Source organism: Thamnophis sirtalis, unplaced genomic scaffold (assembly GCF_051295495.1).
Source record: "Thamnophis sirtalis isolate CommonGarterSnake01/CBP01778 unplaced genomic scaffold, rThaSir2_p1.2 scaffold_11, whole genome shotgun sequence".
NCBI lineage: Eukaryota > Metazoa > Chordata > Lepidosauria > Squamata > Natricidae > Thamnophis > Thamnophis sirtalis.
Genome location: NW_028261391.1, coordinates 32,551,483 through 32,695,661, shown reverse-complemented (window position 1 = coordinate 32,695,661; position 144,179 = coordinate 32,551,483). Strand labels below are relative to the sequence as shown.

The 144,179-nt window shown below is 37.6% G+C and overlaps 3 protein-coding genes across 3 annotated transcripts; 1 reads left to right on the top strand and 2 right to left on the bottom strand.

The window, feature by feature from the left end:
• Nucleotides 1-5,319: 5,319 nt before the first annotated feature.
• On the bottom strand, nucleotides 5,320-7,882 carry LOC148043593 (uncharacterized). The gene has a single exon (XM_087725488.1). It carries the CDS (start codon nucleotides 7,024-7,026, stop codon nucleotides 6,070-6,072), a length of 957 nt encoding a protein of 318 aa, XP_087581614.1. The 5' UTR covers nucleotides 7,027-7,882; the 3' UTR covers nucleotides 5,320-6,069.
• Nucleotides 7,883-34,409: 26,527 nt separating this feature from the next.
• On the top strand, nucleotides 34,410-75,777 carry SGPP2 (sphingosine-1-phosphate phosphatase 2). The gene is made up of 5 exons (XM_014055107.2): nucleotides 34,410-34,965; nucleotides 53,690-53,848; nucleotides 67,236-67,415; nucleotides 68,059-68,148; nucleotides 74,918-75,777. The coding sequence occupies exons 1-5, from the start codon at nucleotides 34,750-34,752 to the stop codon at nucleotides 75,458-75,460; spliced, it is 1,188 nt and encodes a 395-aa protein (XP_013910582.2). The 5' UTR covers nucleotides 34,410-34,749; the 3' UTR covers nucleotides 75,461-75,777.
• A 610-nt stretch (nucleotides 75,778-76,387) lies between these two features.
• On the bottom strand, nucleotides 76,388-112,320 carry FARSB (phenylalanyl-tRNA synthetase subunit beta). Its single transcript, XM_014055106.2, has 17 exons — nucleotides 112,198-112,320; nucleotides 111,576-111,631; nucleotides 109,679-109,833; nucleotides 108,178-108,250; nucleotides 107,738-107,853; nucleotides 107,268-107,418; nucleotides 104,090-104,198; nucleotides 100,975-101,045; nucleotides 100,405-100,466; nucleotides 100,267-100,318; nucleotides 98,682-98,743; nucleotides 93,855-94,062; nucleotides 93,381-93,461; nucleotides 91,962-92,054; nucleotides 90,976-91,093; nucleotides 88,160-88,312; nucleotides 76,388-78,373 (listed from the first exon to the last, which is right to left on the bottom strand). The coding sequence occupies exons 1-17, from the start codon at nucleotides 112,253-112,255 to the stop codon at nucleotides 78,222-78,224; spliced, it is 1,770 nt and encodes a 589-aa protein (XP_013910581.2). The 5' UTR covers nucleotides 112,256-112,320; the 3' UTR covers nucleotides 76,388-78,221.
• Between the last annotated feature and the right edge of the window lie 31,859 nt (nucleotides 112,321-144,179).

Below are 144,179 nucleotides of genomic sequence, written 5' to 3'. Positions count from 1 at the left end.
CACTTCCCACGGGCCCCCTAATCAATCAGAATATACATGAATCTGATGAACAAGGAGTCATGCAACCACCTCTGAGGATGAAATCACTTCCTTGGAACCAATAAGATCTAACTATTTTCTTTGGGTCAATAATATTGGGAGAAGTTTCATTTGATTCCGTAATTAGTTCATAGAAATTTACAAGTAAAAATATGTCCTTCATTTTTAAGGAAATGTAAACTTAAGTTTTTTCAAGTTCATCTACAGAAATCATTGACCCTTGAATTGCATTTCTAAATTGCTTCTGCATTTTCTACTAAGTTCGTTTTACAAGTGATTCCGAGAGTGTGCCACAGATACAATGACATTGTGGTTTGTTGGACCTCCTGTTCCTATATTTCAGCTATCTTAGTGATAGGTAGCTCAGCAATGTTATTACTTCAAAGAAACACACACATAGGTAGGTACACTGTTCAAGAAATTTCAAATATCAGTATCTTCATACTATTTAGACCAAGTTTCCGTTTAAATATACTTAACATTAATTATTCTCAGATACTGAGAAAGCATCAATTGATCATAATGGGTCTATGTGATAAATATGATAAATAGATTAATTAACATAATATAAAGGAAATGGGTAATGAGTAATCATTTGGGAATACAGAGATATAATCACATACTCATAGTTAATTTATTGTTGCCATGAAGCACATGTTCATATTGAAAAACTCAGATGAATGATAAAAAACAAGCATCAAAAAAACCTTCACCATGTAACAGTATTAAACATCCAAAACTGTTTTAACAGTTTGCACAATCTGTAGCAGTTTAAATGCATAATTATTTATGAAAAATCTGAATACAAAATGCTTAAGTATAAATTTACAACATAGCACTTCAGCATGTTAAAAAGGAGAAACCATCTTAAGCACAATATAAATATACAAACAATGCTTTTGTATTTTACTTGTTATAGAGGTGAACGTTGAAGGCCCTGATCTGGCTCTACCAGCATATAAACAAGAAGGCAATGCACTTTTGAGTGTACAAGGATATTAAAGGCAATATATTGAGATAGAGGATATTTTTTCACATGTATCTGTTAAGAGGAAAGTTGGATTTAAGCTTGTGACTCTCAAGCAAGAGTCAAGTTTATACTTAAGTTTATACAGTGATACATAATTCCTTGGTGGATAACACATTTCATCAATAGCCAGCAGGTGAGCCTTTACCAGAACAGTATCCTTTAACTGATTAAATATTAATAAATATTCTGATGCAGAAAGCGTTTGTCATTATTAAATGATTGCACTGGAGAACAAATTTTGTTCAAAAGTTTTGCTTCTTGAAAAACTTTTAGTATTATGATAGACCCCTTCAAACTGAACATAAATATAACTTTGAATGACTTTATAATGAAGGCATCTTGAGAAATATAAAAGTAAATTTTAATGACTGTTAACACATTTAATCACATGCTTCTCACACACTGCATGAATTCAACAGGGCCAAAAGTGTTTTGTTGTTAATTTTAATTTGTACTCAATGCCCAATGCATCTTACTGCAATGCCCAACAATAGTCATCTATTCCAGTTGTCCCGATACTATTTTCCTTTGTGACAATGTCCTGGCGAAAACTTTCACCATGTTTGCCACTTGACTGCATCTAGATTTTTGAAAAAGAAGTCAAAGTATGAATGCAGAAAATGAATCTTCAGTGACATGTTGAGCTTCACAGTCTTATATGGTGTAAGACGTTAGTCAACCAGCTGAATGTATGTTTGGGGCTCTGTACTTGCCAAGAAAATTCTCAAGGACATCCTTGGCTGCTTTCCAGGTGATTTTCTCTGGCCCCATAACAGATCTTCAAACTGCTTATCATTGATAATGTGTCTGTTTTGTGGGCTAACAAAAATGGCATTTTTTTTCAATGATCTTGGCATCAGCTATTCTGGAATAACAAGTCTCAAATAACAAAAGCTTTCACTTTCCTAGTTCATCACTTTCACAAAAATTTTCATCACTGTGGCTGAGTTTTAAGTGAGGTTGAGGCAAAAATATATTTGTTGAATCAATCAGTGTTTCATGTGCCATGGTTTTCTGAGCTGGAATGAAATTATTTTAGATTTGGCCATTTATTTTTAATGTAATGTGACTATCTTGCATGGCTGTTCCATTTGCATATGTAATAATAGTACTCAATATATCCAAACTGCATTCCAAACAGCAGTCACTGTTAGCTCTCCACAGATATTACAATTGTATTAGGTGTACTGAATGTGCTTCAACAACAGTTCCATTTTTGGTATGTTTCTTTCATACGTGCAGCATAACCAACAAGCACTGAAGAGCTTACATTGCCATTATGGTATGTAAAAACAGAAGATTTCTACAATGTGGAACATTGCAGGTTAAATTACAGGTTATTTTCGTGATTAGCAGCCAGAAATCCATAAGATACACCCAAAAGTGTTCAGGAAGCAAAACCTTTGACATCCAGTGTTATGTAAACATCCATTCACTATTAAAGGATAAGGAAAGAAAATCATGCATTATTTTATTATTCTATTAAATACTGCTAAAGTTTGATTTCTTCAGGTAGTAGCAATAAAAGCAAGAGGTTCTATACATTCCAAAATACTGACGTTTGTGTCTGTGTGTGCACGCATGCATATATGTGTGTGTATCTTAAATCCTTGGACATTTACAATAATGTTTTTTTTAAAAATATAATTGTCTCCATTTTCTCCCCTAGTCAGTAGTAAATTTAAATAAACAAATAAAACAATCTTAGCCTGTATTAATATCACCATAGCTATTTTAAGCCTATTCTATGCAATGCCATCTGCCTGTCTGAGATCACTTGGTATGCAGTGCCATTTCTTCTAATTCTTAGTAAAGCATGTCAAGTAAAAAAAAAAAAACTAAATAACAGAACTTTCCTTGCTTTAGTTGAGCTCTTTCTCTCACTCCCAACTTCACATATATGGCATGTGTCTTTATAAGAAAGATTTATTTGCACAATAAGCCAGTTAAATGAATCATGGTTTAATAATAAACCCATTTTCCTGGGCTCACGCTATATCTTAAACCATAATTAATTATGTACATTGATTAGAACTGCACAAGTCTCTGAGCCAGCTACCTTGTAGGTTTTTATAAACCCAGTGTCCAAAATGGTTCATCCCAAAAAGAGTTTTATCAAATATATGCTGAAGCAATATGTAGAATGGCTCTAAATCACATGTATATACAAGGCCAATGTACATATAGACATAGCTATCATTCAGTTAGATTCAAGCAAGGCTTGAACGTGAATTAATTAATTTTCAAATATGTAAGCTGACACTATTTAAACTAAAAATATTTTTAAAAAAACTATGTTCATGGTCTGTTATAATTCTTTCATCTATGGAAGGTCCAAGGTGTTGCAGTCATTAGTATGGGCATAGATATGAGGCCTAGCGGCTTTTTATTGGCAAGGAATTAGCCCTTTCATAGTAGAATCAAGAATGATTTCCATATGTGATCTGAGTTTCACTACATATCAACAAAAACTATACTTTCTGATAAGGAATTGTGCATTCATCTGATATCAGTCAACATTAAAATAAATTATTAAAATAATCTGTACATGAATATCTGAAGCAAACAAAAAATGGTGCAAACTTACTATTTTTAAATTTTTCTCATACTAAAAGCATACAGGCATTTTATATTTCTATAATAATTTCTCAGGTATCTCTTTATATAAAAGGTTCCATTGATATCTTGATAAAATTATTAATAAACTTTCTCCGTAGGTTTAATAGAACTGGATAGCACCCAACACAATGTTTCAATTGTTATTCAGTTTGCTGAGTAAGACCCAATTTCGGGGTTCAGATATCATTCTAAATCATAAGATAGTTTGTTCATTTATTGTTTAGTATATTGTGTGAGTTGACCATTATGATTAAGCAAAATATAGCTTAACAGAGCATTTGAAACAAGTCAGAATTTAGACTAGCATTTGCGTTAGTCCCATGAGTTAAAGAAAGTTATATAAATCAATTTTTATCTCTAAAGATAGAACTTGATTCCAAATTTCCAATTAAATTTATTTTTTGTGATTCATGCATTGAGCTAATAAAATAATAATAAAGGATTTATTATTAGTAAAACAGAATTTAAAACTACTGAAGTCCTACAAAATGCTAAGACAAACCAGACATGCCACATTATAGCATTATAGAAATCAGCCTTAATAAGAATGTTAAAAACAAGTATTCTTTGAAGAAAAAAAATGGCAAACCTTTTGTTCAAACTCAAAATATATTCTGGAAGAATTTTAAACTCCAGCTACAGATTTTGAAACAATCAAAGAGTTTGGACAGTTTGTTTAAACTACCTAATTCAATTCCGTGTCCAGTGCAGAAATTAAAACATTGTTGATAGGAATCTATCCACCATAGAGACACACCCAGTAAAGGCTGTCTCCTCACATTGTTGAAACAAAGTGTGCCGGAAAACTGAATATGGATTTCTGTTTAAGAATTGCAAGGTCAATTCAGATTAGTCCTTTCATAATTCTAATGTCCACAGGCACCTGTTTCATAAGAGATTACCTACCCTCTGAACTTCTAATTGGAGTCTGAATCCAGCTAATGAACCAAGAGATTCTAATTAAAAATTATTACAAAAAATAGTCTGCTTGTTCCTGCTCAGAGTAAACAAATAAGAGAACATAATATCAGAAGAATGTATTGAAGAGCTGCCTTTTAAATGGACAGTCCACATTCTTGCTATATCTGTACAACAATAACAATTCATAAGATTGTTATGGCCACCTATATAGAGTTCTATGTAAGAAGCACCCAATCAGATCATTACATCTTTTGGTTGATTGGAGAAGTAGTGTACAATTTCTGAGTTACCAGGAATTTCTGCCTTCCTTAGAAATCATGTTTACTATTTTTAGATGTGTGAGATGATTATTCTTAAAAGCAGGGAGAAAAGGCACTCAGTATAAACTTAAGAGGCACACTCTGCTTAATACTGTATATTCCCAGGAAGAACTTTGGCACAAGTAGATGTCAGAACTAAATCCATATTCAGAACCAACTCAACAGCAGAGGTCAATTACCTAAAAGCTTTACAACCTGTTTATTCTTTCAACAAGAGCCAGGTTGCAAATTTCAGTTCCTCTGCAGCCATTCCGTAAGTTATAACAGCTGCATCACAAATGGAAATACTTCATTTCTATAGATTTTGGACCAGTATTGGCTGGTCACTGGTATAATTTCAAGAGCGTTTCATAGTATTTCACACTCCTAATGCCCCATTTTCTTTTTAAAAAAAGTTAACGATGCCAAAAAATTGAACCTTGTAGCCTGCACTGGATAGCAAGTGCTCTACAAAAGCTACAACTAATGGTCCACACTCTACCATACAAACTGTAAAGGCACAGGGAGAAATGCGGCAATCTTTCCAAGGGGAGACCTTCCCCCCTCAAGTATGGTATTAACTACTTTTCTTACCACACACTCATCTAGAGTTATCCCTTCATTAGATGGCCACTTCAGCAAGATGTTTGGAGAATCAAATTGTGAGTGTTCTGAATTCTTTAAACTACATGACTGTCCCCAAGTGGGCCACAGAACACTTTGGGGAGTTTAGAAAAGGGTTAATTATTGATCAGGTTGGCTTCTGAATCATGAATGGGGAAAAGATGCTATATTATGCAGCAAAATATTTTGAGCATGCCTGCACTGACCCCATGTCTCTCTAGGAGCAGAACACTCAACAATTGCCCAGAGTGTTTTGTTTTCCCTTGCCCAAATGCAGCAAGCAATCTGGCATTCAGGAAAAAAAGGACCAAATCTTTCTTTCTTTCTTTCTTTCTTTCTTTCTTTCTTTCTTTCTTTCTTTCTTTCTTTCTGTGTCTGTCTGTCTGTCTGTCTGTCTTTCTCTTTCCTTTCTTCTCCTCTTGGCATAAAACAATAGGTGTTGCAGCTGCTGTTTTGATTCATGCCAGGCAGTCCCTCAAGCCCTCCAGAAAAAGAAATGGGGAAAATTGGGAAGCGCCTTTCCTAGACAGCGCCGGCCTAGCAGCGACTTCTCCCGTCAACCGCAGAGCGGCTTCCGGGAGTGCTGCGGCAAGAGGGCCCTTCCCTTGGACCGCTTCCTCCTGCTCGAGTGAAAAAGATTGTTCTCGGCTCGCTGCGAATTCTGAAGTTGTACATAAAAGGCATGGTGGAGGCGAAGAGGAGGAGGAGAGCCACCCCGAGGAAAATGGAGCCGTTCAGCCATTCCATCCAAGCGAAGCCCAGCAAGGCCATGCCGAGCACGGCGAAGACGAAGCACAGGCAGCTCGCCTTCTTCCTGCAGTTCGCCGCGCAGTTGCTGGCGGCGCCTCCGCCACTGAGCCCTTCAATGTACGTCTCCATTTCGACGCTCCGTATGGAGACACTGCCCGAGGGCGTCTCCGCGCCGAGGCTCCGCTGGGACGAGAACTGCTGGCGGGACGGCCTGGCCACTGGCAAGAACAAATGTTGCGGGCGCAACTCGGGCAGCAGGGGCGCCCAGCCGCGCAGCTGAAGCAGGATCGCTTCGACCAGCCTGGTGTTGACCGGCAGGCTCTGCACTTGGCCTTCGGGCAGAGCGGTGCAGTGTCGGCACACGGGGCACGTGATGCAAGGGCCGGCGGAGCGACCGCCATCGGTTACTTCGGGAGCGCCATAGCCGCTAAGGTTGCTGCTTGCCTCGCTCCGGCAGTGGGGCGAGGGGTCTCCCCGCTGGTACAGCTCGCTGAGGCATTCCCGGCAGAAAGTGTGCAGGCACTCGAGCAGTTTGGGTGCGTGGCGCTCCAGGTCGAAGAGGTTGTAGCAGATCCGGCACTCGTACTCCTCGGGGGTGAGAGGAGCCTCCGGCTTGCTTGCGGGCGTCTTCCCTTTCGCAGGGTCTTCCCCGAGTCCTTCCTTCTCGCCATCCTGAACCCGCTGCGTCCCTCCCTGTAGGCTGTCAGTCTGGTCTCCGCTTTGCTGCTGCTCCTCCTTAGCCATAATACCATCGCTTTATTTCAAGGGATCTTTTTCTTCACACCTCTAAGCTTTTACTCTGCGGGATGGGCGGGCGTGGGGAGTGGGGAGCGGCGGGCATGGGAGCCGAGCCCTTTTGTTTGCTTGCTGTCTTTTCCTCAGTTCTTTTCTGGCTTAGCTCGGTGGCTTCTTGGCAGGAGCAGCCGGCCGCAGTAGTGCGTGCTTCGCTTCTCCCACTGCTGCTGGCGACGGCGCAACCCTTCTGGATGTCTTTGATTCGATGGTGACTCCCTTTCCCCTGCTACTGGCGCCACCTGAATGCTGTTTTCCAGCCAGGAGCTGCCCTATGACGCGCGGATTCCCAGTGGTTGAGCAGCCAGACAGCGACCAGGGCCCCTGCCAACACCACTCCCTTAAAATCAGAGAGCATCCTTATGATCTCATTTCCTCAGAGAGGAAAGCCGGAAGCTGTCTAAAAACAAGGAAGGCAACAATTGGGATAAACACACACATCAAAGTGCACTCTGGTGCCGCTTTTTTTGTTTGTTTGTTTTGTTTTAAGTAATGGCTGCAATTTATCCTGGAAATGACTCTGGGTGCTGCTAAAAAGCCAAAAATATAAAAGTGTGAAACAGACTTTCCAATACTGGGTGGAAAAGCTGATACCATTAGTACCAGTGCAACAAGTGCTCACTGGATTCTACTGGCCCATCTCTCCACTTATGCTGTATTTGGAGTGCTTGCAAAATGCTTCGGAGCTCAATAAAAGCATCTTAACTGTTGAAACCAATACTGAACTCCTAGGTCAGGCTTTGCTGCTGGGAATTCTGGAGTTTGACACTCAAATGCATTTGGATGGCAGAAGTTGGCTTTTGAGCTTTAAAAGGCCTAAATATATAAATAAATGGTATCCTTCTACATTGGCTCAGTGTATAAAGAGTAAACTGCATTGTTTTGTGCTGGTTCTCCTTTCTACAGAATCAGTACCAGCCAAAACATTTACATGAAGTCACTAGATGAGTTCATGCATTGCCATGGAGTGAGGTATCATCAGTGTAATCGATTATATATTTCTGTCCCTGGCAAATTAAGTGATGCCCTGGATTCTTGTCCCAATGCCTGGTGGCTGTGGGGTTCCACCACAAAACCGCGCGACAACAGCGCGCCAACAACAGCGCGCAGACAGAAGCGCGCTGTAACATAACCCTAAAAATAACCGTAAACCTAACCCTAAACCTAACCCTAAACCTACCCTAAACCTACCCTAAACCTAACCCTAAACCTAACCCTAAACCTTACCTTAAGTTAAATTGCGCTTCTGTCGGCGCGCTGTTGTCGGCGCGCTGTTGTCGGCGCGCTTTTGACATCGCGGTTTTAGCGCCGCGGTGTTGTCAGCGCGCTTTTGACGTTTGTGGTTATGTTGTGCCACGGGCTGTGGAGGTTGGATAGTAAATAACAGGCTTCAACTGACCTCTGGTAAGATTGACAGGCCTCTGCATTTTCAGGCCTGTTGATCTTGGGACTGTATCATCATTGGATGGGTTGCATTGACCCAAACAGACATGGTGCACAATTTGGGGATCCTTTTAGACTCATGATTCCTGTTCAAAGAGCAGGTTGCAGCCATGGCAAAGATGATGTCTGTGCAGCTTTGGGTTAAAAAATTACACACACACACACACACACACACACTGAGTGAGAGAGAGAGAGAGAGACATTGAATCTTGAAGTAAGTAGGGAAAAAAAGAAAAGGAATAAAAGAGGAAGCGAGAGTGGAGAAAGAAAGAAAATGAAAGAGATAGAAGAAAAGCCCAAAGGAAAGATATAATGAAGTGGTCTTTACAATAGTTTTTTTTCTAAAGCTCCATCATGACTCTCTTCTTTCAATAATCTATCCTGATCTAATTGTCAGACCATAGATCTTATGTTCATTTTTTTAAAAAATTCTTTGTGCAAAAAGTCCATAAGGAATCTCCAGACAGGAATAGACATCAGGAATAATCTTTTCTCTATAAATAGGTCAGTTTCCCCATGTCAGCAAATTCTATCATCTCACCAATCATTCCTCCACTGTAGATATTGTCAGATTTTCCCCCACAATTCTGCCTGCAATAATCATGCTGTGATTACCTTATATAAAAACAAAGTTCCATGATATTTTTACAACTGTTTATCCATTAGTTGCAAGAGGAACGGTTCTGGTTTCAGAATCTTCAAAATTATCTAAATCACTGTCTGCATTTGAACCCAAAGCCATCTAGCTGTTTTGCATGATAACATAACTTTTCTTCTTGTTCATATTTCCAACACAAATATGAAGTAATTTTATATATTCTTGACTATTTTTTCTGCTGTCATACACCAATGGTACATCATTTCATAAAGGTTCACTTTAAGATTATAACATGTAAATACATTATTTACAAGCATATATTTCTTATTGTTCCATCTGTATATTATAACAAAAAAAAATGTAGGCAACATTCTTTCACTTGTTTTTCTTCTGTTTCAAATTTCAATATTTTTATATATTTTAGCAATTACATGTTCAGTCAGTCTACAGAGAATATTGAGAATATTTGTCAGAGTATTCAATTCCATAAATTCTTGTTTCTGATAATTGAAAATAGAAAAAACATTGACAGTTATATCTCTTTCCATTAGTTGTTTTCCTGATTTTATTTTGTATTCCCCTTGACAGAATTCCAGTATTTTAGGTATGTTAATCATTTGTGTTTGTCTCTTATTTCTCATCTGTAAAATGTGTCTTGTGCTGAGAGCCACAAAGATTTTTTCAGGCGAGCCAAGATTCGTATTTATTCTATATTCTTAATATGGCACATCTAACATAATGAATTTTAAACTGTATTGACCTTTATTGTACTACAAGTATCCCAGCCACACAAATACATGTTCTTCTAATTCTAAACATTTTCTATTTCTCACCCACTCTTTCATTCAGACCAACAGCAAGCCACAAAATATAATTCTAAATCAGATAAACCCAACTTTTATCTTTCCTTTCTATCTTGTAACACCTTATATTGTTAACTTGTGGTTTTTTCTCCTTTGCGATACAAACTTAAATATATCCCTTTGCCACTGTTTAAATGCTGCATCTGTTTTCAAAACAAGTATTATTTGAAATAAAAGCATTATTCTAGGAAAAGCATTAATTTACATCACAGATGTTCTCCCAAAAGTAGTTTCTTTCATCTTAACTTCATTCCACACCATAATATAACTTTTTGAATATAATTTTTGAAACAACATATAATCCATACTTGTCACAGTGATACCCATATACTTTACTTTTTTCTCAATCTTAAAACCCAATTTGTTCATAATTTCTGTTCCTCTATTTTAATATTTTTGTCAAAATCTTTGTCTTCTGATTATTAATCCTGAAACCTGCTAATGCATCAAATTATTTTAATTTTCCCATTAATGTATTTATTCCCTTTAGAATATCCTCAAAAATTAACACCAAGTCATCAACAAATAATATAAACTTGGAAATTTCATTTTAAAACTTTATTTCCACAATTCTCTCATCTTGTCCTATATATATGTATTCACTATTTCAAGAATTAAAACAGAGGAGACAACAGGAATCTCTATCTTGTCCCTTTTTTGTATCTCACAGGCTTCTCTTAGAACACCATTGACAATCATTAGTGTTTGTAAAATATGTTGATTTTAACCTGTTTAATAAAATTCTGTCCAAAATTCATATCTTCCGAAAGTTTAAACAGAAAGGTCCCAGTTCATATTGTCAAAAGCTTTCTCTTTGTCTAAGAAAATCACTGTTGCTTGATTTTCATTATGTAGTTTCAGCTGTTCCAAAATGCCCAACACATTTCTAATGCCATCCTTTTAAATTGTCTTTTAAGTAAAAACCCATATTGATCCTCATGAATAAATGATCACAAAATTATTTTTAACTTCTCAGCCAATAATATTGACTATAATAACAACATAGTCATTATTCAATAAAGACATTGACTAATAGTTTTTTTGTTAAAGTCAATGCTTGATCTGCCCTTTTATGCTATGGCTATTTTCATTTGGATGAGGAAAAGAGATAATGTCTTTATTAATGTCTATCTTCCATCTGGACAAGCTACCAATGGCATTAGAGCTGCTGGGAACTAATCAGATTTATAAATAACTTGGATTATGACAAATTCTCCCCAGACCTTTCTCATTTTGTCGTGCCATTTTAATTCAAGGTGTGAACCCGATTTATCTTGTTTTTTAAAAAAGTTTTTTAAGGAGCCAAGAATAATGAATCCTAAAAAATTGTTGACAAATGAAAGGGAGGGTCTGGGTATGCAGGGTACGGAGATTCTCAGTCATCCAGATCATGGTTGTACCAAAGGTACTTTTTCAAAAGACAACTGGACTTCGTTTTTCCTTGAAGACATTTTGCTTCTCTTCCAAGAAGCTTCTGAACTGAAGAAACTTCTTGGAAGAGAAGCAAAATGTCTTCAAGGAAAAACGAAGTCCAGTTGAGGACCCGGATTGTTGTTGGGGGCAATATGCTGACTCTGTAAACCGCTTAGAGAGGGCTGAAAGCCCTATGAAGCGGTATATAAGTCTAACTGCTATTGCTATTGCTAAAAGTTGCCTTTTCAGCAAAGTACCTTTGGGGCAAAGGGAGGATTTCCATGTCACTAACTAACTTCATAACTGCCCACTCCTTCGTACTCCCCATACAAAACCCCACAGTCATGTTTAACCCCTTTTTTGCAAGGCCAGGAGAATAGGGGCCTCATTTCTGGGGGAAGAATATTATCTTTATCCTTTTTTCAACAACTGAATCTTCCATCTAAATATTGTGTATATATGTTGTTTGTCCTTAGCTGATTATATCAATACAATTAAAAGATACGTAGATACATAGGTTGCAAGTAACTGTTTGAGGCAGTTACATTACTTTCAATGGATTATTTCTAAGTTCGTAAAAGTACCAAAAGTAGAATTGGCATATAGTAAAAGTACTATTAATAAATACACGTGGATCCCCATTGAGGAAGCCATTCCACATGTAAAGTGATGCTGTTATTATGCATAAATGATTAAAAATAGAAGTCAGTCAGTACAGTCTATAAAAAGTCCCATTGTAAATTATTCAGAGTTCTGAGTAGCGGTCAGAAAATGGTCATAGCACAGCATCTTTAAAAAGGCCATTAAACTGAAACATAAAGAACCTCCCAGAAGTCTTGTTAGCTTATCCAATGTGTTAATATCTCTGTAGAACTAATATTCAATGCTGGTATGAAATGAAAATTATATGTATGTATTTTGCTTTTAATCTATTGAAACCTAAGATTGATCCAGGTTTTGCAGGCACCTAAAAATCTAAATAGCTAAAAATAATAATGTAGCAAGAATGAATGCCGTTGACATCAGTTTGACTGTGGAAAACTATTTTCCATTTGGAAGGAACACAAATTATTTATAATGCTGTTATATTCAAAGCACAATTAACTATATATTAATTCAATTAATCCATTATACTGAACTATAAGAGTAGCTTGATTGATTGGTTTGGTTTCCCAAGCTGTGGGAATCCAGATACGATTTATACATGATGTCTACTATGTTTGCAAATCAGCTCAATTGTGGTTTATGCAATAAAATATTGGTTCAACTCAGTTTTGAGCAATTGTGAGCTAGGCAGGATGTACTGCATTCTAAAAGATTAATGAGTTGGGCTGCCCTTTGTTAAAATCATATTTTTATCAACAAAATTTAAGTAATTTTAGATCAACAAAATAATATTATGATTTTAATAACAGAATTTGGAGGAGTCTTGGAGGTCTTCTAGTCCAACCCCCTGCTCTGGCAGGAAACCCTATATGATTTCAAACACATGGTTTTCCGATCTCTTCATAAAAACTTCCAGTTTTGTAGCATTCATAACTTCTAGAGGAAAGTTGTTCCACTGATTAATTGTTCTAACTGTCAGGAATCTTCTCCTTAGTTCTAGGTTGTTTCTCTCCTTGATTAGTTTTCATCTATTTCTTCTTGTCCTGCCTTCTGTTGCTTTGGAAAATAAGTTGATCCCCTCTTCTTTGTGGCAGCCCCTCAAATATTGAAACACTGTTATTGTGCCACCCCTAGTCCTTTTTATATTCTATATTTATATTTTATATTGGGATTTTTTCTTAAAATAATTTAGTTCAAGTAGGCAAAAAAAAAAAAAAACGGTAAAAGAGCCCCTGTGGATTTTACTCTATTGAACATTACTAAGGGGAGATGCTCTTATCTGTTAAAAAGTCATTGCACCAGCCCTGTGCAAACATATTTCTATAGTCATGTGGCTAGCATGACATCACGGAATGCTGTTACCTTTCCACTGAAGTGGTACCTATGTAATTTGCATGTTTTTTAAACTATTAAGTTAGCAATAGCTGGGGTGAGGACAGGAGGGTGGTGTTCAGGTCTTGAACTTGGGCTGCTGGCTTTCTAGCCAACAAGCTCAGCATTTTAACTACTGAGCCACTGCACTGCCCTAATCCAAGTAGAACTAATACAAATTGTTCCAAGGATCTAATCCAAGCATACACTTGTAACAGGCCACTCCCCCAGGTTTCTATTTTGTATTAGTATTTTGAAAAAGTCAGTAGGTTTTCCAAAACTGGATCTGTGGATTGGAATGTCAGAAAAGATATAATCTTGTGATTTAAGTGAATAATAAGAGAAATATGACTATGGGTATCAAGTTGCAGCATCCCTGTCAGTTCCATGCTGTCTTGTGCAAACATCTGGAGTGGCAGAAATGGTGACCCTTTCCTTTTATCTTTCGTAAAGATATCTAGTCTGAATTGTGTGACATAAAACCCAAAATATATGCTTGTTACACTATCTGTGGTGGTGGTGGCTCTGCAGAAATGTCCGATTAGATTTAAGGAGAGGACCTTCTACAAAACTAATGGCAGCCAGTAATTTTTTTTCAGCAATACTTCTGACAACTATGTTTCATCTTTTACAAGGATAATCAAAACCGGTTCATGTCATGGTTTGCCATGTATCCTCTAGGCCCCCATTCTGAAATATTCTCAATAGCATCTTGATTATGATGTAATTGATTATCCCACCTTGGGCATATTATCAACATTAGAGTTTAATTACAACTTTGAGAAAAGGTACTTAACAGAACCCCAATTTGGTCTTACCTAAAGCCCTGGAATACTAGCCAGTCTTATCTCTGCTTAGTGTCACTTATGGACATGATATTATGATAAAAGAAGTGATGAAGTTGGGAAGGCAAAAATTCATTTTCTATCCATCTGGTATACATTCTGTCTCTTTTCTTCCTCTTCATGCAATGTGCAAAAGGGCCTATGCACTATCATACCATTTAACTATTTTCTACCAAATAAGAGAGTAAAGAGTGCAACCGAGCCATTAGTAGCTTCTAATGCTATGATCAAAAACATTTTACATAAACTTTTTTTTCTCCTTAAATTTTCATGAGAAAAGAAACAAAAATATAAGTAATGAGAAAACCCAGATTATTACAAGTGGAAGACAAAACTCATGTCTCTTAAGTTCCTTGAACGAAGCAAACCAGTACAAATCTCACCTAGAAGCCTTTTGTCAAGACTGTCCTGCTCAAGGCTATAGACAACCTGGCCAGAAGCTATGAAGAATTGTTGCATGGTGGAATTCTGCTTGAGGGTCATATTAGAGAAAGCAATGAGAAGTTAATATAACAACTGCAGCCATAACCAGTAAACATGAAACAGTCCAAGTTCCAAACAAATTAAGAGTTATCACCAGTAACCAAGATTCCATGGGCCAATAGTATATTAAGGTCCAGACGAGGTTGTTGTTAAAACGTAATCAATCACCCCAGTAAGAAAATTACTAGTATTTACTACAAAATGGAAAATACAGAATTAGAAAAACACTTTTTCCATTATTGCCTTCACACTCAAAATTTAAGTTCTAATATTGGAGCACGAGAGGAAAATATACTGAAGATGAAACCTACAGACCCTGTATTGGTATTGTTATTTTGCATTGCTTTTTTAATAAAAGCAATATTTCAAGATTCCGAAACTTATATATCTTATGCAAGAAACAGTATTTGTGAGTGTGTGTATACATTTTCATTTATTCCAGGTTCACAAAAAGAGCATACCAAAAAAAAAATATTAATACATTTCTAGAGAATTATCTCATTCATAGGAAATAAGGTCTATTAGAAGCAGCAGAAAATCCTCTTCTGTTTGTTTCTGGATAGATATACCAAATCAGTGTTGGAAGAAATGTCCTTCTGGGTTCAGCTCCAAGTGGGGAAAAAGACACTGGAGACATGGAGGCTGCTTGGAAAGATGGTTTTAATGGTGGACAGGACCATATGGCTTGAGTCCTGAACAGAAAAGGTGATCACATGCTTCAATGTTGGTGGAGAAGAGAAGGGAAGGCAGGAAGAGAAGCTGAGTCCCTGGTTTTATGCCCTCTCTGGCCTTTGATCTTGAGTTTGTATTCTGATTGGTTGTCAGACTCCCACGGGCCCATGCAGGGGCAACTCTAGGCCGCGTTTTGAAACCAGGTTTGGTTGAGTTCTCAGATGCCATGTGGCATGTTGGGTAAAGGGCCAATATTATCATGGCTTAATCCCATCACTCTGGAGCTGAAGGGGAGAACTCTTTATTATGTAAAGTGGACTAGCTCAGGCTTTCGTGACTTATTGACAAAGGGGGATGGGCAGGAAGCTGCAGGCAGCTATTCTGTCTTTTAAAACATGTTTCTTCCTTTTCACATCCAGAGAAATATTCTGCCTTTTCAATATTTCCTAGGATATTTCATTTTTTCTGGGAGAGGGCTGGGTGATACACTAGGAACATTAAAATTGTCTCGGGGTTCTGTATTAAGTCCTGAATTCCTAGTTTTATAAAGGAGTGGAATGAGAAACACATTTACAATTTTGTTCCCAGTACAAATAAAAAAACAGTCCTGGAACATCTCAAACTTCCAGTGACTTTAGTTTTCTTGAAAATGACATGGAAGTGGTTTGCCATCATGTTTTTCCACAATTGATGGATAAAATCTTTTTATCCAAATTTTAAATTAGTTCCATTGTTACTTAGATTCCAAGTGCAGATGAAGTCCTGTCAGCAGTGGAGACACATCTTAATGAGGTAATTCTCTTCTGATTTATGTGGGATTCCATTTCTTTTGTTACTCAATGGAATTTAATTCTCAGAACATTCCCTATTGGTCATTTACAGATCATTATCAAATCACTTAGCTATTGTTGAGGTACTATAATGCCTATACTCATTATTGTATTGGTACAAGCATAGGGTGATGCTAGGGAGACGCCATAAGAGACTATGAGGAAATGTCCCATGTTACCTCCATGTAATGCTATAACAGTGCCATATTTGTCATGGAACAGGCAGTTGTGAAGCAGAAAAGACTTCCCTAACCTGCCATTGTCTACTTCTCAAATGGCCATGTCACATGTTTTTCCCTAAAACATTCAGGGAGCATCGAAGAAGACTGGCTAGGAACATCTAAAATGCAGTACATCTAAAGTGAAAGAAGGTCTGGTATCTCCATAATTAATGTCACTCTAGTCGGTAATGAGACAACAGGATAGTGAGCAAACACACACGGTAGAGGCGATGGAGACCATCACCAATGGAGGCCGAAAGCGAGCCATTCACAGGGAAAGGCTTTCTGCACAAGCTTTTCCCAGCGCTCGAGCTGGCCCAGCTTCTCGCAACGCAGCGCAAGCTCCGACTTTGTAACCCAGCCGCATCCTTTGCCCTTAAATGCGTCGTTCGCTCTCCCTGCTTGCTCCGACAGAGGTCGCTGTGCAGCCGTTTCGTGCGCCGGGGCCAATGCAGGGCGGCTACCGGTGGTTTTTGGGTGGCTACGGTTAATTGAATTGGGCCACGTTACAGGGCCCCGTGCTGCTAGCAAAATGGAAACAGAAGGGGCGACGCTGCCAGCGTCGAAAGCGCCCCGGGCCTCGTGCATCAGGATAAAATAACTGGGCAAAAAGCGGGAAAACGGCCGAGCTGCCTCGGAGAGCGCAATTCCGGGCTGCAACCGCAGCAGGTCTGATGCTCCTTTCTCTTCGGAGCAGCGGAGGGGCTTCCGGCCAAGTAGATGCAGATCCGGAGGCCGAGCTCGCCTTCGCGCTACTTCAGGTATGCATCTCCCTGCTTTGTTTTTCTGTTAGACCTGCTGCAGCCGTTGCTGTCGTCGCCGCGGCGCCTCTCCGCCCGCTCATCGTTTCGTGATCACGCTTCGCTTCGCAGCTGGTCTAGCCCGGGGAATAAGGTTGCTAAAAGCCGAGGATGGAGTGATCAGGGACTGCCTTCCTTTCACCACCTTGAACACGGATTTGGTGCTCCCGGATTTTAACCGGACGCCGATGGCTCTCCAGCGCGTTTTCAGGCCCGTCATCCTGCCGAGGGCTGGATGGATCTCCTCGCGCTAACCCCACGTGGCGCTGGGTCGCAGCCAGCAGCTGGGTGATTATTTCATGAGGCTCCTGCCAAATTGTTCCTACGTGCCAGTCCATCCTTCGTCCTCAGAAAGGGGGGGGGGGGGCTTAAGGACAAGGCATTGGTTTAAGCACCGGGGCAAGGTTTTGATTTTACAGTCGCCATGCCTCATTTCCTGCATGGAAGTAGGGCTTCCAGACATACTAATCTAATTTAAGTGTTTAAAATCGTATAGCAGTGTATGTTGGGGGGGGGGGGGGGGAGGACCATATCATAATGGTGAGAAAATTAAAAATGGGAAATGACATTATCTAGATCGCAGTTAAACTTTCTGAAAAAAATTCATAAAATCAAGGAAGTAGGAAGGTTCATTTTAGACAGTTAAATCTAGTCTCCAATGTAGTGCAGAAAGCCAAACCAGATATTCTAATAAATGTCTAGACATACAAGATTCCAGCATTTCTTTTCTGCCTATTCAGAAGTTGCATTCTAATATTCCAGTATCAGAGAACCAGAGAGGTTCATATGTTGGCTTAGGAACTTGGGGATCTGAGTTTTCCTGGGTGACATTGGGCAAATCGAAAATGCCTGGAAAACTCCATGGATTTATCCATGTGGTTGCCATTAGTCAAGACTGTCTTAAAGGAAGGAAAGGGAGGGGACCCTTTTAAGATTATTACATCAGATTCTGGATTATAATGGACAGGTTATGGTCTATGTGATATTACCTTCAGATGTTTGAAAAGTGTGATCATAGCTTCCTTTGGCCATTGTTCTCATACACCCATTTCTCTCAGTTTTACCTAATAAGGATTAATTCTGGGAAGATTTTTTTAAATTATTATTTTTAATAGTCAGTTGGACTTTTCCATGTTACATAATTCTCCAGAGTTATTTTTTCTGGAGGATAAACATGATGCAAATATTAATTTAGTTCACTGTAGTACCTAGAGTTGTTCTTCATCCTTTGGTTAAATGATGTTCATCTTCAGGTTATTGTAAAACAAAATGGATACCACCTCTGCCCTGATGCCAAATTTCCTCTTGTCTGCATTGCATCTATTCTGAGTTACTACCACGTGATGAGATTGAGGTGATTGGCTTTCTTCTCTGGCCTTGCTGCTGCCCCCCTTTCAACAGCCAATTGGGACATTGCAACAAGAATTGAGAGATTGATGTTCAATAGTAACTCAGATGTGGAAGCCCAGAAAGATTGAACCTGTCATTATTGTGCTATTTACTGACTCCTACAGAATAGGATAAATCACATCACAGTAATTAGCCGCTGATCAAACACTTCTCTTCAAGGGAAGAACTAAGAGAATGACTGAAACTGATAAGTATGAGTATATTGGCCAATAAGCAACAACACTACAGGTCAACATCTTTATTTCTTCACACTGCAGTGAGAAAACGCAGGTTGTTGTATGATAAAGGCACTGTATCCACTGTTGCCATTTCAGATGCAATTGAACTGATGTAGTGCAAACAAACAAAATAATGTTCAAATAAAATACTGGAGACTCGTATCTTTTCCCATACCATATTGGCAGCCTGGAGAGAAGGCTGTCTCTTGATGGGCTACAAGATTCTAGATTTCCACTTAGTTACTGAAAAGTGTTCATAGGACATTATGCATTACCTGGATTCAATCTTTTACCCAGTCTTATTAAACACCTTGTAGACAACCTATTACTGATCAGTTAATTGATTTATACCCTATATCCATTACTGGTAGTCCTTGCTTAACAACCAACCACTTAGCAATCATTCTAAGTAACAACAGATTTCCTACTTACAATCTGTTTCTGGAGTACTGATGGCTGCACATGAGGGCGCGCGCACACACTGCAGTCACATGATTGCCTTTCAGGTGCTTGGCAACCAGCTCATCTTTACACTAATTGCAAACTTCCATGGTCATGTGATCACAATTTACAACTTTTTTTTTTACTGCTTCCAGTTTTTCGGGCTGGTTTCTGCATAAAAATATCCATAAGAATACATTTATTCATTTAATAATGGTGGCATTTGCTTAATTGTCACTTGATGATAGTGGTATTTGGTTAATGATTACTGCAAAAAAGGTCACCAGTCCCATGAGTGTCTTGACTTAAAACTGCCATGACTTATAAGGGATATTCTGGGATCCATTCCTGTCATACTTGAGGAGTCTGTACTGTCTTTCCTTTACTTTTAGAAGGTGTAACCTTCATGAAAAGTGAAAACTCTGCAGTAATTTGTATTTAAATAGAAGGAGAATTATACTTTCACTTCTTGTCCCCAGCCTTTACTGAACTAGGAACAAGTAACAAAATACCTAAGTGGGTTTTGTTGCACACCTACCGGTAATTATTTCTACTATGCCCGGCTTCAGCTTTCAGATGAATTAGCCCGACTAGCCAGTTATTCTGAAAATTGTGATGTCTCAGATTTTTAAAGAGCCATAGGTTCAAGAAGGCTTATTCTACTTATGTTTTACTTTTTGGAGCCCTAAAATATATTCAATGTAATGATGTGGTGTTCTTTCCAATTCAAAAGATATTAAAATAAAATGGCCCTTGATGCCTATACAGTATAACAAGAATTGGAAGGGACCTTGGAGGTCTTCTAGCCCAACCCCTGCTCAAGGAGGAGACCCTGTACCATTCCAGGTTGTCTATTCTCTTCTTACACCCACAATTTCTGAACTTTTTATAATTTAGGAAAGTGAAGAGCATAACGCTGCTTATATTGAGAAATGTGGCTTGCATATCATTTTGTTTTCCATGTTAATTTTCATTTATAGTTGAATGAGTCATAATCTAAAAGTTTGTAGCTACACTCTAGAAATTAAAATCAAGGAGCTTGTTATTTGTTTCCTGATTCAAGATCTGGACACCAACTTCAAATAAATTAAAACAGGTGAGGAAAAGTGTAGGAAAGATAATAAGAGCATTGGAGGAATCTTATGAAATGATATTGAGAGTCCAATCTTAAGAAGAAGAAAAAGGAGGGAAATTTTAGCATAGTTCAGTTATGTAGAAGGTTATAAAAAATATGAGATGATCAATAGCAATAGCATTTAGACTTATATACCGCTTTATAGTGTTTTACAGCCCTCTCTAAGCGGTTTACGGAGTCAGCATATTTTCCCCAACAATCTGGCTTCCCATTTTCCCCTCCTCCGAAGGATGGGAGGCTGAATCATCCTTGAGCCTGGTGGGATTTGAACTGCCAAATTGCAGTCAGCCAATAGTCAGGAGAAGTGGCATGCAGTAAAGCACTCTAACCATTGTGCCACTGAGGCTCTACTCAAGATTTTCATTGGTTCCAAAATGCAGAACATGAATTAATGGATTCAAATTATGGGATGGCAGTTTTTGATTGACAGTTAGGAAAAAACTTCCTAACTAGGAAAAAAATATTACATTTCTTTAGTTTCCCAGGAGTGTTTCATAATCACATATATCATCAGGTGGTATCAAATTCCATTACATAAAGGAAGACATTGCATAGAATTTATCTGCACATTTATCTTTTAGGCCAGGCTTTCTCCTGCCAATTATCCTTTAGATAACCTGAGTTACATTTCCATCAACCCATGCCAGAAATGATGAGAACTAGAATCCAATACATCTGGACAGTACCACCAAGTTACATAATACTGATTTTATTTTTAACATGGGGAGAAAGTTTCTTATTGTTAAAAAATTAAAATACTTTGTAACTCGATCACATTTCAAAATAAATCATAACCTACTGTTCTTATAAAATGTTCTTATCCGTATAAGCAATTATTTATTGCTATTTGACTGGGCATATCATGCAGTCTTTACCAGGGAAGCATGCAAAGGAATCATTTATCATTTGGGCTGATAGCTCCCACAATTTATCTCTTTCAAATTGAAAAGGGTTGGTTCCATATGTTGTAGAACTATTTGAATAAACTGGTTTAGCAACTCAATGCAGCAAAGAAGATATCATTTGAAAGATGATATTTCGGGATGATGATCTCAGAATCATACTCTTTTTCATGGATTTAAATAAGAAATAATCCATGCATATATGTGGAACTCCCATTTTAATCCGTGTGAATGCACAAACTGCTAACAGAGCAGGAAAACAAGATAGTGAACATTCTGTTAAGATTACAATAGCAGGGTCTGGTGTTTCCAGTGCCAGGGTTAAGCAATTATAGATTACTGGCAGCAATTGATTACAGGTTTCAGGTCTGCTTCTTCTAACTCCCAATCTGGCCATTCTTAGTTATTCATCCCAAATGCATCATGATGGAGGAAGGGGACAAGCACTGCTAAACCAGTATATCCACGTAGTGTCTGATTGGTGATGCTATGCTATTTGAACTGCAGAAAGGACATAGCTGCTGGCAGAAGACAACAAAGGATTGGAAGAGAAAACTACCTGTCACAAAATCTACCTCTTCTCTATCCTTATCACTATGGAAAACCTCCAAGCCAACTAGCTTTCAGATGCTGGTAGTGCCATTTTGCTTTCTGTCTCAGCAACAAAATAGTCCTTTAGGCTGGGCAATTGCTTTGGGACAGCTTCTCTTAATTTGCTGAAGCAGTCATATGACGAGTTCCTTAGGACTGGGGAGATGAAGGGCATGTGCTACTATAATAGCTTCAGGGATTGCTGGGGCTTAGCAGTTTCAGGTTACAACCAGCCTCAAAATCAATCAAGGTGTTGTTTTATGCCCCTCAAGTGAGGAAGAGTTGGTATGAGTCAGTTTCAACCCTGAGCTACAAATACTCTCCTTTATTGGTACCTCATGTTAGTTAATCCATTAAGTATGTAGGAAGGATATCTGTTACTTGTAATGATCCTTTGAATTGGAAAGCAAGTTAAAGTGGTTTATGTAACGTATGGAGATATTTGTAAATGGCATATATTCACATAAATAACAATTTGGACAAATGATACTAATGTTGTAATTTGCATCATTTGTGTAATTGCTTCATTAAGCAAGTGACATCAGTTATCCTCCCAAGGATAGTCTGGATTTTCCATCTATTAGCCTGGGGGGTGAAAGCTTACACCCCTCAGAGAGGGCCTGCAACTTGGGTGTCCTCCTGGATCCACAGCTGACTTTAGAACATCATTTGTCGGCTGTGACCAGGGTTTTTTTTGCCCAGGTTCGCCTGTTGCACCAGTTGCGACCCTATCTAGACCGGGAGGCACTTCAAATGGTCACTCATGCCCTCGTCACCTCAAGGCTCGATTTCTGCAACGCACTCTACATGGGGCTGCCCTTGAAGAGTGTTCAGAGACTGCAGTTGGTCCAGAATGCAGCCGCGCGAGCAATATCGGGTGTACCTCGGTACACCCATGTTACACCTATCCTCCGCGAGCTGCACAGGCTCCCTATTAGTCTCCGGACGCGCTACAAAGTGCTGGTGATTACCTTTAAAGCCCTACATGGCATTGGACCTGGATATCTGAGAGACCGTCTCCTGCTACACACCTCCCAACGTCCGATAAGAACCCACAGGCTAGGCCTCCGTGTGCCATCGACCGGACAATGCCGACTGGCGACCACTCGGGGGAGAGCCTTTTCTGTAGCTGCTCCGGCTCTGTGGAATGAGCTACCAGCAGAGATCCGGACCCTTCCCACCCTCGTGGCCTTCCAAAAAGCCACCAAAACCTGCCTGTTGCGGCAGGCCTGGGGTTGCTGATTTTCAAACCAGGTTCAACCCCCAGTTAAATCGAATGTATGTTGTGTTTTTTTTAATTGTTTGTATTGTTTGTATTCTCCCCTTGTGTGTTATTTTATTTCATTTCATATTTGTAAGCCGCCCGCAGTCCCCCGGGATTGGGCGGCATATGAACTTATTAAATTGCGAATTATTAAATTACTGCCAAGATTTGGTGTATGCAAAATGTGTGGTATCAGGTCTGGTAAATCGAAGTTCTATTTTGAGCATATGAGGAATAGTGTGTTGATTTTGTACTGATTTGTATCCTCTTTTAGAATCCAACCCTTTTAGTTTATTTAATTTGCTTACGATGATGTAATGGAATGTGTGGATGAGCTTGGGGAACAAAGAGATGAGATGCTGATTAAGAAACAATCAGATGAGAGGCAGGAGCCCTAGTGACTTAACAGTCAGAGGAAGAAACTTAGGAAGGAGTGCCTAATTGCATGATAGCGAACCTATGGCATGTGTGCCACAAGTGGCATGCAGAGCCCTCTTTGTGAACACATGAACTGTTGTCTCACCTCAACTCCGCCATGCATGTGCGCATGCTTCCCATCGGCAAGCTGGTTTTTGGGTCTCTGCCGTGCATGTGTGGGGGCCTGGCACACGTGGGAGATGCATAGGCATGCATGGGGGGAGCGCAGGGGAGTCACATGAGCATGTAGAGGGGTGGGGCGCACACGGGGGGGTCACGGGTGTATTGCATTATGGACATGTACGTCAGGGATGGGCTCCTGCCAGTTCTAACCTCTTCTATAGAAGAGGTTCCACAAATCTACAGTGCCGTTTAGAACCGGTTCCAGCTCCCTCCCCCCGCCTGTCCACATATCAAGATGAAGAGCGAGAGGAGGAATTCTGGGAGTTGAAGTCCACAAGTCTTAAAGCTGTCAAGTTTGAACACCCATGGTTTTTTTTTTCTAAAGGTACAAGGGTCTTGTAACTTGACAACTTTAAGACTTGCGTGCTTCAAATGCCAGAGTTTCTGAGCCAACATTTTGGTTGCTAAGCAAGAGCATTGTTAAGTGAGTTTCACCACATTTTACAAGTTGGCCATGCCCACCCAGTCACATGGCTGGCAAGCCACTTCCACCCAGTCACATGGCCGGCAAGCCACTCCCACCCAGTCACATGGCCGGCAAGCCACTCCCACAAAGCAGGCCACACCTACAGAAGAGGTTCTAAAAAAAATTGAAACCCACCACTGACGCACGTGCATGCTTTAGGCACACAGTGACGAAACGATTAGTCTTCACTGGCCTAATTGATCAGGCAGTTTAAAGTAGCAGTAGGAAGTTGTACCATCAAACCTGCAACATTCTGTTAATATAGCCTTACAATAAAGTAGAATTAGTTTATCTTGGCATGTTTCTTGTGTGGTTTATCGGATAAGGTTGACATTAATATTGCAAGTCTGTACAAACTTCTCATCACCACTTTAACTGCCTGATCAATTAAGTTTATTCCTTTGATTGTTAATAAACAACTGGGGACTTCTGTCTTTCTTGTCTGATTGTTTCCTAGGTAGCATCCCTTCTCCAACCTCATTCATAAATTCCATTATACCTACACTATGGTTTTATTTCATTTATTTTTATGGAACCTATCAATATTTATAAAAAGGATAAACTGAGCATACTAAGGATCAAAAGTGAAAAATTCCAGTTAACTATTAGATAATATTTTGAATCTTGCTGTCAAAGCAAGTGGATCTCAATATACCGTGTTTCCCCGAAAAAAAGACAGGGTCTTCTTTTCTGTTGACCCCCGAAATAAGCACTTGGCCTTATTGTCGGGGAAGTCTTATATTTTTGAGGTGCAGGAGGCAGTGAGCATGGTCACCTCATGGCTGCTATTGGGTTGCAATATTTTCAGGAAGGGCTTAGTTTGGGGGGAGGACTTATTTTAGCACATGCACTCAAAAGCCCAATTGGACTTATTATCCAGGGAGTTCTTATTTTCGGGGAAACAGGGTATAATAACCAAAAGCCTACTTTTTCGAAGAACAGTATATGTTTACAAACATTTTGCCATATTTATTATTGACAGTAAATTAAGTCCACAAAGTTTTAATAACTCAACCTTGTGTCGCAGTTTGGTTAGACTTGTATGAATCAATCCTGTTTTAATTTGAACTGAAGGTTGAGTGGATGTAAGTTTTTGATTCCAGATTCAGTTGCATTCAAACCTAATTTGAATTGAGTCTAGAATTACTGAAAAGTAGCTTGTTGCTAGCACAAGAGAGAAACAGGTTAAAAGTTTACGACTGGCCACATTAAAGAAGCTAAAAATGGAGAAAGTCAATGGATCAGGCAGTGTTTGGTTGCCATCTCATGTGCATCCTTGTGTATCAACACACAGAGGCAATAGACCTTTGGTGCCTAAGCAATAAAACAACTCGTTAAAAAAATCAATGAATAATCAACCATTCCATCAATTGGAGCCAGCTTGTAGCTCTAGCCCCATGCTCATGCTCATTTGAGAAAAAGCTATATTGTTACAGTAGGCTTGTGTGACTATTCTTTCGGTTCTTGTGGATTTGAGTTTCAAATCTTCCCTAGATCGTTAATGTTGTAAATCCTGAGCTGGTGCCTTCAAGATTAATGATTTGCACACAGGTTTGTTTGGCCGGCTCAGGAAAATGAAATTTCCATGGTTTCCAAAATGAAGATTTTATAGATAATTGTGAAGTTTAGCTGTGATACTTTTGTGGTTGTACTAAGCATACCTTCTTAAAATTGTTAAGCACAATTCCTTAGGGAATGGCTAGGAAAATGTCGCAACTACAAATCTCTGTAGTGTAAAAATACCCCAATATTGTAGTTTGCTGGCAATATTCTGAATTAACAATTTGCTATATTGCATATAAGAATTGAATATAAGAATGCCTAAAGTAATAATAAGTAGAGCAGCTTTCAGATCTCTTAAATACTCCGGAGCCACCAGATTCAATTCATTGCTTTGAAGCAAGCCCCTACTTCAATTCACAAATCTGCTTTGAAAGGATGTTTCTAGCAAAGCTTCGTCAAATTGAATCACCCATTCATAACTTAATCTTGAATTCTTTTGAATCTCTCATCTGTTAGATATACCGCCAGCTAAAAATCACTATTCCACGAGAGACTGAGCAGCACTGAAAAACAGAATAAACACAACACTATGCAAGCCCCTTACCTCCAGCAGGACCTTTATATCATTTTGCTGAGACTGGTCTCATCCAGATACATAGGATATCAAGTCCCATAATTCCCAGCCAGCCTAAAATCAAACTGAATGGAAACCATGGAGTTGAAGACCAATTCATCTGATTAGTGGACCCTAGAAAGGCTGATTCACAAAAGATGTTTACACATTTTCCAGATTTCCATACATAGCTATTGAATTATTGGGGTAGAGGGTGCTCCTACACAATGATGAGTACTATTACCGGTAGCTGTTGGTGCTGAAAAACGACCTTGCCACATATCAGTAAGTAGCACTTTTCCCCATGTATAATAGTATTTTTTAATCTGTATACGTATGTGAGTCCTAGGTAATATCAAGTTTTATCGTAAACTACTGTGGTTATTTATTTTGATTATTCAAAAGAATTCCTTATCTTTCAATTACTAAATCACCTGACTTAAAAAAGAAATCTCAGTTATGGTACAAGAGAATGTGGTTTTGCTGGTTGCATGCAGGATTCAACAATAAATTGCTCCACATGCCGGTAACTAGGCACAAGGTAGCTCTCTTTAAAAAAAAAGCCTTTACCTTGTGCAGGAGAAAAAGGTGAAAGGGCAGCCTCGGTAATAAATGAATTTTTCCCTCAGTCATACAGCTCGGAATGGGTGGAGACTGCCTCACTGCTGGCTGGTGTGCTGGCAAAAATAAGAATCAGTCTAATGCACTAGATAAAATCATTCTTATTACCTAAACTTATGAAGAGTTTGTACTCCTTTGCCAAATAAAAGTGTTACTTTTTACATTTTTGCTAGGTGATTATTTCTCAACATACAGTTCAACTCAAACTGATGCTGATCTTATATTACAAACATGCATGAAAGGTTGATTAGCAAGTTGGGGATTAGAGTAACAAAAATTGAAATATAAATACAAAAATGCATCCAAACTATTGGGAAGAAGATTCTGTCAGATATACAGTATAAGCTGCAGATTGCTAACCATAATTGATGATTGTACAGTTGGTGGCATCAGCAATAGTTCTTAAGAGCCAAGCTTTCTACAGTGGAAAAAAAAACCCATTTGGCATCATCATCAGAATAGATTTTACAAGAGTAATTACTTCTGCCCTATTGGGAGCAATGAATGCATATACAGTAGGTGATTGGAGTAAAGATAATATGCAGGAAGTAAGAACCATGTTCACAACTGATTAAGCATAAATGTCAAAAGTTAATGAACAAGCTAGTTTGAAAAATATCTAAATAGAGAACATTTGGTTCAAAATGAAATGAAACGAACAGTTGAACAACTTTATTATTCAAGATTAAAAGAATATAAAAATGTTAAAACATTTTGATACAAGGTGCCTAAAATATGTGTATGTATAGATATGCACAAATGTACTCAAATTCAAGAAATAATGTTAACACAATTTAAATTAAAGGTTATTTTCAAAACTTTTACATTGGAAATAAATGTTCAAGTAGTGTCGATCAAAATTTGAACCTCAATGGTTAGCACAATAAGAGTATATAGTTAATAACCTCAAATGGGGTAATCTCTATATAAAAAGGTCTAAGTAGGACCGAGTATTATGAAATATACATTTGGAAGTTTATATTGTTTTGTATTAAGAATCCAATGAGATTTTCCTCCCACATTCCAGTTTATGATACATATGGTCTCCCCATTATTGTTTATACTTTGAATAAGAGCTATACCAGGCTTCTGTAGCTACCCAAACTTCCATTATATACATTGGAGACTATCTATTCTTCCCTCCCTTATCTAAATTCATATCTCAGCTATAAGACCGAAGAAGAAAAAGGTTACAAATATGAAGATCATGTGGAAGACACAGATCATATAATGTCACATATATACAAACTCTTTTTTGGGAGTTGCCTAAACCCTCTGGAAATAGTTTATAAAATATGTTCATGGATTTTGTAGCTAGAAAACTATTGTGTCATAAAGTGTCCGATAACAGTCTCCTGTAAAAATAATTAAGTATATTTCAGGTAATCATATTTGGGTTTGACACACATCATGTCTTTTATCACGGAACTCGAGGCAGCTTATAGTTTTCATTTTAACCCCATAACAATAAAACTTAGGAATTAAAGCGGCTGAAATAAAACAGCAGACACAAAGTCACATGGAATGTTTCCATAAATATGACTTATCTGGAATCTGGATTTCTCCAGTCCTGGTTCATTACTTTAGCTGCTATATCATACATAAAGCACACAAAAATCTGGCAGTTGGTCAACTTGATAAGATTGAGAATTCTGAATTCTGTTTGTCTTACTGATCCCAGATGATGGAGAGAACCTATTCCATATATACTCACAACTTTTTTGTAAATGACATTTAAATTAATTACAGTGCAACACTCACACTTTTGGATATAGAGTTACCCTGCAGATCATGGTGAGAAGGACCAATATTCACTGTCATCAAATGTAGTGACTGCCACCCATTTAGATTATTTTAAAAGAGAATCAATTCCTGGACAATGCAGCTTTCAAAGAATGCTAGTCTTGAGGGCTCTGATAGGTTGCATAGTTGAATTCCAGTTGCTAGGGAGTAACAATGGAACTTAACAATCCCTCTTTCTCTCCTTCTCTCGCCTACACACACACCTACACAGTCTTGTCCATGAAAGTGAGATCCTGAATGCATCTGGTTCTCCAAGAATGCTAAACTCTATGAGCCATTTGTCTGCTCCAGCAGAGCTGTTCTTATGCTACTTTATACTAGATTCCTAGTATTTCTGAGTAGTCAAGAGTAATAAAATTAAAGATGAATGATTGTTTTGTAGTAGTTATACCTTTCAACCTCAGAATTCATCTATATATGAATGTTAATTGATTGAGAATGTGCTAATGAGTTAGAGTTTGTCAGATATAGGTTAATACTTATACATGTAATTCAAAATACTTGGTTTAAAATTACGACCAGGGCATTCTTAAGATTCTGAGGAGGGAGAGAATATTTATTCATTTAAATTCTTCTTCCATCTTACAGCATCTTACTTCACTCTAATTTTCCCCATTATAATTGACAGAATATGGGATAAATTGAAATAGCATTGCCATTATATTTTAGCTAAATGATTGTATTGCCTTGAAAGAAAAAATATTGATCCATGTGATTATTTTGAGCACTAAATTATAATTTAAAAGGGTCACCTTTATTGTCCAAAGAAATTATCCACATCACAGATGGACTCAGACTTTTAAAATTAGGATTCAATTCACCTTCCATCTCAAATCAGGATTCTGCATATGGGCTAGTTTTGATTTAGCAAATAATTCAAAAACCACAATAAATCCCTGAAACTAAGGATCCCTGTTGCGCATCTTATGGAAGCTGGAATTTGGAACTCTTAATATAGCAATTGCATCGATTGTAGTAAGTGAAATTTGCTTGCATTGGTGGCTAATTTAAGATAAAACAAAAGTGAACATTATAGAACATAACAAACTGTTGACACTACTGTGTATCTTTTTCTCAAGTAGGAACATGACATGAAATTAGTGTGTGCATATTTCAACCCTACCATCTGGCAGCAGTGAGGAAACCACAATGTAATAATGCCAAATAATTTATTGTGTTTTACTATAGATAACAGAGTAGAGTCAACGAAATGTTCTTTACAATATTTAATTCCACTCTTGATTTATTTGGGTGTGTGTATATGTGTGTGCATTCTTTTGATTTTAATATATCTCTACCTACCTACATATCTATTTGATTTATATATTCTTTTGATTTATGAATGTAGATGTGGTGATTTTGTGATGAATGCCCCAAGCTAAAATGACTTGTTTCACCTATCTTAAAAGGTACAAATGATATGCTTTGTTTTAAAGATACTGTTTTAGTATTGATGCCAGTTAATTCTTGAGAAGAACTTTGCAATAGTTTACTCATGCTTGTGACTGAGTGCAAACAAGTTAAAAATGCAAAAAGGTATGTTTGAAATAATTTAAGGTATATTGCAAATGGCCTATTACGCTTATTATGCAACCATATATAATTACTAAATGCATTGTTTCATCAACATTTTACATAACAAAAGACTAGTGAGAAATCATGACCAAATCCAGCTAATACATGGACATTAGTTATTTGCTTATTACATTTATAACCCCTGCTTTTTCTTTGAAAGTTCAAGTTCAAACAAATGAGGATCTCTCTCACTGTATCTCCAAGGCATGATGGCCAAGAGATCATGACTAAGTCATCTACTACACAAAGCAAGTTGTTTTTACCATTGTTTGTAGGTCAGGTGGTTGGGTTTACCTAATGCCAAGCCAAAGCTAATGTTTTGACTTACTCTGCCAAGACTGGTCTTGAATACCCTAGGGAAGTAAAGGCATATCCAACCAATTTCTACCTACTGTACCTTCCCCCTCAGGTAGTACCTATGATTATAGTATTAGAAATAAACCAGACACTTTACTTCTTCAAAAAAAAAAAAAAAAACGGTATGAACTGAAGTCTCCATTCCAGTTAAAGCTGCTAAGTTTTGACAGTAGAATTAATTTCATAGCAATTTCTGTATTTATTATCCTCTCCCATTCTCAATTAATTGGAAATATCTTCTTGGTGTGGCGCTCACTTGAATGCTAATACGCTTTACATTTGCTCATATAGCTTAATCAACAGCAAATGACATGTAATTTAGATTGCTCCAGGATAGACATGTTGTGAGGCTGTAGTAGATGACCTTAAGCACCCTGCAGGCTGATGATCCTACATGCTATGAAGGACAGAATTCTGGATCACAATGAAGGGTACACTGTAAAGCAAATTGAAAGCCTTGCTTAAATTAGAGTAATAGGGCTGGGCTGATAACTCCATTTTGCACACCAGCGCCTCTGCATTGCAGTCTGATATGAAAGTAAAACATTACATATATTTCTAACAGAAATAGCATTTCCTGGATATCAGCAATAAAATGAAAGAACTGCTACTACTGCTTACTCAGCCATATATATTACTTAATTAGCCAATACAAATCAAAGGTAGTGCTATTCTTATTTTGAAAGGACCATAAAAATACAGAAATCATTTAATGACTGAGAGAAACAACACATTTAACATAACATCTGTATTAACTTCCCAGTTTGCCTTCAATTCTCTTGGAGATATTTTTTTTAAAAAAGAAATATATTTCTGAATGTACTTATACTAAACATAGAACTGCCCTTACAAATATTCAATAACTTTTAATTAACCATTTATTTTGCTTATATTTCTCTCTGACCTTTATGTGCTCAAAGAATCTGAGTGTTAATGCTACATACTGTATTTTTTCAGGGTATAAGATGCACCAAGATTTTGAAGAGGTAAATTTAAAAAAAAGTTTTTGCACTCTGCAGGCCTCCCAAACCCTCTGCACACTTCATTTTTTGTGAAAAACGGGGCATTCAAAGAATTTGAGAGACCTGCAAAGTGCTCTTAGGGCTGCCGGGGGGGGGGGGATGAGCAAAAAAGGCCTGTTTTCCACTTGTTTCTGCCATTTCCAGCCCCCAGGAGCACTTTGTAGGCCTACGAAACCCTCTGTGCATCAATTTTTGCAAAAGAAAAAATGGGATGTGCATGGGTGGTGCTTTGGGAGACCAAAAATGCTGTATTCAGTGTATAAGATGCACCCAGATTTTCACCCTCTTTTGAGGGGGGGGAAGGTGCCTCTTATACTTCGAAAAATACGGTATATCTTTTATCAGCTGCAGACTGCACAGAAACAAGATAGAGCATGGGTTCTACAGTTACAATGATAGAATGGGTCTCTTTGAAGCATGCTCCAGGTTATTCCAGAGGGAAGGGGGGAGTATAGATTAGTGAGATATAACTTTAGCTCATACTCTATTACTGCTGCTTCTCCTGAGTGTTGAACATTAAAAGTCCAAAACTATACCTTTTGCCCACAGAGAGCAAAGCATACCTAGTAGCCATGGAATAACACTTGGAGTTTAAATTGACAGCAAAGTCACTCCGCAGTCCCAAGATTGCCTTTTGATTAGTTCCCTTCCCAGTCTCCTTTCCTTATCTTACATTCTGGATTAACAGTTACCTTCACTACTTAAGTGGATATGATATTACTGAAGCAATAACATGTAAGATTTATTTCACTTTGCAACTATTTTGCAGGGGTAACTAGCTCAAGAGATTTCACTTGCCTCTGATGGTCATGCTATTGGAAAATGGATATCTTAATACAGAATTATGAATGCATGGAGAGAGAAACCCTGACTATAGAAGTATAAGATTTCTAAGAAAGTATTCTTAAACTACTGTTTATGTGAAATAAAATAATAATAAAATTTATTTGGAAAATAGCATGGTGGTTGGACAGTCTGAGTTACTAAGACTATAATAACCTCTTTCCACCATTATGGAGAGAGGGATTACATGAGGGATTCAAAAGAAGAACGGGAACTGAACTGAAAATGAAAGATAGAAGTTCTTTCTGCCACCAACAGGAAGCATTCACACTGGGACATGCAGAGTAAGTATTTTAGACACCACAACACAAAACTGAATTCCAACACAATCCCTATTTTTTTCTGCTCACAGAAAAGTGGCATCCACACCTACCATTTGTCTTCTGGTGTTTGTCCTTTCAGTAATAATGGATTCCCATCATCTCGCCCCTGCTTCTCCCCAGGCTCTAAAATTAACATTGGGCTAACTTTTAAATCCTTTAAAACTTTTTAAAAAAAAACCCTTTTCTTCCCCAACACCACACAAGCACAACACTTGTCTACCAGAAGACCCTCCCTCCCTTCCAGAAATATTTTCAAAGGCTGCAAATTTCCTTCTCAATTTCAATGGGTTTTTGTTCCTGCAAAACAAGATCATATTATCTTCCCATTTTATTGGATAAGAAATAATCTTTTGGTGTCAGAGAAAATACCACCCATCCTAGAAATAAAATAAAAAGAGGAGATCCAGAGGGTGAACAGTTGAATACTTGATCAAAGCTGAACAGGAACAGATCAGAAATGACATTTTTGTTGCAATATTCTGATTTGTGCAGCTTTTCTGCCAAGAGGCAATGTTTAAAAAAAAGTGGGGGGGGGGGAGATGCCAACACCAGGACGACAAGGGGATAATGGGTGCAGCACAATCTGGCATTGTTGCTACAGAGTAAAGATGCGGCTGGTGGTGTGGACAACCAGATTAATGATACCAATATTTTCCCTGAAATAAAGACGAATGAACAGAGGTTTAAAATCTTTGCAGAAAATGGCCCTTGTTACATTAAAGCGAGGGTACAATGGTATGTGTAGGGACGCGGTGGCTCTTGCAGAAAATTAAGGGACTCGGATTTCGGAATCAAAAGTAGTTTTTATTTGCGCAGCGGTTCAGAGGAAAATAGCGAAAGCAGACATCTAAACATCTCAACAAAAACTTATAGAAAAGACAGATCTTATATATCTTTCAAAAGCAGCAGAACATGGAAAGGTAACATATTAGCGTTGATTGGCTCATAGTTCCTGTTACTAAATATCTTGCCTAATTTTCCAGCCACCTTGATTCATATGTGTCAACTTTAACTGAACTTGGGGTTTAGGTTTGGCTTTTAACATTTCCTGTTCTTTTACACATCTTAAAAACAAGTCTTCATTCCTTTTTTCTCTCTTGTCTCACTTTTATATCCTGATTCATTTTATGTCCTGCCTCAGCTCAGTGCCTAAGACGCTAAGCTTGAAGGTCGGGCGTTCAAGTCCCTAGTTCCGTGTAACGTGAGCTCCCCTTACTTGTCCCACCTTCTGCCAACCTAGCAGCTTGAAAGCATGTAAAAAATGCAAGTAGAAAAATAGATTGGTGTAACGTTGGGCTAAACCAGGACATCCTTTGGTCTTGGGGCTGTTTAGTGGAGGTCACATACAGGGTTCAACTCGCCCCCCCCGCAACTCGGGAGGTCGGCTGAGAACTAATGGCTCGGCTAGGATTCCGCAATGAACTTCCGGGCTGTGGACCTGGGCTGGGCTGAATGCAGGTTCCGTAAACGCCAGAGATATCCAGACGAGTTGGAAGAACTAGGACGGGAAAAATAAAAATTGCCGAAATGGCCAGGCTAATTTAGATAAAGGGTCCCCCATCGCCCCAAGGGCGTGACGGTCCGATCCGACCCCAGGACGGGCTCCTTCCTTTCCTGGAGGCGAGAAGAGCCTGCTTAATTACAAAGCACTGAAGTCCAGAGGAGCAGCGCCAGCCCCGCAGTGAAGGCAGCCACCCGAGTCGAGGAGCGACTCAGGCGCAGCACCGGCTTCGGGGCGCGGCTGCACCTGTCCCAAGCCCGGCCCTTCTCTTCGGCTCCTCTGCAGAGCTTCCCTCTCCTCTGCAGAGCTGCACCTGGCTTTTGCTTACGATCCGGAGGGAGGATGGCCGGGCTGAAAGGCAGCCTCTTGGGCTCTCAACTCGTGGCTCGGTTCCAGCGCCACTGCGGGCTCTTCCTGCGAGGCGAGAAGGACCACCAAGCGGTGGGGAACGGCAGCCGGCCCCCAACTCTGCGGGATGTTCACAACGGGCAGCGCCCGGGCTTCAGTCTGCCGGCTGACTGCGCCACCTGCAACGGCAGCCCCAGGGACGGCTGGAAGGTACCACGTTCAAGGGGGGGGGGTGCGAGAGGAGTCGGAGCATAGCCTCCTTCTCCTGTCCTAGATGTATACTGTGTAACCTTCTCTTGGGACTTGCGGGAGGGGGGTGGGTGGGACACCAGGTCAGTGATCGGAAGGCGTGCAGGAAACATAAAAAGTCTTTTTCTGAGCCATGCTTCCCTCCTGACTTCCTGTTACTGAAAGGGCTTCTGAGAGATACCAACAAAATTGCAAACCTACTTTAGGGACACAAATCCGAAAAGCTATAAGTACTATACACTTCAAGGCTTTGCTACTTGGAGTACAAACTTGGTTCTCCCCCACCTCCCTCTTTGAATGGTTGACTTTTGGGGTTAAGACTTCTGGACTAAAAACCTTGCCTGCACTTACAAACATACACAAATACGCAAGCTATCACACCTTATCGAAGGAGGAAAGGCAGAGGAGAATCCAGTAGAAAGCTATCACACTTGGGGAAAGAACTTTGGGAGATCAGAGCAGGCAAGACACAAGGGAATCCTAGACGCTGGGGAAAGAACTTTGGGAGATCGGAGGAGGCAAGACAGGGGAATCCAGTAGAAAGCTATCACACCCTGGGGAAAGAACTTTGGGAGATCAGAGCAGGCAAGACAGAGGGAATCCTGGACCCTGGGGAAATAACTTTGGGAGATCAGAGGGGGCAAGACAGAAGGGAATCCAGGAGAAAGCTATCACACCCTGGGGAAAGAACTTTGGGAGATCAGAGCAGGCAAGACAGAAGGAATCCTGGACCCTGGGGAAATAACTTTGGGAGATCAGAGGGGGCAAGACAGAGGGGAATCCAGTAGAAAGCTATCACACTTGGGGAAAGAACTTTGGGAGATCTGAGGAGGGAAGACAGAGGGGAATCCAGTAGAAAGGTATCACACTTGGGGAAAGAACTTTGGGAGATCTGAGGAGGCAAGACAGAGGGGAATCCAGGAGAAAAGTCCTGAGCTGTCTGGTGGATTCACCACCTCCACTCTCAGGTATGGGACTTGACACTGAATTGGGGTAGGATAGAGCTAGCTTCCAGTTAAAGAAATGGACAGTTTGTTAATGTTGCCTAAAATTTAATAGCACTGACATTCTACCATTACTCTACTTAGTTATAACAGCCCATTGAATTTTGTGGCAATCTTGTGTTCCATCCTTAATGCCCACTTTTTATACATACTGTATATGCTGGTTTTCATCTTTCATTTCTCCTCCACTTTTTTCCAGAATATGACATTTTTCTCTTCTCAGTCAGTATGTTTGTTTAGACCAGTAAATGGCAAATCCAAACAGCAAACTTTTTGTAGACAGGCAGAGTACACTTAATTTATCCTTTGCAAAGTTCACTCATTGGGATTATTTTGAAAATGTTGTACAATGGATCAAATGGAGAGAATATACAATTCATAATCTTTTTACTATGTAACTTGTATGTCTCCAACATTCTTAGGCACATTCTTCCAACAAGCAAAGTCAGTGGGGAACCCAGATTCACTTAAGAACCTTGTTACTAAGATAACAGCTCCAGTGATTCACTTAACAAATGTGGCAAGAAAAGTTGCAGAATGGGACAAAATTCACTTAACGACTGTCCCAGCAATAGAAATTTTGGGTTCAATTGTGGTCATAAGTCGAGGACCATCTGTACATGAAAATGTATGTAATATGTTTGTAGTTTCCATTTTCCGCCAGACCTATTTGGATATATTTCTAAGGTTTGACCACTTTTGTCAGTCACATGCATTCCTGTCTCTTCCCTATCTCTAGAATCTGTTGTAATTGGCGGGCTAATAAATGTAAATAAACATAAATAAATAAATAGGTGAGTGCATTTAAACAGATAATGGTAATACTGTCATATAAAAGGAGTTCTGGTATTAAAACTGGAAATGAAGAAAATAAACCACCAGGACCGGACAGATTACACCGCAGGGTTGTGAAGGAACTGGCAGATGGGATCTCAGAACCACTGAACTATATCTTTCAGAGATCCTGGAGCACCGGGGAACTGCCAGAGGACTGGAAAAGAACAGATCTTCAAAAAAAAAAGGGAAAAAATAGATCCAGGAAACTATCAGCTTGACCTCAATACCAGGAAAGATTCTGGAAAAGATAATCAAGCAACGAATGAGCGAACACCTAGAAGTAAACAAAGTAATAGCCAAAAGCCAACATGGGTTTGCCAAAAAAAGATCATGCCAGACTAATCTTATTGCATTCTTTGATAAAGTGGCAAAATTAGTGGACCAGAGGAATGCAGTCAATATAGTTTACTTGGACTTGAGTTGGACTTCATTTGATAAGGTAGACCATAGTAGGTTATAACCTACTACTAGATAAAGTAGAAGAATGTGGGTTGGACAGAATCACCACCAGATGGATTCGTAACTGGCTGACCAACCGCACTCAATGTGTAGTCCTCAATGGAACTGCATTTACATGGAGGGAAGTATGCAGTGGAGTACCCCAAGACTCTGTTTTAGGCCCAGTACTCTTCAACAGCTTCATCAATGATTTGGATGAGGGAATAAATGGGAAATTCATCAAATTTGCAGATGACACCAAGATGGCAGGAATAGCCAACACTACAGAAGACAGGCTTAAGATACAGAAGGATCTTGACAAACTTGAACATTGGGCACTATCTAATAAAATGAAATTCAATGGTGAAAAGAGTAAGGTGCTACATTTAGGCAAAAAAAACAAAATGCACAGGTACAATATAAGTGGTACCTTGCTCAATAATAGTAACTGTGAGAGGGGTCTTGGAGTCCTAGTGGACAACCATTTAAATATGAGCCAGCAGTGTGCAGCAGCTGCCAAAAAAGCCAACACAGTTCTAGGCTACATAAACAGAGAGATAGAATCAAGATCACGTGGAGTGTTAATACCACTTTATAATGCCTTGGTAAGGCCACACTTGGAATACTACATTCAATTTTGGTTGCCATGATGTAGTAAAGATGTGGAGACTCTAGAAAGCGTGCAGAGAAGAGCAACAAAGATAATTAGGGGACTGGAGACTAAAACATATGAAGAACGGTTGCAGGAACCAGGTATGTCTAATTTAATGAAAAGAAGGACTGGGGGAGACATGATAGCAGTGTCCCAATATCTCAGGGGTTGCCACAAAGAAGAGGGAGTCAAACTATTCTCCAAGACACCTGATGGTAGAACAAGAAGCAAAGGGTGGAAACTAATCAAGGAGAGAAGCAACTTAGAATTGAGGAGAAATTTCCTGACAGAACAATTAATCAGTGGAACAGCTTGCCTCCAGAAGTTGTGAATTACCCAACACTGGAAGTCTTTAAGAAGATGTTGGATAGCCATTTGTCTGGAATGGTATAGGGTTTCCTGCCTAGGCAGGGGGTTGGACTAGAAGACCTCCAAGGTCCCTTCCAACTCTGCTATTGTATTGTATTGCATTGTAAATTTGAACATTGAAATATTGATAAAATCTGGCCCCGCACGTGACCCATTTGTTAAATCTATGGATGGACAGAGACATGAGTATAGATGCTCCTGCTGTAGTTAGTTATTCTAGAAAGCTACTATTCCATTTGAACTATGACAGATACTGGTTATTAAGCTCATCTAGATTTTTTAGCTCACCTGATTGTTGCTATATCCAATGTTTCACAACACTTACCTGTATATTTTCCTGAAAGGGTCCTAACAATGCCCTCGGCACTTTAAAGAAAAGAAGTGAAGCCTTTATTTTCAAAAATCGTAAATATTTTTTTTAATCCTCCTTTCACCCCTATGGGTGTGTCAGGCCTCCCAGGTAAACTAGACAAGAAATATAGTGTTTACATGAGTTAAATCTACTTTATTGTAAGGGTACTTTAGCAGAAGCTTGCAGATCAGAAGTTACAAACTTCCTGCTACCACTTTTAACTGTTTGATCTATGAGGGCAAATCCTTCCTTCCTAGGTTTCTTCGACTGACTGTTAAGTCCTTGTGGGCCCCTCTTGTCTGATCATTTCTTAGGCAGCATCTTTTTATCTCTTCTCCCAAGATTATCCATACATTCCTTTACATTTATCCATCATCTTACATCTCATATCATTTGCTGTGTTCTCTAACGGAGGAGATGGCAATGATGTTCCAGCTGCAGGTATTGGCTATGCTTCCAGTTGTTCATTCAGGTTTTCTTGAGTCTGGGGTATAATGTGAAGTTGACCTATTTCAAGTTATGAATACAGCTCCCTCTTCACTATGTTGAAGTGTTGTGTAAGTAGCTGTTTTTCTATTTTCTGTGCATTCTTGGTTTCTGGACACATTTCATATCTCATATCTCATTAGATCTGCTGTTGCAATAGCATTCTATCAATTTCAGGTTCCCTTATCTTGTCCGTACGTGGTTTGTTTCAATAGCCCACATATCACCAGATTGTCCTGGTTTTCTATTCTTTGGCCTGAACCTTTCTAATCCAGGTGATGTGATGACTGAGCTGAGTCTCTTAGTTCATGTCGTTCTCATATTGGAAGGAGGCAAGTGATAATTGGGGTGGGGGGTGGGGTTTGTCTTTTTCCAAGGACCCCTACTGATAAGGTAGGTACCAGCAGGGATTTGAACCCTGGTGTACCATATGAGAGGGCAGCACTCTAACCACTACACATCAAATTGCAATAAATGACTACACACAAACCTGAAAAATAAATAGAATCCCACTTTAATCATATAACATTCTGTTATTATTGCCTCCACCAGTTTATCTTGAGTATTTATTTGAAACACATTCCTTTATAGTTAATTTAAAAAGAAGGAGGGAGGAAAGAAGAGAAGGAGTGAGTGAGAGAGAAGGAAGGAAGGAAGGAAGGAAGGAAGGAAGGAAGGAAGGAAGGAAGGAAGGCATAACTGATTCATTTTCTCTGAACCAGGCCTTGTATTTCTGGATTTTCTCTAAGTAACATTCTTGTGCATGGGTGATCTTTCTTTGACCATATGAAGACAGATGTCTAAATAATTTAAGCATGGTATTAGGTAGAGCACTTTCCACATCCTTAAGTTTTTTTTCCTACTAGGAAAATAATCCGTTTCACTGACCCACATAAATACTATCACTGTGCTTTCTAGTACCATCATCTTAAAGAGTAGTGATTGGTTGATTACAGTAACAATGGAGAGCATGAATTCTAGTATTTGTATGGCTAGTTGCATTTGAAACTATCTGGGTATAAGCTAGTGGTGGGTTCCGGATCCCATTGCAACCGGTACGGTGCAACGGGACCGGGCATCTACCACATGCACGTGCGCAGCACGCGCATGCATACTTACCACCCGCGATGCTCCGCAATGTTCTAGCTGCTCGGCAGAGTGTTGCGCAGGTGCCATATGCTCTATGCGCGTGGGCGAAAGCCCCAATTGGCTCAAAGGACAGATGGGTTGGTGGTCCCTCCGGAGCACGGTACCGGAATGGTGTACCGGTCGTATCTCACCACTGGTATAAGCTTTGATACAATATCTCTCTTTCGATCAAGGTTGCACTGTGTGTTCTGAGTTTCGTTTGCTTGCAGATGTGTCATTACCCAAGTGGATAATGACTACAAACCAAACAAACTAAGCAAACAATCAAGTGCAAAGAGCACTACGTATATCTCTTTGCCCATCAGTAATTAAATTATAATTGCTTCCAGATCAATGTAACTTCTCAGAATAACAGACATATACTTGTGGGTGTGGTGTGGCTTTGTGGGTGTGGCAGAGGAAGAAAACTGCAAAATCCCCATTCCCTCCCCACTCCTGGGTGAAGTTTAATACAAAATCCCATTCCCTCCCCACCCTGCTAACCTGTTTTCCAGCTCGCTCTCCTGTTCAGAGCAATAAAAGATCATCTGGGAGGCTGGGAGGCAGCAGGGGCAGGGCCAGCCTATTTAGTGGTTCTCCAAACTCCTTAAAATTTCCGCTATCAGTTCTGCAGAACCTGTCAGAACTGGCTGAATACCACCTCTGCTTCAAAAATACATTAAAGTCCCTTTGCATTGCCTTCCAGCATATCCTCCTTCTCAGTCACTGTTCTAATAACAGATAGTTTCTTTACTTTCAGTTATGTTTCTGCCTTTCCTTTTCTCTGCCTTTTCTCTTCTCCCTGTTCTTCCCATCTGTTTTTTTCTGTAGTTGCTTGTGGCAGCCTAATGTTCTTCCAACTCTGCACTTGGTTTAGTTTTTTATTTATCATCTGTTGACCATGGTCTTCCATCAAGAAAAGTATGTGCATTTGGTATGGAATAGTGTAATGGGTATCTGAGATATTATCCTTGCAATTACAGATAGTCCTCAACTTAGAGGACTCAGTTAGTGACCATTTGATGTTACATCGTCACTGAAAAAAAGTAACATGGCCGTTTTTCACGCTTGTGTGTTGCAGCATCCCCAAGCTCACGGGATCAAAATTTGGATCTTTGTGTCTGGATAATTGTGATGGTTGCAGTGTCCTGGGATCATGTAGTTATCTTTTGTAACCTTCTGACAAACGAAGTCAATGGGGAAGCCAGATTCACTTAACAACTTTGTTACTTACTTAATTGCAGGGATTCACTTTATAACTGTGGCAAGAAAGGTCATAAAATGAGGCAAAATTCATTTAACAACTGTCTCACTTAGCAACTGGAATTTGGGGGTCAATTGTGGTCATAAATCAAGAACTATCTGTACTTAGTAGAGAAACAATTGGTATCAAGTCATCTCCTGAACTTTATAAATAGAGCTGACTTGAACCCCAGATGTTCCAGATCTATAGCCAATTTATAGCCACGGTGGTGCAGTGGTTAGAATGCAGTAGTACAGGCTATGCCTGCTGACTGTCAACTGACTGCAATTTGGCAGATCGAATCTTACCAGGCTCAAGGTTGACTCAGTCTTCCATCCTTCCAAGGTTCCCAGGTGGTTGGGGACAATATGCTGACTCTGTAAACCGCTTAGAGAAGACGGTATTTAAGTCTAAGTGCTATTGCTTATGTGCATTGGCCCCCAATTCCAGGAGTCTATCCCCTTTTACATTAGGCCTCTTCAGCTAGATCTATATGGTAAATTGCAGCAGGGCTTTTACTGCAGTGACTTGGTCTGAAAGATCCTAGAAGATGAAAGAAAATGGTGGAAGATGTCCATCTAGACTGTGCCCTTTCTGTAGTGTTTGCCATCATTTCCCCTGTGACATGCTATACATCCTTAATGTTGCCATTGTTAAAATGGTGATTTCATTACTACTTCATACCATCTAACCCTGGTGTTTCTGGCATCAAAACTTCCATAATTTGTTCTTTTTCTCCCTGAGGAAAGTCTAGAATTGATCATAGTTTATTAAATACCTTAGCTTTAATGTGACACAGCAGTTCTCCATAAGCATCTAGCAAGTTGATCCCATGTTGAGCAGCCAGAACAGATGGAATTTATCTTCTGCTTTTCAAAAAAACTTCAGTATAATATTATACTATGGTGTGTTGGTTGCTGAAGACCAGTCAGAGTCTTTATCTAGGATGGGTTCAACAACTCCATCATTTTCTGATTTGCTGACTATATCCAGCCTATTAGTGAACATTTTGTTTGGTTTGGCAAAGCAACAGTTGGTCTTTGTTTTCACTGGCTGAGAAGAGTGGTTGGAAGAAAAATAGAAGTTGGGAAAAGGAAGAAGTAATAGCAGCAGCAAGGAGGCCCTGCCTAAGGGCATCCAAATAACACACCCATAATAACTTTTTCCAACTGTACTCTTTATGTTGAACCATTAACATGTGCTGAAACTCAAACGTTTCTTCAGTAGATAATAATTAACCAATTTAACTAAGCTGTATTGATTTTAGTTGGAATTTAGTGGTTGTGATCACTGCCTTCTCTTTCTTTCACTTTTTCCAAAGTGGAATAAACTTTTTATACATTTAAAGATTTGTACTGGGTAGCTTAACAAAGTGTTTCTCATTATATTTCTCTGCATGCACAATTGAATTGCTTTTGCTTCAGATTGACACGGCGTTTGTTTTGCATTGTTGGCTCTCGCACGAGAACCAAAAATATCTTCTCTTCGTTTTTTTTCCTGTCATCAAATTGACTGATGGAATCCTAGATAGATAGTCTAGGAAATTGCCAAATAGGGCAATGTGGGGTATTATGAGATGCTTGACTGCAGCCTATTGGAGAACCTATGGGACAGGAAAAAAATCTGTATGATTTTCAGTTATTGGTAGTCCTCAACTTAGTCACAACTGACCCCAAAATTTATGTTACTAAGTGAGGCAGTTGTGACGTGAGTTCCGCCCCCTTTTACAACCTTTCTTGTCACAGTTGTTAAGTGAATCACTTCAGTTGCTAAGTTAGTAACATGATTGTTAAGTGAATCCAGATCCCCCCTTGACTTTGCTTGTCAGAAGGTCGTAAAAGGTGATCACGTGACCTTGGGACCCTGCAACCGTCATACATCATGAGTCAGTTGCCAAGCATCTGAATTTTGGTCACATGATCATGGGGATACTGCAATGATCACAAAAACAGTTGTAAGTCTCTCTTTTTTCAGTGCTGCTGTAATGTTGAACTGTCACTAATAAATGTCAAAGACTACCTGTATTAACTGTAGATAGTTATATAACTCCATCCTAATTCCTGAATTTTTTTTTCTTGATTCAGGGATGAAATGCTACCAGTTCAGGCTGGTAGTAAAAAATGCTAAAAAACTTTTTTAAAAAGTTCAGACCATCAGCTGTGCGACAATCAACTGTGCCACGTGATTTATATTCTGCTTTCTAGCAAATCTAAATCACGCAGCACAGCTGTCCCCTCCCCCCCACTGTTCTACTTACCTTTGCAGACTCAGAAAAGGCTTCTTAGTGTCTGCAGTGCGCCTTCAGAACCGGTAGCAGGCTTCAGAGCATTTCACCCCTGCCTTGGTTCCTTTTCTTGATCTTCCTTACCTTTTAAAAGAGTTCGAGCATTTGTAAACAACTTTCTTTCAGTTGGGTTTGTAATTGTAATTCTGGTCCATTTCAAAATAACTTTTAAATGTTTATTGCACTAATAACCTTCCTTGAAGGAACTTGGACAGGTCATGATAATAAACTGAACCCTTTCTGTTCTTGTGCTGACTGGTTTATAACCTTGTTACTAAACTCTACTAATTGTCTTTGATAAAAGTCTTAAGAGACATAGGACCCATGTTTCTGCCTTTGTGTTTCAGGCAATTTTTCCAGTCAGTGCCCAGTACCATATGCTATGTAGACAGGCAGGCACCAGGGGCTGTGGCCAGTTTTGAAGCCGCCTGCATTCAAAAACAGCAAAGCTGTTTGGGAGAGTGAATTGGAAGCCAACAGGCATAAAATCTGCTGGATCTTGCTTCTTGTGTTCACAAATATCAACCAGCTGTTTGACATGAGATGCTTCTAACAATTGACACAGTTTTTTTCTCCCCTAGTGTGTTCCCAAGAAGGATACTTCTGTGTTAAAAATTGGTAAGCGTTCATTTTCCCCCATATGGTCGAACCATAACACAATTCATGGCAATAACAAACCAACCTTTCATGAAATTTTGTGGATCAAATTTGGCTGTTTCATAAGACTTAATAAGGTATGATAAGGCACAGCTTGCTGTTACGCTACGTGATGCATGGCATCCATTTTCTCGCAGTGAGCTTACTCATATGGGCAGGGTTTCATTTTTCAATGCTTCAAATAAGGAGTAACTGTAAGGACTTTTTCTCTAAGCAGGGCTCTCAAATAATTCTATAACAGTCCTGAAGCATTGTTTCTTCTGAAACAATTGCTAATTTACTTCCTCAGAACAAAAATATCCTTCACAGATAGTCCTTAACTTATACAGTTCATTTAGTGACCGTTCAAAGTTACAACGGCAGTGACTTATGACCATTTTTGACACAACCGTTCCCACATTCCCATGAGCATGTGATCGAAATTCAGATGCCTGGCAACTGACTCATATTTATCACGGTTGAAGTTCCCTGGGGTTATGTGATCGTTTTTTGCCACCTTCTGACAAGCGAAGCCAGTGGAAAATCCAGACTCACATAACCACCGTAGTACTAATTTAACACTCCAGTGATTCACTTAATAACTGTGGCAAGAAAAGTCATAAAACGGGGCAAAACTCACTTAGCAAATGTCTCAGATAGCAGCAAAAAATGCGGGCTCAATTGTGGTCATTAGCCGTTTATTACCTGCCCTTATCTGTAAAAGAAGATGGCTCTCTACTTGTACCCAAGTGGTTGTGGATAATTTTAAGAAAGTGTTAAGAATTCAGATAATCATCTTGGGCTTGGTATTTAACGCACTCTGGCCTAGATTATTTTCAGTTAACATTACAAAAAAGTAAAGACTAATCAGATTTTATATGTCTAAAAGAGTTATAGTTAATTAAATTTCTAGATTCAACTACTATATAGCCAAAGACTTCAGTGTGACCTGGGAAAACACAAACATACACCATATTATATTCTTTCAGGATGAGCAATTTATTCAAAGATTAAGGAATCACAAGCCAAGGAAATAGAAAGCATGAGGAAAGAAAAAGGGAAATGTGGTGTGTGCTAGCATAACGCCTTTCTAAATAGTATTCTAACACAGGGGTAGTCAACCTTTTTATACCTACCGCCCCCTTTTGTATCTCTGTTAGTAGTAAAATTTTCTAACCGCCCACCGGTTCCACAGTAATGGTAATTTTATGAAAACCTAATGAAAATTTTTAAATAATGCTATGAATTTTTTCAAAAAAGTCAATTAAATTTTAAAAAAGGAAAGTGCTTCAGTATTGGACAAAACCCCTACCGCCCACCATGAAAGCTGGAACGCCCACTAGTGGGCGGTAGGGACCAGGTTGACTACTACTGTTCTAACCTAACCAAGCATCCATGCTTCCAGATACTTAGGATGTAAAATGCAATACGTTGAAAGAGGAAGAGGAACAACTGAACAGCAGAAACAACAACTATGAGTTCTGAAAAAATTCCTTTACAATAATCATTGTTGTAGAATTGGGATTAAATGTTGACAATCAATTCCTTTGTTTTAAAGGATAATTAGACAAATTTTTGAATGATAAATTTATTGACTGTCAAGCTCTAGCCCAAAGACAACACAGCAAAATCCAATTGAGCCTAGTTCTTTATTTACTTACACCTAATGGACAGACTAAAGCTATAACCTTCTAACCTACTAAATATATCCTGAGAGATTCTTGGGTGTGGTTACCCTGAACCTCCTCCTCTCTCCAGTTTATATCTGGGCTATTTCTTAATCTGGGCTTCTCTCTGTTGAGATTTACTTTCTGGGAAAACTCTGGGTTGCCCAAACTCCTCTGCACTGATTTTCCAGGTGCACATTACATCACATTGGTGAATTAGGTCTGTCAACAAAATGCATTCTGGGTAGGGATGCAGTAATTTTTGTCAAGGTGAAGAGGCAATGCAATTCTATTTGATGCATCTTGAAGCCTTGAAAGGCAGTTCCAACAACCAGAAAACCACACAGGCACACACATACACACGCACATACATATTTGTCTTGGCGATTCTAAAGGTTGACAGGGAGTGGCAGAAAAAACTTTGGAGCATGTACTGGCAATGTACAGAATTTTCTTGCTGATCACTGGAACTGTTGATAGAGGCAGGCAAGGTGAAGCAATATGTTTGATTTGATTTGCTTTTAGAAGCTATAAGTATTTTTTTATGAGGGCAATCTGGTCTACCCACATACGGGATGGAGCATACTACTTCCACTTTCACCTTTCACCCCCAATCCAGGAGCCTTCGCAGGCAGTCACTTTCACGACAAACTATTGTTGTGTTAATTTTTTAAAATATTTACCTCTATTTGTTTGTCGGTAAATATAAAAAAAATTAACACAAAAATTTTAGAAGCTATGTTACATAACAGCTTCAAGGAATTTTACATCAAAGTAAAACTTGCTAAATGGAGACAACAGAGAACATCATTGGAAAGAAGCCCTTCACCTATATCTTACTTAGAATTTCTATTAATTAACCACTGAAAGAACATAGATGATCGATTATTCATTTCTAGCAAGAATTTCCTTATGCTTTTATAGTACCAACAGTATGCAAGTTGGTTTACAGATTTCAAGGGAATCAAAGAAGACTATGATAGGAGTGGTGAGGTTTCCTTTAGCTATGGAAGCTCAACATGCAACTTTAGGAAAGTTTTTCTCTCTCTCTAACTATAAATTTATGGGTTTTTCTCATAGGAAAAAAGTTTAGTGACAGGCAGAATGTAAATTTAATAAATAAAGAATAGAATGCAATGCTTCATTTCATCATTTGGGAAGAGAAATCATACCAGAGCTGATCATTTTGTTGTCTAACCTGCTTTTGCCTGTGGCTATTGGATCAGTTCTGTTTCCTTTACCATTTTTCTGTCCCAATAGTGTGTGTGGTTTTTAATTGCTTATTCCACCTTGCTTGTGCAGAATAACTAGTCTTGAATTGAATGTGGTGAAATGTTGAAGAATTGAACATTGTAATGAATTGTTGACATGAACATTATGATGAAAGAATATAATTGCTAGGGAAGAACAATGTAATTATGAGTTCTCTGTTCACATATACTTGCATATATATATATATATATATATATATATATATATATATATATATATATATATATATATATATATATATATATATATATATATATATGTATATGAAAAGCCTCTAGAATGAGGAATACACATTCAGCAGAATAATGCACTTCAATTTAAGGAAGTAGAGAACAACATGGATTATTATGCCAAACTAACAAAGTTATATCCATACAAAAGCATAGACATAAATTCATAGCAATAAAGGCTCACTATGGTTGAGCAACTCTGTAACAATAAATACAACTACTACAACACCCTCAAATCCAGAGTGATTCAAAGAGAGTCATTCTATCTAGAAAGATGGAAAAAATAAATCATTATCTTTGATCAAATCATACAATAATTACGTTCTACAGATTTATACAGATTAACAGAGTTGGAAGGGACCACAGAAGTCACCTGATTTAATCTCATTCTGAATGAAAAATCCTCTGGCAGATTACCATTCAGTCTTTGTTTCAAGCCCTCTAATGAAGGCAGACTCATTATGCCCTGTGGCAGCCTGTTCCACTGGCTAACAGCTTGTACAGTCAAGAAGTTTCTCTTGATATCCAATCTTAAAACTAGTCCTTATAGTTTTTGACCACTGATTACAAATCTTCCTTCTGGGGCCACAGAGAAAAGTCAATTCCCTTTTTTCTCCAAGAATCCTTATTAAAAATCATCATCATGTTTCCCTTTAATTGATTTTTATGTAATCTAAATACTCCCATAGGCTATAAGCATTTCCTATAGGCTTTTAGTTTCCAGACCACTACCCTTGCAGTGAATTTGATCTAATTTGTCATGTCCATTTTGAACTATGATGCTCAAAACCTGGTATTGTATTCCATATAAGATCTCACCTGATCAGAGCAGAATGGAGAAATAATTTCCACAATTTGCAATTTATGTCCTGCATACTTTATTCTCCATTCATATATTTTCATTCATACATCTGTGAGGAGGGTTTCCTTGGAAAGTGTTTGCAGTTGTTATGTCCAGCATTTGATTACACAGCCCCTTGGAGCAAGTATCTTTCCTTTTCTCCTGAAATAAATCAGGGATGTCAAACTCGCATTGTCATGGTGGTGTCACGTGACGTATCAGGACTTTCCCTTCACCCTTCGCTAAACCAGTCATGGGCGTGGTCAGCACGTAACACATCCAGCCCTCAGGCTGGGAGTTTCACATCCCTGTTTTACATGATCTATTGCAAGAAATTAGTGACATCATGTGATGTAGTGGTTTGCAGCATGATGGCAATGTGAGCATGTAATTGGTCACAGTTATTTGCCACAGAATGTTTTAGGAATGTGATTTCTGTGGCTCTAAAGTGGACATTTTGCATCCTGCAAATTACAATTAGTGTCTTTTATTTACTTAAATTGCAATCGTGAGAAAAAATTAGATTATAAGTATAGCTGTTGAAGGGGAAAAAAAAATCCCTCTTCTTTTCAATTCCTGACAAAATTAAACTCCCTTTTGCATTCCAAGTGAAGCCTCTGTGAATCTGATGGAAATGTCTGCTGAAATGCAAACAGCAGCTCCAAGAAATGCCACTTTCGGCAAAGTCCTAGCAAGAAAATGGCAACCTTCTTTCTTGCCCCAAATTCTGAGGTCGTCCAGCTTTCCATGTGATTAATCTTAAGCAAAGCATTGTAGCAGCTTACCATGCACACTTACTGCCTTTATACAGTTACATTTGTCTCCAGTTTAGTCCTGAGAGCTTATTGATTTGCTCTACTTCTGAACTAGTTTCCTGTTGTCAGAAATTGCTTGCCAAATGCCTGGCAAATCTCAGATGCGCTGCAGGTGATCTACACAATCCCCTGTCAACTGCCCTAACAAAGTAATGCTGCCAGTTGGAGTTGCTATGCCTCTTAGCTCAATCATTGGAAAGGCAACCTATGAATTTGCTTTGTATCCATTTGGGCTTCCTTACAAAGCTTCATATGTGCCTTGTGCACTGTAAACAGCATTGCCAAAAACGTATTAAGAGTTGTTAACCTAATTTTGAGAAGCTTCTTCTCCGTTAACATTGGATTGCTAACTAGGGCATACAAAACCTTTGCCAGGCCAATTCTTGAATACAGCTCTGCCTGGAATCCACTCTGTATATCAGACATTAATATGATTGAGAGGGTGCAGAGGTACTTTATGAGGAGAGTACTCCACTCCTCTACTCACAATCGAATTCCCTCTACCACCAGGCTTGAAATTTTGAGTGTGGACAATCTGGAACTGCAATCCCTGCAGTATGATCTAAGCACAGTACATAAAATTGTCTGCTACAACGTCTTACCTGTCAATGACTTCTTCAGCTTCAACCTCAATAATACAAGGGCAAACAATCATTACAAACTCAACATAAACTGTTCCAAATTCGATCGTAGAAAATACGACTTCAGCAACAGAATGGTCAATGCCTAGAATGCTCTACCTGATTCTGTTGTTACATCCTCTAACCCTCACGGCTTCAACCTTAAACTGTCTACCGTGGACCTCACCCCATTCCTAAGAGGTCCATAAAGAGGTTATGCATTAGGCACTAGAATGCCTACCATCCCTGACCTACTGTCTCCATTTATTTGTAGTCATTTGTTTTGTTCATGTCCATGTCCATGTTTATATTAATACCTGCTATCTTGTACATGTTTGACAAACTAATAAATACAAATAATAACTTTTTGTTGGTCAAGCTGGATCTCTTCTCATTCATAACAATGGCCATGAAAATGAAATAGGGACAAGGCTTCCCATCTCTTCCCATCTTTTTAACAGTATGGTCTATATTTTCTTCCATGTGAAAAAACAGCAGATATGTTTATGTTTATGATCTCCTCTTGTATGGCGTTTCTTTATGTTTCTGAGTATATGCACATAAGAAGCACACAGTGGGCTTGTCATTTCTATTCTGGGCCTCAGCGGCAGAAAGCAGAGGTTTACAGGGGAGGAGTCAGGTACATTTGGAGCTGCTCACCAACTCCGTGGGATTTTTTTTTCCTCCACTCAGTGGGAGATCTGAACCGGATTCTCTTTTAGACTCCCCCCCCCCCCAGTTTCTTCTCCAATACCAGATTTGGTCTCATTCTGTTCAGTTTTAAAGACTTAAAGACCTTCTAGTGGATAAACAGAAAGTCCTGAATTCCTTAATTTTTTCCATCATTCTGTTGGATTGGAAATAATAGAAATAAAATTAAGTGGATCAGGGAACCTTGTGGACAATAAAAGGGATATCTGCTCGGTAGTGGTTGTCTAGCATTATGTTATATGAACATCATTGTCAATACCCTTTGAACAAGAACAGAGTTTATTTTAATATATAGCTGAGTGAGTTTTATTTTTAGAAGTAGAAAAAAGTCTGCTCTGAGAACTATGTTCTGTGCTCCAGGGAATAAGGAATTTAAAATAACTATATAAAAACAAATGAAAAAATAGAAATTTAAGATTGTTTCTTTGTAATTTTATATTACTAGGAACAACTAGTTGATTAAACAAAAGTATTTGTTAACTGTTTGAATTGTATATAAACCTTAGAAATAGATATATAACGAATTATATAACAAATCTTCATTATAGCACCATATGCCAAATAAAACAAAGCTCAATTATACAACATATGTTGTGCCTTGCTGTATACTGAAGACATCAACATTACTTTTGTTTCAAGATGGTTGGCTCATCAACATCCAGAACAGGGTGGGAGAAACACTGGTGTTGCAAACCTTGAGAAAATCTGTTTCAACTATAGCTGTTCTTGCTGTTCTTGTATCTGGAGCCTTATTTAGTTACGCATAAGATATGAAGATCCTAGAATCTCACCTAGAGCAGGGCAGTATATTTTGATAACTACTCAAATATTAGCCTTCTAGCTAAACTGAAACACCTTTCTATTTATGGATTTTGTTGCAATATGACATTCAACATCTGTATTATGAAGTTGACTGTAAAGAGACATGTTGTTATATTGTGTCATTTCTGTATTCATTATTCAAGAAAATAAACCATAATGTCATTATGCAGGTTTCATTGAGAAGACAGTTCTGTTAAATCAATACTCTTCCTAGCATCTTGTAAATTACTTCTAGGATTCCTTGAATGAGTTAACATCCTTTGGATTTGTCACTCACTGTTCCATCTATCTGTAAAATAGTTTCATTTTTTAAATTTTGATTAAAATATGTAGACTATTATTAAAAAGATGAAAACAAGGGATAAAAACTAAACTATAGGTGAATAAAGAAGACATTTTAAAGTATAGTGGAGCTTGTATTTTTCATTAATTAGATATAAATAACAGTGTACTATAGTAATAACACTAAGATTTACGGTATATACTACTTCATAGTGTTTTATAGTACTACAGTTCAGTGGTTTACAGAGTCAGTTTACACAAGCTGGATCCTCATTTTACCGACCTCAGAAGGATGGAAGGCTGGCTCAATCTTGAGCCGGTCAAAATCGAATTCCTGACAGTAAGCAGAGTTAGCCGAGTTACACAGTTTTTAAAAACAAAAAGTCACAATTAAGCTCTAAACTACAGCTTAGGAATCTATCTCAAGAATCTCTGTCAACACAGTATAAATCACTATGTAGAATTATCAATTAAAAGACATTCAATCCACATTATTTTAGAAACTCTTCTGATGAAATATCCTGTGCAATTGGAGTATAGGTTCCATACCTGGAGAAATTCAAATTATGCATATGGTACAAACCCATGCATTAAATTGAAATCTGTGGATGGATTGAGTTAAATTCTATGTCAAATTTACTTTTAAGGTACAATTATATTCTAAACATTGAAGCATACTCTCAAATTTGGTTAGACATTTTTCCATGGACAAAGAACCTTTTCAGTGAAAGGCATAAAATCTTGCAGCAGCTACCATATGTAATGCTAATTAAATACACTTTGAAGGGATACATGGTTTAATAAGAAAATTGAGGCTGAAATGGGAATTCAGCTTTTAAGATCTTTTTAAATGTTAGTATTAATCGTTTCCCAGAATTGAGCTTTACAACACTGCAACCCATTACGGAAAAAGAGATTTGCTCTCTTGATTACATTTCTAGCAAAGTTTAGAGAAAGAATTGTCCATTTTTAGTAGTCAGGATTGGAGTGGTGTTCCAACAATAAGACATCTTGTAATAGTTTTCTCTGATATGTGGAATAAATTTAAATTTCTTCCATTGGAATTCTCATTGTTGCATGTGGTGCTTATAATCCTGCAGATGATCTGTCTCATTCTGTTTGGCTCCCATGACAAAGTTTGTTCAGTTGTTAGCATTTCCTTGCTTTCAAATCCAGTGGGCTTGAGAGATTCCCCACCGTTTAATGATGGATTAATTCTCCAATGTTTTCATTGATACCTTCATTCCAAGAACTCTTAAAAACTTCAAGAACCTCCAACATACTTTGTTAGGCAAATATCTGAACGTAGAACATTCCACAGTGGAGAAATTATTTCACTTTTCTATGGTGAAGTAAATGTCATTTAGGAAAGAAACATTATCTACTGTCAAAACCCTTTTCCTTTCTCTTAAATTTCCTATTATTCATTTCCTACAAACTTTCCCTCTTCCCCCTTTTATTTTCCTTATTCTTTCCCGCCCCCCTTATTTTCTTTATTCATTCTCTGGTTATTCAATTTCTTCTTTTCCTCCTCCAATTAGAAACATTTGGAAGTCGTTAAACCCTTAGCTTTGGGGACAATGTAGAAAAAGCTTAGAATATATCCTGAACACTAACATCATTTTGTTGTGATAAAAGAATGATTAGTTGTATGTCTTTGGGCACTGGTGAACTTCAAGAAGTATCCTTAATAGTACCAGTGAATGTGGAAAGAATATCAGTGAATTTTGCTGGGCTTCTCATACCATCATAGCATGAGGGAAATTGAAATATGCTACCTTGCTTCCAGGGCTTCTTATCAGTTCAGTAAATCCCTACTGCAGCAACAGAATCAGGAAAACTATGGTAACTTCCTGCCGGTTAAAAAAGAGAGAGAGAAGCCGAAGTTGAGTTTTTGTTTGTATGTTCCAGTTTTAGGAAAACCAAGATTGTTGAAACTGAATATCATTTGGATTCCCTTTATAAATGTACTAAAACGCTTACAATTTCCTTGCAGGACTGTTCACAAGATTATGTTGTAACAAATTATTTCTACTACTACCTGTTCAAAATTTCTGCTGCAATGGGCCAGGAAGTTTTCTACATCACGTTTCTTCCATGCACTTACTGGATCATAAATGCCTACGTTGCACGGAGACTGATAATTATGTGGTCGGTAAGTATTATTCACATTATTCACAGTTTAATATGTTGTTGCTAATTTTCTCTAGCTAACTGGTTGTAAATTAAACCATGTAAAAGCCCCACTAACTACTTCTATGCTCATTTCTCCCCAGTAGGATGGAGACAATAAGATTTTTGGTGTGGAACTCCCGAACAATGATATAAACAGTTGATTTTTGGAAGGGTTCATGAAACTTGCATGTCTCCTGAGATGGTCTGTTCGACATGCTTACAAATGGACACTTCATGGGAAGAATATTCAGATGAATAGCCACATACTGTTGAAACTGGTTTTCAAATATATGAGACTGCTAGAATTGAATCAATCCAGCCTTTACATCTAGGGAGAATATTAGTCCTACAGTTCCTTTTCATTGTAGGAATTCTCCGGAGGATTAGAATAGCTGATCAAGAACAGTGGTGATCTTTGCTGTGTTATTTGCTATTCACAGTATCGGATTTTTCATTTTTATATCTCTGAATGTAGTGGTGCCCTCTGCTGGACTCAAATGGTTAATAGGGCTGAATTGGTGACTTCTGTTAAGCATTTTGTATCCCATCAACTTAAGATAGCTTACTTGGAGAAGGACAAAGGCATTCTATGTTCTGTAATGAATCTATATATAAAATCAGTAGTGATACCAGAAATGAGAGAATGGATAGGAATGCCTCGACATACATGCACAAATTCTTTGGCTGTGTAAGCCTTCCCCATTCTTGGCAGTTGGTGTTAAATAAACAAAATGCATTTGATACCTTGATTTTCTGAGTTGAGAGAAGCCATTGCAGCTCTGCTTTTCGGGCTACCTGGTTTGTCAGAATGAATGAATGAATGAATGAATGAATGAATGAATGAATGAATGAATGAATGAATGAATGAATGAGATGGATTCATATAGGCATGCTGTAAACTGTGGAACTTGCCTATGCCCATGGAGCAAGCCTTACCAGTACTCTCACACAAAATCATGTCTCGAAATTGTGTTTTAAGTTTAGAGTTTATGTATAAAAATGAAGATCCTTGGCACAGGAGAACATAATTTTATTGTGCGTGACATGATGCTTTTAATAATCCAACATCTCTGGAACTCATAAAGTAATTCCACAGTCTCCACCAGTGGATGTATTAAAAGGATAAGTGTCATTTAAAGAGGCTAGACCAAAGGTGGGTTGCTCCAGGTTTGGCCTGATTCGGCTGAACTGGTAGTGGCTGCGGTGGGAGGCTCCACCCACTCACTTCTGTGCATGTGCAGAAGCATTGCGTGCGAGCATGAGTGAACCACCACTGGGCCAGACCATACAGCACACCTTCCACTGGATCCACTTCCTATCCAGGACCAACCTCTGCTCTCTGTTTCAGGTATGCGTTGACAGTATCATAGGCCTTATGTTCTACACTGTTATTCTGAGTGAATATAGCCAGTTTTATTTACAAAAAGGCCTAAGCAAAAATGCTCAAGTAACAATTATGCTGCCCTTTTCCAGCTATTGTCTTGGTATTTCATACTGTAGTTCTCTGAATGCATTGATTTCACTGGATGTAGATACCAAACCCATTTTCAGAAAACTGAACTTAGTTAGATTGTTGTAGAAATAGGCTTTCAGGCTTATTTTATTGCTTTAAAACATTTCTGAGTATCCAAATTGTTACAATCTAAGTGCTTCCTCTTTCTTATTTGATTGTTTGATTTATTTATACCCTACCATTCTGCACAAATGAGCACTTAAGAAAACTAGCATGTTAAAAACTTGAAAGATTTCTTTTAAAAATGGAAATGGATGCTAAAATCAATAACCAATTAAACCCCAGCAAAAGAGAAGGTTCTTTGCAGATTTTTTTCCCCACTGCTAAGAGAGTTAAGGGCTAAAAACATAACTTCTGAAAGGATGAATTCCATGCCTTTCCACCAACCTTCTTCCAATCTTGATAAGCAACATTCTGGCAACAGGAACTTCTTTGAAAGGGTTTATGTAGACCTTACAAGCTGGACAGGTGCACAACAGGAGATAAGATCTCCCAGGTTGTCCTTAAAGGTAAATAAAATGCCTTAACTGTATCCAGCAGGGAGCTGCCAACTGGGCAGAATAATTTTCATGAGGTTCCTTGTATTTGGTATCAACCAGCAACCCTTCTGCACCAATTATAACACTAAAGAATTTCTCAGGGATGTGCCCAATTTACATATGTAGAATATAATTTTAGGGCTCAAGTAAGAACTAGTAATAACTATTGCACATATATTATAATTAATTGTAACAATAATTGATTATGTGCCATCAAGTTGTTTTTGACTCCTAATGAGATAGATAGGTTTTCTCCATGAACTAACGTTAAATTCAAGTATTTAACTATGGGTATATGAGGATACACATGGGAGAGAAGGGGAGATGCAGTTTACTTTTTAATTTAAACCTAGTAGTGTTTCTTTTTTCATTATTGTTTTTTTCTCTTGTTTACTTTCTCTGTGTTCCAATATATCCCTTTTCCTAAGTTCTTTATATTGTACTTACAAAAATAGTGTGTGCTCTACAAGCAGCTGGTCATAACAATTTAATGAATTTAATCAAGGGATAGATTAATACCACCAAGATTAGCCTTAATTTTGCAAAAGTGCTTCTTGCCACATCCAGAACCTACAAATTCCAGTGACAGCTAAGGGCCAAAGTATTTTCAGACATCAGAGATACCTTCTTCGGAGGGAGTACAATCTATTAAGTTAAAATAGATTGAATTTCTGTTCCTGAGTCAGTGGCATCTGATATCTGATATTACACACCTCTAAAGGAATAGAGCTTATATTATAACCTGAAGAGCCAATATGATACAGTGCAATGATGGCTAACCTTTTCCGGACTGAGTGCCCAAAGTGCGCACACGCAAATGCTTGTGCATGTGCCTGAACCCCCAAAATACAATGCACGTGCACCCCCCATTCATATGCCCCACACATGCATCTTGCATATCCATGCACACACCCACACACACTCTCCCCCATGCCTCCCAACCCCCCACATGTGCATGCGGCCCTCACACATGTGTGTGCAGCTCTCACACACGTCCTGCGCCCGTGCATGTGCAGCAGAGACCCAAAGACCAGCTGGCTGGTGGGAGCATGCACACATGCATGGTGGAGCTGAGCTGGGGTGACAGCTCGCGGGCCCACAAAGCGGGTGCTGCGTGCAACCTCTGGCACGCATGCCATAGGTTCACCATCACAGGTCTAATGATTAAGGTACTGGCCTAGAAATTGAGCATGAAAGCTGGCGGGATGACCTTGGGCAAGTCACTGACTCTCAGCCCAATCACCAAACAGGATTGTTGTTACGGGGAAGATAGAAGGAGGAAGTATTATGGATGTTCTCCATTTTGAAATATTTATTAAATGATAAAAATCAAATAAATAAATAACATAGTGTTGCTGGTTTTTTTCATTTTGAGGAAAGCAAGGACTATCCACCACCACTATCCTGAATCCAGTTTTTTATTTGTGAATAATGCCTCTATTTTCCCTTGATTCAGTTCAGTTTGTATACCATTATTCCTTATAATTTGGTGAAAATGTTAGCTGATTATAAAGGGGCAAAGATGTGGGAAAATTTAAAACTAAGCTGAATCAACACATCTTAAGGCCATACAAATTGGTTCAGTCTGTGTTCCCTGACTTCACTCATCCATTTATGGATTGGGTCAAAGAGAGCTACATACCTAGGGTAGTTGCTTTTATTGGAGATCACCAATAATATTGGGAAGATCAGTATTTCATACTCAAAACAGATCTCTAAATTATGAACAGAAAGGCTTTTTGTCTTGCTTTAATTGAAGTCTTCTTATATATTTGTGTTGTTTAATGAAACTATTTAACAAGATGTATGTGTTTGAATAAAACTCTTTACACCTTGCAATGTGATTTAGCAAAACATTTTAAAAATATTACCTTGCTAATATATTCAGGCATGAATAACACCCACAGTAAATATGTGGAAGAGCAGAGCCTGAATCGGCAATACGTCACCTGGAGAGTATTTAATGCACACTAATAAGTTTTAGAAAAGAAGAATTCCTCATGTTGGACATCTCCAAAACTTTAATGATTTGAACAGTGATGGCAATGATGATAGCCAAAATTGTCAGTACTTAGATAAGAATTATCCCAGAATTTTCATAATCTCATTTTGATAGGGAGCCTGTAGTTTTCTGCATACTATTTAACCAGTATACCTACTGTAACAAGGACAATGTTGGGAGGATATTGGGAATTGCAATTCAGCAATGTCTGGAGTCTCACCAATAGGAGAGTGCAAATTGGACTGGACTGACTTCAAAACATTTCTTTTTTCTTCTTTAATGAAGTTGATTTGAATGTTCTGGAAATGATTTGGCATTTTCAGAAATACGTTGTCTGGGACACGATGTTCTGTATGTGCTAAAACACATCTTTAGCTACATATTTCCAAGCTTTTCATTATAGTAATTGCATCTGTTGATTCCTCAAGATTTCACAATCCAAATTAGTGGCTATTTGTATTTAACTTTTAAAGTTTGAGCTTTATTGCTTTTGGCTTAGTGTCTTGATATCTGTCTTGACATGAGGCTGCTTATAAAACAGCAGAGAAACACGTACTACAAAGTGTACAAAGTACTACAAAGTCAGATATCAAATTAAAATACTCACATTTTAAAAATAAAAGAAGCTAAAACAGCAGAGAAACATGTACTTCAAAGTGTACAAAGTACTACAAAGTCAGATATCAAATTAAAATACTCACATTTTAAAAATAAAAGAAGCTAAAATGGTGTGGATCATTGTTATTAATTATGGTACAGGATCTCAAAATGCCTACATACATCCTAGGATAATATGACTTCTGCAAAATACATACTGGTACTTAAAGGTTGTGGGAGTTAATGAAGGCTAAGATGGCTACTGTTTGCAGATTTCATTTTCATTTGAGATGCCAAATTTTAAGCCAGCCTTCCTCAACATGCATAACTCCCAGTCCTGTGACAGCTGTGTTAAAATCTGGTATCTTTGGAGGGCATAAAGATGAAGAAGATTGTCAAACATGAAGCCCTGCTACTTGCATGAGTAAAACAATTTAAGAATTACTACAAACAAAGACCCACAATGCTGGGGGGGATGGCAGATAAGGGACATTCACCAGGCTTGAAAATGGAACTACAGTATGTTTCACTGGTTGAGGTCCTGATGGTTGCTAAGGAAGCTTATGGTCACAATAGCTACATGTACAGTACCTTCATGAGAGATTCTACTCCAAAACTTAAGCTATTGATGCAGACAAGAGGCCACAACTATTGGTGAAAGGATTTTTTTAAAATGACACATGGCTATTGAAGATAGTATAAGCCCCGTTGTATGATTGTAAAAAGGAGTATGCAGTACTCCTGGTTTTTATGAGCAAATTTCTGCCACTTTGTTTTGGGGAACTGAAAGTTGTCCAATTAGGATACCATAAAAGTTTAGCTGAATGCAGTAAGAATGGAATGCTTTAAAAAGTGTGTAATAAAACCAAAGAAATCAGGTCAAGAATGAGTGGGTGGTGACTGAATACAAAAGTGAGTGACCAATATAACATTTTAGCGATGTTCTGTGCAACCAGAACAATCTGGAACTGAACCACACTCAAAATCGTAGAAAGGATGGTAGACTTTAGGAGAAACCCTCCCATACTACCACCTCTTACAATAATAAACAACATAGTATCAACAGTAGACACCTTCAAATTTCTAGGTTCTATCATATCTCAAGAACTAAAATGGACACCTGTTCTGTCCCCCCTTCTCCGCTTGTTAACAGACGGCAGGCAGACAAACTTAAAAGGACTCTCTTTATCAGTTCTCGGCTCAAACTAGCTGTGAGCCCAAAAATAACATAAATACACTCTCTTTCAAGCAGATAACAGAATAAAAAAACAAAACAACTCTTACAAGCAATGCACTTCTCCAAGTATAGCCTTGAATCAGGGTTACAGGAAACACAAAGCACTTATCCAAGTGTATCTTACATAAACCACGACTGATGATCCAGCAATGTTGTACTAACCAAGGAACGCACGAAGGAACGTTGACTCCTGCGACTAGGGCGTGGCAGCATCCGTCCTTTTATCTCCAAAGCCCCACTAATGAGCCCCAGCTGCATCGTTAATCTTGCATTCCGAAAAGACTCACAGAAGACTGCTGCTGAGTCACAACAGACACATGTAATATCAAAAACATCATCAAAAAAGCACAACAAAGAATGTTCTTTCTGTGCCATGTCAGGAAGCTGAAGCTGCCCAAGGAGCTGCTGATACAGTTCTACAGAGGAATTATTGAGTCTATCATCTGCACCTCTATAACTGTCTGGTTTGGTTCTGCAACCCAACAAGACAGACACAGACTTCAGAGGATAATTATAACTGCAGAAAAAAACAATTGCTACCAACCTGCCTTCCATTGGGGACATGTATACTGCACGAACAAAAAGAGGAAGAAAATATCTACAGACCCCTCACATCCTGGACATAAATTGTTTCCTATCCTCAAAATGATGCTACAGAGCACTGCACACCAAGACAACTAGACACAAGAACCATTTTTTTCCTGAACGCCATCACTCTGCTAAACAAATAATTCCCTCAAAACTGTCAAAACTATTCACTATGGCTGCATTACTATTACTATTAGTCTTCTCATAGTTCCTATCAACCATCTCCTCTCACTTATGGCTGCATGACTAATTTTGTTGCTTGTATCCTTACAATTTATATTGATATTGATTGTTTCCTGGTTGCTTATTTGTACCCTATGACTATCATTAAGTGTTGTACCTTATGATTCTTGATGAATGTATCTTGTCTTTTTATGTACACTCAGAGCATATGCATCAAAGACAAATTCCTTGTGTGTCCAATAAAGAATTCTATTCTATTCTATTCTATTCTATTAAAATTGCATGCCACCTGACTCTTAAAATGAAAGAACTATATTAAGATTGTTTGGTCATATATAATGAATCAGTGAGAGTCATATAACTAAATAAATTTGATAATTTATTCTCTCATTGGAAAATTGAATCAATGGAGAGGCAGGGGAATAATGAGAAAATTATGGCTGGATGGAGATCTTCGAAAAAGAGAGATTGGAAGATTAATTGAAAAGAAATGAATGTATGAAGTAAATTAGGGATATAACAGAAGGCAGGGATGGTTTTCAAAGAGAAATATAAGGAAAACTATAGTAAATAGCATTGGTATAAACTATATTTCACCGCATTTCCTTTTCTTATCTCAAGCCTTTAATTTATTTTCTACTATTTATTACTCATTTTCTGTGCTTTGCTTAATGTTATTTTCCCCAGAAGGCAGTAGTGTAAAGGTATATATGTTTAGGTATGTGTTTGTATGTGTGTAGTATATGTAGGTATGTAGTATGTAACCCTGTATGTAACTATCGCATCAGAGAAGAAAGGTAGCCTATTGCAAGTAGCAGGAATAAAAACAGATCCGTCCAACCAATTAATCTTTCTGCCTTCTTAAAACCTGAATAACAGGCATTACTTTTGTGTTTTGTCTGTTGCTGTATTATTAAAGAAATTCAAATGATTTTAAATGAGTCTTGGTGGTTTTGTACCACTTTGTGTACTCTAATTGCCTAAGTAAGTAGCTAGCTGCCACTCTCTTCTCTTACAGTCAACGTTTCACTCTAAAATTAGGCCTGCTTCCAAACTGAAAAGCCTTTATATTGGAGGTTGCATTTAGAGTTAAACTAATAGCCCCCATGATAGACTATTGGGAGAGAAAATGTGATTGAATCTGTTTAATTGTTTCAGTCTGAAATATGAAACAAAGTTCTTGCATAGATTATTACTAAATAATACAGTAGGCAGAACATGCGAGGGTATAAATGCCATATTCCCAATGGCCTTATTTTTGAAGGAATAAAACTGAGAGATTGCTTTTGTGCTCAGCTCAAACTTTCCCGTTAATGCTCATTAGATATTCGGTAGTAGAAAGGAGATAAAATCTCTCTGCTTCATCAGCTTTTGACAAATAAAGAATGCTGAGGATCATTCAGGTACTCATGCTTAAAATCTAGCCTGTTCGGTTTACTTTGCAAATACTATTTACATTTGTTCAAAGATCTACTGGAACCTCATCTTTTATGATATAACTCATTCTACCTTACACTGAGTAAAACATATTATATTTTCAATTATTGTAATAGATAAAATTGAGGAGAAAGGTTGGCAAGAAGATAGTTGACAGTACTAATAAATAACTTAGGATATAGCTGAACTGGATTTTCCCTGAGTCCCCTCAGGGAAAAGGGCGGCCTACAAATTCTAATAAAACTACAAACTAATAAATAAACTACCTAATTGAAGTAACAGCTGTGCACAAGTATTTTACTCTGCCTTGCATCAGAGCAGAGGTGGGAGGACTATAGTTTATAAACAACCTGAAACCCCTTTTTTACATTCATAATCACGCCACAAGAAATTATAAATTATAAGCAATAGATTCAAAGCTAGGCAGGAAGCACAATAAGCTAATCTTCAGTTAGGTTTGATATTTCAACGGTAACTTCTATCCAAATTTCATGATATTGCTACATCACTACCCTACTTCTTGTAGCCTCTGGTTGCTGAAAATATTATCAACCAATATTTAAGGAAATGTGTTTTCCCAGGTTGATTGGTCTGGTATTAGAGCATTTGCTATTCCTTTTCCTTTTTTTGATCTGGATATAGATATTTATAAGGTTGGAGCATACATGCAATGTGCACTATATTAAGCAACAAACACTAATGTTTTATAGCACCTTAAGGACAATTTATTTTGGCATAAGTATTTCTTGACTTGACTTACTTCATTGATTCAAGTAGATTCATTCATGTGGGAATACATTCATACATCTTTTTGGGAGTATACTCCTAGTGTTGAGTAGGCAATATAGATTCATATACAATAACAAATGGTCATTGTTGCTTTAAATGGGTGACTGTACTTATCAGCTGTAATTAACTTTACAATCATCTGTAATTAACATTATAATAAGAGGGAGTCAGGAAAGCTCACTCTCTCTCTCTCTCTGCTTGTCCTATGCTTGATAACTACTTGCTTGCTTGATGACTGGAACGTGAACTGCGACTGTAAGCAATTGTTTATTCTTTGAATTGTGTTTGGACACATATCTACTATCACTGCTTGTGGAGCTATTAGTAGTAGTAAAGCTACTTGTTTTTACTAGCAGTGTCTGAGACTCTATTTGTGTGTTTCTTCTACTAGCAACGTTCCTTCTCTCCGACTGTACAGTTCACTGCACTACTTTCTGTCTCCCAATGGGAGATACCCCTTAACACATCTGCTACAAGAAATATGCTCATCTTCTAGGTACAAGGTGTCTTTGTTTTTATGCGGCATCATAAAACTAATCCATCTACTCCTTTGGGAATCTACAAGACTCGGGCACCCTACATGCTTCTTTTCACCATCTATCCTCTACTCTAAAAAAAATAAAAGCAGGAGAGTATCTAGGAGAGCATTCCCCCCCCCACCTACTTCTACCTCTGTACCTACGTCATTCTGTTTTGAGAAAACATATGCTACTGCTATTAGTGTCATCTGAGGAAGTTGTATGGATGTTCTCATCATTATATCTCGAGTCACAATATTTTCCAGGTATGATTGGAAAAATCAGAGTGATGCTACACTGATTTAAGGAGACTTCCGACCTAGTCCATTTATCCGATTTATCATTTTTGAAAGTCCTAATTTTTCTGAATTATGAAATTCTTTGCTATCAAACCCACTTAAAATTTCAACTGCATGCCAGCTTTCAGTGTTCTTCTGCACATTAGCAATGTCGATGCCCTATTGATTAACATGTAGTTTAGAGATTTCGACTAGCAGAGAAATATGATTTCAATTGTAATGAAGTCAAGCTTTGTAAGTTTGACTGGAATTACATTTTACTGATATAAGTTACCTTAATAGAAACTTGAAAGCCTGATAGTCATTTTACTTTCCTCTTCACTCTCTTATACTCTAGCAAGTTAGAGTGGAGCCAGTTGGTTTTGTTTCATTTTTTAATACTTTCCAAGCTTAAAACATCAGGGTTGAATTGTGGGGTCTTCGGTGCTGTTTGAGCTTGGCTGTTCTCCAAGCTTATCTCTAAGGCTCTCTATAGCAACACACAAAAGTTCATTTGTCCATCGCTGTATAATTTGATTTGATTTGATTATGGACTGATCTGAGTTTACCAATAATATTTAAATAGTTTATGTTATTTACCTCTTGTATAATTAGTGTATCTCCCAAAGTATGGCCAAATCCTGCAGCCACCATATTATTCTGCCCTTTGTTAGTAATACAGAAATTATTTGAACTCTTATATTTTACATTTTGATTGCCAGAAAGCAGCACAAGTTGTGAAATCCAGTGTCTCATATGCCATGCTTAGGTGGATGCCAGGTGGTGCCTGGAAAATAAGTGGTTGCAGTCAGAACTACTAACCTAGTAAGAAGCTGTTTTGCCAAAGCAGAAAATAAGGTCAGACCTTCTGGGATGAAATATTTAAGCCTCCTGCCCTGCAGATTCAGCAGTCTGCTATAACCTGTAGAGCATCTAGTATTCAAGATGCTGATTTTGCCAGGATCATTTCAGCTTTGCTGGAAGAATATTTCACCCATCTACTGAACATGCCAATATATTGGCAACAGGGCCCATGTAGCTTTCTAAAATTCCCATATCTGTCTGAAATATACAAGATGTTCATTTGAATCTCCTACCCCAACATCAAATCAGCAAAAACGTCTCATTCATTAAAGTAAGACAACAAACTTCATATAGCAGGCAACATTAGGGGAATTGATATAATAATGACAGTTTTTTGTTTTTATGGTTAAATGTTTTATTTTACGAGATGGCTAGGAACTAGCAGACTTGAAAAATCAAAATATTTCATTGTATGCTAATTTCAGTCTGGTGAAGGTTTAACTGATGAAGTCTGCTATTGATCCCAAATATAGAATGAAAATGCATTTCGAAGTCACCGTTATATTACACATATGGCATTAGCTGTTTCTCTGCTTCTTAGCCTTTCAGTTTCATTTTGATTTTCAATGGCTTATTTGCAAATGCCTATTTTGACAGAAATAGTCATTTCTGTTCCATGAAAGTCATTTGTAAACGTATAAAAATGATAAGCATTTTTTAAAAAGCCATTTCCCCCCAAATCTCCAGATGTATACTGTTGATAAAAAAGAGCCATGATCTTGAGACCTAAATACTTATCTGTCATTTTATATGTTCCATGGTCGTGAAAAGAATTGTAAGACACCTGAAGCAAGTGATTTATGCAGATATTGAAGATGAAAATTACAATCCATAAATCTCCCGTCTTACATTTTCAAGGCATCTGAAACAGTTTTATTTTATTTTTTCCTCATGGGATTAGGAGTGGTAGAATTTTGAAGTTATTGCTGACAATCAGGCTTGATGACATGGTGTTCTTGATGCCTCCAGGTCACTCATGTACTTTAGTTCCTCTTTGAACTTAAAAAGGAATTGTATTTAACTTGTGAACATTTCATGAAGGAAGGTATACCAAAGGAACAGAAAAAATATTGATATTAAAGCTGGAAATAGGATAACATTTAATTGCGGTAATACCTCTTTCTCACTAAATGCTGCAGGGCAAAGTGGAAACTTGCTTACATCAACTAAAAGAGTGGACATACCTACAGTCCAAACTATATCTACTTTCTTCACAAGTGCATTCTACTTTATTTATTTTCTCCTACCATTTTAAAACCACTAAGTAAATTCTACTAGAGTTGAACACCCAGAAGAGTTTTATATAAAAGGAAAGAAAGTAAAAAGAAATAAAGGTGAAAGAGAGTGAGAGAGATACATGTGCAACAATCTTTGGTAGAGAAACAAAGTTATAATCAATACAGATTTTCTGGAATACAAAGCATCACCTTGCAATAGGATGGGGCACTAAGTTGTCCAATCTACTCTCTGCAGAAGTTTTTAATCTTTCTTTTGGGGAAACCAGGGGGGGGGGGCAGACGGGAGTAATACAGCAATATTTCCTATGATGGTTTGTGTCCATGGACTGGCCTATCCCAGAGGTCAAGTTGGCATAAAAGTCCCCTAGAGAGCTCCTAGGGAATGATGGAGTGGAAACTCTTAGCTTCTGGATTAGGCTTTAAATGTTTTCTGCTTTGATTGATATGTTTATTATACTTCTATGTTCTATACTGTCATCCCTCAGGAGTCTGTTATGTGATTAAATCAGTATGCAAAATGGAGAAGTGAACAAACATTACTGTATTGTTAGTATTTCAGCTCAACATAGTTTGTGTTACCTTTGCTCAAGGATGCACTAAGAAAACTACATTCCCCAAAAGTGGAAACACATTTTCTCTTTAGGTGTAACTTATAATGTTTGAAGTTATGGTGTTGTGACTTTCAAACATTTTACCTCCTACATTTATGATGCACTGCTTTAGCATTACATTGACTTGCTTTGTTATTTTTAAATGTATAATGTCACTGCTTAATGTTCCTGCCATTATTGATATTTTGTGTTTTTAGATTACAATCTTATTACTCCTAGAAGGGTCTTTGATAGTGCATAGAACAGTTTGGTTCTTCTGTTTTAGGGCCACAGGGAAAAGACTTTCTACCTGACCTCAGGTGTCCTACTCTGGGCCTTGTAAAATTATTTAGTCAGAGATTTAAAAAATCAGTCTTTATCAGCAAATGAATTACAGATGAATTAGACTTTTAATTCATATAATTCCAAGTACACCTTTCTCTGTATGTCTAGGAATTATGACATCTGGAGCTGATCGGGTTGGGGTAGGCTCCCCCAACTACTTATCTTAAATCCTTGGGCAAATCTCTATCTCTCATTTTAAACTTTAAACAATGGTTTGGAGCCAGGCTATTTGAAGGACCACCTTTCCTCCATTACATCTACCTAATTCACCAGGACAGGAATTCGGGATGTGGTGTGGGTCCCAACTATTCGGGATCTTCATTGATGGGAGCATGAAAAGTGTCTTGTCGGTGGTGGCTCCTTTCCTAGGGGGCATAATCCCCACGAAGGTATGATTGCCCCTTTCCTGTTGCTTTTTTCAAAAACACCAAAGACTTGGCTATTCAGCAGGCCTGGAGATCCCAAATAGAGATGGAGCTGATCAAGTGGCTGATCCAATGATCTTGTGAGGGAAGGGGCTATGATTTTTATGTTGTAGTTTTTAATATTGTAAGCCACCCAAAGTCACTGTTGTATGAATTGGGCAGCCGTGTAAATTTGTTTACTACACAAATAAACAAGCAGGCAAATGTCTCTTTGCTATCCCCAGGTAGTCATGTATATTGGTCAAGTCATGAAAGACCTTCTGAAGTGGCCTCGTCCTCGGTCACCACCTGTTGTCAAGCTAGAAAAGAAGACTAATGCAGAATATGGAATGCCATCCACACATGCAATGGCAGCCACTGTCATCTCTTTCACTTTTGTATCTGTGACTGCAAACCAGTACAAGGTAGGAAGCAGCAATTCTGATTTAATCTAGTCAAGTTGCATGACCAAGTTTCATTGCCTTATTTGGTCAAATATCAGTCCCTCCATCTTAAGTCTCAAGTATTTCAGTGGCATTACAGTCCATTTCTGTTTCATCCTCTTCCTTCTTGTGTATTGGTCTTCATCAGACAGTATTAACAAACTTCACTGAGAAAAGTCATTCCTAGGAATATGGGACTGTTTCACATCCTCAATCACGTTTCTATAAAATTAGGATCTTTTGTCCCAGTGGGATTTTTTGGGGGGATGTACACAAATTCACTTTTGGACCTACTTGGTTAGTCTTTCAATTGTGGAGATACTTCTTCATAGTTCTTCATTTAGCTTGGAACACTTTGAAGGCTTTTTAAAGAATGGAATCACTTGATGTTATCTACAAAAAAATTCACCATCTATGATCTTCAGGGAACTCATCCAAGTAAGGCTCTTGGGAAGTCATAACTTCCCTTCTCATTGTCTGAATTGTTTCATCTTCGATTTAGGAAAGGGAGATTCTAATTCTTTAGATTTATGTATGGTATCCTCAAACTAAATTGTGGATGGATTGTTTTCGGTTAAGTGATGAATAAAGATTTTATTAACATTCTTTCCCTTTATATTTTTAGTATCCACTTGAACTTGGACTGTTGGGAGCCTTCTTATTTTCATCTCTGGTAGGCCTCAGCAGAATTTACACAGGAATGCACACAGTGCTCGTAAGTTTTTACTGAGGGTAACTGCTGGGACGATGAGAGGCAAGGAAAACAAATCATGAAATGCTTATGGTGCCATCATTAATTAAATTACAGAATTTTGATGCGTCCATAATGGTGCAGTTATTTAATGACATTGCTATGTGTATGTCATCATTTAGGAATTATTAGAGTTTGCATCAAATGTTACTCCTTATGATATGATATAATAAATGATTAATAAAAATACTTTCTAAGATATAGATTTTCCTCCTTGAAAAGAATATGTAATTAAATTTTCAGAAGCAACTTATTTTTCGTGATTTTCCTCTTCTGCCTCTCTTAAGCTTTCAACTTAAACAAGCCCACGGAATTCTGGCTTGATGTTTTTATAAATCAGGATTTGAAAATCAAGAACAATGATTTGCTGTTCTGTTTTTTAAAGGAGCAATAAGCCAAAATTCCCAGCTTGTTATGCTACAGCTCCCACCGTCAGTTTGACATCTGGAGAAAGCTCCTCTAAGCAATTTTGCAAGGATTGTTTTGTAGTCAGACCACCAAGCAAACCACTGCATGGAAATTTCTCTGGAGACCTGAAATATACTGAAAATGACTGTTGCTTTAATGAATAATTATTCTGAAAATTAATAAATCTATTTCTCTTCTAAAATTTATGTGGTAGGAAATTTTGATGTTGATTATTTTACAGGTAGGATAATATCATTACAATTTGTATTTCAAGAAATGTCATTTTTTGTTCTGTATTGTAGAAGCAGCCAGCCAGCGAATATGGCATCATGGTCAATACAATACAATACAATAGCAGAGTGGGAAGGGACCTTGGAGGTCTTCTAGTCCAACCCCCTGCCTAGGCAGGAAACCCTATACCATTTCAGACAAATGGCTATCCAACATCTTCTTAAAGACTTCCAGTTTGGGGCATTCACAACTTCTGGAGGCAAGCTGTTCCACTGATTAATTGTTCTAACTGTCAGGAAATTTCTCCTCAGTTATAAGTTGCTTCTCTCCTTGATTAGTTTCCACCCATTGTTCCTTGTTCTACCCTCAGGTGCCTTGGAGAATAGTTTGACTCCCTCTTCTTTGTGGCAACCCCTGAGATATTGGAACACTGCTATCATGTTTCCCCTAGTCCTTATTTTCATTAAACTAGATACCCCGTTCCTGCAACTGTTCTTCATATGTTTGTCTCTAGTCCCCTAATCATCTTTGTTGCTCTTCTCTGCACTCTTTATAGAGTCTCCACATCTTTTCTACATTGTAAAGATGTTGCCTTATAACTGGTGCAATCTAGGCTCATCACCTCTTAGCCAGGAATGCTCATTAGATAATTCTGGACCAGGAACTCCCTCTCAATCCATCATACCACTCTGAAGGGTTGGGGGAGACATTAAGAATAGGAAGGGCTATGTATTCTGCCTTGAGCTGAAGAATTTGAATTTGAATTTGAATTTATTAAAATTTATAGGCCGCCCTTTTCCCTGAGGGGACTCAGGGCGGCTTACAATCACAAGGGAGGGAAGTGCAACATCAAAAACAAAACAAAATGTGAACAAAGAAAAAAATAGTAAAACACAACTTTCGTTCAACAATCAAACACTCGGGCGGGTGAATTAGGAACCTATCCCCAGGCCTGCTGGGAGAGCCAGATCTTGAGGGCTGCGCGGAAGGTCTGGACGGTGGTGAGGGTACGGATCTCAGCGGGGAGATCGTTCCACAGGGTCGGAGCTGCAACAGAAAAGGCTCTCCTCCGTGTGGTCGCCAGTCGGCATTGAAAAGAAAAGATAGGATATAGCAATATAACAGCAAAGTTAAATACAAAGCATCAAGTTAATTTTGTTTCTAATAAAAGCTCAAAGAATCGGTAGAATCTGAACCTAAATAATAAAAAAATTGTTTCTTCATAATTTAAGACTGTTCACTGAGGAGATATATCTTTATAAAAGGTACCTTTAGGTCAGAGCTGTCAAACCTGTGGCTCGCGAGCCAGATGCATCACACAGTGGCCACATCCATGCCCAGTTTAGCAAAGGGGGGGGTCACAATACATCACGTGATGACACTATGATGATGTGAGTTTGACATCCATGCTTTAGGTAATCTAACACTGCCATTTACACTTTTACTTTTCTTGATGTGTGATCTAATCAAACTGGAAGAAAGTATGAAGTAAAACTCCATTATTTTAAAACAGCTTGTTTGCTACATAGTGCAGCTATCATTGAGTGCATTTACTGAAAGTTAGACTTAATGTTATTTACGGGATGGGAAGATCAAATAAGACATTTTAATGATAATTTCAGCTTACTCATATAAGCATCTTAAATAATCATAGCTGCTAATGGCTACATTTGTATTCATCACTATGAATTTTGATGGAAACCCTTACTAGATCAAGACATTTAGTTTAGAACAGAGAGTCTCACATCGCCGCCACTACCGGTTTGCCCGAACCGGTGCAAACCAACAGAATACCACCTCTGGTTTACGCACATAAATAGAGTAAGTTCTCCTAAATGACTCCTGATTTTTACACAAACATATTCATGAGGATTTCCTAGCATCAGTATGTAAATGACTTTCTATCACTTTTTTGTAGGATATTTTTCAATTTCCTAGTCTAACAGTATAACTGGGATTTCCTCTTGAACTACCATTCAAGTAGTAACCCAGTTCAATTCAGCTTAGTTTGTTTTAAAGATCAGTTAAGGCAGGGATGTCAAACTCAATTTCATTGATGGCCGCATCAATGCTGTAGTTGACCTGGGTTGTGTGTCCAAGTGGGCGCGGCCGACTGGGTGGGCATGGCCATCTTGATGCCACTCCCCAAACCGCTGGCATGTTTCCTCTTCACACTGGGTAGAGCAGGACAAACAGACTTTGTGTTTGAAACGTGAGTTAAGATAAGTGTGCGTGCTACAACACAAATAATCTCTTGGCAACACACCTCCAAAGATGTTTTCATTACACACACGCACAATTCAGACTGAAAAGTGGAGGAAGACAGAGTGACTAAAATATTATATTGAAGCTTTTAGGCCAATTTGTATCATATACTTGGGGCAAATCTGAAGAAAGTGATGGAAGGGATTGTTGGCTAGATTGATATGCCTATATATGGAAGTATTTCTTATGCTTAGACTTCATCTAATACATTGTTCTCCCCAAAGCTAAACATTTAAAAGGATAATATAAGATGATGCTACTTTACATAGCAGGAAAAATGTATTGATGTTTGACATTGGCTGTTTCTTTTTTAATGTCATTTTTATGCACATAGATTACAAATATTGCATACTTTTGTTCACAAATCCTGGTGCCAATGAACCTTTAATCCCCAGAAATATTATATCCTTTTGCTTGAAGACTACACTTTTTGCTTCACACATCCTTTGTTTATTACAGCTAAATTATATGGCACTTTCCAAGAAAGATCAGGTTATTAGATTCTTGCTAGCTCGTCTCCAACCTCTTCTTGTAAATCTCATATTGTTTCCATTTCTGACATAATCCCTTATGGGAATAGTTCCAAAAGCAATTCTTTGAAGAAATCTATTAAATCCAATAGTAATAACTTATGTACAGCTGTGTGAAAAAGTCCTGCATGCTTTACGGTTTATGGTTTAGTTTATAACATTTTTTGGATAGGCCATTGATTTTATGATATTTTATGCTAATTGCTTTGCAAATATTGTTATATTTAAATGTATACTGGTGGTTTTTAAGTGAAAAGCATAAGCTTTTTGCAATTTGGTCCTATTTGGATGGGGATTGTGAACTTTCTTGCATGCTTATAATGCATGCTTACAACAACTATGAAAACAGATTAACTGATGCATACCCAGTGGCATACGTGTTGCACTAAGGCCGATGCTAGTGTTTTGTTAACATTTTTATTGTTTGTGGTAACCAGTTTAGGTAACCAAACATGGTTACTAATATGAAATTGGCCAGCCCTTATTGCTTAGGCGGCATCACTTTGGCATAGACTGTATAATCCTTTGCACGTGATCTTTGGTGACAATGTGGTGCCAGGCTGCAATAATAGATTCAATCAGTTCCTGCTTGGTCTTTGGATGCTTCTTGCTTATTTCGTAATCAATTTTGGCCCACAAGTTCTCAATTGGGTTCAAATCCGGGCTCTGAGCTGGCCAATCCAGGAGTCGAGCACCATGCTTCTTCATCCACTGCTGGATGGGCTTGACTTGATGACAAGGAGCGTTGTCATCCTGGAAGTGAAAGTCCTTCCCTACAAGTTGCTGAGCTGAAGGAAGCATGGTCTTTTCCAGGACTTCAACATACTGCTTAGAATTCATGATTCCCTGCACGATTTGTGTCCAACCAATACCAGAAGCAGTGATACAGACCCAGATCATTACATGCAATGGGTGCTTCACAGATAGATTCACGAAGTACGGCGTAAATTCTTCAGCTGGAAATCTTCTGACATGCTTATTGCACTGATTCCCAATCAAGTAGAAATTGTTCTCATCACAGAAGATGACCTTGGCCCACTGATCGTTGGTCCACTTGGCATACTTTTTGGTCCAAGCACGTTGACGAGAGTGATGAGCGTCTGTGAGCAAAGGTTTACTTCGAGCCCTGCAGCCTTTGAGAACCTCTGGCAAGCTGTCTGTAATGAACTGTGCTTGTGCACACTTTTACATCACATGTTTCACCCCAAATTCTTGTAATCTGAGGTGAGGTGAGCTTCTTGTCAGCCATCGAAATGCGCTGCAGAGCCCAATCTTCCTTTTTTGGCGACTTTCTTGGTCTTCTAGAGCAGAGCTGTCACCAACTGAACCAGTTATTTGGTATTTTTCAATCACTCTGCTTCCTGTGGTGCAATGGCATTTCACTATTTTGGCTATTTCTGTACAGGAGTAACCCTCTTCATAAAGCACAATGATGTGATGCTCCTGCTTAGTACCGGTGAAAGCAAAGGCCTTTATCCTTGCCTGCAGCCAGAGCTAAATTAAAATTTTCAATGCTTTTCATGCCTATTTATAGTCAGAGAGTATGATAACATTGATTGGCTCATAGATTTAGCCTCTGTGCATTTTGATTGGTCAGCCAAAGCTCACTGCTGATTGGCTACTTTCGATCCTAACATTCTTGAAAATTCAAGTTGTGTTTGTTTTAGCATAAACTCACTCAAAACCTTAAAAAGACTTTGGCTATATTAATAAAAATTATGCATCTCAATCCGACTACAGAAATTTTCATCAAAGTACTAATTTTGCATGGTTTCTATGAGTGAAAAGTTGATAAAACATGTAAACACAGCTTAAAACAAAGTGTGCAGGACTTTTTCACACAGCTGTACATACATAGATACACAGGGTTAAACCTAGCTATACTATAGCATACCTAATTATAATCAGTTGTCTACATTGTATACTTGCTGTATATTCTATTGTAATAGTGGAAGATGAAAACAAAATACCAGTGCCTCTAGGCCTTCATAAAACCATAAGGAGCACCATAATGTCTGAACTAATATAACCCTTGGCATTTAATGCAGGAAGATTATGATGAACCACTTCAGTTTCTTCCAGGATACAGGAGCAGCGAGCTCCAAATTAAGGATTTAGTATCTAAAATGAATCATAATTTAAAGGAATATATAGAATCATGGGATTTTCTGTGGAGAAAGTTCTACTAACACCCCCAGAATGATGCTGTTCAAAGATTTGGACTACACCATCCCTGCTAGCAATAGTAGCTGTAATTCAATATCCCTGAAGGATAGCAGACTAGGGAAATATGTGTAGAATATAATTTGTGTAATGACCGTGCATATGCGTGAATGTCTGTATGAGAGAGATAAAACTTTTGTTTAAAAAACTGTGATGGTATTGTTTCTCTTGTGTGGAATGGAATTAATTTGAGATATGTAGTAGCATTACTGATGTTTTAAAGTTCTTTAGCGTAGATTATAGAAGCAGTAATGAAGCATTCAAAAACTGGTCTTTTGTTTTTCTTAATAAATGTAGTCATTCAAGTAACTTTGATCATCCAGTGTTCTTCTCTGAACACTCTCCAGAGTCCCTCTTTGAGAGAAATGGCTAGTTCAAAAATATGAAAAATAGACCAAAAAAAAAAAAGATAATTGATAGTCACTAATAATTCAGGTTTCATTAAATAACAGACACCAGGGAGTAGGGTCAAATAAATTGTTTGGCCCTAAAAAAAGTAAACTAAGGAAGGAACATTAATTCTTTGCAGAAAAATTACAAATTTATAAATTAAGTGCCTATGGAGATTCTCAATCATCCAGGAAGTTATTAAACTGAGAGATTACGGGAGGGAAAGGCTAGTGACTAGAAAGAAAAAAAACCTGTCAGAAATCTTAATTTAAGAAGCATTACTTCATTGCCTTTCAGCAAGAAGTTCCAAATCTAAATTATGGGTTTGTGTACAGTGATATATGAATACATACTCTGCCTATCAATCTTACCTTAATTCTGCAAATGTAACATCTTTACTGCTCTTGCAGTAATCCTCTCCTGTCCTCCACCCCCATGAAGAGTATAAAAGTGATGAAGATTCCTCAGTTATAATTTTGCTCCAGTGAAATATTAGGAGTTGAAGGACATACATCATACCAAGCTTTTGCATTTTAGTTATGTTACTCTTTGACATTTATTCTTAAGGTATTTCTTACGTCTACTAGACCTGTAATGTTCTAAACCTGTTTTTCAATTCAAGCTAGGGATTGCATTCTGAGACAAATGGCAACTTGTGTCATTAATGTATTTATGTGTTTTTCCAGGACGTCATTGTCGGCAGTCTAATTTCCTTATTTTTGACTGCTATTGCCTGTCCTACCTGGGATACTGTGGATCACTTGATGCTCACCAGCCCTTTCTGTCCAGCATTCTGCATCATTGTGCCCCTCTTCTTGTGCTACAATTATCCTAAACTAGATTATTACAGTCCAACTAGAGCAGATACTACCACTATTCTAGGAGCTTCTGCAGGAGCCATTATCGGGTTTTGGGCAAATAATCACTATGGTTCAAATGCTGCATCTAAAGATGTCACTTACAGTGTTTCTTCCATCACTAGTGAAATTATCTTGTTAGTGCTTGCAAAATTTGTAGTGGGGATTGGTGTTTTAATGATGACACGGCAGATTGCCAAAACTATTGTTCTTAAATTATTATGTTCTTGGCACAAGGTTTCTAACAGTGATGTTGTAGCTATGCAGCAAATAAAAATTGAAGTGCCCTATAAATTTATCACCTATTCTTCTATTGGTCTAAGTGCTACAATGTTTGTGCCACTAATATATACATTTTTTGGTTTAAATTAAATACCGTATTTTTCAGAATATAAGACACCCTTTTCCCTCAAAAAAGAGGCTGAAATCTGAGTGCATCTTATACACTGAATATAGCATTTCTTACCTCCTGAAACTCCACCCCTTCACCAAAATGGCCGGGCATAGCTTTTAGAAGGTTTTCAAAGAGCTCCTGGGGGCTGGAGAGGGCAGAAATGAGCAAAAAACAACACATTTTTTGCCCTCCCTGCCCCCAGCAGCACTCTATAAGCTTCCTAAAGGCTATCCATGCCCCCCCCTTTAACAAAAAACAGGCCGGTTGTTCGCAAAAATGGGCTGTTTTTTGCTTATTCCCCCCCCCCCACCAGGAACACTCTACAAGCCTCCTAAGGGCTATTCAGCCCCACCCCCTTTTTTAAAAAAAACCAGGTCTGTTTTCACAAAAAACGGGTCGTTTTGGGGAGGTTTGCAGAATGTAAAAACTTTTTTAAAAAAATTTCTTCTTCAAAACCTTGCTGCATCTTGTACTCCGGTGCGACTTATACTATGAAAAATATGGTACTATGTGTTCAGGTTTTTTTATTGTCCAGATTATGAACTGAAGATTAAAATGATTTGCAGTAGTTGGGGGGCTGAGGCGATGAGAGAATGGAACGTGCCTTTTGCATAAACTCTTTAGGATTGCTAATACTGGAGACTAAAGATAGTATTTAGTTATTCTAGTATTCAGCGTGAGAGAGATGGTCACAGACCAAAAAACTAAAATAATCAGGAATGACATTTAATTCTATTTGTAAACATATGTGACTCGGAATAAATACATTCTATGATCTTCCTCGGAATGGAGATGCTGCGCTATTCCTTTGGGTTTAAATGACACTCCCAGTCCCCAACCTAATCTTTATCTTATATATCATAAGAATACAGGTCTGAATTTTCATTTTTCTTTGTTTTGTATTTTGAATAAGAAGGGGTCTGAAAGATATTGATTGTATGAAGACATAATATTCTTATATCAAAATACTGCAGACGTTTCTCAGGAATTTAGCACTGACAGCATAAAGGAAGCAGCATTTTGTATTCTAATGCTAATACAAGAGAAAAGTGCTAAGTTGCTTCTAAGTCTTTTTCTTCCTCATTCACATTCTAAACATTAGAGATGAGCATGGATGGATGAGGTGATTGGTTATACAAAAGAACGTATGGAGACTAGAATAGTTCATTAGTGCTACTAGTCAATTATTCTTTGTATTCACATTATAGCGGGAGCAGAAAATAGTAAAACCTCCATATCATAGATTTTAATTCAACAGATTTTATATATAAAATGTTTTTGTTTGGCCTTCACCTCTATTCACTTACATCATTAATGTGATATAATTACATAAATGAGGTAAACTATATAAATTGGAATTTAACAGACATCTAAAGGATATGCTAAATCATGGTTTTACTGTAATGACATATATACTGTGTGTCATATATATATATAAATAATTGTAGGACAATTCTATTTAAAATAGATTTTTGAATGTATGTTGTCTTCCCAACAGTTTTGGGTTTGTTTACATAACTATTTTTATGAACACCTGGTCTATGCTGTTCAACAAGACTGCATGTATATGTTCTTATTTATAAAGTATACAATTTCTATTTTTGTATCATTTTACTGTAATACCATAAATTACTATTCAAATTATGTGTTTCTATTTTTTTTATATATTTCTATATTATTTCAAAGTATAAATGTCAAATGCTCTTAGCAAGGAAGCGCTAACAAATATACAGTATTTTCTGGTTACACTTTTAGTTCATGTAGAATCTGAATTAAAATGTTAAATAAGACTGCAAACATACAGAACTAGATATGGACACTAGGTAATGGGCTCATGATTAACATTTAAAACAGACATTCTATAGCCTTTCCTCCATTAATTTGATCACTCCATCCTAGTGGTCTATGTGTTAAAGGTATTTATTGGGAATTTACTTAACAATTGAGATTTTCAGCATATATCACTAGTGTCCAAAATTTTGGTTCAATTCCCTGTAATCTCATCACTACCACAACTAAACCAAAATGGAGATCACCTAAGATCATTAGTTGGGGATTTTTTTTCCCCATCAGAAGACTTATTTACTCAATAGGAAAATTTGCAAGAAAACATCATGTCTAAGAGACAAAAAGATATTTAGGCATTTGCAACTACATACAAATGAAAAAGCTTCCCTATTCTATTTCTAGTATAGGAAAGAGAGTCAATGGATAATTTACTCTAAAACACACCTGCTTACAATTGTTTCTACTACAACTAAGGGTGAGTGAGTAGGCAAATAAGTGTATTTTGACCCCCTTCATAATAGAATAAAAAATTATGGTGTAGCTACCATGGGTGGAAAAACAAGTTTGTTTTAGCTTACAAGAAACCTTTTTATTTATTATCAGGACAAATTTAACCTCTCAATTTAGTTCATATATGTTTTTATAAATTAGCACTCTATTTGGAGCAGCTGTAATAAGTTAACAGTCTATATTTCAATCACTAAACTATTTGAGGAAACAAAAAAATATTTAGCCAATACATATTTATGATACTTGACTGAACTTTGCCTTGTTTTTTTAAAAGATTGATGTCCTTAACTGTTAAAAAGAGCCTTTAACTGGTTAAAAAAACTTTTCTTATTACAGTAATAAGATATTAAATCCCAATAAAGCCTACTGTAACATTGGTCTAATACTTTGACGTACAAAATAAAATGGAGAATGAAGTTGGGCCAAAGGATGATGTTCTTCTTACTGGAAAGGCTCAATTGTGATTTCTAGGGCAGAACAGGGCATGGTGAGCTCAAATTTGGTGACAACATCAGGATGAAGAACTCCCAAGTTACCAATGCTCTGTCCTTTGGCAAAGATCTCAGCACATCGACCAGGGAAGAAAGCAGAGTCTGAAAGCAAATAAAGGAACAATGGAGTTAGTATGTCTAGGAACAAACAGAAATCAGAGGAAAAACTCTCAAGGGCACGTAAGATTCAGTTGGAATGGTTGCAAATAAACAAAAATGGTTTCTCATTTTAGAGAGTTAACACAATCGAGAGAAAAAAAAGCATTTGAAAAAAAGCATTTGAAAAGTCAAGCCTTTTTTTCATATACATATATATATGTATATGTATATGTATGTATGTATGTATGTATACGCACACACACACACACACACACGCATACATACATACATACACATTTTAGAAAACTTGGGAAAAGTTTTGCCAGGAGACAAAACCAATTTAAAATTCAAATCTACATTTTCAACACAAGGTGTCCAAGTAGTTAATTAAAGAATTAAAACTTTGAATTACTAGATAAAATTAGTCTACAGATTCAATAATTACAACTGAAGTACCTGTATTATAACCCGGTCTGCATTTCCCCCCCACAATAATCTCAATAGAATTTCATAATTTAATGCTGATATAAATTTTTAAAGTAATAAAGCAAATACTCTTCTGAGAAAATGTCCATACGATTCTATTTCAAAAATTATATGTCTGTTTGTAACTATCTCACGTTGGATTTGTGAAAATTTTTATTACTAGGCTCATATTGCCACATCTGAGATTTTTCAGTTTTATACATTATAAAGTTATGCACAAGGTAAAGGTGGGGAGAACTATAAAATAATCCTCAAACTTCATTGGAAGTAGTTCTAAAATCATTAATATTAAATATAGTTAATAAATGCAAGTGCTCTAAGAAGCATTTTAAAAAAAGAATCAGATACTATATTAGAAAACATTTCCATAAATTATCTCAAGCTAATCTCATAGTGTCTTCAGTTGTCTTGCAAATGTGTACCTGTGAAAACAGGATGATGTGAGAAGCTGAATTACAGCAACACTGCTTTATTTAGATTTATGGATTCTGCCACAAGAAAAGACAATACAGAACTGAAAGAAATAATGTTAATATATAATATTATAATGGTCACTATTAAATCACTTGTTCGCTTGCAAACATGCCCATGTACAGAGTTGGAAAAATATTACTTTAAAAGTACTTATACTGGGCAATGCAGGCCAGAAAAATCTCTTTTCGTACCCTAGCTACAATTATTTAAAAGATTGCAGTATCTTCTTAGGTCTCCACCACTTTGCAAAGGACAATAAAATTTACAAATAACAAAACAATTAGTTTTGTATGAACTAAACTACCATGGAAGGCTAATTTCTCAGCAAAAGTACCCCTCTGTTCATAACAGAAGATATATACTAATAGACTGACCTAAAAATTAATATGCAAATAGGAATTAATCAAAATGGGTATGCAGTTATTTCTCACAATTTTCTTATTTATTAATTTATCATTTACAAATAAAAAATGCATGACACTCAGAATGCATTGGCATATTATAGTTGCCACATCTGTATTATGATAGCAATATGCCTGAGTTATTTTAAGGACCAATAATGTACATACAATTTCTGTTAAGATTATATGAAGTAAAAATCCCACTGCATTAAAGAATCTTCCTTAATGAAACTAGATTTTATTAATCTTGAAAGATTTCATTTTCAAATGCAAACATAAAAATAGCTTATGTGAAAGAAAATCTTTAGCCCAATAGCATCTGCCTCTTAACTAGGTCGTAGCAGACATCTGGCCATACATGTTTTCAATATATTAATTGGAATTTAATCCTGTGTGAATGCATATTAGATTCAAGTCCAATTTTGTAGTTAGGGTCAGCAAATATGTCAGTTCCTGTTATAAGAAAGTTCCCCTGGCATATATAAATTGTTATTTTCCACAGTAAAAAAAAGTGCAAAGAGACTTCCTGTGAATTAGTACACATAAAATGTTATTTTCCATGGTTAAAAAAAAAATGCAAACTATATCGTCTTTTCCTGCTAACTACTAGTTCATAGGGGTTCTGTCCTAATAGTCAAATCTGGGAGCCTTAGGCTGGGAATCACCAAACTACAGAGTAAGATGTATTGGCAAGCATATCTAATAGATCAAAATTGTATTATATGATGCAGAAAAAGATGGAATCATATAAAAACACACGTTAAACCTCTACTTGAAAACCTATAACATAAAGATCTTATTACATTCTTTTAAACTCAAATGCCTCAAGGAATCCAAAAGGAGACTGAATTTGAAAGTATATGAGTGCTGTAAAAGATAATTAAGAAAGATAAAGCATAAACTCCAAAGTCTTTAGATAAACATACTTGTCTTCTGAAAATGACACTTTAAAACTTTTTAAACCCTATAACATCCAAATAAACTAAAATCAATGATCCATAGTAAGAAAAAAAGATTTCTGAAATGCTTTGAGGTTCAAAGAATTCTGTTATTAAACTTATGTCCCTAAGAACTGATAATTGTCTTTGTGTTCTAACACCAAGACTGCTTTGATTATTCAGGGCATCCTCTTTGGTCACTAATCCAATGGAAAACCTGGTCTTTAGCCTATTTTCTGGTTAATTGACCTTCAAAGAGCTTGTTGAATTCTCAGTGTGCTTTATTGTCAAATAGCCTATACATAGCTTCTTTTCTCTATCAATCTCCTTTCCATATTTGGAGCGAAAAGATTAAGGAAATGATATAGGATCAGAGTTAGCATCAACTTTAAAGACTATACTGATTCAACTCATAGCTTCAAAACAATAAGTAAACAAAAATTAGATGTCAGGCTTCAATAATTAAGAGGAAGGAATTATGCTATCCAGCATGATTATTAAAGGCTCAGTCCAAATATTCCAAGAATTAATGTTTATTATCTTAGCGTGAAATGGAAAAAATAGTACAATATGATTTGATCAGAAACATGATGCATTCGTAAATTACATCAGGACTGATTTCACCAGGCCTGAAAAAATTAACATCTTTTCTAGGCAGTCTAAAGAATTATTTTTCTGAGCTTATGGAAGGTTAATGTAATCTAACTGCTGAGGTTATCAATATGTAGAAAGTGGAGCACAGAATCAAGGAACGTTTGCAAATGTATGAAAAGACAACTTTAAAATGCCAGATATACTATGTTATTTATTGTTTAAATTTATAAAGCTGACCTTTCTGGGTAGCGTATAGCATAAAAAAATGAACAATAAACTAAAACAAAACAGAAAAAACCCAATCCAATCATATATATTAAACATATAAAATATACAAATATAAAATGTGACCAAGCAATATAGGAGAGCAAGCTAAAGGCACTTTCACTTAATTGGGTTCTAATGCCTGGAGGAAGAGCCAGGTCTTAGCAGATTTCCTAAAAGTTGGGGCATGTCATATACTGGACAAGCAGGAGTCACTCCAGAGAACAAGACAACCACAGAAAAGGTATCTTTTTTTTGAATCCTCATTAATTATATATTTATAATCAAAGGCCGTGATTTACTAAACTTTGCAATTAAACAAAATTTTAATAATATTTTATTAAACAAAATACAGTATTTTATTAACAAAATACAGTTGTTATTTCTCCACTTTGCACTGTTAAGCTTTTCTCTGCTGCAGATCATTTCCCATGAAGAAATGGGATTTTGCATTTCAAATAATAATCTATTCTCTACTATTCCCTAACATCTGTAACCCACATCCCCATATGAAAGGATAAGAAGAAAAAGAAGTTTACTGTTTACATAACAAACGCAAACAAGTAAACTGATCTGTGTAAGGAAACTACTGGAAGAGAAACAGTTAACAGCCACTAAAGTTCTTAATACATGTAAACTAATCCCCTAATTCAACAAGTGCCTCTTATTCCTTTTTCTGAAGATCAAAAAGAAAACTTTCTTTTACTGTATATTTGAAATCAGTGGGAACAGGTGTGGATTCTGGATCGGTATGCAGATGAAAAGGTATAATTACCTAGCTAGTCCACTTCAGAATCAGGGGGTCTGAATTTCCATTAAGAGGAAACATTTCGTTTTCATAACTTTGTAATGAAATATTTTATTAATAAAATAAAGCTTAATACACATTTGTGTTTACATCAGCTGGCTAATATCTTTCTACAGCAGGATAAAATTTTCCAGTGGTAATTTCATGCAAAATGTAAAGCAGATCACACAACAGTTACAAAACACTGTAAAATATAACAGAAACAGACCAGAGACTAAACTCGGAATCTGGTTTTCCAGACTATTTATTTTCGTTTATTTCTATTTCTTATTTCTAAACCGCCCTTCTCCCTCAAAGACTGGTCTTCCAATGTGATGCCCTATCATCTGCCAGTAGTGTCCTTTTTCATTCTAGGTCATACAATCAGGGCAAAAACTAACTTAGCTTCCATCTGCTGCTGGAGTCCCAACAGTTCTTGCTAGCATAGCTAATTGTATATAATACAGAGCCACAACTTCTATACTGTATCCTTGCTTTATGCAAAAGAATACATAGACAGAAATATAAATTTTAAACGGACAATATAAATATTTATAGTCAAAATCAGTTACAAGGAGTAATTGTGGCTCACATGGTTAGGACACTGGGTTGGCGGTTAGCAAGCCCATGACTTGAGACTGGAGTGCTGCTGTGTGGCAGAGTGAGCTCCGGTCGTTCATTCCAGGTCCTTGATGGGAACATGAGAGCAGCACCGGGCAACGGTGATGTCCCCAGCTAATCCTTTCACCTTGGAAGCACCTTAAACAGTGTCATCGACACAAATGGGATGGGGGTGGGGGAATCAGTTACTCATCTTAGACTGTGCATGCAATGGTTTGGATTTAAAGCAAAAAAGGTGGTTTGAGAGAGGTTGTGCTTGCAATCCCAGGAAAATATATGATTGAGGTAAGGAGGCACCATCAACAACCCCAGCTAACTCCAAAGCTTTCCATTGTTAGCATAACTTTACCTCAAATATTCCTCTCCTCAGGGATCACACTACCACCTTATGGCCTAAAGGTTAAGGTAAAGGTTCCCCTCACACATATGTACTAGTCATGCTCGACTCTAGGGAGCAGTGCTCATCTGTTTCAAAGCTGAAGTGCCAGCACTGTCCAAAGGTATCTATGTGGTCATGTGGCCGGCATGACTAAATGCTGAAGGCGTCCGGAACGCTGCTACCTTCCCACCAAAGGTGGTCCCTATTTTTCTACTTGTATTTTTAACATGCTTTTGAACTGCTAGGTTTTTGTTTTTTGTTTTTTTTTGGTTGGCAGAAGCTAGAAGTAACGGGAGTTTACCCCGTTATGTCGCACTAGGGAGTCGAACCACCGAACTGCCGATCTTTCAATTGACAAGCTCAGCATCTAAGCCACTGCGTCCCTGTCTTATGGGCCTAGGGAAATGCAAAATTGTAATGAAAGTGCCGAGAAGTAGAGCATGCATACCTACAAACCTTCTGAAGTAGCACCTCTTCTGTCTTGAGTCTGAAACACTATACATCCAATAAGGTGTGACCTATTTAACGTGGATTATGGATGGCAGAAGACTTGGTAAAGGATATGTTTTACAATAAAGTACTTATACAATAGACAACTCTATGTTATCTATATAGTAATACAATGTGTTAGTGTCCAAAAAGTGGAATTGGAACCAATTCAGAGTTGCATTTTGAAAAACAGGATATGTTCACATTCCTTTATTCATTTGTGAGAGTTTATATGATGAATAATCCATTTCACTCTACAAATCAAAACTCTGTGCAATCCACATATGGCAGAGGCAAAGAACAGAAAGTATCTCTATTTCTATAAATAATTCTCCACAGTTTTTGGAGCTCTTTTCTGTTCTTATAAAAAAAGCCCATTTTCTCAGCATGGAAATAGAAAAAGGAAGAGAGGGAGGAAGGAAGATATTTTAGCACTGTAGTCTGCCAATTCTTATGGTAGTCTAAGCTCTTACTTGAGTTCTATGAATACAGAATGCAGAAACACCTGGTAGCCGACTTACTCATGCTTAGCGATAATCTGGTCAATTAGGAAGTGACATAAGTATCAATTTTAAAAAAAAACCACATGTTTATCAACATTTCTTAATCAAAAAGATGGCTGGTATTTTTATGTAGGCTAAAGACCACATACAATGAGAAACATTAGTTCTGGAAATAGATCCTTTACCCTTATTGTTTGAAAGTTAGTTAATGGAACTAACCACTAACAGAATAATAAAAATAAAAATAAAACTAGTAGCTTTATTTGGACTATTAACTTTAGTAAATCATAACCATCATTAGTATATTTTCTGGATTTCTAGAGTTCTAGGAGTTGGAGGCTTAATAATTATAATTTAATAATGTTGTTTTTAATGTTGGAAAAACAGAGGGAATTATGAACAAGTAAATATGCTCTCACAATCAAATATATCTCAATGTAACCTATATAAGGAAAAAGTCTCAAACAATTATGGAATTTTCCCAAAAGATTCAACATTATGCTACTGTAAAGGTCTGTATGAAGTAATTATGAAACAGTAGCTATACCAAGATTTCCAGTGACATAAAGGCCAAAAAGAGGTTTCGCAGATACCGTGTCAGATTTCCAGTGATTGCTTGTCACTAGAGAATAACAAAAGGTGGACAATTTTTTAAAGTTATTATTAATTTTCACACTTTTACTTGTACTTTTACCTTCAAATGGGAGGTATTAGAGTGACATGTTAAAATGAGTTAACATCTAAAACACCACAGTAAAATTTTTGATGCAATGTAATGTTGAGCATGTTCTATTTTTTATGAAATAATTTGAGTTATTTTTAATGAGGGAATTAAATAAAACATGGTATTAAATAAATCCAGTAAGAAACATACTTGAACCTTTCCATACCTGCACCTTTTCATACAAAGCTTAGCATGCTAATCTTTTTAAACAAATCTTTATTGTATCCTTTCCATGGATTAATAATATATTTCTACCCCAACTTTCTTCCAAGGATATGACTCAATACTGGCATATTTAAGATTTTTAGGTGGTTACTATTTTGGTACTGATTAGACCAACATAGAAATATTTATAGTAATCAGACTTGATGCACTAAGCATGTAACTCCAGTAACTAGTTAATACTAATTACCTAATCAGTATCATATCCTAAATAGATTTCTGGTTATAGGAGAGAAAATAGGAATCAATGGGAAGGTAACACTCCCAACATTACATTTAAACTTTTAACTTATATCAGTTCAATTCTGGACAATTATTCCTGTAACTCAAGCTACCTTGTCTGAAGAAAGAATGAAACTTCAGTAATTCATTCCTGAAACTTTAAAAATATTAGATATTATTCTGCAATTGAGTTTTAAAAAATATGAACTTATTTAGGTTGTACAAAGCCTGACCAAAACCGTCTGCAGCACATCTGTAACACAAAAAGCATTACTTACTGTAGATTAGAGTGTGACAAATGAAATACAAATGTTTCAAATTTTGGTTTCTTTCTTCCCTCGTTTTTATAACTATAGCATGATTTATTTATTTTTTAAAATATATATAGTTTCACATTTGACATACTTTAATAATTTTTCCTTTCCAAATATTTCAAAAGGAAAATGGCAGAATGCAACTATTGTCAGCAACGGATCATGTCAACAATACCAGAATTTGCAATCTAAAATTAAGCATGGACCTGCCAATTTAAAATTTACCATTTCCTGGAAATATATCATAAGTAGTTCTATTTAAAGAACTATTGACACCATAATGTGTATGTCCTAACAGACATGACAAATGCAGCTTGGGGAGGCTGTTGTAAAGATACAATAATTCAAAAAGCCAAACCTTGGTTGAATCTTCATTATCTTAAAACAATGGATCAAACTGATGATTTATTAGCCTGAGAAATCACTCAGGTAGCACTAAGAATGGCTGCTCCTGGGTATACTTTTCATTACCTTTATAAAGAACTCTGAGGAAATTCATCAGTCACTCTGACCAGTGGGCTGTCCCAAATGACATTGAAAATCTCATTACATTACTGTAAAATGTATCTTGCAGCCTCCTTGAGAGCTGTTTTTCATTCATGATAATACACACACTAGATTTTAGATTAATAGAGGCCATAAAGAGCAAAAAAGCAGCAACAGCATTTTAAGCCATTTCTCCCCAAAGAAAGCAAACTTAAGATTTGAAACAGGTATTTTCATCTCAATTAATTTACAAGTACATTACTTGTAGGTTAAACATGCCCACCCCCCGCAAAATGACTGTTTACACGGGGCAATACTTGTTGAATTTAATGCAAAATTAATCAGAAAATATAATAATACCTTCCTGGATATATCTAAAGGAATTCAAGAATATTATTTTTATTAAATTAATTTAATCATATTTTCCTTTAAAAAAACCTAGGATATCACATATAAAGGCAGAAAAATATGTAAATAATATGCATAATACATATTATGCTGAAAACCTGTAAACAGTTTCTATTGTTTTTACTATGCGTAAACTATTCATGGTCATTATCAAAACCTCTATATTTAAATATGTCTTTCAAAATAAGCATTTTATTAAAAAACTGTGGGGCAGTCAACACTGATATTTTCTGCACTGAAGCATGAAAAGAATCTGTATTTCACAGAAAACATTTTAAATCAGTAGTTAAATGCTTTCCTGCTCCCATAAAAATAAATATTGTTCAATTAATATTTTATTATCTTGAAAGCAGAAATACAGTGGTAAATGAAAGAAATAGAAATAAAGTATGTGTTTCTATAAGGAAAGCTTTATTGGAGAAATATATTTACCTCATTGCCCTATATTTAGAACAAGCAATGTTCTGCCTTGAATTATGCCTGAATATCAGAGCTATAATTTTTTTATTTACTTTTTAATATAATTTTAAGGATATCAACATTTCACCTATATTTTTAAGCACCTGCTATTGTTCTGAGGAAACTGCTATATTTAAAGACAAAACAATTTATGAACATTAACATTATTAATATTTAAGTATTAGTGAAACTAATGGCAAGCCATAATCAAATTGTATGGAGACTGAATGAATGTATACAATAAAAGTAATTTTGTTTCTCTATCTAATTATGGGAAGTACATTATATAGATCTTAAGAAGATAATTGTCCATTCAAGATGGACAATGTTTCATGGCTTCTTAAACTAAAGCCTGTAATGTGATGTAATACATAATCTGCCTGAATTACAGAATTGTTCAGTTACGTTATGCACATTTAAAGCATGATCGTGCATTCTCCAAACTTATATAACTTTTGTTGAAAATAATGGTCACAGATGCAGCACAAAATAAAATACAAGAAAGCTATATTTTTAGCATGGTTATTCATTGAAATAGTAAATCTGCATATTGGCTTGCCTCTCAGCTATGCAAAAGCATAAAAGACCTTCCTAAAATGCCCCCTCTTTCTACAGAACACCACTATATTTTATTATGTCATGTCTTCAAGCTGAAGATTTTATGAGAATGAAGAGAGCTAAATGGTGTAGGAAATACTTATACAAGCTTCCTTCTTGTTGTGCTTTGATTATTTCCAAATAGTTGCTGTTGAAGCTAGATACTACTTTCCATATGTGCAGAACAGAATTTAAAAATAACTATTGTTAACAAAGTATCATAGTGAGCAATAGCACTATTACAATTATATAATAACATAAAGAAACTAGTTACAGTATTTGTGAAGACAGTGAAACTTAAGCAATTAACAACCCTAAGCCACAGAACAATGGATTTGAATTTTAAGTCATTAAAAGGTGGGCATTTTATTTAACACAGATATACAAGAACATCCAGATGTACTTTCAAATGTTGGCTTACCTTCAGCTGCTTTAATATAATATCCATTCTCTTTACTTGGAGGGATTTCCAGGAGCTGCATGATTCTATCCAGCAACCCATGAATTATCTCAAACCCAGGGTTTCTGTTATAATAGATAGCACAAAGATGCCTGTGGTTTTTTGCACCCACATCTAAAGATGGAAAATTAAAGAAAACAAAAAATCAACAACTCTGTAAAAATTGCACTTTAAAGACCATATTTGTTCTGATCCTATCAGGTATCAGTGCTTAACAAAACCATGGGTAGAAATTCATAGCTTTGATGGGTAACTATTTGGCTTATCCTTCCTGAGAGCTACCTACCAATAAATATGCCCAGCTGCTTGGTAACATGCCTTATCATCTTTCCCAGCATAACATAGACGTTATGTCCAGCATTTAGCCATCAATGACTTGCTCGGGGGTTGAATGGTGAGTAAAGAAGAATGTGCAAGAGATATATTTTTTCAGAAACTAACCTTATTACAACATAAACTTGTAACTGATTGGTATTAATTCAGAGGATCACATGATTAATATCCCCCCCACAACAGCTAGGTTTTAGCAAAGTCATCTTGCTGACAGATTAATTTTTAAAAGCTGAATGTCTTATCCTAATACACCAAACCAGAGTTAAACATATGTGGAAAAGTTGCAGTTTTAGGCTCAGACACATTCTGTTTGCCTGGATTTCCCATGCCATGCAAGAAGAGATGGGAGGGGAAAGCTTGATATAACTTATTCTTCTTTATTCACATTGCAATAAATCAGAGATAAACAACCTGAAGTTCCGGGGCTTCTGCAGTCGTCAAACATCCAAAGACTTCCAAAATTTATCATTAAATTGTAATATATAATTGGGGGAGGGGGTTCGTGCTTCCACAATTGTTTGGCAATCTAATATATTACTAAAAAGCCAAATATGGTTATGGGCAAATAAACATTTTTCACCACTGTGATAATGGTTTATATCACCACTGTGATATGGTTTATATGCTGAATTCTTTTATTTGGAAAATATGGTCAAAAAATGAAATTAGAAATAAAAATAGCAACATGAAATTCATTTACTACAGATCATATTAAAAATTGTTGCCAAATACAGGTAAAAATTTGCAAAATAGAAAGAAACTTATTGCATCATTCAATAAAACAATTTTCCTGCTTTCGTTTCTGTTTTAAAGTGAAGAAGTCAAGATGTTAGGAAAAATTACAGATCTATTGTAGAGAGTTCAAAGTGCTGTCTGAAAAACCCATTCCGCACAATATACAAGGAAGGTAATTAGTGGGAGCTCTTTGGAAGAAGCCAAGAAAATGTAACAAGAAATACTAGTATATGCTGCCCCCTGGCAGCAAACAAAATATATTTTAGAACATATTTTAGAAAATGTATCTTTCATACAGTATTGTTATCAGTACTTTAGCAGCAATACCTATAACTCATAAAACAACTAATAAATGCCTACAAAAACATTTCTCTGTTCAATGTTTCTGTTGCCTGGTGCTTGTTTTCCAAAATGTCCATTTAAATAGTGATATCATCAGGAGATGGTTCACTATCATATATTCATGTATTGTACTGTAATTCAAGCTGAACATTCTACTCCATTGTTACTATGCAATGGACACACACCTGAATTACGCATATTACTGCAGTGTGTTTAGAACTTATCTATTAATGGAAAATATTTATACTCTAACTGACAAATGTTTACACAATGTTAAACAGTATTGACCAAATACAATAGACAATAAATCAATTTAACCAAAAGTAAGCATTGGTGAAAACATTTGGCAACATAGTTTGGATTCTATTAAGTATGCTAATTAATAAAACTGTGATGGCTAACAAATGTCTTAAGCTTTATCATTTTCAAAAGCAGAAGCAATGGCTTTAGAGGATTTTAGAATATACATTTAAAAACAAGCTTTTTCATAATACAGTTTTGTAACAAAGGATCTCAAAGCAATCAATTAATACAATAACAATAGCACTTAGATTTATATACAGCTTCACAGTGCTTTACAGCCCTCTCTAAGTGGTTTACAGAGTCAGCCTCTTGTCGTCATTTTACCCATCTCGGAAGGATGGAAGGCTTAGCCAACCTTGAGCCTAGTGAGATTCACTGCTGAAACCGGTGCAGCTGGCAGTCAGCAGAAGTAGCTTGCAATACTGCATTCTTGGCTCTTTAACATATTTCCATAAATTAATATTTTATTAACCCAGCTTAGTTTGTGTGAATCCAGACAGCTGAGGTTTGTTCAGTAAAGCATGCCACTGTAAATGGCTTAGAGAAGGCTTTAAAGCACTGTGAAGCGGTATATAAGTCTAAGTGCTATTGCTATTTAGCATAACATAATCCAGGCTAAAAATCCTACATGGTCTGAGTTTCTTGAAATGAGAAAAAAGATAAAATGTTTAAAGGAATATATTTTAACAGAAATTAGAGGTATAGTTTTTGGATCCAAAACTGGCAAGGATGTTTTAAGATCCACCAGGGCTATTCACTTTGCATATATCAGTTGCTTAAAAAAAGCTACATTTCTTTAGGAAGGCTAAGCATATGTACAGATTTAGGAAAATACAGGGATTACAACAAGTAGTGCAGGTTGAGACCATGGCAAACATGCCAAAATTATGCATTCCTCTTGCTGGGAGATTGCACATAAAAGCTGAACATAATCATATGTGAGCATAGAAAAAGAAGAAACAGGTCTAATAAGGATACCATAATCTTCTACTATGGATGCTACAGTTATGGTGAACTGACTTACATCCATGATATTTACACTAAATGAATGAGCATTTTCTTACCCATGGTGGAATCTTTCACTATAATATCAGAAATTTCAAAGAGTTTCAGGGGTAAAGGCATCTTTTTATTAGCTGCAATAGTTTTCAAGAGTCCAGGCAACAATGTAGTCCGTGCTACCTATGAGGACACATAAGGTGCTTGATAAATTATACTTCCCTGAAACGAAAAGCCGCTAGCATAAAATGGGTTTTCACATGGTTGTTATTAGGAAAGAGTATCAAGTAAATAAGCTGCTTTTCAGTATTATGGTTAAGTTAAAAGCAGACTAATAATTTAATAAACAAATATCTACATAATTGACCATAAATGCTTAATCCATATTTCTCCCTGATTCAGCAGTAATTCTCATTCTTTTATTATCTGTCAACAAAGCTCAGTATTAACAACATTGGCTCATGGGAAAATATTAATTTGCATATTAATACATATTAAATAATGTGGAAAATGGATAAAATTAAATATTATAAAATATTTTTGCCTTCACAAGTGAGATCTATAAAAGTACTGAACAAAAGTAAGCATGTTAATTAGCTTCTACTTTAGAAAATCAATACGTAAGGTTGGGAAAAATATGAAGGTGAATGTGTTGTATCATTCACAACCTTGCCTGCTGGCCAGGCATACGATTAGCAGGCTAATATAATTAGATGGCTTTTCAAGATGGCTTTTGCTATGCTGGCTTTAGGAAAGACCCATCCTGATAAAGCTAAATGTTCCTGAGATTTAGAGGAATTTTGGTTCTAAAACTGGAACTTTCCTCAAAATAGTCCCATTTTGAGAATCTACAATTGCTGACACAAACATTGCTGATAGTAATTTCCTAACTTTGGAACTTCACAAAAGGAGAAAAAAGCTGCAGTAATGTAACAGATGTACTCTCCCAGACAGGTATGACTCCTTGGAGGTCTAAATCCAGCAAGCTATTTTATTGATAGGCTTGCAACATTTTTTTTCAGATTCATACTGAAATTCTTGTAGTCCTCACCTGAAATTCAGCTGTTTTGGGATTGGCTATATGTGCAGCTTTTGTTGCAGAAATATCAATCCCCAACTTACTAGCGATGTCTTCTTGGGAACACTGTATATAAATATAGGAAGTCAATGTATTTAATCATGTTAAATTACAACTTAACTGCAAGAAGAAGAAAAGAAAGAAGGCCCAATCCCCAACAATGAGTTAATTTTCATGTTATGGTAACACTTAATTTAGTAATATTTTATTGTTATAATGATGCCCTTGAGGATTTTAATTATCATTAAGGAGTATCAGTTTTTATAACACTTAGATTAAAAAAAAACCCTTAATCTGAAACCTTGCTGAAAAGATTGGGGACCCACATTACCAGTGCCGCTGGGCTATTACAAAACGCTTTCAGCACCATTCAAGTAAGAGCAAAGCCACTAAAAATTGGAACCTCAAACCTCCATTAGGATTGTGCATGTACATGCATGCAGAGACTACCAGAATCAGCTTATAAAACAACTTAGCAGTCATGTAAAATGATAGGCTTTAATAAGTTGAAGAGAGCTATATTATGCGCACATCACAAGCTGCAAAATACCTATCTGAAAGGAGTTGTAAAACTTTATCTTCCATTTCTTATCCCTAGATGAATTATCTGGAAATGTATTACTGTCAATAAGCACAGAGAAGTCTATCGGACAACTGTAGCTGTTTCAGTGCTGAAACTTAATTTAAACTGAGTAGTTTATTACTATAGTCTTCTTGACGTTTCTTCAAAAAAGCCACATGCTTTGTTCAAAGCAGGTGAGGTTGCTAGCTCTTGCAAAGAGGATTTCATCATTCTGAATACTCAGCAAGTGAATCATTTAATCCCACGGTCTCCAACCTTGGCAACTTGAACTTCAACTCCCAGAATTCTCCAGCCAGTGTGGCTGGCTGGGGAATTCTGGAACTTGAAATCCACAAGTCTTAAAGTTGCCAACATAGGGGATCCCTGCTTTAATCTACTAATGTCTGCTGACATAAATATTAGTATTTGCATTACAAATAAAGACACTGAATGTGGTTTGAAACCTCTTTTTTTTTTCTATAAAGGTGACAAATGAACAGTCACTGTAGTTTAAATTTTCAGATTTGAAAATAGTGCAAGAAAACTAACTCTCATTCTTTGAGTATGCTGAAGCTAGTTTGCAACTTTATCAACAGCATCAGAATATTATTATGATTCCTTCTTGTGCTCTAATTAGAGAAGACAAAATAAATCACTGCAACAATCACATTTTACTATTAATATAGCATCATATATGAAATATGTACTGGAGATGTTAAGAAAACAAGGCTTCACAATTGGGGAGTGCTTCTGCAGTCTGTCTCTTTTTAGGATGCAGTACCCTCTAATGAAATCTTATTTTCAAGAAACACAATCTATTACACACATACCAGAGCAAAAGTGAGGGCTTCGGTAAATCCTGCTGCGGCCAAATCTTGCCTCAGAAGTTCTGTGAGTTTATTGAGAGGAAACTAGAAGAGAAAATAAAAGTTCTTTCTGCTCAATGAAGATCACGTATTTATGGAAATCATTGTTAGTTTACCCTTAAAAAAAGAATGAAATAACACCAAACAGTTACATCTGGTCTCTGCAGAGGAAATGCATTTCCCAATTAGAGATTGAATACACGGCCTCCAGGTTTAAACCTTGCCTTGCTGGAAGCCCATCCATTGCAGATCTTTTGAATTTCTCAGATCAGTTAGGCATCTGTTTTGTATCCTTGCTATGGTAAACTCCCCTTGCTACAAGACAGGACAGAAAATGTTTTAATTCTTAGACACAGTTTCCTTCTACAAACTCTTCTGGCAAACTTCTAGCCTTTTAATTGACAATACAGACTGTTTACTTTAAGGGTGCAATCTTACTTGATTAGCTATGGTGTACGTTTTTGGAATCGTCATCTGAATGTTATTATAGCCATACGCTATTGCTGCATCTTCTATGATATCACATGCATGGATAATATCAGCTCTTGTAGGTGGGATTTCAACCTCTATATTGTTCCCATTCCCTATGACATGTGACTTCAAACACATTCTAGTAAGCAGCTTTGCAAGGCTTGATGGTGTCTCACTAAAACAAAACACAAAAGTAATTTTTAAGGAATGTTTTGAAAAAAAATTACGTACTTTCATCAGCAACTTTGAAGCATTGTAGTTCAAAATAGCTAGATACCCGCATAAATCAAGCCTGGACATGAAAAAATTATTTTCAGAGGTATAATACTAATCCTGATAAAGCTGAGAAGGTATAAGTTCATTAGACTTTTTAATAGCAAATACACTGCCCTGTCACTTTCAAACGCTGGCATTTTCAGTATATACAAAGTGCTTTCCACTTCCCAATCAAGTTACCATTTATACCTTAATATACAGCTAATAGAAAATCACCAATAGATGCATAAATGGTTTGGTTTTTCCCCTATTAATCCAAACTATATAATATGTTCTAGAAATTGTTTTTTTAAAATAATTGTTTTTTAAAAAGAAGATAGAAGATAATACAATTACAAATTCAACCCAGAAAGAAAAAGAGAGAATAGAAAGTGTAAGAATGAAAAGAAGAGAAAAAATAAGAGAAAGAAAAAAATTAAAGTGATTTCCAGTCTTTATCCTAACAAGTACAAACGTAGTGACTTTTCACTGTATATAAAGTTACATGTACGAATCTCTTCCTTTCACAACTCATCCTTCTTCATATGCAAATCAATAAATCATGAATATTGTAGTCTTACTGCTAACAAAATGTATATACAGGATTCCCAGTTTCATAGAAGCATGTCTTATTTTAACTTTGGTCAAACAAGCTAGCTGTCAGACCTAGAAACCATCTTTGCATTGGGCCTTCAGGCCTGCCACATTATCTGCTGTGGGAAAATGGGAGGGGAGATTATATGGAGTATAGGTGATATATACTCAAAATAACATTCCTTTTTCAGAAAGTCAAGGACATCTTGCCCTGCAGCTGCAATGGTGTGACTGGGAAGCATCTCCAATTTTGGATGGTGATTGGATCATGTGATGGACATATGGGTGCTGGACAGGGACTTGAACTTTTGTTGTTAATAGAGAGCTTTGAAGTTTATATGCAGTATATTAGACAGATGTCTGGTCAAATTGGTTGGGTCGCAAGGGAAGAAACTATTATTGTTGAAATATATTTATCGGTATTCAACTAGGAGGAACAATTTATCTATCCCCCCCCCCCCGTTACTTTTTCCTACATTCTTTTTTATGTCTTAGTTTTGCTTTGTTCTTGTATTTTTTTCTTTTTTAGAGTTTATATTTTAACAGTGAATAAAATAAAAAAACTTACTGCAAAAAAAAAGTTGTTTTTTTTTAAAAAAACATATCAAGTGAAACAACTGGTTGTTTTAGTCCTTAAAATCTTCTTGATAAAATTTGTTCTTTTTACTATATAGTACACCCCTTTAGGAATTTAGATGATGTAAAAGTTGACAAAAATTCTGGCAATGAATTCTCAATGAAGTCAATCTATAACTATTTTAATATTTACCAAAGAGAGGGAAGACCAAGCTGGTTAATTTACAACCAATTAGCTTATTAAATATTAACAATAAATCCTCTCTGCCAAATCCCGTTATAATAAATGTGTTGAAGAAATGATCCAAGTGAAGTTGCTGGCTAAGAAGTAAAATAGCTTTAAACCAGATCAATCAACTTTTAAGCAATGTATCATTTTAAATCTTCTGGCAGGAAAATAGTTCAGCTGCCAAAGAATTATTCTTTAGGTAATTGTTCATTCCATTTCTAAAGAGAGTTTATGGAAGAAACTGGCAACCACAGGTATAGATCACCATTTATTCTGGCTGTGATTTATGATTTATTAAATATTTATAATGCTTTATTTATTTACTTTAATTTCTATTCCATTCAATTCCCAAAGGATCCAAGCATCTCACAATAAACCAAGGTATTAAAGCCAGGAGAAAGGAAAACAATCACCAATCCTCACAACAACTTAACATACCTAAATAACAACAAGAGTTATGTTTGGAACAGGACGACAATCATTTAAATTTTGTCCAAATACTCTCTTAAAGAACTGTCTTTTAATAGCTCTTTGAATGCACATTAAGGAGAGCAGGTATGAGTAATTAAAATACTTGTCCAAAAGGCCTCCAATGTATACTGAAATTCATTATTTTTTAATGATAATTCTGATACTGCCGCCATTAAATTGTTTCATTTCAAGATGCTAAAGCTTTTGCTATATAGTGCTCAACTTTTCATCTACAAAGAAACCCTGATTTTATAAACAATTCGGTTGAAATTTGTAAGAACTATGCCACGTGGATTTCATTAATGAAGATATGTTTCGGTAAGGTCCATATGATAATTAGTTGCTTGAAATAGTACTAAAACTACTTTGGGGGATGAATGCTTGGTCCAGGTTATCTTCACTGAGAAATTGGACTTGGATTACAGAATAAAGCTTTAGCTACTGTTAAGGATCCATTAATGGTATACTTTCTTTCCATTTTACACACAAGAGGATTTATATTAATGAATTTAAGTTAATATTTTCCTCTACTTCATTTAATATATAGATTGGCCTTAAATATAGGTTAAACACTTTTTAGCAGCAAATCAATCTACCAAAACTCCTGTGAAAGTTTCCAGAATATGCTCAATTATGATCGCTGCTAGAAAATGCTGGGTTTTAATGCTTAAACTTCAATGATGGTTTATCTTTTGTTTATGTTTTCTTTTGGTCTCTGACTATTCAATCGATCAGTAAATAAATATGTGATGAAGATAAAGAATAGGTTTACCAGATTAGATCTGATAACAGAGTGCCTGAAAAACTGTACTGAAATCTGTGTTCAGACAATTCAGGCCTATTCATTTTATCATATTAATGAATGGACATGTTGGAAAATCTTGTCCACATTCACTAGCAGCAACTAGTTCCAATAGACTAAGAATGAGGCATGGTCTTTATCACATAGAAAGCAAAAACTCACACCCCTCCCTCTTTAAAAGGGAGAGTCTTTGTGCTTGTGCAAGACAACAAGCAGATCTCCAAAGGATGGGAGAAGATCAAGCAGCTGTGTGCCAGGAAGGAGAGAAGGAGAAAGCTGAGATCATTCTCTTTCAGTCCCAAATTAAAGTTTGAAACTTCCATAAAAACAAAAAAGCACATTCTAGGAAAATTGAAATCAGAAGGAAAATTTGATTAAAGACTGTTATTTGGCAAAGACTAGACAATTATCTCATTGGAACCACACCAGGTTTAATTTTTGTTTGTGTGCTATCATTTTTATATCTCTGCACAATTTAAGGGCCTTGACATTCTTGTCAATTTGAACCAAACTTTCAAAGATCCTGGGCTAAGCCTTAAAATCCCGTTAGCCTTTACCAGCAGGAGATTTGTGACATCTTGTGGTCTGCTAGAATTCTTATATTTACATTTATACATTTTTATATTCTGCCATTTTTATATTCTGGTTAATCTATATTCTCATTTATTTTGACAGAGAATTCTTACCTTCTCTTTGTCTTTCACATTTTCTCTTCAGTAACTGTTCTATTTTTACTTTCATAAGTTTCACATTTTCTTCCTTTTCTTCCAGAAAACGTCCAATCTTTCCCCCTTCAGGATTAGTTTTTCCTATGTTAGATCTTATGTGCACCTTTTATCTCTCACTAATTCTTTGCATATTTTATTAGAAACAAACCAATCATACATTTAAATTTAGGGTTAGGGTTAGATTTAGTTTCTTTCCTTTGCCATGTGTACAAATGAATAAAATGATGCTTAAATCATGTATTCAAAATTGATCTTTTCTAAATAAACATTCACCAAGTATCCCAACATTTATTTAGGTCTCTTGTTTCAGTCACATATTCATGTCATCTAATTTAATCACTTTGTTCCCAGGATTATATTCTTTCAGAATATTGTGCATTTTTCCCCTCAAAAACCTGATTCCATTCTTGTCACCATTTAGTGTATATAACATACAACTATCATTAATAAATCAGTTTCCAAATTCACAATTTTTTTTGTTTTGCTCACAGTCGCAGATACACAATGTATCATTTTTTTTCCATTTCATTCATGCTGTTTATCATTTACCTGCCTTATAGTCCTAGCTGCAATCTTCTATACACCGAGATCATTGCCGGATGGGCCTCTTAGATGGGCCTTTGCTATCCATCATGCTTTTGGCAATCTGGATTTGTCATGGATTTTTTTAAAGTAGATAAATTATAGATTAGGTGTCACAAACCTAAATTGTACTTATACCACAAGCAGCATTCTCTGCTCATAGTGAGAACTTCATTTTGCTCAGTATGCCACATGCACAACCAAAGCCAGTTGTCAGGGTTCCAAGTAACAGTATCAACCTTGGAGCCATCTTAGAACGTCGTTAGGGTTGCCACCAGTTTTACTCTGAGCATGCTCACAGTATCCTATTCAAGCTAGGATCTCAAATCTAGAGACTACTTTGCAAGCTATCCTATGTACTAAATTGTGATTTAATAGCAATACAGTTTGTAGAACAAACCAAGAAGTCTGGTTAAATAATATACTTCTAATGAATTATGATCAGTCCTGCCTACTTTTATAAAAATTACCATTGGCTTAAACCAATCACACTGAAATCTTATCAAAGATGCAGTAAATAGCATTCTATATGCATTTTCTGAAGAAAAAGAACATACCTAATTCCTATCTTCTTATTAATTATTTCAGGTTTTATCTTTTCACGACGATAGGGCAGCTCCTAGAAAATGATGACACAAGAATCATTGTTCTTATAAATATTGCTAGTCAGAGTTTTACTATTTTAAAATATTATTAGTAATCATTATTAAACAATGTAATCAATCTTCCTGATTGAACATATGATAGCAGTACTTTTCATAACCATCCATCATATGAACAACGATTTAACACAACATTAGCATCAGATGTGTATAAAACAAAAGCTATACATAAACATGAATTATCCCAGGTTTTAAAAAGCTTCTCCAGGTTGCGTTATCAGGCAGAGAAATGTCAAGAACTTAGCAACATCTTCCTCCATATAACTAACTACTTGTTATAGACAAGTGAATCATCTTCTGATATTTGGAGCAGTACTCAGTCATTATGTTCTGGGACCTGCTGTTACTAAATATATGTGCGACCTCTACTTTGTTAGTATATTATATGTTATATATTTTGCATTGGCTAAGAATTGTGTTATTTTTCAATATATGCAAGATCCATAGTGTTCTGTTTTTCCGCTCTTTTTTTGCAGGAAGATCTTCTCCAAAAGATCAGAAGAATATCTCTATTAGAAGCTCTCTGAGAAGGAAAAATGTCTGCTTCCTTATATAGTTAAAATATAAGAAATCTGAGATTTCAACTATGATTTGCATTGTAATCATATATTTTAACATATAGACAAAAAACTCTTACAGAATTTATACATGGGTTAGACATAAACAAATATTTTGAACCTGGGAAAACAGAAATATTACCACTATAATGGCATGCAATAGGGAACTTAGTTCTTTATTAAATGACTTCCAGTGGATGGAGAAGATCACAAAACAATAGGTATCAAAGAATTTTTTTTGAATTAAAACTATTTGGAATTTGAAATGGAACTGTTTGGCGTGCCAAAAAGCATTTTTAAAGGTAAAACTGCTCTCTTGAACACTTCATTTTTTTAGTTCAAAACATTTTCAAAATGTAGCCTAGCTTGCAATACTCACAACTGATTTACACGTCAATACATGGAACATTCAAAATTAAAAATTATTCAAATTTGCAATCCAAATAGAACATTCATTTACCAGAAGACAAACTGAGTTTCTTTCCACATAACTTTTTATTTCACCAGGATTATCTTTACCACTATCATTTACTTCTGATTAAAAAAAAAACCAACTTAATTATATTCTATAGGTTCAACATCCTGAGGACAATGCCCATGCTTTGGTAAATCATGAGTGAAGCAATTTCGTTCAGATAGAATATGAAGTTTGAAAATGCACTGCAGTGGAAAGTGCTACCCATTTGGTACAGCAACACTTTAAAATATACCTTGGGCAATCAGTATATTTTACTATATTAAATAGAGCAGTGTGTGAAATAGTAATAATAATACCATTCAGTAAGGAAGATCTATGGAAGGAGTAATAAAGACAAATGTCCAGAATTACTTTCAGAAGACAAAATATCTGGAAAAAATTACATATACTGGTTTTCCTTTCCAAAAAGTGTTCAAACTCTTACGTTAGCTTTTGTAATACTTACTGGAAAGATATAGCTTTTTCCATTAGGATAAGTTACTTCTACTGCTTCAACCCTTAAAGAGAGCAAACACACAGAACTAAAGCAGAGGTTACAACAAACATGCATACTGTTATAAAAGGAAAAGTCAGACTAACTCACGTGAATGGTTTATTGCAATATTCACTAAACATTGCAACCAGGATATCGAGTACAGTTTTTGCCTGAAAGACAAAAAGCACACCTATTTCTTACATTAAAGATTTTAATTATTAAATACTATAATGTAAGTAACTGTATTAAATTAATCAATGTTTTAAATACAAAATTACAATATCAGTTCATAAAAACTTTATTAGTTTTCCAAAAATGTCATGAAAAACCAAGCAACTAAATTATTAACTAAACCAATTAACTAATGAAGTGCCCGCATGTCTATGAAGCTGACAAAAGATCCAAACTCTGAGTATTGGATTAAATTATATACATTTATATCCATTTTAATTTCTAGAGAAGTAAAAATAAACACAACAATTGATTGCTATGATCTAACATTTTAAAATTATTTTATAAAGCATCAAATGTCTTCCTTATATTCACTGTGAAGAAGGTATCATTTCTAAAAACAAACATTGGTCAGCACTTAAAGTCAATTTCAAAGGGACATCATTCTTCTTTTCAAGATTTTCAAGATTAATTTTGCTCCACAGTTTGCTGGTCAAGGGTATTTACCTTGGTAAGATCTGTGGCTGTACACTCAATGAACACATTTCTAGTGTTGAGGCTAATTTTTGAATGTTCTCCTAAAAAACAGAAATACGCTGGAATTGAAGATGCAATTGTTTGTGTTCTTGAATTTAAAAGACTGAGGTTTACAGATCTTTCTATTGAATACTGGCATTAGAACTACAGTACTAGAAAACCTAACAACCAGCAGAATAAATTCGCATGCTGAGATCCAACTGATCTTTCTTTAAATGAACAAGAGCTTGCAGGTGCTGAAGTTTCTTGTTTCTCCTTGTTCATAGTTTTGTACCAGAATATCTGAGAAGACTTTGAAATCCAGATAGACATGATTACACCTACATTATTTTGGGGACAGAGGCCCTGGAGCTGAAATGACTAGTGAAGGGTACAATTTAGTCAGTGGAAAGTTCTACATTTGCCATAATTTTATACTAATATTATGGTGATAATTGTGATTACAGTATCACGGCTTTCCTAAGAAAGTAATGACATTTGAAGTGCAATAAATTGCAAAGGTTATTCTTTGAAAAATGAAGCAATACCGCCTACAACTAAAGACAACATGGTGCATCTATGGATAGATTATTTATATTTCTTTGAAACATGTTGCAGTTTTTATTGAAAGAACATGGAGGTATATATTAAGTGTAATCCCAGTCAGTTATACGTTTTCGCAGACCAGAATCCCCAGTTCCTATGTCACAAGAAACAAACTGCTACTTACTGCTATCCAGAATTCCTTAACTATGTTTGCAATAGCAATAGCAGTTAGACTTATATACCGCTTCATAGGGCTTTCAGCCCTCTCTAAGCGGTTTACAGAGTCAGCATATTGCCCCCAACAATCTGGGTCCTCATTTTACCCACTTCAGAAGGATGGAAGGCTGAGTCAACCCTAAGCCAGTGAGATTTGAACAGCCGAACTGCAGACCTGCAGTCAGCTGAAGTCGCCTGCAGTGCTGAATTTAACCACTGTGCCACCTCGGCTCTTTCGGCTATTATGTTGCTTCATAATAGGAATGAATGTCAGTAATCTGGGCAGTATGTTGTAGCAGTTTCACTTCCCCATCTGTAAGCAAACATTCTGAAATTCTGGTTTCCTATGAAGTACAAATGAACTTCCCAAGAGGGTTCACTAGGAGCCTCAATCTGTTCCCATAATGGATTTTTGTGTTCTTGTTCCTTTACAGAAAGATACTCAGTCTCATTCTAAAATTAAATTCTTGACAAATCTGTAACCTTAGAGCTTTTTTAAATGATATATAGAAATGCATTTCATAACAGTAAGTCATATCCAACATCAGAAGTGAGCTTCTAGTTATCTATGATGTTTTCCCTATTTTCTTATCTTGGGAACTTTTCCCAAATATGTTCCAGATGTACAGGATATGGCAATGGTTCTTCCTAATGCCGCGACCCTTTAATACAGTTCCTCATATTGTGGTGATCCCCAACCAGGGGTGGGTCCCTGCCAGTTCTAACCTCTTCTATAGAGGAGGTTCCACAAATCTACCATGCCGTTTAGAACCGGTTCCAGTTTTCTCTCTCTCTCTGTGTGTCTGTCTGTTTCTCCCTCCCTTCCTCCCTCCCCGTTCTGTCACTCTGTGTCTGTGTGTCTGTCTGCCTGTCTCTCTCTCTCTCTGCCTCTCTCTGTCTCTCCCCTCCCTTCCCCATCTCTGTCACTCTGTGTGTGTGTGTCTGCCTCTCGCACACAGACACACATACTGTGGTCACTTTTAATCACAGGTTAAAAGTAGCTGGCAGCAGCGTTTTTCCCTGGGGGAAAGTCTCTGAGGCTGTAATTTATGGGGTGTGCGCACGCCTCGCACCTATGTTTTCAATGGCATGGAGCCATGGCGAGGCTCTACGTAGCTGGCGATGATTCCGGAGCCCATCCGGGATGACGAGGAATGTGAGGGGACCTCTCCCCGCGGATGGCCTCCGGACCCCACACATCTTTCACAGCCGTGAAAGCTGTGATTCCCCCCCCAATTGGAAATGAGGCCGCACCCACCCCCTGCCCGCCTGACGAAGCGGCAGTGTCAGCGTGTTGCTGGGCGATAGGCAGGGCGGAGCAGGGCATGGCGCTGCCACCCTTGCCTCTCGGGCTCTTCTTGAGGGACATGCTGGCTGGCGCTGCTTCAAGGCACCCAGGCCGCTGGCTCCTCTGCACGTATCCCGGCTCCCAGCACTGCCAGCATTCCATCCGGTGCCCGTCCTTGGCAGCACGGATGGGCTCTGGACCCCACACATCTTTCACAGCCACCTCATTTCCAATTGGGGGGATCAATGCAGAGGATTTCTTCCTCCCTCCCACAAATTGGAAATGAGGGGGCTGTGAAAGACAAGGCAGTGCTTTGTCAGAGTGAGAACACTTTCCCGCCATTACGAAGTCTCCGCGGCTGTAATTGTATGTGGTGTGCGCACGCACCTATGCTCTCCGTGGCTGGCAATGACTCCAGAGCCCATCCGCGGGGGGGGGGGGGGTGTTCGAGTAATGTGAGGTGGAGTTTAAAGTTTAGAGTTCCAATGGTCTTAGTGATCCCTGTGAAAAGGTCTTCGAACCCCAAAGGGGTTGCAACCGACAGGTTGTGAACCGCTGGTATATGGGAAGGATGTAGACAGAAGAGGAATCCAATTTGCTGACTAGATTATACCTAAATGTACATATGAAACCTTGGTGCTTTCTGAGCTTGCTTGTTTTCTTGCAAACGTTTCATTATCCAAGCTAGCTAACATCCTCAGTGCTAGTTTGAGTAATGAAACATCTGCAAGAAAACAAGCAAGCTCAGGGAACACCAAGGATCCCTTGTGACAACCCTGAGCTACAAACATTCTCCTTTGTTAGTACATATGAGAACTTCAGCCAATTTAGAATTTTAACAAAAGTTTGCATTCCATTTCTGATAAAGAGTTGAAACAATCATATCTTGAGAATATATTTGAAAAACATTAAAAGGTTCTTAGAAACAGAAAAAAAATCTTATATTGAGGAGCATGTCCTGAAATAAATACAACAAATCAGACTATAACAGTGTGGCATTTCCTATTTCTCTCATTTAACTGAGGTTAAAACGAATGTTGCTAAAAAATGTCTTACCATTAATTATTGGTGGCATTGAGAGAACAACACCATTGCTATCATAGATAACTGGATAAAGTGATTCATTTTCAATAATATGTAGATAGTGTCTAAGATGGCTATCCATCTAAAACAAACAAAAGTTAATGTTTATATCTTTTTTCAGAAACCACTACACAGTATTATCTTATAATATCTCTATAATATACATTAAGCTCTAGGACAGATGCGTAGATGTTATATATGAATGATTTTTTTCATTGGAAAAAGTCACTATATACTATAAAGGTGATCGGCAATTCACTTATTTCTCAGTTTATTCCTTATGGCACATTCTTTATTCAAAAGTCTATGAGCAGATATGAAATTAGAAATAGAACTATCTGTAAAAACTCAACTGGCTTTCAATTTATTGCTAATCTGTATAAAACAAGCAAACTATCAAGGAGTTTGGATGTTGACAAATTCAAAACAGAATATAATACACACTACACTGTGACCATAGTTCAATAATTTTACAGAGTCATCATAAGAGAAATTTCTAATGTTATCCATTATGGGAGAAAAACATTAAAAGCAGATTTTGTCTTACTGGACATTAGCTTTCAGGCCAATGACCCAAAATTGTTGGGGAAATGGAACCAGTAAAGTAAATTTGGCAGGGAAGTATAGAGAAATACATGAAGGATTATTTATTTGGGCAGGAAGTTGGAAAAGAAGACCTCCAAGATTGTTTCCAGCTCTGATTCTATGAAGCATAAGAAGATACATGAAGAGCAATCAACGGGTTCTAATCCAAACAGCAATATAAGCAACACTACTTAGCTTTAGCAAGATTGCTACATCAAAGGCTTTCAGATAGAACTATTATCTAATGTCTACTAAGTCACAAAGTGGGCCTGCAAGCTCAGTTCTATGCTATGACATCTAAATAAACAAATCATAGTTAGGGCAAGCACTCTGTTTCAAGGAGCAACAGTACTATGAGCACTGTTCCCTCTAAGGTGCGCGCGTGCGCGGCCGCGCACGTCGCTAGAAACCTCCGCGCAGAGCTTTCTAACTGCCGCGCAGAGCTTTCTACCAAAGCAAACGTGGAGAAGTCCTTTGCAGGCAGCTAGAACTGGCCGCTTGCAAAGGACCTCCCCAGACTTGTTTTGATGAGCCGCCAGTCCTCTTGCTTCTTCTCCTTCACCAGCAAAGCTCCCGCAGTGGTGCCTCTCTCTCCACGCGGAGCACCTGAGCTGGCCCCCGCGTTATCCCTCCCCCTTCCTCCTCTGCCGTGCTTTTGAGGCCGCGGGAGCTAGTAGGAAAGCGGCGGAGGTGGAGGCGATGGCAGGGATAACCCAGAGCCCAGCTGAGGTGCTCCGAGCGAAGGGGGAGGCACCACCGCCGCTGCTTTGCCGGTGAAGGAGAAGGACCAAGAGGACTGGCAGCTTTGAAATGGTCCCGCCGGCTGCAGATTTGATTCAGCGTAAGCAGGGGCCGAACACATGCTGAGCCGACTTTGCGCAGTGAGGCAGAGTAATTCAACCCCCACCCAAAGAACACGTGTCTGTGTGTGTGTGTGTGTGTGTGTGTGTGTGTGAGAGAGAGAGAGAGAGAGAGAGAGAGAGAGAGAGTGAGAGAGAGAGTTTGATCAAAATTGGTGGCCAAAGGAGTGGAGGGAAGGAAGGAAGGAAGCCCTGCCCCCTGTGAAAAAAACTGAAGGTGGAGCAGTGAATGAATAAACCATAAAAGCAACAAACAGTTAATGCGTAAGTAAGCTGAGGAGGAAGTTCTCAACTAAGGAAGAAATATTAGAAAGAAATATAAAAAGCTCAATATGCCAAAACACTTATTTTAGTCTTCATTTAATTACTTGTATTGTAGTCTGATGTAACATCTTTTTAAAGTTAACGTTAGTTAGAAAAGATAGGGTACAAAACTTAAATAATAAAAAAAAATTGTACATTCATTTTGAAAAATAAATGCAATACTTGATTAATTTCATATCTTTATTTAAAATAGTTTTGGCATGGCATATGATTTTATTGACTCAGTTGGAAATGATGTGGATGTTGTATCTGATTCTGAGGCATATATATTCTTAAGTAACATAACATATAGCATATTGTCCAAACTTGCTAGACTATTTAATTGATCTTATTACTTTAAAGGGGGAGAGTTTCATGATGAATTATTTTATTACATTTATGTTGTATTTATATATTATATTTATTACATTTATATTCCACATTATATATTTGTATTGTTATTTTAGTGTTTATTGTCAATTTTGATAGATATATTGATATATCAATACTGATTTTAATCATACTAAATAACAATTACTGCTATTATTTATCAGCATTAAATATTTACATTTTTAATATCGAGTTAGTCATATTTTAGAATAATAGGATTATCTTTTAATAGGATAATTGGCAAAATCTAATTCAAATGTGATGGGTTGCATTCCAAAGGAATGTGAGAGGACAGGTTGCCTGCAAAATGCCAGGACCCAGGACCTGTTGGTGCCATGTCTCTCTCTAGCCAGTCTAATGATCTAAAAGCTGAGCAGAAGTCTTTTTTTTTTCAGGGTGAGCGGAAAAGTATAGTGTTTGAGTAGCACATTTTCATGCCTGGCATTCATCAGGCTGAAACCTCGCTCGCAATTGGCGCTTGACGCTTGGAATGTTGCGCAAATGTCCAGCAGACGAGACAGAAGTTCAAACTGTGGCTCTCTTAGGTGCTCAGGCATGAAACTGTGCCGCTCAAACACTATACTTTTCCGCTCACCCTGAAAAAAAATTAGAGGGAACATTGACTATGAGGTCAGAAATGAATTTACAAAAAAGATAAAACCTATTTTAGCAATGCCCAAAAGTTTACTGGATTAGCTAAGTTTTTCTACTATTGGCCAAGTGTTTTGGAACATTCCTAGCTATAAAAGCTGGATATAAAAGCTCAGTCCAGTGTATAATTCTGCTTACAGTTTTTCCAAATCCATGAGTTCACTAGGAGTCTTAGTTACAGTGAATTGTTTATGTGTATTTTTTTCCAGGTTATAGACATTTAAGTTCTTGTCTATACTTTCATGTGATGCTGTATTTATAATTGTATTAATCAAAGTCACTATATTGAGATAAGTAGCCATATAAATTGTATCAAATCACAAATAAATGGAAAAATATCCAGTTGTTTTAAAGCAACCTACCCTGTACATTTCCATGATTTCAGGAGCACTGTATTCTTTATCCTGATTCAATGGTTTGAATTTAATTTCAGGTGGTGGTTTAGCTGTATATATAAATGGGCCAGAGATTGTATCTAGATCATGGGTACCAATTGCAACTAATGATCTCTTCCTAAAAAGAAAACAAAATGAATTAACATCTCTACTACATACTAAATTCCAATTAAACAGGGTACCAATACATATAGGGATAAAGTGACAGTTGTTATATTCTTATATAATAAACTTTGAATATTACACTGTAACTTGCACTTGAAAAATGAATACACACATTATATGTACAAGTTTCCTTCCCTTTTTATTTACATCTGATTTTTAAAATACCACATAAAAACAGTGTTCTTTAGCATTTTCTTTTCAACTTAAACACATTCTAATTCAATACTTTTAATATTTCACTAAAAATAATTCTTTTTCAGAATACAACTAACCTGCATATATTTTGATGTAATTTTTCCTGTAGGTCAATGAAACTATCATAGCGGTCTTTGACAAAAGTTATATTACGAAGTACTGCAGCCACTGCATAAGGACGGACTTGGGCTGTCTGCCATAAAATAGATATAATTATTAGTAACAGACAATTTTGGTGAAAATATTATGAATGCCATAAAGCAATGCATTATTTAATAAAAGCCTTCATCTTAAACCAAAACATTTAAAATGACTAATCCTATAGACTTTAAAAATGAACATTAATTGTATTCTCTAAATGTCTGTATTCAAAGGAAAAGAACAGCAGTACAGTTGATCAATATAACAAAAATTTTATGCTTGTTGACTCTTAGCTAACCTCTACAAAAATTGACTTAAATTTGAAAAACATGTATTTACAATTTAGGCATCAAGATGAGGATTCAAATTTACTTACCTCCTCATTAATGGTAAGTTTCTGAATTTCACCATTGGGTGGTGTAATTTTTTTATACCGTGGAGCCCTTATTCTAAAACAATAAGATTTTAATATTAAAGATCAATTTTAGAGGCATAAAAAATAGTCTCCATCTTAATGCTTCTTCCCCATCCAACCAATACTCAGCTAGCACACAGCAACATACAAATACTTCCAGCATGATCCAAAAAGCTGTTTTGAGTTAAACAAAATTGAAATATTGTGCCTATCACTAGCAGATAATTCTGTGATTGTTATCAGATTCTTAATCATATATAAAGAATTGTGTTTTCAATATTTTAAATGCTATTAAATAGCAACAAAATGGAAATAATTAGCCATTAAATCATTCTGTTCAAATCATTCAATTTGTTTCAATGAGTTTTGAATGAAATTTGTTTCAATTTGTTTCATAAACATGAAATGTTTATAATTCAATGTAATATAAGATATTGCTTAAACAGTAGGCAAACATAAATTACATGGGCCCAAATTAGTTCAAACAACCTGGAGTTCAATTATTTCTCAATCTATCTTTTGCTAGCACTTAGACATATACCACTTCACAATGCTTTATAGCCCTAAAGCTTTACTGTCAGCATATTGCCCTCACCATTCTGGGTCCTCATTTTACCGATTTGGAAAGGATACAGATAGACCTTGAGTTACAACAGCAACTGGGATAAGGATTGCCATGATTAAGCAATATGATTTTAGAGTGTGACTTCAACATGATCACATCACTTAGTGATAAAAATCCCAGATTATTGGTCAGGAAGTAACAGCAGTCCAAGGTAAGAAGATTGGTGTGGCACAGAAAAGGAGGCCCAGGGATCACCAGTGCAGGCTGCATATGAGATGGGATAAGGCTTGGAAGACCTGCTGTAGGCCACATGTAAGTGAAGGAAAGCCTAGGGATGAATGGCACAGTGTATGTAATATGACTGTAGAAAGGCTAGTGGAGAGGATGGAGTGACAGGCAAAAGCACGGGAAGGCTGGAGGTTGATGGCATGACATTGCATTGCACAAATACAGGAAAGCCAGAGAGATTTATCTGTGTGATTTGTAACCTTTTCTACAAGCTTCCCATTGACTTTGCTTGTGCGAAGTCAAAAGGGAAGGTTGCAAATGGCAATTATGTGACTTGGAATATCACAACCATTGTAAGTACAAGCCAGATTCCAAGCAACCAAATCATGATCATGTGACTGGGGGCACTGTGCCAGCCGAAATATCAATCATCAATTGTAAGTACCACTTGTTCAGTACCATCGCAACTTCAAACGGTTGCTGAACTAAGTGGTTGATAAAGTGAAGACTATCTATGAAGTGTAAAGTTTGAATTATTAGGTAGGATTTATCGCTGAAACACAAACACATAAAAACTATTCAGGAGTTGAGATGTTTCATCTGACTGCTTACTTATAAGCCTAATACAGCATTTAACAATATTAGTCCCAAATGTCATAGAGTATTTACCTCTCTTTAAAAATCTGAAGACCTCTGACTAGGCCTTCCAAACAAAGGAGATCATATCGATTAGCAGGAACATCAATTTTATACAGAATAGTTTCTGATGCACCCTCTGCTTTTCCATCACCTTTTTCTTTGCTTATTATGTCCTTCTCGGAAGTCTAAAATTAAAAAAACATCTATAAAGCATACAAATAAAAACTTATGGGCAGACATCAATGTCAAGCAGCACAAGTCTTTTGCAATGTATCTTTTAACTCCTCCTATATAGGCCTACCAATGTTGCTTTTGAAAGCTTCGAAATCCTTTTGAGACGATGTGAGGTTCATGGAAGCTTGAAGAGAGAAAAAAGAAACCTAAATTTCTTGTTTGAAGTCGTGAAGGCAGTAAAAACAGAATACATGTAGTTCTCAATTTATGACTGGTCACTCAGCAACCATTCAACATTATGACAGATTCTCCAAAAACTACTTATGACCTGGTTTCAAAGTTAGGGCAGTTGCAGCACCCCTGCAGTCATTACTCCTTATGACAAACTACTATCCAAATGCCCAGTGATGTGCTCAATACATCACTGAATCTCTGTAGCCACTCATCCACCAAAGGAGATCAGGTGGGAGCAAATCAGCTGGAATATGCAAGCCTCTAATTTCCTTCCTATCCAGCAAGAAAGGGGAGATCAGGCCAGCCAAAGCCTGCAAGCATCCAGCTTCCTTCTCTTCCAAGGACTTGCAATATTCAGCCTATTCCAGAGCCTAGCAACATCCAATCTACTTTTCTGATTTTTCCAGCTTCTGAGAGAGGCACCTAACCTGATAAAGGATCAGGGCCAGCCTCCTGACAAAACAGATATTATTCTCATGAACCTGTAGGGACCACAATTTTAGGGAGACTTCATAAACCCCGCAAACAAATGAAACCCCTTAAAAAAATGGGAGCCTTCTTTAAAAAAAACCTTTACAGTATCACAAAAATACAATAGAAACCCACCTCACAGGGTTGTTCTTTTGAAGATAATAGGAAGAAAGAGTATTATGTATGTTTACTGCCTTGAATTACTATAAAATAATAAAAGCAGAATAAAAATCTATAATAATCATTTTTAATTATACACTGCCCAGTGTCATATTCCAAGTATGGCCTCATCAATGCAATATAATGGTCACTTCTTTTTTGGCAGGTGCAGCACATTGCTGACCCTTATTTAAGCAGTAATCCAATAAAATACCTAGATGCTGTCACAGATACTACTGTTGAGCTAGGTACTTCCTATTTTATACCTATGGCATTATCATTTCCTGGCTAAGTGCAGGACCTTATTTTTCACATCACAGAAGTGCATCTTGTTAGATAGAGCCCAATGCTCAAATCTGTCAAAATCCTTCTGAATCTTGAGTCTATCTTCCAAAGTGTTGGCAATTTCTCCCAGTCTGGTGTTGTTTCAAATTATCTCCTCATCTAGATCATTTATGAAGATGTTGAAAAGCCCCAGGCCCAAGACAGAACTTTGAGGTACCCCACTCCTTGCTTCCCTCCGCGTAGATGTAGCTCCATTGAGGACTACACACAAATGCAGCTAATCCACAGCATTTCCCTGATCCACTAATTTAATCACTTTATAAAAGAAGACAATAAAGTTTGCCTGGCATAATCTATTTTTAATAATCCCACGCCAGCTTCCAGTAATCATGTTATTCATTTCTAGATACTCAACATATTATTGAAAAAGAAGGAAGTAATAGCATAATTAGAACCACTCTGTTTTCATTGTTAAGTAAGTTTTTTTTTTACAAAACAGAATCCAGAAGAATTAGGGGACAATGCTTTATATGACTCTTGCATTACACCACACCTATCCCATCTGCAGTGAGTCTGCAATAAATATAACAGTAAAAATACTTACAATTTCATCAAGTTCCAAACCAAATTCAAAACACAGTTCATCAAATTCTTCATCAGCTGCAAAAAAATATTGTTTTTAAAATGGAATAAATGCATCTTTTGGAAAAAGGTAACTGATGTCATCTTAATATTTAGTTAAATATCATCCAGAAGGATTTCAGAGGTGGCCACAAAGCAACAGGAAATGATGCAATTTTGATAAGCAACCAATGTGATATCCTTCCATTTTCATAGCTATCGTGAGCTAATAATCTGTATTAATCAATAAGTAAGGTTGTTTTTGTCTGGTTTCCTGCTGGAAAATAAAAGCCCCTTCCTCCCCTTTACACTTTGTTACTTAATCTATCTCCAACCAGGCTGGGACTTGGTCGAAAGCAGCGGAGGCTGCAGTCCCAACTTAAGCACCAAATCAGGGCATCTTAAGCACCAAATCAGGGCAGGATAATGTGCTTTTTCGCCCGAGCTCCAAGAACTTTATGAAAGCTCCATTATGCTCCGAATCTACTAAGGTGCCCCTTTCTTACCCTTAACCGAACTACCCCACATCTAGTGCAAAGTATCATCGCAATGATACTTTCTGACCAAAAGACACGCTCACTACAAGCCCCCAAGCTTTTCCTTACTGTAGCTCCTTCCCAAGGCTTGAAAAAGCAGATCTCGCTTCACGCCGACAGTCGGCATGGCTCACTATAGCAATTCCTGCCAATTACTTTCCTTCGCGGCGCATGCGCTAGGTTCATTGTCACTAAGGAAGGCCCCAGGACTTCAACTCCCTGACGTTAAGGACTGGTGCCTAAGTTTCTGCCTGATCCAAATGCTGATTTTTTGGCTACCTCTTCGTTCAGAACAATCAAAACATTATAAAATCCATCCAAATCCTGTGTTCTTAAAGTGGTGAATAACCCGGCAGAGAGAAGCTCGTATAAAGTTTGTTTTGCGTTGATCAGGCTTGTCGCGGACAGCTAACAGTTCCACTCTTTCAGTCGGGGAAAAAGGGAGACGTTTTGGTTTATAGATTTACGAACGCTAAATGGTGTAGAACGGGCTTCGCCCTAGCACCGTGTGTCAACTTGGTAACAAGAAACAACGTGTAAGTTCCTTGCGTGTAAATTAGTGCAATCTAACATATTGGCATTAAATTGAATACTGGCTCTGAGATAGGCAGGTACAGATGTGTAAATCAATTTAAATAGAACGGTTTTTTCCCCGCAATTTCAAATGAGTTTATGAATGGGATTGTGTTTATTTAAATTATACTCCTATTTGCTTTCAGCATACAGTAAAATCGTACATGATAATTTTATAGCAGTTTTTCAAACTGACAATTTTGAAACGTGTGGACTTCAATTGTAGAATTCCCACTCAGCAGAATTTCGAGAATTGAAGTTCACACATCTTAAAAATCTTAAAAATGTGTATCTTCAAATACCCCCCTCCCCCGTTGTTCAGTAAATTTGGCTTCCAGAGAAATAGAATTGCTGCCTTAGAACCTAGGTACGCTTATTGATTCACATGTATTAATGTTCGGGTTTGCACATTACATAAACTCATGATATTGTTAGGCACGGTTTGTTAAGTAAGTCTTATTTGGATACATTCAGGCATTGCAGTCTCGAAAGGACTTACAACGCTTGGATATAAATCTCTCTACCCCTCTTCTTTTTCAATTATTCAGAAATCTCATAGTATATATATAGAGAGAGGGCAGATAAAAAATGTACAGGATGTTTTGGGCGGAGAAGCTTTGCTTTACAAAGCCCAGTAGTGGATTTTTTTGCAATAAGGGGAGGCATAATAGACCTAAAAACTGTCATACAGAAAAAATGGATACATTTATTCAAAGTTATTCCAAAAGCAGGACAAATAACAATTAAATAAAATTACAAGGAAGTAAAATAGTTGGACATAGGAAAAATTTCTTAACAGTGTGGACTGTTCAACAATGAAACAATTTGCATTAGGACTTTAGTTGTTAGATTTATTACCTTTATTAGAGAGATTAAACATTTCTCAGATAATTCAATTCATTAACATATTCAAGGTATAATATTAATAATATCCTGGAGAAAATCTATCCACCTGCTTGCTAAGAGTTGGTCCTAATTTGGCATATGACTAAAATTTGAAAATATACATATAAAAGCACATAAATGATTACCCAAAGATTAAAAAAAACAAATAAATAAATATATGCAGCAATCACATTTCAAGTGTTTTTTTCCTAAATAATTTGTCCATGAGTATTAAAAAATGCTAATAAATTTCCCTCATACTTCAAGGGAAAGGGTAGCCCGCTGTACAGCACAGTAGCAGAGTAGTAGTATGTAAGTCTTCTTCATGAAAATGGGAGACAAGAAAACAGATTCTGCCAGGACAGCTATTTGATTCTAGACCAGTTGAAGAAGTCTTGAATATACCTTGGAACCAAGATTTGTAGGGCTTATATAATATTTATTTATTGAATCATGTAACAATAATATAGTATTAAGCTCATTAGATATTGGCATAATTACATTTTTTTTCATGGGAAACCCTTCATTATTTTTATACACGCGCGCACACACACACACACACACACACACACAGTGATAAAAAAGGTAAAGGTAATTATCATCACTGGTTACCCCTAGGTTTGCCTATGTAACATTTCCGTTATGTAAGATCCATTGGCTTCTAGTTTCTTTCCAAGTGCAATTTCACTTGGAAAGAAACTGATACAGATTACCTATGGGACTGCTTTTTCCTAAAAACATCTACCCTACCAGTTTATAATAAGATGGAATTCGCAATTCGCAATTTAATGAGTTTATATGCCACCCAATCCCGGGGGTCTCCGGGTGGCTTACAGTTATGAAATGAAATAAAATAACACACAGGGGGAGAATACAAACAATACAAACAATTTAAAAAATACAACATACATTCGGTTTAACTGGGGGTTGAACCTGATTTGAAAATCAGCAACCCCAGGCCTGCCGGAACAGCCAGGTTTTGGTGGCTTTTTGGAAGGCCACGAGGGTGGGAAGGGTCTGGATCTCTGCTGGTAGTTCGTTCCACAGAGCTGGAGCAGCTACAGAAAAGGCTCTCCCCCGAGTGGTCGCCAGTCGGCATTGTCCGGTCGACGGCACCCGAAGGAGGCCTAGCCTGCGGGTTCTTATCGGACGTTGGGAGGTGTGTAGCAGGAGATGGTCTCTCAGATATCCAGGTCCAATGCCATGTAGGGATTTAAAGGCAATCACCAGCACTTTGTAGCGCGTCCGGAGACTAATAGGGAGCCAATGCAGCTCGCGGAGGATAGGTGTAACATGAGTGTACCGAGGTACACCCAATATCGCTCGCGCGGCTGCATTCTGGACCAACTACAGTCTCCGAACACTCTTCAAGGGCAGCCCCATGTAGAGTGCGTTGCAGTAATCGAGCCTTGAGGTGACGAGGGCATGAGTGATCATTTGAAGTGCCTCCCGGTCCAGATAGGGTCGCAACTGGTGCACCAGGCGAACCTGGGCAAAAGCCCCCCTTGTCACAGCCGACAAATGATGTTCTAAAGTCAGCTGCGGATCCAGGAGGACACCCAAGTTGCGGGCCCTCTCTGAGGGGTGTAAGCTTTCACCCCCCAGGCTAATAGATGGAAAATCCAGACTATCCTTGGGAGGAAACATCAAAAGCCACTCAGTCTGGTCTGGATTGAGTGCCAACTTGTTTACTCCCATCCAGACCCTAACAGCCTCCAGGCACTGGCACATCACTTCCACTGCTTCGCTGAGTTGGCACAGGGCGGACAGATACAGTTGAGTATCATCTGCATATTGGTGGTACTTGATCCCGTGCCGGCGAATGATCTCACCCAGCGGCTTCATGTAGATGTTAAATAGGAGGGGGGGCAGGACCGAACCCTGCGACACCCCATATTTGAGGGGCCTAGGTGTCGACCTCTGTCGTCCAACCAACACCGACTGCGACCTGTCAGAGAGATAAGAGGAGAACCACCGTAAAACGGTGCCTCCCACTCCCACCTCCCCCAGTCTTCGTAGAAGGTTACCATGGTCGATGGTATCGAAGGCTGCTGAGAGGTCAAGAAGCACCAGGATAGAGGAAAATCCTCTATCCCTGGCCCGCCAGAGATCATCGGTCAGCGCAACCAAAGCAGTTTCGGTGGAGTGACAGGCCTGAAAACCGACTGGAAGGGATCAAGATAGTCAGCTTCATCCAAGGACCGTCGGAGTTGAAAGGCCATCACCTTCTCAACAACCTTCCCAACAAAGGGTAGGTTGGAGACTGGACGATAGTTATTAAGAATAGCTGGATCCAGAGAAAGTTTCTTAACCTTCTGCTAGTCCCTTCTCTTAAGCATTGCCATCTTATGGGATCTAAGAAGTGTACATTTTCCATGGCAACCCTTGTCCTATGGAACACTTTTCCCCCTGAAGTTCTGCAAAGTCTCTAACACTCCTAGCCTTCTGTAAAACACTGAAGACAAGTTGGCTCCCCCCCCCCCGCCCAAGTGCTGCAATAGGATGAGATGACTGCATATAGGAATCTTGATTTGGTACAAGGTTTTTGTGTTCAATATGTTTAGTTTTGTAGTTTCAATATGATTTTTATGTTGATTTAATTTTTGATTGGGAGTCGAGGTGGTGCAGTGGTTAGAGTGCAGCACTGCAGGCTACTTCAGCTACTTCAGACTGCAGTTCTGTTCAAATCTCACCTGCTCAAGGTTGACTCAGCCTTCCATCCTTCCAAGGTGGGTAAAATGAGGACCCGGATTGTTGGGGGCAATATGCTGACTCTGTAAACTGCTTAGAGAGGGCTGAAAGCCCTATTAAGCGGTATATAAGTCTAACTGCTATTGCTATTGCTATTTGTTATAAGAAGAGAGGCTATACAAGACCCCCAGGACCAGACTTTAAGGAACACTGGTCTAGATAGTAGGGCTTCAGATAGATTCCATCAATTCTATCAATGGAATCAATTTCAGGAGCCACAAATTATGAATCTTTCTTAAACAAAAGTAAACAAATTGTTTCTTAGTACAGTGTGTGATTCCAGCCATTGGGTAAATGAACAAAGGCTTCATATAAATGAAAATGTAAGAAGAATCTCCTTTTCCCCTTTCCCCCCATTATGGGCATTAATAGAGGTCATAAGCATATCTTGCATAATGGTTAAGCAATATTTTTGCTTCTTCGGGATTAATACCAATTCAGAGCCCTTTGTCTCAATTTACCAGACCACTGTTCCTTAAGCGTCTGTCTTGCAGTTCATTTGTCTTTGTTTTTATGCTACAGGTCATCATTCAAAAAAGAACACCAGACAACTATAAACAGTTGTTCCCATATTAATCATCTGTACAGATCAAGGGCATAGTGTTACACATAAAGAAGAGTGGAACTTTAAGGAATGTTAACCTAAGGCCCAGGAAAACAGGTGACAGAATAAGGTCCCCTATTATTGTTTTTCAGATCTAGTAAAGCAAAGGTTTCTGAATATAGATACCACCTTGCTGAATGGCGTTTCTAAGTTTAATGCAGCTAATACAGCAAAATAAAGAATGAAGTGTTGTGAAGAATTAGTGAAGAGGGATTTTGTGACCTGTTGCACCAAGTTTCACCAAACCAATACTCTCCAGTGTTGTTGAACTTTGATTCTTCAAATTCCCAGCTAAAACACCAGATTGGAGAACAATGTCTTGTACTATTCAGTAAAGTATAAGACGCTAAAGCCACAGCAACTGAGAAATGTTCCCAGTATAATCTATTTAGTGTAAAAAAAAGTTAGTACACACAAACAGTCATGTAAATTGTATCAAAAGTGGCTAACTTGCTTTGATGAAATAATTTTAAGTAGAGGATAGCCTATTTATTCATATAATATCTGCCAGAATATAGCTTAATATTTGAGCTACAGTATTTAGGTATTAGATTTGCTCAGATAAAAGATCACAGCCTGCAGTCTGGCTTCCAGAAAGTACAATCAGTTGATACTTAATGCACATCCTGCTGTACATGGATGAAAATAAGAGTACTGATTAATACCCATTTCCTTCTAAACTGCTCTTACATACAGTGTGTTGAAAGCATAAAACATACAGTACATGTCTGCATTCATTCTGAAAAACAACTAAAACAAATCAAAATAATTTATTTTAAAACTTTGAAAAATAATATGTGACTTTATATACTGTTATCAAGAAATAAAAAAGCATTAAATTTTTGATGATGCAAAAAAGATGCAGTAGTAATTTTACCATGGATTTTATTATTAAAAAACAGTTGATTAATTGATTGATGCACATAAAGAATCATAATCTATGTGTAGGCAACTACTGTACAATAGTTTCTATGGTGAGTCAGTGTGGAATAATGATCAAGGGGTCAGGTTATAAACTGGGAGACTGGGAGTTCTAATCCTTTCTTAGTCACAAAGCCAGCTGGGTAACCTTGGGCTGGCCATTCTCTGTTAACCCTGGGAAAGAGGTAACTGCAAACAACTTCTGAAAAACCTTGCCAAGAAAGCTGCAAGGACTTGTCCAGGCAGTTGCCAGAGTAAAACACTGACTAGTTGGCAACAACAAGAATAAAAGATTCAATTATACTTGCACTTAGGTGAGCACTAGTCCATTTCTGAAATATTTCTTTTGGAAGGATTTTCAAAGAAATCTTTGCAAAATTCAAAAATTTGCCGGGAATTTATTACAGAAGCTATCCCAAAATATATACCTTTCTAAAAAGGGAGGGGGGGGAATCAAATAAAACTGAATGTTATTAATTATGGCCTGATGTTTGTACACTTAAAACTATTCTTTAAAAACAAAACATCTGAACCTATGTGTCTAAAAATTAAGATATACAATCAATGACTATGAATACTATTGATGATCCTTACTTTTATGCTATAGAACTCATCATTTGTTGATAGCTGAAGGCTAAAGTAACAACTTTGGCACCATTGTATATAAAATAGCAATCCTTATTAAGCAAAACCTTCATCAAAATCTTAAATCTAATCAGAATTCCAGCTGAAAAAAGAGAAAATTAGCTTGTGCCGCAAATCCAGATAAAACCTCCTCTGTGCCATGTGGCACAAGAAATGCACTGCAGGAATTTGAGTATATCTGCCCTGCAAATATACAGTTGAAAGCAGTTAATATGCTGTATGTCTTTATAAATGCCAAATGATTGAGTGTATAAAGAGAAAGGATTAACGTTCCTTTGAAAAACATTTGAAGATTTTCAAAAGCTAATATTAAATTATTTTTATGTGTCTAAAAGTTGCTCTTTGCTCTTGAATAATTATTTCTTCCTGGATAATTTTTTACTCTTGGATAATCTCTTCCTTATGTCTTAAGGCCTAGGTGTGTAGCATACTTTATTTTTATACTACTGAATAAGTTAAGAAGCCTATCATTTGATGGATCATTCCTACTACCTTTCTTGTTGATTGGATTAAAATGCCTTATCCCCTTTTGGGGATAAAGGCTATCCTACGTATAAATAAGAGTAACGCAGCCAAAATTGGTAGCAACCAGTAAGCAGGCTTTTTTTTACATAGCTCAAGAAACATTCATTTCCAGGGGAAAAAAAGATCTTTGATCTTTGCAGAAAAGTAGTAAGTCTTTCTCAATGTGGGACAGAAGAAAACAATTCATTCCTTTAATTGTATCCTTCAAATGAAAGACAGCTAGTCCAATGGAGTACTGTAGATTGGATTAGATTAGTACAATGTATGAACCCAATCAACACACAGGTTAATAGTTCAATGTGCTATTCATGATGGTTATCCCAATGATTGGTAAGTGTAATATTCGAACCAAGGCTAGGAAAAGCCATTCCTGAATTATTGGAAAGGACTAATATTTGTAGAAGACAGAAAACGTTTGTTTTTGTTAGTCAGAGGCAAAACTGAAATATAACAAAAAAGATATTTGAGATTATTTTTCCCTAATTAATGTATGTGGTTGACTATAACTCCAAACAATAGTCACTCCCAGTCACTGTAATTCAACCCAGGTGGAAAACACGAGGTTCAGAAGGCTTGCCTAGACATACTCTGGACTTCTGGGCTGCCAGATACAGACGATTTATTACTTATTCATTTGACTTCTTTCTGCTTTCTCTAACATAGAGACAATGCTACTGCCAATCATTTTTCTCATAAACCAGTTTGGTCTATTGGTTAAGGCTCCACATTAGAAACCAGAAGACTTGGAATTCTAGTACCACCTTAGGCATGAAAAACTGGATGCGTTACTTTGGGCCAGTCATCCTGTCTCAGCTCACCTCACCTCACGGGGTTGTTGTTGTGGGGAAAATAGGAGGAGGAAGGAGAATTAGGTATGTTCACAACCTTGAGTTAATTATAGAGTAATAAAAGCAGGATTTAAAAAATCTGCTGTACCCAAGTTTGTTATCAGTTGGTTTATTAGTTTAGGTTTAACTAATCCTTTTAAGAAATGTCTTCAATTGAACTCTGAATCATGAGTTTGTGTAATAATTTTATGTAATAGCTCATTAAAAAGAACACATGAAAATTAGAGATGATTATGAATTTGCTTGAGGCTTAAAAGTTTTGAACGGATTAGCTTCACAGTTGCAGTAATGACAGGAGTTTTCTGAAGTGCCTCAATTGACATAGTTAGCTCATACTTAATATGTTTTTCATATTTTAGATAATCTTCATGTTAAGCAACATGAAATCCTTTTTTTTTTTTGAGGTGAAAGGAAGGCAGTTGTAGCAAGCCAAGCCAAGCGATTGTGCCAAACCACTGTATTGAATCATCAATCAATCAGCATCCCATCACATTATATATTTCATTCTGGCCTTTTGGAGGATAATTTAAACATAATTGTTAGATTCTTTTAATGTAACACAGTGTGTGATCAAATGGAAAGCAAAACAAAGTAAATTAAACTGTGTTTATGCTGATATCATTTGTTGCTCTTCTCCATACAATTCCAGCTTTGCAAACTGTACTTGCTTCTCGGGGATCCAGATTATTTCATACATAGCTTTATTTATTTATTTGTTTGTTTGTTTGTTTGTTTGTTTAATTTATTTTATTTATTTATTTATTTATATGCCGCCCAATCCCGAAGCACTCCAGGCGCCTTACAAAAAAGAGAGAGAGAAAAAAAAGACACATAACGAACATATAACGGAAAAAAATCGGTTTAAAATAGCAACACCTCATACATTCATTCTAATCGGGGCTGGACCTCAACAATGAGGTCAACAGCCCCAGGCCTGCCGGAACAGCCAAGTTTTTACAGCTTTCCTGAAGGCCATGAGAGTGGGTATGGTCTGGATCTCTGGGGGTAGCTGATTCCAAAGAGTCGGAGCAGCCACAGAGAAGGCTCTCCTCCGGGGCCCCGCCAGCCGACACTGTCTGACTGACAGCATCTGAAGGAGGCCCAATCTGTGGGATCTTACTGGCTGCTGAGAGGTATGTGGCAATAGGCGGTCTCGAAGGTACGCTGGCCCTAAGTCATGTAGGGCTTTAAAGGTAATAACCAACACCTTGAATTGCGTCCGGAGACCAATTGGTTGTCAGTGCAGCTCATGGAGAACAGGTGTAATGTGGGTGTACCTCGGTGCACCCAATATCGCTCGTGCGGCAGCATTCTGGACTAACTGCAGTCTCCGAACGCTTTTCAAGGGTAGCCCCATGTAGAGCGCTTTGCAATAATCCAGCCTCGAGGTGACAAGGGCGTGAGTAACCGTTTGAAGTGCCTCCTGATCCAAATAGGGCCGCAATTGGTGCACCAGACAAACCTGGGCAAAGGCCCCCCTGGTCACAGCCGATAGATGATGTTCCAGTTTCAGCTGCGAATCCAGGAGGACCCCAAAATTGCGGACCATCTCTGAGGGGCATAAATTTTCACCCCCCAGGGTTAAGGATGGACTGTCTAAGCTGTCCTTCGGGGGCCTGGAAGCGACACAGGAAGTCTGAGGTGGCTGGGGCAGCTGGCGATAGTTGGGGGGCAGGCTCCTCGTCGTCCTCGTCCTCCCTCTCTGCGGAGGCCGTGTGTCAGCGATGGGGCCGTCAGCGTGGGCAAGCCTGGAGGGGGTAATGGGGCCGTTGGCGTGGCGAGCTGTCCCGGGCCTCCCCTCAGGAAAGCCGGCACGAACTCGGCGGCGTGGATGTTGGGCACAAAGGGCTTGGCGTTGATGTTGAGGTGCCAGCTGAAGGCCGCACCCAGCAGCTGCTTCTCATCCAACTCCGGGGCTGAGCCGGGTGCCCCGTGGCTTCCTCGTCCCCGGCGGCGGCTAAGGCGGCGCTCCTGGGCTCGAGGTCCACCTGGTCCCAGCAATCGGGCGCCGAGTCGCTGCTGCTCCTGCTGCCATTCGCCTCCATTTGGCTTGTCTATCGCCGCTTCCATTCCTTCCTGGATTGAGGGGCTCAATCTGTGATCTGATATTGTATGGGTGGTTGACTTTACAACAGTAGATATCATTTTGTCTCAAGCCAAGAGACAATACAATGCACTCCCATTCAGGTCCAAGTCTCAGAGCAAGTTTGCTAATCTGTTGATCAGTCGGTGATTTATTCAAAATCTTTTGTGGAAATCTGAGTAGCTGATCATCATTTGGAGTAGTAGAGATTATCACGAAGCTCTCAAAACCACTATGCCATGTAATTCTGAAGTATATCTCACAGCCTCAAAAATCTGCTCCTTCTCTTCCTCAGACTCCTCTCCAAACTCCAAATTATTTGACCATGGAGATGCTCGCCGCCAGGTCCGCCTCCTTCCACAGGGCGGGCCCAGCCTCGGCAGCGATGGCAACAGCAGCGTTTCCCGGCCGAGGAGGAGGAGGAGCAGCCAGGGATGCCCGAGCGTGCTGGTGAAGGAAGGAGAATTATGAGAATTATAACTAGTTTCCCCTGATCATTTTTCATCATAAGTAAAGTCTAATTTGGGGTGAAAGTATGCCTTGTCATCTATTGCTACTATTAGGTAGAAACTATTCTCTCTGTCTATCTCTATTCTATAAGATGTTTTAAGTCAGTGACTGGCGGTGGGGTTTATGGCTGGTGAGGCAATATTTTTTTTAGACTTGTGGACTTCAACTCCCAGAATTCCACAGCCGGGCATGCTCAGTTCCGATTGAAAGCGACAGCATTTGTTTTCTCCTTTGCAAATAAGTTTCCTTCTTTCTTTTTCTTTTACTTCTCCCTTCCCCTCCTCCCTCCCTCCCTCCCTCCCCCCTCTCTCAAACACACACACACACACACACACACACAAAGTTGTACCAGGAGGATGAAATTTGAATTCCTCCCCCTCCCTCTGACCCACACATATTTCTTCCAGCTGTTTCAGAGAGGATTTCAACTCTGCTCTTGCCTGTCATCATAAAAAGAAAAAAAATGTAAAAGGAAAAAGGCAAGAGCTGAGGTCAAGCTGAGCTAGTTGCTGCCAGAGTCACTGTGGATGACTCTGCTTAACTGTTTAAAAAAGCCTCTAAAAAGCACCCTCTACTGAAGGAGGCAGGAGAACGACGTGCCTCATCTATGTCAGGAATGTTTTGGCTTTTAACCCTTGCTTAACTCTGCTCGAGTGATCATAAAAAGTCAGACTAGATGAGGCACATCCTTCTCCTGCCGCCTCCTGAAGAGGGTGCTTTTTTAGAGGCTTTTTTAAACAGTTAAGCATTAAGCAGAGTCATCCATAGTGACTCTGGCAGCAACTAGCTCAACCTGACGTCAGCTCTTGCCTTTTTCCGTTTACATTTTTTTTCTTTTCATGATGACAGTGGTGAGGCTCTGCCTCCCATGCCTCCCCTGACTGCATGTCCCTGTTTTAAGTACATATTGTGAAAACAAATGCATATTATTGATCATCCCCAGATTTATCTTGATATCCTGATCTACTTCTTGTCTACTTCTACGTTATAGAATATGCTTAACCTAGAATCTTCTGGAATCAGAGTAAGCAAGATTATGTATGACTATAAGCTTATACAACTCCACTGAATATAGCCAGATTTATTCCTGGGTAAGATAGCTCTGGTTTGCAACCTTACACAGATGTTGGACTTTATACACTCTTTCCTGATGGTACATAGTTTAGAAATCACAAATGTAGTAATTTCCTATATTGGGAAGAATGTTTATGATTATTTCTAAATATGCTATTGGCAAATTGCAGCCCTGTAGACTTCTCACATCTCATGGGCATTGCTTTCAATTTCCAAATGTATTGCATTGTTTAATGTAACTTTCTATTTCAAAAAAGGTGGGTAAAGAGGCAACCAAGTACAAAATTCTATCTGATTTTTTCACAACAGCACTCTCTTTGTCTGCATCTTTTAAATGCTCTGAGAATGTATAAATATATATAACTGAATAATTTTGTGAAATAAATTAACTGAAGATTCTATCATGAACCCAAGCTGATAAATTAATACAGATGCTTTTATTTATTTATTTATTTATTTATTTATTTATTTAATTTATTTGCTGCCAATCTTGTAGCAAATGAACCTCATTTAGCAATGGTTTTCTAAAACATAATTTACTGAATAATCACATCTGATGGAATTTATTCAAATGAGAAACCATCATTTGAATGAATTCGATCAGATGTGATCATTCAGGAAATTATGTTTTAGAAAACCATCACTTACAAGATATAAGATACAAGCACAACAAATAATTAACAAACAATCAATATTTTGATTTAATTTGGCATTCAGTTAAGGTTTATAGCACATGATTGTTGTCTGATGATGGAGAACAATATGTTTGGATAACATATAATATTAATATTTAGAACTGGTCATGATATTATGGGCATATATGCATGTCATTTAAAACTAAAATATATGTCTAAAGTGTTCATCTGCCACTTGTATATTTCTGAATCACTGGTCCCTGTTTATTTTACATGGGCAGCTGGGATGTCCTTCACGTTTTGGGTGGCCCCATTGGAATTATATACTCTTGGGATCCAGTCCAAGCATTTTCCCCTCATTGCTCCCCAGCACACTCTACTGATGAGGTAGACTATCAGGACTTGGGGGAGAAGTCATGATTTCATCCATGTAAACAAATCAAAATTATAAATGATGTAAAAATTCCATCTAAACAGCTGCTATTTTATTATGATTTAGCTTTATCCTTTATTAGCTTTATAACAATGAATCCATCCACATGTAATTTTTAAAAAGCCAAACTGCATATTAAAGAATAAATGTGAATTTTAGACACACATAATGCATTCATTGGCATCCTTATGGTTGCAAATTTGAGCAATTGCTGTTGCCTTTTACCCAGTTCCATTATAGCTGAACTGAGTATTCTTTAGTTTCACTTTCAACTTTACCCTAGTTTAATTCTTGGAAAATTTCCTATCCATATAGTTGTTTTGGCAGACATTTTTCTTTCTCCTATTCCTGCATAAATTATTCTAGCCAAGTATGGATTATAGACTGCATGTACTGAATGTGATGTTATTACAGCAGACAGTCAATAACTGTTAAGGGCAAATAGAGGAAAGAATGTGAGTCAATAATAGCTCACATGCTTTGCAAAACAGCAGGTCACAAACATAGTCCTTGTCTAAGGTGACCAGATTTTCAGATTGGTAAAGAGGGACACCATTGACCCGGGGGGGGGGGGGGGCTTGATTAAAAATGTTATATTTTGTCAAAAGGTCAGCCCAGGACATTGAAACCAGCATAAATACGAATCTGTTGCCAAACAAAATTTTGATCACGTGACCATGAGGATGCTGCAACAGTCACTAAGTGTGAAAAATGGTCATCAGTCACTTTTTTGAATGCCATTGTAACTTTGGTCACTAAATGTTTTCCCCCTCCTTGAGACACCTCACTTCTTCCTTCATTCCTCTTGCTTATCTACCTTCACCTTATCCGTCTTCTGCTCTTTCCCTCTCTTCCTTCCTTTCTCCTTCCATCCTCTCTTCTTTCTTTACTCACTCCCTTCCTCCTTTTCTCCTCCTTCCTCCTTCCATTCTTTCAGCTTCATTTCTTTTGCCTATCTACCTTCTCTGTCTTTCTGCTCTTTCCATTTCTCTCTTCCTCTTTGCTTCTGTTCCTTCCTCCTTCCATCCTTTCACCTTCCCTCCTTCCTATTTCTTCCTTCTTCCTTCCTTCTGCCTATCTACCTTCACCTTCTCTGTCTTTCTGCTCTTTCCCTGTCTTCCTCTTTCCTCCCTCCCTCCCTTCTTTCCTTTCCTGTGTTGTTTCTTTGTGCAACACTTAACACCACGTATGATTGAAGTGTATTCTTTTTTAATGAATGAATTTGAAAAAGAAATGTTTCTCTTTGGTCAAGGATGTCTGTATGTGTGCAACACACACACACACACACACAAACATACACACACACGCACCAGGAGAGTGAAATTAAACATTTTCCGAATGTTTGAGCCCAAAAGATTTCCCCATCACTGCTGTAACAGGTGAAGCCAGCTTTCCCTATAAATGCCGTTCTCACAACCACCTTGGCAAAACTGATCTGCAATCAACAACACCTGCCACCTGATGGGGGAGGGGTGAGGTTTTGTTGCACGGTGCCCGCCAGCCCAAAACCCCACGTGCCTTCTCTGCCGGGATGGGCACTGGGCAGCGGGTGTCCCTCTCTCTCTCTGAAGTGGGGAGGGCCGGGTTGGCACCAGCGGAGCTAGAGACGGCTCCTCCACCCCGCCTTCCCTTGCCCGGCGTCCCCCCCATCGGCGCTTGGCTGCTCCGCGTCACCGCTTTGACAGGCGGGCACTGAGATGGGCGCGGGGCGGCGACGGGCACAGCAACCTGGGCGCCTCCTCTTGCTCGCCTTCCTCCGCGCCTCTCGGAGGCTGTAGGGAGGTCGCCTAGTGGCCGGACTGGACGCGCGGCCGGAGAAGGGCCGGAGCAGCCGCCGGTGACAGCGGGGGGACGCTCATGGTGGGAAGGCAGCCATCCAGCCTGCTCTTCCTGGTGGCAGCTGCTCCTGCTCCTCCCTCCCTTCACGCGGCCTCCTGCCTCTCTCCTGGCCAGAGCAGCGCCGCGCCCTGCCAAGAACCACCGCCAGGTAGCTTCACGCTCCAAACCTTCCCCCTTGCCAGGCGAGGAGGCTGCAGGGAGGTCGCCTAGCAGCCGTACTGGATGTGCGGCTGGAGAAGGGCCGGAGCAGCCGCCAGTGCCAGTGGTGTGACGCGTGTGGTGGGAAGGCAGCCATCCAGCCTGCTCTTCCCGGCGGCGGCTGCTCCTGCTCCTCCCTCCATTCACGCGGCTCCTGCCTCTCTCCTGGTCAAAGCAGCGCCGCGCCCTGCCAAGAGCCACCGCGGGGGAGGGAGGGAGGAAGGGGAGGCTGCGGCGGCGGCTGAGCAATGGCCAGCAGTGGCCGAAGTGGGGGGAGGGAGAGCGAGGTTTTGGTGAGGCGGCCGCGGGAAGGACCGAGGGAGGAGGAGAGGACATGGCTGCTTGGGAACAGAGAGGACCTGGGCGCGGAGGGAAAGAGCAGCGCGCATCCAGCCACCGCCGCCTCCACTTCGAAAGGTTCCTCCGGCGGATCGTCTTCCCCTCGCCGCCCTCGGTCTGGGAAAGGAGCAGTGCTCTGGCGAGCCCCGAAAGATTCCCCTGTTCTCTCTTTCTCTCGCGTTCTCCCGGCCCTTCCAAGCCGAGGCGGCGGGGGCGGGAAGAGGAATCTGAGGGGGAGGGAGGGAGGAAGGGGAGGCGGCAGCGGCTGGGCGATGGCGGGATGGTGGGAAGCGAGGTGCCGCCAGCGGTGGGAAGCAACCACGAGTCAAAAGAAGGGAAGCGACTACGAGGGAAAGAAGGCGGCGGGGGGACCCGCAGTTCGGTGGGCGTCTCCTCACGGGACGGAACCCTCTCTCTCTCTCTCTCTCTCTCTCTCTCTCTCTCTCTCTCTCTCCCCGCCGCCCCATCCTGTGACTGCCACCTTGAACGGGGAGGAGGAGGAGGTGGAGGAAGAAGAAGAGGAGGAAGCGTGATGAATCCTTTTGAGAGGGGATGGCTGGGCGCGACCTGGGAGACACAGGGAAACTCCGCAAAGGGGGAGAAGGAGAGGAGGGCCGTCCCCTCCCCCCAGCGCCTCCCGATTCCCACCGGTAACGTTACTCACCAGTTAAGCAGCAAGCAAAAGACGAAATGAAATGGAGCGTGCTAAGCTAAGCGGATTCCAGCCAATCAGTGAGCGGCAGGCTGGGCTGGCTTAGATTTTTAGTGTAGAACGGAACGAGCAAGCGAGCTAGCAGCTGATGGGTGGGGGAGCGAGCGAGCTGCGAGCGCCAAAATAAAGCGGGGGTTTTTGAGAATGGCCCGGGACGCGGGAAAAATTATGGGAAGGCGTGCCTGTCCTGCCAGATGCGGGACGTCTGGTCACCCTATCCTTGTCATCTCTAGATGGACTGAGAAAGAATTATGTACAAAACCCTGAAGAACTGCTGCTACCTTGGTAGTAGTATAGAGATACATACTGGTAGTCCTCTGGTTATAATGGCAATTGAGATCAGGATTTACATCACCAAGCAATACAACCATCTATTTGGACAGTTGCTGAATGAATGAATTTAATTTGAGGACTACCTGAATGAAGGTCATTCACAGTGAGAATAATGCTTCCCAAACTGTATTTATAGGAATGATTAGTATAATCCACCAGGGATCATTGTAACTATTAAACATACAGTACTTGAAATTATTTCAAAATTCCTATGATTTGCTATGATTAGTGGCAATATTTCTGGCTTTAACAGTGATAGATAATACAATACTAGTTAAAGTAATTATTATAATAATTAAATTTATATTTTTGATAAATGGAAGACAAGAAGCAATAAACTAAGTTGGAAGAAAAATGTATATAACATTTCCATGTGAAATGATGTTTATACTAGCAGCCATGAACTAATTAAAAATTTAGTATTCAGTTCAGTCCCAGATAAGAGATGTTTGGTACTTGTCATTTCACTAAGAAAATAAAGCAGCATATTGCAATATAATATAAAGACAGGAATAAGGCTTGATTAAATTTCTTAGTGAAGTATTATCTCATTATACTTAGTATGAATGGAAGTAGCAGCTGTTCATGATATGGCATTATCAGATTTAATAAAGAAAGGTCAACATTGTAGTTTGTTACTATGGAAACAGAGGGAGTGAATTGTCATTTGGAAAATCAGGTGATGAACATTGTTATGGACATTGTGTATTTTTCAAAGGAACTTAACTACTGAACATAAGATTGTCATATTAAAGCAGATTGTTTTCCTGAGATGAATGCAAGTTAACTAAAGCCTACTGACCACTTCATTCACTAAGATAGTTAATAAAAATGAAATGGATCTAATATTATAGATTTGATCCAGTATAAGAAAATAATTCTTAATATTTATACCATTATTCATTTCAGCTATAAGAAAATAAAGCAAAAATGACATTTTGTTGCATTTCCAATCCCACCAATTGCAGCCAGCATAACCAGTGATTTAAAAAGGTGAGACCTTTAGGTCAACGTTTGTATGAGCCCAACTACTATAGAAATATGATACCCTGAATGCAAGAGGAGACAGGTGCTAGTTACCCATTATCATAAAAACTTACAGATGACTTTGTTCCAGGGACACACACTCAGCCCAACTACTCATAGGTGTTTTTTGTGGGGGGAAAAATAAGAGGGGAATAATATGCACATAGAACATAGAATAACAGAGTTGGAAGGTACTTCTTCTAGTCCAATCGCCTGCTCAAACAGGAGAACCTATACCAAGGCTGTCAAACTCATAGCCCGTGGGCCAGGTGCATCACCTGCTGGTCATGCTCACGCCCGGTTTAGCAAAGGAGAAGAGTCCTGATATGTCACATGACACCATCGTGATGACATGAGTTTGACACCCCTGCCCTATACCATTCTGAACAAATGGTTGTCCAATCTCTTCATGAAAACCTCCAGTAATAAAGTATCCACAACTTCTGGGGGCAAGCCATTCAATTAATTGATTGATTGATTGATTGATTGATTGATTGATCTCATGGCCAGGAAACGTCTCTAAAGTTCTAGGTTGGATTTTTCTTAAATTATCTCAGATCCTTTAATTGTTTTCCTGCCCTCAGGTGCTTTGAAAAATAGGTCCACCCCATCTTCTCTGTGAAGCTCCTTAAATATTGGAAGACAGCTATCAAATCACCACACCCCTTCTCTTTGTTATATTAGACATAACTAATTCCCACACCCATTCATTGTATGGTTTAGCTTCCAGACTCCTTATTATCTTTGGTGCTACTCTCTGCACTCTTTCTACAATCTCAACCTATTTTGTGTAATTCAAAATCCTTCTGAATCTTGAGTTTACCTTTCAAAATGTTGGCTATTCCCCCCCTCCCCCATCCCCAGCTTGGTGTTGTCTGCAAATTTGATGAGTTTCCCTTCTATCCCCTCATATAAATCTTTTATGAAGCTGATGAAAAGTACTGGGCCTAAGACGGAACTTTGAAGCACCTCTCTCCATTTAGATGAAGTTCCATTGAATTTGGTCAGCCACTTGTGAAACCATCTGGTGGTGATGCTATCTATCCCACATTGTTCTATTTTACCAAGAAGTAGGCTATTGTTTTTGAAATGCCTTCCTGAAGTCTAAGTAAATTATACCCACAGTATTTCCCTGATCCACTAATTTAGTCACTTTATCAAAGAAGGCAATAAAATAAGGTTTGTCTGTTGTGATCTGTTTTTAACAAAACCATATTGATTTTTATAATAGCTTTGCTAAATTCTAGGTACTTAAAAATCCATTGCTATATTATCTTTTGCAGAATTTCCCCAGGTATTATATCAAGCTGATTGATCTGTAATTTCCTAGGTTCATTTCCCCCTTTTTGAAGATTCAAGCCACACCAGCACTTTTCCAGTCATCTAGAATTTCCCCAAGGCTCCAGGAACTTTGAAAGATTTTGTTCAATGGTTCTGAGATTACATCTGCTAGGTCCTTCAGAATGTAGAAGCAGTGGGAAGTAATCCATATGGTCCTGGTGATTTGAACTTGTCTAGAGTAGATAGATGTTCTCTTATCATTTTCTTGTCAATTTTGACTTGTATTCCTATTCTGCCTTCTACAGTAGTTTTTTTTTTTATTTCCCTTTTGCGTAAAGACAGAATGAATGAATGAATGAATGAATGAATGAATGAATGAATGAATGAATGAATGAAGCAGTTCCAGTTTCTCCCCATACCTGTCTCCTCTTTGCCATCTTCTCCCATTAGTGGACTGATCGTTTTCTTGATGTTTTTCTTGTTTTTCACATGTTGAAAGAAACATTTTATTATTATTATTGGCATTTATTGCAAGGCTTAATCATTTTGAGCATTAACTTTCTTGACTTCATCTTTCCAGATTTGGGCTATTTGCTGGTATTCTGTTTTAGTAATATGTCCCTCAGTGAACATATCCAATTGATCTCCTACTCATATTTTCCCCATAATAACAATCCTGTGAGGTGGATTGAGCTGAGAGAGAGTGACTGGCCCAAAGTCACCTAGCTGGTTTCATGGCTAAAGTGGGACTTGAACTCACAGGTGCCTTAATCACTAGTTCAAACTGGCTCTCATAAATTATCATATCCTATTGCATTTTAAATATTGATCAGAGAAAGGCAATTCGTAGGTTACTCTTAGAAGAAAGGCGATCTTCAACTTCCTTTATTAGACTAGCATGTTGAAAATGTATCACAGAGTAAGGTAATTGCAAACCAATTCCATGGACTGATCCCAATAGATAGGTCCATGAATCACTAGTCTTGAAAGAGACTTTGCTTGTTTCACTTAACTATGTACTTAGCAGACATTTCTTATTTTAATCTATAAACATTGACTGCAGCAGATATTAATAATAAATATACCGGTATTTATGTGGAAATAGAGCACCAACAATTGAAGGCGGTAACAGATGTCTGATTAGGTGAAGAAAATGTAGGTCTCTGTATGTGGTACATAAGAAGCTGTCTATACTTGACATAACTTAGTATTGGCAATACCAGCCAGTTACGCCCAAAACCAAGAATGACATGTGGTGATTCTTCCAAGCTGATTTTGACACCTACATATAGACAAAATCTTGGCAGACTCTACTATCTGCAGCTGTAATGAACTCTGTGAACTATTAGGGAGGAGCTGTCTTTATCCTCTGTTATAGATAATATCTGAACTCATTTGTCAGTTCTCTGAAATGTACCCCTCCCTCCTGGGAAACTACCTCCTGACTACATAAACACAACAGTGTTTAGACTAACATAACGCCCTATAGTGTTTTACAGCACTCTCTGAATTGTTTACAATGCCAGCATATTGCTCTCAACAATCTGGACTTTCATTTTACCAACCTTGGAGGGATAGAAGGCTGAGTCAACCTTGAGCTGCTCAGGATCCAACTCCAGGCTGTGAGCAGAGTTAGCCTGCAATACTGCATTCTAACCACCACACCATCATGGCTTCTGGATAAACTATGGCTAGATGAGTATAGCAATACTGATTGTTAATTGTCTGAATATCTGCAGAGTATCAGGCAGGAATATTTTTTCCAGTCCTATTGAAGGCACTGGTGATTGATCCTAGAACCATCTGTACTCTACAACTGAGCTATAGCTTCCTTGTTCCATGGACCAGGTGCACTTTGCTATGTTTAACAATACTGGAAACATTATTGTTCTATAATTACATTGGATAAAAAGCACACCTGCTGACTGTTTATTTTAATCCACTAGATGTCACCTTTCCTTTTTATTTTCCTTTTGTTCGCCAGAATTCTTCATCTCTGCAAGTGGCATCATCAGATGTCTGTAATGCTATAAGAAGGGACTGGGCCAATTGTTTAGAAGAGAGTTTTGTTTAAAGTGGAAATTGGAGTAGAAAGCCTCAGGAAGGAAAAACAATCCCATTTCTATCTTTTAAAGCCCTTGACTTCCCCTTTTCTGTAAAAAGACCTGAATCATGCTACCAGAAGTCAGCTGCAAGATAATCAGATTTCAGTGGCATGACTCTGGACTATTGGCAGAAGGAAGATGGAGAGAAATGACCATAATGGATGCTACTTGTTTATTAGGAGGCTCTCCAAATAGTGCCACTGAAAATTAGCCATTGATCACCAAATTTAGTTGGCATGATCTAAGGGTGCTAGAAGCCACTGCTCACCCCTGACCTATTGTAAGATAAGTTAATGGAGAGAAGTATCCAGTTTTGGAATGTGAGAAACAAGCCTAAAATTGTAACCCTGTGCTCCTCTAAGAGTAAAATTTATTGCACTAGGTAAATCTTATTTTGGATAAATATTTATTAGCCTGAAATGTTAAACACTTTCTAAGTAAGCAAGAAGGGAGGAAGTAGACAAATGAGATGTAGCTGCTGAACAGTGATGGGTCATGGAAAAATTAATATGGTTTCTCACAACATGCTATGCCTGTCAACATTTTAGAATCAGAAAGAGGGACAAGTTTATTTCTTGCGCATAGCACCAACGTGCAGCATTATTTTCAGTCTTGTCCTCTGTGCTTCTCTGGTACTCTTCTCTTTCTGGAGCTCTAAATGATATTCCAACCAATCAAGTGTGTGGATGGAATAGGGTAGATCAGGTTTACATTTATTTCATTTTTACCCCAAGGATAGAGAAGGTTTTTCATCACAATTCCAAGAAAACCTTCATATTTCATTTATTACAGCCAAAGATAAAGTAGATGTACAATCACAAAGTTTACTAACATAAAGTAAAAAATTGCATGTAGTACAGTATTTGTCACTCTGCATATCTACCTAGAAACTGAAATTTTCAGATTGAAAAAGTTGTTTCTCTCCATAAACATGAGTCACCTTAGATTTGCTAGGCCTTTTTCTGACATACGTCTGTATTGGATTACAACTATCTCACATAGAGTTAAACAACATATTTGCCACAAGTTATGCCACCCTTTTTCCTAATCAATAAAAAAACATATACTGAAAAACTTTTTGTATAGAATATTTGGATAAATTGTTACCTGTACACTGCAATGCTAAAATTCAGGTTTGAGACAAAATTTGTTAAAGAAAACTTATTCCTGGGTGGCAGTATTATTAAATTCCAGCCATCTTAAACATACATAATTGCACAAGCCCATTGCAACATTGCAACCATTTTGGGGGCGAGGGGGAGAGAAAATCCTTTATCTCCCCTTTTGGCTTATTTTTATCGTTAAGAACTCCCTAGGTACAACATATTCCTGATTTCTATCTTATGTTGCAAGCAGCAGAAATTTACTAAAGACAGCTAGGCTTACTCGGAAATCTCTCCACTCTGCATTTGATCACTGCTCAACTAAAGAATAATTTCCTAAAATTCTTGATACAGAATAGCTATCCTTCAACTGGAGATTGAAGGCCAAGTTTTAAATTTAAGTATCTGATTGCCTTGCCCTTAATTGGATTCAAAAGATAATGCTTCTAGTAATATAAAATGGGAATGACTAGAAGAATAGGTGGGGAATAAAAAAGAAAGAATTCCATGAAGTCTTTCAACTTTGAAAGACTTCAGGGAATTCTTTCTAAGTTACTGCATTAACTTCAGAAATTGTGAATTTAAGGTGGGGAAAGGGCAGTATTCACTGCAAAATGCAATTCAAAGTGATTCATGGAAATGCACGACAGAAAAATAATAGAATTACAAAATTAGGAGAGATCATAAACTCCAATCCCTGCACTTAGAATCTCTGACAAAAACTATCAAATCCCTAAGATCTCTGGCAAGAGAGTCTGCCACATTGTGAGTTCCATGGCAGATCACTCATGTTATATGGAATATTTTTCCTTGTAGTTTTAACCCATTGATTCTGAAATTAGGACTTAGGTGTTCTAATGGACCACCACAAATGTGAGCCAACAGTGTGCTGCCAAAAAAGCCAATGTAGTCCTAGACTGCATTAACAGATGGATAGCCTAAAGATGATGGGAATGGTCAAGGAAACTAGGTTTGTCTAGTCTTCTTAATGAAGAGAAGAATTAGGTGAATGATAGCTGTTTTCCAATATATGAGGGGCTACCACACAGAGGTGGGCATCAACTTATTCTCCAAAGCTCCTGGGGATAGGAGAAGAATCAATGGGTGTAAGCTCATTAAAGAGAGATCCAACTAAGGAGAAAGTTCCTAATTCCTGATTAGTGGCCTAATCAGTTTCAAAAGGAACCTGTTCTAAACATAACCTTCCTCAGTATTTATTAAAGTACCAAAGATGAGATGTAGCACTTTCTTCTGGAATCTTTATATAACAGCCATCAGGTTCAGGTTAGAACATGTATACCATAGCATAGTAGACAGCATAAAGAAGGCTCATATGCAAATTAAGAGGGAGTGGAAGAAATAGTATATAACCCTATGTTATTATTAGTTTTTCTTAAATATTTTTCATTATATCAGGTAGCTGCATTGATATCAAAATTAATACAAGAGAGATTACAAAAGAAATCTACAATTGTTTCAGTAAAACATTTTCAATTTGTTCTATTCTAGAAAAATGTTTTGGATGAAAAAACCACTGATTTATAAACTTATTTGGCTCTGACATAGTTTCGATTTGGAACCATTATTTAGAAGAGTCTTCCATAATAAATGGAATCATATGCTCCAACTGTACTGCTTGATAAGGGGTTCACATACTGTACTACAGAAATCACATTATGGCTCAGCATAATATACAATTGCTGGCAACATGTTTTACTTCTAGAGCTGCTAGACATCTTCTGTCTGCCTTTCTGTATTTTGTATTTTCCTTATATACGTAGTATATAAGTAGTAAGTAGTAAGTATATGCTCTTGCATGAATTTGCCAATTTTAGTCATAGTTCATCAACTGTTGTAGATAGTTTCATTTTCAGCCTCATTAGGCTGTCAGTTATTGTTCTGACAGCCTTAATTATATTAAGGTTATATACGTAGTATAAGTAGTAAGTAGTAAGTATATGCTCTTGCATGAATTTGCCAATTTTAGTCATAGTTCATCAACTGTTGTAGATAGTTTCATTTTCAGCCTCATTAGGCTGTCAGTTATTGTTCTGACAGCCTTAATTTTAAGACTGATTTATAACTCATTGAATGGAGCATTATTATGATAAACTCAACACTGTGTACACTACACCTGACTCCAATTTTCCTCATAACAACAGTTGTGCGAGGTGGTTTGGAGTGTCTTGGAGTTACTCGCCCAAAGTCAACCTACTGGCTTTCACAGTCCTAGTTTCCCACCAGTACTTTAACCATTACACCAAATTGTCTCTCTACTATCTGATAATATGTGTAGACCACTCTTCATTATCTAGAACTAACTAGGATCAATACTTAACTTACATAAAGCTCCTTAGCCATGTATGGAACTTCCATAGATACTTTAATTATGATGTAATGAATCTTAAAAATAATACTGTAGTGAGCACACATTGAGTTAGGGAAGTGAAAATGAGACAAGAAAAGAAACTTCAAAGTGTCTTTTAACAGAGTAGTAAGTAGTAAGTAGTAAGTGGTTTTTTTGAAGCAGCCACATATAACTGACAGTTGGCTGCTAAAGTTAAAGTGTTGGTCTATTTAATCCCACCATAGTGCCACAACTTCCAATCAATTCTAACCAGTTGGGTTCACTTCCATTCCAGCTGAGTACTTGGGTGAAGAGCCAGGAATTTATCCTTCTCCAAGAAGACTAACGCAGGTGTGTCAAACTGGTGGCCCACAAGCTGGATGCATCATGCGCAGGTCATGCCCATCCTGGCTCCGCAAATGCAAAAAATGTTTTGCTATGTCACATGATGTCACGTAATACGATCAAGTTTAACACCTGTGAGTTAAGGGGGTAGGATAAGATATACAAGATCTAAACAACTTGGGACTCGAATAAAACCTCCTTTACCATTAAAGACTTGGGTAGTCATTAAAACATTTATTTATTAACGACGGGTAGTCATTAAAACATTTATTTATTAATGACGGGTAGTCATTAAAACATGTATTTATTTATTAGAGGTGACTTAGGCTGCTTACAACCAAATAATTGGGAAATTCCCACTTCATATATAAAGAACTAAGCAAACAGTTATTTTATTCAGATACAACTGGTATATGCCATAGCTGCTTACAGATGGGTCTTGTCTACCTAAGTGCTCACACTCTGGAATGTTCTCTGGAAAATGCACACCATTTAACATTTTACATTCATTTTGAAAATGTACCTGCTTATTCAGTATGAATGTTAGATCTTTTTCTCCCACTTGCATAATTCTTCAATGTACTGTATTCTATTATATGTATTGAAAGCTACTTCACAAAGTTTCAGCATGTTAAATAATGTAAAATGTGAAATAAAAAAACACCACATGCTGCAGCCAAACTCATTGCTTTACATGGTACAGATCTTAAAGATGAACAGCATCTTCTACATTGTGTAGAACATCTCTGCACCTCCATCATTCTTGATGACTGTCTATACTGAGTAGGATTGATAAGAACTGGAGTCCAACAAAATGTAAAGGATCACAAGTTCTTCAACTTTGACATAAATGCTGAAGACAAATTACTTGCCAACTTGATTTTCCTAAAAAGATCATTGATGGATATACTAAGCAGAATTCCACATATAGAATTTAATTCATATTCTGACTCAGGACTCCTTGCTCTTAATTTACACATGTACATAATATACACCTAGTAGAATCACTTTGCCTGTCTTGCACCATCTTATCAAGTGAACTTTCACCCACTGAACTAAGGCTAAGATTTCAACTGAGCACTTTTTTTTCTGCTACGCAATTTGTGTGGACTTTGACTAACGATTTTTATAATCTTTTAAACAGAAGATTGCCACAGTCTATAGAACACATGAGAGGTTCTTGCTATCACATATTGAACCTATGTTTATTAGTTTGCTTTTGTTTCTTCATGACTTCTTAATTTTCTGTTTCTGAAAAGAGTGACTGATAACAGATAATAGGAGGAGATAAAAAAGCATCATATGGGACATTGCTGATGTGTTAATTCTCGATAAACTGATAATAAAGGTTAAAATGCCATAAGAATATTTAAAAATTATGGCAAGAACCATAACCTATTTATGTCCAAGGAACAATCATTTCCTATACATATTCTGCTCTGATGTCTTGTGATGCAGTTGCTCATGCATTATTCAGAGGGCAGAATCCTTGACATTGATTCACAAGGCTGAACAGAATGAAAATTATGTCCCGAATGTTATGAATCCATAACATTAAAAGATTCACTGGGCTGACAGTCTGGGGAAAGAATCAGGCAGCTGATGCTTGCATATAAAGCATGACAGCTGTTACTAATCTTTTGGAGAAGACTCCGTGAGTTTTATTTTAGGAAAAGAAGGTGTGTATGTCTGTGCCTGTGTGTGAAAGTAATGACTTCTAATCTTGATCTTAATTCAGTCTCATTTCCACCTGCTTAAAGATTGCAAATCTTCTTGAAACTAGTGTCTACATAAGATAGGCATTTGTTTTAAATAATATTGTTGGAAGAAAAATCAGGTTCCAAGCCGGGAGAATGATGCTGAAATAAAATGGAGCCAGGCTGCAGAAAAAAGGTCTCCATTTATTTGGTAGCCAGAAACTTCAGTGACCACAACATGTTTCTGGAGTGGCTGACAAAATGGGGTTGAGAATAGGTGGGCTTTTATACATTCTTTGGGGCTTTGTGATTGAGATGCCTGTTCCTGTGCAAGAATATGTCCTTTACTATTTTAATGCCTCTTGCCAGATTCCTATGGAGTCATATAGGGGTCATGGTTGATTCTACTGGCAAAAGGGAAAATGCAAATCCTAGGTGTTTTGTTTGTCTGAGCTATTTATTTATTATTTATTTATTATCAAAATTTATATGCCGCCCAATCCCGAAGGACTCCGGGCGGCTTACAAAAAAAGAAGAAAAAAAAAGAGAAAGAAAAAACAAGAAAAAAAGACAGTTTAAAATCACAAAATCACATGCATTCATTCTAATTGGGGCTGGACCTCAACAATGAGGTCAACAGCCCCAGGCCTGCCAGAACAGCCAGGTTTTTACAGCTTTCCTGAAGGCCATGAGAGTGGGTATGGTCCGGATCTCTGGGGGTAGCTGATTCCAAAGAGTCGGAGCAGCCACAGAGAAGACTCTCCTCTGGGGGGGGGGGGGGGGGCGCCAGCTGACACTGTCTGGCTGACGGCATCTGAAGGAGGCCCAATCTGTGGGATCTTACTGGCTGCTGGGAGGTATGTGGCAGTAGGCGGTCTCGAAGCTAATCTTCTTGTTTACGCTCTTTACCTATTGTGTTACTTATTCTGAGTTGCTGGCTGCTTTTTATTTATGAATAGAGTGGCCCAGCTTTTTGAATGGATACAAAATCTCCATTCCTAAAGACTAGCCTCCTCTTGCTTCTGCTTGAGGCTGTTTTCCTATAGCAGGAATCCTGGGACTGCTTTCTGTCTTTAAGATGTCTTATTCTCCTTTAAGGGAAATATTCTATTCTGCCTCTTTAATATTAAGAAAAAAAGAATATTTTATTCTGGGAGTGGGGGTCTACAACATTTTGGGTTCTGTACGTTAGCGTGACTGTGATTCAAAGCTCAAACTAATATGCTCAAATATCTCAGAGAAAGATTGACCAGTATGACTTTTTCTTTCATATCTCATTGATAAATTAACTTGCAGGCAATAATTCTCCGAATGTGTGTGTGCTTTTGTTTTTTGGAAATGGATTCTGTGTGTATGTGTGTGTCTGTGAGAGAGAGAGGAGGGGACAGAGAGAGAGAGAGAAAGGGAGAGAGACAGACAGACAGACAGACAGACACTGGCCCATGGGCATTCAACTGGCTTCATACCTCAGGCATAACTGGAAAGCCCAGTTTTCCTGGTTTTCAGACTGATGCTTTAACCACTACATCAGTCGCTTTCCCATGCTTATATCCTTGATACTTTTTTCTACCAAAGATCCATTAACAGGTAAAAAGTAAGACCCTTAGCATAGCTAAAGAAAAAAAAAAGAAAACAGTCATGCAGCTGGTCCATCACAGATTTACTCTGAATGTTCATTTATTTCTCAGAAACCTGTTAATATAATGTATGAAGCCAAGTGAAAAGATACCATCTTGTTCTCTTACTGGTCATCTGGATTATATAAAACTCCACAACTAGGACATGATTGCAATGGCATTGTCTATTTGCATTTTGCAGAAACTGCTATTAAAAGCATACTATTTCTAATAACAGATTAAAATATATAGCCATTAGGGGGAGATACTGTATATATCAGATATACTGATGGCCTTATCCTCACATTGGTCAAATCCCTTTTGAAATCTGTCTTCAACTGTTTATATAACTAAATTTTGTAATTTAAATGTGTATGATGTAAAGATAAGTTTATTTGTAGCTGTTCTAAATCACATTGTGTCACTTCAATGGATAACCATGGATTCTAGTACTATGAGATAGGGAGAAAAAACCCCCCACCCATGCATAATTTTTATACTTACATTGAATTCCTCCCTTATTCTTCTTGCACCAAATTAAAATCTGTCTTTACGCAGCACTTGTGCTGACAATGCATTTTAAGGATAAAAACAGAACTGAGATTATTGGCCTCATTAATGATTTTCTTATTCTAATTCACTTTCTTTTCTTAAAATTTAGCTATTGTTTCTGAAATAGGATTGTAATTATTAAATTGTGATTTTTATGTAGGTTAAAAATTGGAGGTTAATTTTAATTGTGCAAATTGTACTACACTATACTAAATTTAACTGAATTTGACATTGGCTATTAATGATTATTAGTTCTCATTTCAAAAGCTTATAAAATTAGAGATTGTAAATGAATATATATATAGTGGCTCACAATAATATTTTCAAATAATACGTATCACTAAATTGAGTTGCTTGGAATTTATCATCTATTTGCCATGTTACTCTGATCTAAAAGAACCATTGAACTTAGCCCAAATTTAATATTAATTGTAAAAAAAAAGTTTCTCTAAAAAAATATTAGGGGAATGTGGATCATCAGTGTGGGAAGTTATCATCCAGCCCCCTCCCAGAAAAAATGAAATATCCTAGGAAATATTGAAAAGGCAGAATATTTCTCTGGATGTAAAAAGAAAGAAACATGCTTTAAAAGACAGAAGCCTGTAGCTTCCTGCCCATCCACACTTTGTCAATAGGCTATTGAGATGGCCAGGCTAGCCCACTTTACATAATAAAGACTTCTCCACTGCAGCTGCAGGGGGAAGGGATATTAGTCAACTCTCCACATGGCACCTGAGAACTCATCTATACCTGGATTCAAAACAGCCTAGAGAGTAGCCCCCTGCATGGCACCATGGGAGACTGACAACCAATCAGAATACATTTCTTACACAGGAACAGGAAAAAGAGAGGTGGGACTAAACAGGGTATAAAAAGCCTAGCAAGCCCCTTCCTCAGCCCTTTTCTCTTCTTCTTCACCAACATTGAAGCATCTGTACAGGGCTCAAGCCATGAGGCCCTGTCCAACAATAAACCATCTTTCCAAGCAGCCTCCACGTCTCCAGTGTCTTCTTCCCCACTTGGAGCTGAACCCAGAAGGACATTTCTTTCAACATCAGAAAGTAATTAGAGAAAGGCGCAACTGTTTTAATTGATGTCTTTTCATTTTTCTGAAAGAGAATTTTGATAATTTTAAATTTCTTATCTCTATGTAAAAAAATAAGCATTTTAATAAATAATTCTGCTTCTTAATTACATTATTGATATTGCTATTTTGATTATTGTTCTATTTTGAGTATTATTTCCTTCCTTCCCTCCCTCCCTCCTCACTGTTAAGACTTAAGTATATCAGCAGTTATTTATCTACAATGTACAATGTACAATAGCAGAAACCTGGCAATATATGATTACATAAATGTTTCATATTTTTCATATTGTAGACTTTGGAATCATCAATCAATTTTTATTTGATCATAGACCAGCAAACAGGCTTTGGAGTAATTATTTTTTCCCCTCAGTTCAGCATTCTTTTCAAAAAAAGACTGGATCACATATAGTGCTCACACATATAGAATATAGAGAATAATAAAGTTGGAAGGGAACTTGGAGGTCTTCTAGTCCAACCTGCTCAGTCAGGAAACCCTATGATATTTCAGACAAGTGGTTGTCCAGTCCCCTCTTAAAAACTTGTGTTAGAGCATAATGTACTGGTTTTGATTTGGTATTGACATTTTATATTTAACATGTCAAAATCATATTACCATGTGTCGCCATGCTTGTTTTCTCCTGTATAAGTGAATAGTTATCATTCATTCTTGAGGGAGGAAGGTATATACAAAATCCCTATAACTATATTGTGGTAGGCATGGCAGTTTAGCTTGTCAAACAGGTGGACAAAAAAAAGAGAGAGAAGTTCTATTACATGGGAATTGGCTCTTCAAAATAAACCTCAAGCTAATTTTAAACAAAACTGAACAACTAATCACATTTTTTTTTATAATCAGTTTGCTGGCTTCTGCAGGGAACTGAATTATTAAAATAATTGCCAGGTTAGCAGAGAGTAATATTTCTTCACTTTTGCTAGTTAAAAATTATTTTATCATCTGCCAAGAATAAGTTGTAGCCTATATTATGCTGGTGTAAATCCAATTTTTTTTAATCTAACATTCTTCCATTGCAATTAATGCCTATAGTACTTAAGAGTAATTTACTTTTGAGTAATAATGCTTGGGATTTAAATAAAATTGAGCAGAGGCTTTATATGAAAGTTTCAACCCTATGCACGCTTATGTTGAGACTTGATTTCTCAGTAATAAACATAGAATGCGCAGCCATTGGTAGTATTCTGAGCAGTTTGAATATTTTACTCCGAAGTAATGGATCAATACATATATTTGTGGCAGGAAAAGAGTGAAAGAATTGACTTAAAAAGCCACCACACTGATAACATATATATTGACTATATTAATTAGAGCAGGATATTGTCTAACGGTGATGTATTGCATAGACGTTGCATTTTACCTTGATTTGATAGGGTCATAAGACTAATGAATCAATTATCCATCCATCCATCCATCCATCCATCCATCCATCCATCCATCCATCCATCCATCCATCCATCCATCCATCTACAAAGACCAATTCGATCGCACAGGCTTGGCCTTCTCCGGGTTCCATCTGCCAGCCAATGCCGGCTGGCGACTCCCCGGGGGAGAGCCTTCTCTGTTGCTGCTCCAGCCCTCTGGAACGAGCTCCCCGTGGAGATCCGGACCCTTACTATCCTCCCGGCCTTCCGTAAAGCTACTAAGTCCTGGCTGCTCTGGCAGGCTGGGGGCTGTTAAAGCACCCAGCCCCGTTTTAACTGTGACTGCTGTGGATTTTAAAATTGTTTGTATTGCCTTATTTATTCCCTCCCCTGTTTATTGTGAGCCGCCCTGAGTCCTTTGGGAGTGGGCGGCATACAAAACCAATAAGCCTAACCTAACCTAACCTACAATTATTTTAATTCTATATTCCTTTTATGGAACTACTTTTGCACTTTTCTTCTACCCTGAGTCTTAAGATAATCTGCTACAATGATCTTGGTACGATTAAGCAAATCTTTAAGAGCTCATGCATAATACCAAAGCAGCACTGTTTGTGAATTGTTTTGGAAGTCATATTATTAGTTTGTTTTATAATACTTGGGTTTGTACCTTATTGTAAACCAGAAATCAACTACATTATGGTTTGATGCTTAGCATGACATACAAACTGAGTATGACTCTAGTTACTGCCTGGGAAAAAAAATGCTTTGAACATCTTTGGCCTCTTTGAGAATATAAATGAAAGTAGATTTCATATATTTCTTAAAAGAGGGAGACAGAGGGAGCCAGTAAAGTACAGCAATTAAGATATTGGATCAGCAACTTGCCGGACAGGTTCAACTTCACTTTCTGCCAAAGAAGCTCAGGGAATGACTTTGAGTACTCATTCTCCCCCTCAGCATACTTCACAGCAGCATTGATGTGGGGAAAAAGTCCTGATCTCATAAAGGAGCAATGGTATATAAATCAAATAATATCTCTATAAATACCTATTTTTCAGACTATATGGGGGGGAAAAACAGCAAAAAATTATTCTTATCCCAAACAACACAATGAGACATGTATAAAATATTTTACTTAATAAACTTAAACAAATTTGGTTCATCTTATTCAAATGATTTTTTTTTAACCTATTCGTTGATTCTTATTTTTTGATCCAATATAGCAATAATGGAAAGTCTGAACAGGCTTGGGGATACAACTAGTACACAAGTTGATTATAAAATATTTCTGTAAACTAAGGTACTAGGATTTGAGGAATGAGACTTTTCTTAGTCTATGTAAGTAAACTGTTTTGATTTTTATGTTTGATATGTAGGTGCAGATATCTAATTCATTTTCACATAGTTTATTTTGACATTGTAATTATTACTTTGACACTTTATTGTAAACTGACATTGGAAAAATATGAAGGGGATGTCAGTAATAAAAGTACAGTTTTGTCTTTCTGAAACAATAATTTCCCATCAGTTCTTAAAATTAGCCATTGCCTGACAAATGAGACTTGTGGAAAATTACTTTTGTCTAAGTGTAATCCAACATCTGC

Excerpts from the sequence above, each read along its gene's own strand:
- FARSB (XM_014055106.2), bottom strand. The coding sequence starts at position 112,255 with ATGCCGACTGTCGGCGTGAAGCGAGATCTGCTTTTTCAAGCCTTGGGA. Across the intron at positions 108,251-109,678 it reads CTTCAGATTTTTAAAGAGAG|AATAAGGGCTCCACGGTATA; the intron begins GTAAATACTCTA and ends TTATTGTTTTAG. Across the intron at positions 92,055-93,380 it reads AAGCCCTCACTTTTGCTCTG|TGTTCCCAAGAAGACATCGC; the intron begins GTATGTGTGTAA and ends ATTTATATACAG.
- LOC148043593 (XM_087725488.1), bottom strand. The coding sequence starts at position 7,026 with ATGGCTAAGGAGGAGCAGCAGCAAAGCGGAGACCAGACTGACAGCCTA.
- SGPP2 (XM_014055107.2), top strand. The coding sequence starts at position 34,750 with ATGGCCGGGCTGAAAGGCAGCCTCTTGGGCTCTCAACTCGTGGCTCGG. Across the intron at positions 34,966-53,689 it reads GCCCCAGGGACGGCTGGAAG|GACTGTTCACAAGATTATGT; the intron begins GTACCACGTTCA and ends ATTTCCTTGCAG. Across the intron at positions 67,416-68,058 it reads TGACTGCAAACCAGTACAAG|TATCCACTTGAACTTGGACT; the intron begins GTAGGAAGCAGC and ends TTATATTTTTAG.